At 38.7% G+C, this 144,179-nt stretch overlaps 1 long non-coding RNA gene across 1 annotated transcript; it reads left to right on the top strand.

Annotated features, from left to right (window-relative positions):
- The first annotated feature begins 134,938 nt into the window (after nucleotides 1-134,938).
- LOC121409467 lies at nucleotides 134,939-138,084 on the top strand. The gene is made up of 4 exons (XR_005969159.1): nucleotides 134,939-135,001; nucleotides 136,764-136,848; nucleotides 137,279-137,452; nucleotides 137,996-138,084. It is a non-coding gene; the product is annotated as an uncharacterized LOC121409467 (long non-coding RNA).
- The last annotated feature ends 6,095 nt before the right edge of the window (nucleotides 138,085-144,179 follow it).

Genomic DNA, 144,179 nt, shown 5'->3' with positions numbered 1-144,179 from the left:
CATCTATTATTATGACTGGTGAACCCTTTCTACTATAATGAATAGCGACCCTCATCTACCATTATGACTGGCGAACCCCTTCTACTATTATGACTGGCGACCCTCATCTATTATTATGACTGGCGAACCCTTTCTACTATTATGAATAGCGACCCTCATCTACCATTATGACTGGCGAACCCCTTTTAGTATTATGACTGGCGACCCTTATCCATTATTTTGACTGGCGAACCCTTTGTACTATTATGAATAGCGACCCTCATCGACCATTATGACTAGCGAACCTCTTCTACTATTATGAATAGCGACCCTCATCCATCATTATGACTGGCGACCCTAATCTACCATTATGACTGGCAAACCCTTTCTACTATTAGGAATAGCGACCATCATCTACCATTATGACTGGCGAACCCCTTCTACTATTATGAATAGCGACCCTCTTCTACTATTGTGACTGGGGAACCCCTTCTACTATTATGAATAGCGACCCTCATCTACCATTATGACTGGTGAACCCCTTCTACTATTATGACTGGCGACCCTCATCCATTATTATGACTGGCGAACCTCATCTACCATGATGAATAGCGACCCTCATCTTCCATTATGACTGGCGAACCCCTTCTACTATTATGACTTGCGACCCTCATCCATTATTATGACTGGCGACCCTCATCCATTATTATGACTGGCGAACCCTTCTACCATTATGAATAGCGACCCTCATCTACCTTTATGACTTCCAAACCCTTTTCTACTATTATGAATAGCGACCCTTATCGACCATTATGACTGGCGAACCCCTTCTACTATTATGACTGGCGACCCTCATCTACCATTATGACTGGCGAACCCCAATCACTATTATGACTGGAGACCCTCATCTACCTTTACGACTGGCGAACCCTTTCTACTATTATGAATAGCGACCCTCATCCATTATTATGACTGGTGACCCTCATCTACCATTATGACTGGCGAACCCCAATCACTATTATGAATAGCGACCCTCATCTACCATTATGACTGGTGAACCCCTTCAACTAATATGACTGGCGACCCTCATCTACCATTATGACTGGCGAACCTCTTTTACTATTATGTCTGGCGACCCTCATCTACCATTATGAATAACGACCCTCATCTTCCATTATGACTGGCGAACCCCTTCTACTATTTTTACTGGCGACCCTCATCTATTATTATGACTGGCGAACCCTTTCTACTATTAGGAATAGCGACCATCATCTACCATTATTACTGGCGAACCCCTTCTACTATTGTGAATAGCGACCCTCTTCTACCATTGTGACTGGCGAACCCTTCTACTATTATGAATAGCGACCCTCATCTACCATTATGATGACTGGTGAACCCCTTCTACTATTATGACTGGCAACCCTCATCCATTATTATGACTGGCGACCCTCATCAATTATTATGACTGGCGAACCCTTTCTACTATTATGAATAGCGACCCTCATCTACCTTTACGACTGGCGAACCCTTTCTACTATTATGAATAGCGACCCTCATCTACCATTATATGACTGGCGAACCCCTTCTAATATTATGAATAGCGACCCTCATCCATTATTATGACTGGTGACCCTCATCTACCATTATGACTGGCGAACCCCAATCACTATTATGACTAGCGACCCTCATCTACCATTATGACTGGCGACCCCTTCTACTATTATGACTGGCGACCCTCATCTATTATTATGACTGGCGAACCCTTTCTACTATTATGAATAGCGACCCTCATCTACCATTATGACTGGCGAACCCCTTTTAGTATTATGACTGGCGACCCTTATCCATTATTATGACTGGCGAACCCTTTGTACTATTATGAATAGCGACCCTCATCGACCATTTATGACTAGCGAACCTCTTCTACTATTATGAATAGCGACCCTCATCCATCATTATGACTGGCGACCCTAATCTACCATTATGACTGGCAAACCCTTTCTACTTTTTGAATAGCGACCCTCATCTACCATTATGACTGGCGAACCCTTCAACTATATGACTGGCGACCCTCATCTACCATTATGACTGGCGAACCTCATCTACCATGATGAATAGCGACCCTATCTTCCATTATGACTGGCGAACCCCTTCTACTATTATGACTTGCGACCCTCATCCATTATTATGACTGGCGACCCTCATCCATTATTATGACTGGCGAACCCTTTCTACCATTTTGAATAGCGACCCTCATCTACCTTTATGACTTGCAAACCTCTTCTACTATTATGAATAGCGACCCTCATCTATTATGACTGGCGAACCCCTTCTACTATTATGAATAGCGACCCTCATCTACCTTTATGACTGGCGAACCCTTCTAATATTATGAATAGCGACCCTCATCAAGCATTATGACTGGCAAACCCCATCTATTATGACTGGCGACCCTCATTACTATTATATGACTGGCGAACCCCTTCTACTATTATGAAAGCGACCCTCATCCATTATTATGACTGGCAACCCTTATCTACCATTATGATTGGCGAACCCTTTCTACTATAATGAATAGCGACACTCATCTACCATTGTGACTGGCGAACCCCTTCTACTATTATGAATAGCAACCCTCATCCATTATTATGACTGGCGACCCTCATCTACCATTATGGCTGGCGAACCCTTTCTACTGTTATGAATAGCGACCCTCATCTACCATTATGACTGGTGAACCCCTTCAACTATATGACTGGCGACCCTCATCTACCATTATGACTGGCGACCCTCATCTATTATTATGACTGGCGAACCCCTTCTACTATTATGAAAAGCGACCCTCATCCATTATTATGACTGGCAACCCTTATCTACCATTATGATTGGCGAACCCTTTCTACTATAATGAATAGCGACACTCATCTACCATTGTGACTGGCGAACCCCTTCTACTATTTTTACTGGCGACCCTCATCCATTATTATGACTAGCGACCCTCATCAATTATTATGACTGGCCAACCCTTTCTACCATTATGAATAGCGACCCTCATCTACCTTGATGACTGGTGAACCTTTCAACTATTATGAATAGCGACCCTCATCTACCATTATGACTGGCGAACCCCTTCTACTATTATGAATGGCGACCCTCATCCATTATTATGACTGGCGAACCCTGTCTACTATTATGAATAGCAACCCTCATGAAGCATTATGACTGGCAAACCCCTTCTACTATTATGAATAGCGACCCTCATCTACCTTTACGACTGGCGAACCCTTTCTACTATTATGAATAGCGACCCTCATCTACCATTATATGACTGGCGAACCCCTTCTAATATTATGAATAGCGACCCTCATCCATTATTATGACTGGTGACCCTCATCTACCATTATGACTGGCGAACCCCAATCACTATTATGAATTGCGACCCTCATCTACCATTATGACTGGTGAACCCCTTCAACTAATATGACTGGCGACCCTCATCTACCATTATGACTGGCGAACCTCTTTTACTATTATGTCTGGCGACCCTCATCTACCATTATGAATAACGACCCTCATTTTCCATTATGACTGGCGAACCCCTTCTACTATTTTTACTGGCGACCCTCATCTATTATTATGACTGGCGAACCCTTTCTACTATTAGGAATAGCGACCATCATCTACCATTATTACTGGCGAACCCCTTCTACTATTATGAATAGCGACCCTCATCTACCATTATGACTGGTGAACCCCTTCTACTATTATGACTGGCACCCTCATCCATTATTATGACTGGCGACCCTCATCATTATTATGACTGGCGAACCCTTTCTACTATTATGAATAGCGACCCTCATCTACCTTAGACTGGCGAACCCTTTCTACTATTATGAATAGCGACCCTCATCTACCATTATATGACTGGCGAACCCCTTCTAATATTATGAATAGCGACCCTCATCCATTATTATGACTGGTGACCCTCATCTACCATTATGACTGGCGAACCCCAATCACTATTATGACTAGCGACCCTCATCAACCATTATGACTGGCGAACCCCTTTTAGTATTATGACTGGCAAACCTCATCCATTATTATGACTGGCGAAACCTTTTCTCTATTATGACTGGCGAACCCTTTCTACTATTATGAATAGCGACCTTCATTGACCATTATAACTGGCGAACCCTTCTTTATTATGAATAAGCGACCCTCATCCATTATTATGACTGGCGACCCTTATCTACCATTATGACTGGCGAACCCTTCTACTATTATGACTGGAGGACCCTCATCTATTATTATGACTGGCGAACCCTTTCTACTATAATGAATAGCGACCTCATCTACCATTATGACTGGCGAACCCCTTCTACTATTATGACTGGCGACCCTCATCTATTATTATGACTGGCGAACCCTTTCTACTATTATGAATAACGACCCTCATCTACCATTATGACTGGCGAACCCCTTTTAGTATTATGACTGGCGACCCTTATCCATTATTTTGACTGGCGAACCCTTTGTACTATTATGAATAGCGACCCTCATCAACCATTATGACTAGCGAACCTCTTCTACTATTATGAATAGCGACCCTCATCCATCATTATGACTGGCGACCCTAATCTACCATTATGACTGGCAAACCCTTTCTACTATTATAAATAGCGACCCTTATCTACCATTATGACTGGCGAACCCCTTCTACTATTATGACTGGCGACCCTCATCCATTATTATGACTGGCGACGCTCATCCATTATTATGACTGGCGAACCTTTCTACTATTATGAATAGCGACCCTCATCTACCTTTATGACTGGCGAACCCTTTCTACCATTATGAATAGCGACCCTCATCTACCATTTATGACTGGCGAACCCCTTCTACTATTATGACTGGCGACCCACATCTACCATTATGACTGGCGAACCCCTTCTACTTTTATGACTGGCGAACCCTTTTAGTATTATGACTGGCGACCCTCATCCATTATTATGACTGGCGAAACCTTTCTCCTATTATGACTGGCGACCCTCATCCATTATTATGACTGGCGACCCTTATCTACCATTATGACTGGCGAACCCCTTCTACTATTATGAAGGAGACCCTCATCTATTATTATGACTGGCGAACCCTTTCTACTATAATGAATAGCGACCCTCATCTACCATTATGACTGGCGAACCCCTTCTACTATTATGACTGGCGACCCTCATCTATTATTATGACTGGCGAACCCTTTCTACTATTATGAATAGCGACCCTCATCTACCATTATGACTGGCGAACCCCTTTTAGTATTATGACTGGCGACCCTTATCCATTATTTTGACTGGCGAACCCTTTGTACTATTATGAATAGCGACCCTCATCAACCATTATGACTAGCGAACCTCTTCTACTATTATGAATAGCGACCCTCATCCATCATTATGACTGGCGACCCTATCACCATATTGACTGGAAAACCCTTTCTACTATTATAAATAGCGACCCTTATCTACCATTATGACTGGCGAACCCCTTCTACTATTATGACTGGCGACCCTCATCCATTATTATGACTGGCGACGCTCATCCATTATTATGACTGGCGAACCCTTTCTACTATTATGAATAGCGACCCTCATCTACCTTTATGACTGGCGAACCCTTTCTACCATTATGAATAGCGACCCTCATCTACCATTTATGACTGGCGAACCCCTTCTACTATTATGACTGGCGACCCACATCTACCATTATGACTGGCGAACCCCTTCTACTTTTATGACTGGCGAACCCCTTTAGTATTATGACTGGCGACCCTCATCCATTATTATGACTGGCGAAAACCTTCTCCTATTATGACTGGCGCGACCCTCATCATTATTATGACTGGCGAACCCTTTCTACTATTATGAATAGCGACCTTCATTGACCATTATGACTGGCGAACCCCTTCTTCTATTATGAAAGCGACCCTCATCCATTATTATGACTTGCGACCCTTATCTACCATTATGATTGGCAAACCCTTTCTACTATAATGAATAGCGACCCTCATCTACCATTATGACTGGCGAACCCCTTCTACTATTATGACTGGCGACCCTCATCTATTATTATGACTGGCGAACCCTTTCTACTATAATGAATAGCGACCCTCATCTACCATTATGACTGGCGAACCCCTTCTACTATTATGACTGGCGACCCTCATCTATTATTATGACTTCCAAACCCTTTTCTACTATTATGAATAGCGACCCTTATCGACCATTATGACTGGCGAACCCCTTCTACTATTATGACTGGCGACCCTCATCTACCATTATGACTGGCTGAACCCCTTCAACTAATATGACTGGCGACCCTCATCTACCATTATGAATAACGACCCTCATTCCATTATGATGGCGAACCCCTTTAAGTATTATGACTGGCGACCCTTTCTACTATTATGAATAGCGACCCTCATCTACCATTATGACTGGCGAACCCCTTTTAGTATTATGACTGGCGACCTTATCCATTATTATGACTGGCGAACCCTTATCTACCATTATGATGGCGAACCTTTCTATACATTAATGAATAGCGACACTCATCTACCATTATGACTGGCGAAACCCTTCTACTATTATGACTTGCGACCCTCATCCATTATTATGACTGGCAAACCCCTTCTATTATGGACTGGCGAACCCTTTCTACTATTAGGAATAGCGACCATCATCTACCATTATGACTGGCGAACCCCTTCTACTATTATGAATAGCGACCCTCATCTACCATTGTGACTGGGGAACCCTTCTACTATTATGAATAGCGACCTCATCTACCATTATGACTGGTGAACCCCTTCTACTATTATGTCTGGCGACCCTCATCCATTATTATGACTGGCGAACCTCATCTACCATGATGAATAGCGACCCTCATCTTCCATTTTGACTGGCGAACCCTTTCTACTATAATGAATAGCGACACTCATCTACCATTATGGACTGGCGAACCCTTCTACTATTATGACTTGCGACCCTCATCCATTATTATGACTGGCGACCCTCATCCATTATTATGACTAGCGAACACCTTTCTACCATTATGAATAGCGACCCTCATCTACCTTATGACTTTCCAACCCTTTTTACTATTATGAATAGCGACCCTTATCGACCATTATGACTGGCGAACCCCTTCTACTATTATGACTGGCGACCCTCATCTACCATTATGACTGGTGAACCCCTTCAACTAATATGACTGGCGACCCTCATCTACCATTATAATGGCGAACCTCTTTTACTATTATGACTGGCGACCCTCATCTACCATTATGACTGGCGACCCTCATCTACCATTATGAATAACGACCCTCATCTTCCATTATGACTGGCGAACCCCTTTAAGTATTATGACTGGCGACCCTCATCCATTATTATGACTGGCGAACCCTTTCTACTATTATAAATAGCGACCCTCATCGACCATTATGACTGGCGAACCCCTTCTACTATTATGAATAGCGACCCTCATCCATTATTATGACTGGCGACCCTCATCTACCATTATGACTGGCGAACCCTTTCTACTATTTTGAATAGCGACCCTCATCTACCATTATGACTGGCAAACCCTTCTATTATGACTGGCGAACCCTTTCTACTATTAGAATAGCGACCATCATCTACCATTATGACTGGCGAACCCCTTCTACTATTATGAATAGCGACCCTCATCTACCATTGTGACTGGGGAACCCCTTCTACTATTATGAATAGCGACCCTCATCTACCATTATGACTGGTGAACCCCTTCTACTATTATGACTGGCGACCCTCATCCATTATTATGACTGGCGAACCTCATCTACCATGATGAATAGCGACCCTCATCTTCCATTATGACTGGCGAACCCCTTCTACTATTATGACTTGCTACCCTCATCCATTATTATGACTGGCGACCCTCATCCATTATTATGACTGGCGAACCCTTTCTACCATTATGAATAGCGACCCTCATCTACCTTTATGACTTGCAAACCCTTTTCTACTATTATGAATAGCGACCCTTATCTACCATTATGACTGGCGAACCCCTTCTACTATTATGACTGGCGACCCTCATCCATTATTATGACTGGCGACGCTCATCCATTATTATGACTGGCGAACCCTTTCTACTATTATGAATAGCGACCCTCATCTACCTTTATGACTGGCGAACCCTTTCTACCATTATGAATAGCGACCCTCATCTACCATTTATGACTGGCGAACCCCTTCTACTATTATGAATAGCGACCCTCATCCATTATTATGACTGGCGACCCTCATCTACCATTATGACTGGCAAACCCTTTCTACTATTATGAATAGCGACCCTCATCTACCATTATGACTGGCGAACCCTTCAACTAATATGACTGGCGACCCTCATCTACCATTATGACTGGCGACCTCATCTACTATTATTCTGGTGACCCTCATCTACCATTATGAATAGTGACCCTCATCTTCCATTATGACTGGCAAACCCCTTTTAGTATTATGACTGGGACCCTCATCCATTATTATGACTGGTGAACCCTTTCTACTATTATGAATAGCGACCCTCATCGACCATTATGACTAGCAAACCTCTTCTACTATTATGAATAGAGACCCTCATCCATCATTATGACTAGCGACCCTCATCTACCATTATTACTGGCGAACCCCTTCTACTATTATGAATAGCGACCCTCTTCTACCATTGTGACTGGCGAACCCCTTCTACTATTATGAATAGCGACCCTCATCTACCATTATGACTGGTGAACCCCTTCTACTATTATGACTGGCAACCCTCATCCATTATTATGACTGGCGACCCTCATCAATTATTATGACTGGCGAACCCTTTCTACTATTATGAATAGCGACCCTCATCTACCTTTACGACTGGAGAACCCTTTCTACTATTATGAATAGCGACCCTCATCTACCATTATATGACTGGCGAACCCCTTCTAATATTATGAATAGCGACCCTCATCCATTATTATGACTGGTGACCCTCATCTACCATTATGACTGGCTAACCCCAATCACTATTATGACTAGGGACCCTCATCAACCATTATGACTGGCGAACCCCTTCTACTTTTATGACTGGCGAACCCCTTTTAGTATTATGACTGGCGACCCTCATCCATTATTATGACTGGCGACCCTCATCCATTATTATGACTGGCGAACCCTGTCTACCATTATGAATAGCGACCCTCATCTACCTTTATGACTTGCAACCCCTTTTCTACTATTATGAATAGCGACCCTTATCTACCATTATGACTGGCGAACCCCTTCTACTATTATGACTGGCGACCCTCATCCATTATTATGACTGGCGAGGCTCATCCATTATTATGACTGGCGAACCCTTTCTACTATTATGAATAGCGACCCTCATCTACCTTTATGACTGGCGAACCCTTTCTACCATTATGAATAGCGACCCTCATCTACCATTTATGACTGGCGAACCCCTTCTACTATTATGAATAGCGACCCTCATCCATTATTATGACTGGCGACCCTCATCTACCATTATGACTGGCAAACCCTTTCTACTATTATGAATAGCGACCCTCATCTACCATTATGACTGGCGAACCCCTTCAACTAATATGACTGGCGACCCTCATCTACCATTATGACTGGCGAACCTCTTCTACTATTATGTCTGGTGACGCTCATCTACCATTATGAATAGTGACCCTCATCTCCATTATGACTGGCAAACCCCTTTTAGTATTATGACTGGCGACCCTCATCCATTATTATGACTGGTGAACCCTTTCTACTATTATGAATAGCGACCCTCATCGACCATTATGACTAGCGAACCTCTTCTACTATTATGAATAGAGACCCTCATCCATCATTATGACTGGCGACCCTCATCTACCATTATTACTGGCGAACCCCTTCTACTATTATGAATAGCGACCCTCTTCTACCATTGTGACTGGCGAACCCCTTCTACTATTATGAATAGCGACCCTCATCTACCATTATGACTGGTGAACCCCTTCTACTATTATGACTGGCAACCCTCATCCATTATTATGACTGGCGACCCTCATCAATTTATGACTGGCGAACCCTTTCTACTATTATGAATAGCGACCCTCATCTACCTTTACGACTGGAGAACCCTTTCTACTATTATGAATAGCGACCCTCATCTACCATTATATGACTGGCGAACCCCTTCTAATATTATGAATAGCGACCCTCATCCATTATTATGACTGGTGACCCTCATCTACCATTATCACTGGCTAACCCCAATCACTATTATGACTAGGGACCCTCATCAACCATTATGACTGGCGAACCCCTTCTACTTTTATGACTGGCGAACCCCTTTTAGTATTATGACTGCGACCCTCATCCATTATTATGACTGCGAAACCTTTCTCCTATTATGACTGGCGACCCTCATCCATTATTATGACTGGCGAACCCTTTCTACTATTATGAATAGCGACCTTCATTGACCATTATGACTGGCGAACCCCTTCTTCTATTATGAAAAGCGACCCTCATCCATTATTATGACTGGCGACCCTTATCTACCATTATGATTGGCGAACCCTTTCTACTATAATGAATAGCGACCCTCATCTACCATTATGACTGGCGAACCCCTTCTACTATTATGACTGGCGACCCTCATCTATTATTATGACTGGCGAACCCTTTCTACTATTATGAATAGCGACCCTCATCTACTATTATGACTGGCGAACCCCTTCTACTATTATGAAAAGCGACCCTCATCCATTATTATGACTGGCAACCCTTATCTACCATTATGATTGGCGAACCCTTTCTACTATAATGAATAGCGACACTCATCTACCATTATGACTGGCGAACCCCTTCTACTATTATGTCTGGCGACCCTCATCTACCATTATGAATAACGACCCTCATCTTCCATTATGACTGGCGAACCCCTTTTAGTATTATGACTGGCGACCCTCATCCATTATTATGACTGGCGAACCCTTTCTACTATTATAAATAGCGACCCTCATCGACCATTATGACTGGCGAACCCCTTCTACTATTATGAAAAGCGACCCTCATCCATTATTATGACTGGCGACCCTCATCTACCATTATGACTGGCGAACCCTTTCTACTATTTTGAATAGCGACCCTCATCTACCATTATGACTGGCAAACCCCTTCTATCATGACTGGCGAACCCTTTCTACTATTAGGAATAGCGACCATCATCTACCATTATGACTGGCGAACCCCTTCTACTATTATGAATAGCGACCCTCTTCTACTATCTTGACTGGGGAACCCCTTCTACTATTATGAATAGCGACCCTCATCTACCATTATGACTGGTGAACCCCTTCTACTATTATGACTGGCGACCCTCATCCATTATTATGACTGGCGAACCTCATCTACCATGATGAATAGCGACCCTCATCTTCCATTATGACTGGCGAACCCCTTCTACTATTATGACTTGCGACCCTCATCCATTATTATGACTGGCGACCCTCATCCATTATTATGACTGGCGAACCCTTTCTACCAATATGAATAGCGACCCTCATCTACCTTTATGACTTCCAAACCTTTTCTACTATTATGAATAGCGACCCTCATCGACCATTATGACTGGCGAACCCCTTCTACTATTATGACTGGCGACCCTCATCTACCATTATGACTGGCGAACCCCAATCACTATTATGACTGGAGACCCTCATCTATTATTATGACTGGCGAACCCTTTCTACTATAATGAATAGCGACCCTCATCTACCATTATGACTGGCGAAACCCCTTCTACTATTATGACTGGCGACCCTCATCTATTATTATGACTGGCGAACCCTTTCTACTATTATGAATAGCGACCCTCATCTACCATTATGACTGGCGAACCCCTTTTAGTATTATGACTGGCGACCCTTATCCATTATTATGACTGGCGAACCCTTTGTACTATTATGAATAGCGACCCTCATCGACCATTATGACTAACGAACCTCTTCTACTATTATGAATAGCGACCCTCATCCATCATTATGACTGGCGACCCTAATCTACCATTATGACTGGCAAACCCTTTCTACTTTTATGAATAGCGACCCTCATCTACCATTATGACTGGCGAACCCCTTCAACTAATATGACTGGCGACCCTCATCTACCATTATGACTGGCGAACCTCATCTACCATGATGAATAGCGACCCTCATCTTCCATTATGACTGGCGAACCCCTTCTACTATTATGACTTGCGACCCTCATCCATTATTATGACTGGCGACCCTCATCCATTATTATGACTAGCGAACCCTTTCTACCATTATGAATAGCGACCCTCATCTACCTTTATGACTTCCAAACCCTTTTCTACTATTATGAATAGCGACCCTTATCGACCATTATGACTGGCGAACCCCTTCTACTATTATGACTGGCGACCCTCATCTACCATTATGACTGGCGAACCCCAATCACTATTATGACTGGAGACCCTCATCTATTATTATGACTGGCGAACCCTTTCTACTATAATGAATAGCGACCCTCATCTACCATTATGACTGGCGAACCCCTTCTACTATTATGACTGGCGACCCTCATCTATTATTATGACTGGCGAACCCTTTCTACTATTATGAATAGCGACCCTCATCTACCATTATGACTGGCGAACCCCTTTTAGTATTATGACTGGCGACCCTTATCCATTATTATGACTGGCGAACCCTTTGTACTATTATGAATAGCGACCCTCATCGACCATTATGACTAGCGAACCTCTTGTACTATTATGAATAGCGACCCTCATCCATCATTATGACTGGCGACCCTAATCTACCATTATGACTGGCAAACCCTTTCTACTTTTATGAATAGCGACCCTCATCTACCATTATGACTGGCGAACCCCTTCAACTAATATGACTGGCGACCCTCATCTACCATTATGACTGGCGAACCTCATCTACCATGATGAATAGCGACCCTCATCTTCCATTATGACTGGCGAACCCCTTCTACTATTATGACTTGCGACCCTCATCCATTATTATGACTGGCGACCCTCATCCATTATTATGACTGGCGAACCCTTTCTACCATTATGAATAGCGACCCTCATCTACCATTATGACTAACGAACCTCTTCTACTATTATGAATAGCGACCCTCATCCATCATTATGACTGGCGACCCTAATCTACCATTATGACTGGCAAACCCTTTCTACTTTTATGAATAGCGACCCTCATCTTCCATTATGACTGGCGAACCCCTTCTACTATTATGACTTGCGACCCTCATCCATTATTATGACTGGCGACCCTTATCCATTATTATGACTGGCGAACCCTTGTACTATTATGAATAGCGACCCTCATCGACCATTATGACTAACGAACCTCTTCTACTATTATGAATAGCGACCCTCATCCATCATTATGACTGGCGACCCTAATCTACCATTATGACTGGAAAACCCTTTCTACTTTTATGAATAGCGACCCTCATCTACCATTATGACTGGCGAACCCCTTCAACTAATATGACTGGCGACCCTCATCTACCATTATGACTGGCGAACCTCATCTACCATGATAAATAGCGACCCTCATCTTCCATTATGACTGGCGAACCCCTTCTACTATTATGACTTGCGACCCTCATCCATTATTATGACTGGCGACCCTCATCCATTATTATGACTGGCGAACCCTTTCTACCATTATGAATAGCGACCCTCATCTACCTTTATGACTTCCAAACCCTTTCTACTATTATGAATAGCGACCCTTATCGACCATTATGACTGGCGAACCCCTTCTACTATTATGACTGGCGACCCTCATCTACCATTATGACTGGCGAACCCCAATCACTATTATGACTGGAGACCCTCATCTATTATTATGACTGGCGAACCCTTTCTACTATAATGAATAGCGACCCTCATCTACCATTATGACTGGCGAACCCCTTCTACTATTATGACTGGCGACCCTCATCTATTATTATGACTGGCGAACCCTTTCTACTATTATGAATAGCGACCCTCATCTACCATGATGACTGGCGAACCCCTTTTAGTATTATGACTGGCGACCCTTATCCATTATTATGACTGGCGAACCCTTTGTACTATTATGAATAGCGACCCTCATCGACCATTATGACTAGCGAACCTCTTCTACTATTATGAATAGCGACCCTCATCCATCATTATGACTGGCGACCCTAATCTACCATTATAACTGGCAAACCCTTTCTACTTTTATGAATAGCGACCCTCATCTACCATTATGACTGGCGAACCCCTTCAACTAATATGACTGGCGACCCTCATCTACCATTATGACTGGCGAACCTCATCTACCATGATGAATAGCGACCCTCATCTTCCATTATGACTGGCGAACCCCTTCTACTATTATGACTTGCGACCCTCATCCATTATTATGACTGGCGACCCTCATCCATTATTATGACTGGCGAACCCTTTCTACCATTTTGAATAGCGACCCTCATCTACCTTTATGACTTGCAAACCTCTTCTACTATTATGAATAGCGACCCTCATCTACCATTATGACTGGCGAACCCCTTCTACTATTATGACTGACGACCCTCATCTACCATTATGACTGGCGAACCCCTTTTAGTATTATGACTGGCGACCCTCATCCATTATTATGACTGGCGACCCTCATCAATTATTATGACTGGCGAACCCTTTCTACTATTATGAATAGCGACCCTCATCTACCTTTACGACTGGAGAACCCTTTCTACTATTATGAATAGCGACCCTCATCTACCATTATATGACTGGCGAACCCCTTCTAATATTATGAATAGCGACCCTCATCCATTATTATGACTGGTGACCCTCATCTACCATTATGACTGGCTTCCCCAATCACTATTATGACTAGGGACCCTCATCAACCATTATGACTGGCGAACCCCTTCTACTTTTATGACTGGCGAACCCCTTTTAGTATTATGACTGGCGACCCTCATCCATTATTATGACTGGCGAAACCTTTCTTCTATTATGACTGGCGACCCTCATCCATTATTATGACTGGCGAACCCTTTCTACTATTATGAATAGCGACCCTTCATTGACCATTATGACTGGCGAACCCCTTCTTCTATTATGAAAAGCGACCCTCATCCATTATTATGACTGGCGAACCCTTTCTACTATTATGAATAGCGACCCTCATCTACTATTATGAGTGGCGAACCCCTCTACTATTATGACTGCGACCCTCATCCATTATTATGACTGGCGACCCTTATCTACCATTATGACTGGCGAACCCTTTCTACTATTATGAATAGCGACCCTCATCTACCATTATGACTGGCGAACCCCTTCTACTATTATGAATAGCGACCCTCATCCATTATTATGACTGGCGACCCTCATCTACCATTATGGCTGGCGAACCCTTTCTACTGTTATGAATAGCGACCCTCATCTACCATTATGACTGGTGAACCCCTTCAACTAATATGACTGGCGACCCTCATCTACCATTATGACTGGCGAACCTCTTTTACTATTATGTCTGGCGACCCCACTACCATATGAATAACGACCCTCATCTTCCATTATGACTGGCGAACCCCTTTTAGTATTATGACTGGCGACCCTCATCCATTATTATGACTGGCGAACCCTTTCTACTATTATAAATAGCGACCCTCATCGACCATTATGACTGGTGAACCCCTTCTACTATTATGAATAGCGACCCTCATCCATTATTATGACTGGCGACCCTCATCTACCATTATGACTGGCGAACCCTTTTCTACTATTATGAATAGCGACCCTCATCTACCATTATGACTGGCAAACCCCTTCTAATATGACTGGCGAACCCTTTCTACTATTAGAATAGCGACCATCATCTACCATTATGACTGGCGAACCCCTTCTACTATTATGAATAGCGACCCTCTTCTACTATCTTGACTGGGGAACCCCTTCTACTATTATGAATAGCGACCCTCATCTACCATTATGACTGGTGAACCCCTTCTACTATTATGACTGGCGACCCTCATCCATATATGACTGCGAACCTCATCTACCATATGAATAGCGACCCTCATCTTCATTATGACTGGCGAACCCCTTCTACTATTATGACTTGCGACCCTCATCCATTATTTATGACTGGCGACCCTCATCCATTATTATGACTGGCGAACCCTTTCTACAATATGAATAGCGACCCTCATCTACCTTTATGACTTCCAAACCCTTTTCTACTATTATGAATAGCGACCCTTATCGACCATTATGACTGGCGAACCCCTTCTACTATTATGACTGGCGACCCTCATCTACCATTATGACTGGCGAACCCCAATCACTATTATGACTGGAGACCCTCATCTATTATTATGACTGGCGAACCCTTTCTACTATAATGAATAGCGACCCTCATCTACCATTATGACTGGCGAACCCCTTCTACTATTATGACTGGCGACCCTCATCTATTATTATGACTGGCGAACCCTTTCTACTATTATGAATAGCGACCCTCATCTACCATTATGACTGGCGAACCCCTTTTAGTATTATGACTGGCGACCCTTATCTCTTATTATGACTGGCGAACCCTTTGTACTATTATGAATAGCGACCCTCATCGACCATTATGACTAACGAACCTCTTCTACTATTATGAATAGCGACCCTCATCCATCATTATGACTGGCGACCCTAATCTACCATTATGACTGGCAAACCCTTTCTACTTTATGAATAGCGACCCTCATCTACCATTATGACTGGCGAACCCCTTCAACTAATATGACTGGCGACCCTCATCTACCATTATGACTGGCGAACCTCATCTACCATGATGAATAGCGACCCTCATCTTCCATTATGACTGGCGAACCCCTTCTACTATTATGACTTGCGACCCTCATCCATTATTATGACTGGCGACCCTCATCCATTATTATGACTAGCGAACCCTTTCTACCATTATGAATAGCGACCCTCATCTACCTTTATGACTTCAAACCCTTTTCTACTATTATGAATAGCGACCCTTATCGACCATTATGACTGGCGAACCCCTTCTACTATTATGACTGGCGACCCTCATCTACCATTATGACTGGCGAACCCCAATCACTATTATGACTGGAGACCCTCATCTATTATTATGACTGGCGAACCCTTTCTACTATAATGAATAGCGACCCTCATCTACCATTATGACTGGCGAACCCTTCTACTATTATGACTGGCGACCCTCATCTATTATTATGACTGGCGAACCCTTTCTACTATTATGAATAGCGACCCTCATCTACCATTATGACTGGCGAACCCCTTTTAGTATTATGACTGGCGACCCTTATCCATTATTATGACTGGCGAACCCTTTGTACTATTATGAATAGCGACCCTCATCGACCATTATGACTAGCGAACCTCTTGTACTATATGAATAGCGACCCTCATCCATCATTATGACTGGCGACCCTAATCTACCATTATGACTGGCAAACCCTTTCTACTTTATGAATAGCGACCCTCATCTACCATTATGACTGGCGAACCCCTTCAACTAATATGACTGGCGACCCTCATCTACCATTATGACTGGCGAACCTCATCTACCATGATGAATAGCAACCCTCATCTTCCATTATGACTGGCGAACCCCTTCTACTATTATGACTTGCGACCCTCATCCATTATTATGACTGGCGACCCTCATCCATTATTATGACTGGCGAACCCTTTCTACCATTATGAATAGCGACCCTCATCTACCATTATGACTAACGAACCTCTTCTACTATTATGAATAGCGACCCTCATCCATCATTATGACTGGCGACCCTAATCTACCATTATGACTGGCAAACCCTTTCTACTTTTATGAATAGCGACCCTCATCTTCCATTATGACTGGCGAACCCCTTCTACTATTATGACTTGCGACCCTCATCCATTATTATGACTGGCGACCCTTATCCATTATTATGACTGGCGAACCCTTTGTACTATTATGAATAGCGACCCTCATCGACCATTATGACTAACGAACCTCTCTACTATTAATAGCGACCCCACCATCATTATGACTGGCGACCCTAATCTACCATTATGACTGGCAAACCCTTTCTACTTTTATGAATAGCGACCCTCATCTACCATTATGACTGGCGAACCCCTTCAACAATATGACTGGATGAGATTCTCCTGGCGAACCCTCATCTACCATTATGACTGGCGAACCTCATCTACCATATGAATAGCGACCCTCATCTTCCATTATGACTGGCGAACCCCATCTACTATTATGACTTGCGACCCTCATCCATTATTATGACTGGCGACCCTCATCATTATTATGACTGCGAACCCTTTCTACCATTATGAATAGCGACCCTCATCTACTTTATGACTTCCAACCCTTTTCTACTATTATGAATAGCGACCCTTATCGACCATTATGACTGGCGAACCCCTCTACTATTATGACTGGCGACCCTCATCTACCATTATGACTGGCGAACCCCAATCACTATTATGACTGGAGACCCCATCTATTATTATGACTGGCGAACCTTTCTACTATAATGAATAGCGACCCTCATCACCATTATGACTGGCGAAACCCCTTCTACTATTATGACTGGCGACCCTCATCTATTATTATGACTGGCGAACCCTTTCTACTATTATGAATAGCGACCCTCATCTACCATGATGACTGGCGAACCCCTTTTAGTATTATGACTGGCGACCCTTATCCATTATTATGACTGGCGAACCCTTTGTACTATTATGAATAGCGACCCTCATCGACCATTATGACTACGAAACCTCTTCTACTATTATGAATAGCGACCCTCATCCATCATTATGACTGGCGACCCTAATCTACCATTATAACTGCGAAACCCTTCTACTTTTATGAATAGCGACCCTCATCTACCATTATGACTGGCGAACCCCTTCAACTAATATGACTGGCGACCCTCATCTACCATTATGACTGGCGAACCTCATCTACCATGATGAATAGCGACCCTCATCTTCCATTATGACTGGCGAACCCCTTCTACTATTATGACTTGCAACCCTCATCCATTATTATGACTGGCGACCCTCATCCATTATTATGACTGGCGAACCCTTTCTACCATTTTGAATAGCGACCCTCATCTACCTTTATGACTTGCAAACCTCTTCTACTATTATGAATAGCGACCCTCATCTACCATTATGACTGGCGAACCCCTTCTACTATTATGACTGACGACCCTCATCTACCATTATGACTGGCGAACCCCTTTTAGTATTATGACTGGCGACCCTCATCCATTATTATGACTGGCGACCCTCATCTACCATTATGACTGGCGAATCCTTTCTACTATTATGAATAGCGACCCTCATCTACCTTTATGACTGGCGAACCCCTTCTAGTATTATGAATAGCGACCCTCATCTACCTTAATGACTGGCGAACCCTTTCTACTATTATGAATAGCGACCCTCATCAAGCATTATGACTGGCAAACCCCATCTATTATGACTGGCGACCCTCATCCATTATTATGACTGGCGAACCCTTTCTACCATTATGAATAGCGACCCTCATCTACCTTTATCTCCAAACCCTTTTCTACTATTATGAATAGCGACCCTTATCGACCATTATGACTGGCGAACCCCTTCTACTATTATGACTGGCGACCCTCATCTACCATTATGACTGGCGAACCCCAATCACTATTATGACTGGAGACCCTCATCTATTATTATGACTGGCGAACCCTTTCTACTATAATGAATAGCGACCCTCATCTACCATTATGACTGGCGAACCCCTTCTACTATTATGACTGGCGACCCTCATCTATTATTATGACTGGCGAACCCTTTCTACTATTATGAATAGCGACCCTCATCTACCATTATGACTGGCGAACCCCTTTTAGTATTATGACTGGCGACCCTCATCTACCATTATGGCTGGCGAACCCTTTCTACTGTTATGAATAGCGACCCTCATCTACCATTATGACTGGTGAACCCCTTCAACTAATATGACTGGCGACCCTCATCTACCATTATGACTGGCGAACCTCTTTTACTATTATGTCTGGCGACCCTCATCTACCATTATGAATAACGACCCTCATCTTCCATTATGACTGGCGAACCCCTTTTAGTATTATGACTGGCGACCCTCATCCATTATTATGACTGGCGAACCCTTTCTACTATTATAAATAGCGACCCTCATCGACCATTATGACTGGTGAACCCCTTCTACTATTATGAATAGCGACCCTCATCCATTATTATGACTGGCGACCCTCATCTACCATTATGACTGGCGAACCCTTTCTACTATTTTGAATAGCGACCCTCATCTACCATTATGACTGGCAAACCCCTTCTATTATGACTGGCGAACCCTTTCTACTATTAGGAATAGCGACCATCATCTACCATTATGACTGGCGAACCCCTTCTACTATTATGAATAGCGACCCTCATCTACTATCATGACTGGGGAACCCCTTCTACTATTATGAATAGCGACCCTCATCTACCATTATGACTGGTGAACCCCTTCTACTATTATGACTGGCGACCCTCATCCATTATTATGACTGGCGAACCTCATCTACCATGATGAATAGCGACCCTCATCTCCATTATGACTGGCGAACCCTTCTACTATTATGACTTGCGACCCTCATATCCATTATTACTGGCGACCCTCATCCATTATTATGACTGGCGAACCCTTTCTACCATATGAATAGCGACCCTCATCTACCTTTATGACTTCCAAACCCTTTTCTACTATTATGAATAGCGACCCTTATCGACCATTATGACTGGCGAACCCCTTCTACTATTATGACTGGCGACCCTCATCTACCATTATGACTGGCGAACCCCAATCACTATTATGACTGGAGACCCTCATCTATTATTATGACTGGCGAACCCTTTCTACTAAAATGAATAGCGACCCTCATCTACCATTATGACTGGCGAACCCTTCTACTATTATGACTGGCGACCCTCATCTATTATTATGACTGGCGAACCCTTTCTACTATTATGAATAGCGACCCTCATCTACCATTATGACTGGCGAACCCCTTTTAGTATTATGACTGGCGACCCTTATCTCATTATGACTGGCGAACCCTTTGTACTATTATGAATAGCGACCCTCATCGACCATTATGACTAACGAACCTCTTCTACTATTATGAATAGCGACCCTCATCCATCATTATGACTGGCGACCCTAATCTACCATTATGACTGGCAAACCCTTCTACTTTTATGAATAGCGACCCTCATCTACCATTATGACTGGCGAACCCCTTCAACTAATATGACTGGCGACCCTCATCTACCATTATGACTGGCGAACCTCATCTACCATGATGAATAGCGACCCTCATCTTCCATTATGACTGGCGAACCCCTTCTACTATTATGACTTGCGACCCTCATCCATTATTATGACTGGCGACCCTCATCCATTATTATGACTAGCGAACCCTTTCTACCATTATGAATAGCGACCCTCATCTACCTTTATGACTTCCAAACCCTTTCTACTATTATGAATAGCGACCCTTATCGACCATTATGACTGGCGAACCCCTTCTACTATTATGACTGGCGACCCTCATCTACCATTATGACTGGCGAACCCCAATCACTATTATGACTGAGACCCTCATCTATTATTATGACTGGCGAACCCTTTCTACTATAATGAATAGCGACCCTCATCTACCATAATGACTGGCGAACCCCTTCTACTATTATGACTGGCGACCCTCATCTATTATTATGACTGGCGAACCCTTTCTACTATTATGAATAGCGACCCTCATCTACCATTATGACTGGCGAACCCCTTTTAGTATTATGACTGGCGACCCTTATCCATTATTATGACTGGCGAACCCTTTGTACTATTATGAATAGCGACCCTCATCGACCATTATGACTAGCGAACCTCTTGTACTATTATGAATAGCGACCCTCATCCATCATTATGACTGGCGACCCTAATCTACCATTATGACTGGCAAACCCTTTCTACTTTTATGAATAGCGACCCTCATCTACCATTATGACTGGCGAACCCCTTCAACTAATATGACTGGCGACCCTCATCTACCATTATGACTGGCGAACCTCATCTACCATGATGAATAGCAACCCTCATCTTCCATTATGACTGGCGAACCCCTTCTACTATTATGACTTGCGACCCTCATCCATTATTATGACTGGCGACCCTCATCCATTATTATGACTGGCGAACCCTTTCTACCATTATGAATAGCGACCCTCATCTACCATTATGACTAACAAACCTCTTCTACTATTATGAATAGCGACCCTCATCCATCATTATGACTGGCGACCCTAATCTACCATTATGACTGGCAAACCCTTTCTACTTTTATGAATAGCGACCCTCATCTTCCATTATGACTGGCGAACCCCTTCTACTATTATGACTTGCGACCCTCATCCATTATTATGACTGGCGACCCTTATCCATTATTATGACTGGCGAACCCTTTGTACTATTATGAATAGCGACCCTCATCGACCATTATGACTAACGAACCTCTTCTACTATTATGAATAGCGACCCTCATCCATCATTATGACTGGCGACCCTAATCTACCATTATGACTGGCAAACCCTTTCTACTTTTATGAATAGCGACCCTCATCTACCATTATGACTGGCGAACCCCTTCAACTAATATGACTGGCGACCCTCATCTACCATTATGACTGGCGAACCTCATCTACCATGATGAATAGCGACCCTCATCTTCTTCATTATGACTGGCGAACCCCTTCTACTATTATGACTTGCGACCCTCATCCATTATTATGACTGGCGACCCTCATCCATTATTATGACTGGCGAACCCTTTCTACCATTATGAATAGCGACCCTCATCTACCTTTATGACTTCCAAACCTTTTCTACTATTATGAATAGCGACCCCTTATCGACCATTATGACTGGCGAACCCCTTCTACTATTATGACTGGCGACCCTCATCTACCATTATGACTGGCGAACCCCAATCACTATTATGACTGGAGACCCTCATCTATTATTATGACTGGCGAACCCTTTCTACTATAATGAATAGCGACCCTCATCTACCATTATGACTGCGAACCCCTTCTACTATTATGACTGGCGACCCTCATCTATTATTATGACTGGCGAACCCTTTCTACTATTATGAATAGCGACCCTCATCTACCATGATGACTGGCGAACCCCTTTTAGTATTATGACTGGCGACCCTCATCCATTATTATGACTGGCGAACCCTTTGTACTATTATGAATAGCGACCCCTCATCGACCATTATGACTAGCGAACCTCTTCTACTATTATGAATAGCGACCCTCATCCATCATTATGACTGGCGACCCTAACTACCATTATAACTGGCAAACCCTTTCTACTTTTATGAATAGCGACCCTCATCTACCATTATGACTGGCGAACCCCTTCAACTAATATGACTGGCGACCCTCATCTACCATTATGACTGGCGAACCTCATCTACCATGATGAATAGCGACCCTCATCTTCCATTATGACTGGCGAACCCCTTCTACTATTATGACTTGCAACCCTCATCCATTATTATGACTGGCGACCCTCATCCATTATTATGACTGGCGAACCCTTTCTACCATTTTGAATAGCGACCCTCATCTACCTTTATGACTTGCAAACCTCTTCTACTATTATGAATAGCGACCCTCATCTACCATTATGACTGGCGAACCCCTTCTACTATTATGACTGACGACCCTCATCTACCATTATGACTGGCGAACCCCTTTTAGTATTATGACTGGCGACCCTCATCCATTATTATGACTGGCGACCCTCATCTACCATTATGACTGGCGAATCCTTTCTACTATTATGAATAGCGACCCTCATCTACCTTTATGACTGGCGAACCCCTTCTAGTATTATGAATAGCGACCCTCATCTACCTTAATGACTGGCGAACCCTTTCTACTATTATGAATAGCGACCCTCATCAAGCATTATGACTGGCAAACCCCATCTATTATGACTGGCGACCCTCATCCATTATTATGACTGGCGAACCCTTTCTACCATTATGAATAGCGACCCTCATCTACCTTTATGACTTCCAAACCCCTTCTACTATTATGAATAGCGACCCTTATCGACCATTATGACTGGCGAACCCCTTCTACTATTATGACTGGCGACCCTCATCTACCATTATGACTGGCGAACCCCAATCACTATTATGACTGGAGACCCTCATCTATTATTATGACTGGCGAACCCTTTCTACTATAATGAATAGCGACCCTCATCTACCATTATGACTGGCGAACCCCTTCTACTATTATGACTGGCGACCCTCATCTATTATTATGACTGGCGAACCCTTTCTACTATTATGAATAGCGACCCTCATCTACCATTATGACTGCGAACCCCTTTTAGTATTATGACTGGCGACCCTCATCTACCATTATGACTGGCGAAACCCTTTCTATTACTTATGAATGCGACCCTCATCTACCATTATGACTGGCGAACCCCTTCTACTAATATGACTGGCGACCCTCATCTACATTATGACTGGCGAACCCTTTTACTATTATGTCTGGCGACCCTCATCTACCATTATGAATAGCGACCCTCATCTACCATTATGACTGGCGAACCCCTTTACTATTATGACGGCGACCCTCATCCATTATTATGACTGGCGAACCCTTTCTACTATTATGAATAGCGACCCTCATCTACCATTATGACTGTGAACCCTTCTACTATTATGACTAGCGACCCACATCATCCTTATTATGACTGGCGACCCTCATCTACCATTATGACTGGCGAACCCTTTCTACTATTATGAATAGCGACCCCTCATCTACCATTATGACTGGCAACCCTCTTCTTATTATGACTGGCGAACCCTTTCTACTATTATGAATAGCGACCCTCATCTACCATTATGACTGCGAACCCTTTCTACTATTATTGAATAGCGACCCTCATCCACTATTATGACTGGCGACCCCCCTTCTACTTTATGAATAGCGACCCCATCTACCATTATGACTGGCGAACCCTTCTACTATTATGACTCGACCCTCATCTATTATAATGACTGCGAACCTCATCTACCATGATGAATAGCGACCCTCATCTTCCATTATGACTGGCGAACCCCTTCTACTATTATGACTGGCGACCCTCATCCATTATTATGAACTGGCGACCCTCATCCATTATTATGACTGGCGAACCCTTTCTACCATTATGAATAGCGACCCTCATCTACCTTTATGACTGGCAAACCCTTTCTACTATTATGAATAGCGACCCTTATCGACCATTATGACTGGCGAACCCCTTCTACTATTATGACTGGCGACCCTCATCTACCATTATGACTGGCGAACCCTCATCACTATTATGACTGGAGACCCTCATCTATTATTATGACTGGCGAACCCTTTCTACTATAATGAATAGCGACCCTCATCTACCATTATGACTGGCGAACCCCTTCTACTATTATGACTGGCGACCCTCATCTATTATTATGACTGGCGAACCCTTTTCTACTATTATGAATAGCGACCCTCATCTACCATTATGACTGGCGAACCCCTTTTAGTATTATGACAGCGACCCTTACTCTTATTATGACTGGCGAACCCTTTGTACTATTATGAATAGCGACCCTCATCGACCATTATGACTGGCGAACCTCTTCTACTATTATGAATAGCGACCCTCATCCATCTCATTATGACTGGCGACCCTAATCTACCATTATGACTGGCAAACCCTTTCTACATTTATGAATAGCGACCCTCATCTACCATTATGACTGGCGAACCCCTTCACTAATATGACTGCGACCCTCATCTACCATTATGACTGGCGAACCCTCATCTACCATGATGAATAGCGACCCTCATCTTCCATTATGACTGGCGAACCCCTTCTACTATTATGACTTGCGACCCTCATCCATTATTATGACTGGCGACCCTCATCCATTATTATGACTGGCGAACCCTTTCTACCATTATGAATAGCGACCCTCATCTACCTTTATGACTTCCAAACCCTTTTCTACTATTATGAATAGCGACCCTTATCGACCATTATGACTGGCGAACCCTTCTACTATTATGACTGGCGACCCTCATCTACCATTATGACTGGCGAACCCCAATCACTATTATGACTGGAGACCCTCATCTATTATTATGACTGGCGAACCCTTTCTACTATAATGAATAGCGACCCTCATCTACCATTATGACTGGCGAACCCCTTCTACTATTATGACTGGCGACCCTCATCTATTATTATGACTGGCGAACCCTTTCTACTATTATGAATAGCGACCCTCATCTACCATTATGACTGGCGAACCCCTTTTAGTATTATGACTGGCGACCCTTATCCATTATTATGACTGGCGAACCCTTTGTACTATTATGAATAGCGACCCTCATCGACCATTATGACTAGCGAACCTCTTCTACTATTATGAATAGCGACCCTCATCCATCATTATGACTGGCGACCCTAATCTACCATTATGACTGGCAAACCCTTTCTACTTTTATGAATAGCGACCCTCATCTACCATTATGACTGGCGAACCCCTTCAACTAATATGAATGGCGACCCTCATCTACCATTATGACTGGCGAACCTCATCTACCATGATGAATAGCGACCCTCATCTTCCATTATGACTGGCGAACCCCTTCTACTATTATGACTTGCGACCCTCATCCATTATTATGACTGGCGACCCTCATCCATTATTATGACTGGCGAACCCTTTCTACTATTATGAATAGCGACCCTCATCTACCATTATGACTAACGAACCTCTTCTACTATTATGAATAGCGACCCTCATCCATCATTATGACTGGCGACCCTAATCTACCATTATGACTGGCAAACCCTTTCTACTTTTATGAATAGCGACCCTCATCTTCCATTATGACTGGCGAACCCCTTCTACTATTATGACTTGCGACCCTCATCCATTATTATGACTGGCGACCCTTATCCATTATTATGACTGGCGAACCCTTTGTACTATTATGAATAGCGACCCTCATCGACCATTATGACTAACGAACCTCTTCTACTATTATGAATAGCGACCCTCATCCATCATTATGACTGGCGACCCTAATCTACCATTATGACTGGCAAACCCTTTCTACTTTTATGAATAGCGACCCTCATCTACCATTATGACTGGCGAACCCCTTCAACTAATATGACTGGCGACCCTCATCTACCATTATGACTGGCGAACCTCATCTACCATGATGAATAGCGACCCCATCTTCCATTATGACTGGCGAACCCCTTCTACTATTATGACTTGCAACCCTCATCCATTATTATGACTGGCGACCCTCATCCATTATTATGACTGGCGAACCCTTTCTACCATTATGAATAGCGACCCTCATCTACCTTTATGACTTCCAAACCCTTTTCTACTATTATGAATAGCGACCCTTATCGACCATTATGACTGGCGAACCCCTTCTACTATTATGACTGGCGACCTCATCTACCATTATGACTGGCGAACCCCAATCACTATTATGACTGGAGACCCTCATCTATTATTATGACTGGCGAACCCTTTCTACTATAATGAATAGCGACCCTCATCTACCATTATGACTGGCGAACCCCTTCTACTATTATGACTGGCGACCCTCATCTATTATTATGACTGGCGAACCCTTTCTACTATTATGAATAGCGACCCTCATCTACCATGATGACTGGCGAACCCTTTTAGTATTATGACTGGCGACCCTTATCCATTATTATGACTGGCGAACCCTTTGTACTATTATGAATAGCGACCCTCATCGACCATTATGACTAGCGAACCTCTTCTACTATTATGAATAGCGACCCTCATCCATCATTATGACTGGCGACCCTAATCTACCATTATGACTGGCAAACCCTTTCTACTTTTATGAATAGCGACCCTCATCTACCATTATGACTGGCGAACCCCTTCAACTAATATGACTGGCGACCTCATCTACCATTATGACTGGCGAACCTCATCTACCATGATGAATAGCGACCCTCATCTTCCATTATGACTGGCGAACCCCTTCTACTATTATGACTTGCGACCCTCATCCATTATTATGACTGGCGACCCTCATCCATTATTATGACTGGCGAACCCTTTCTACCATTTTGAATAGCGACCCTCATCTACTTTATGACTTGCAAACCTCTTCTACTATTATGAATAGCGACCCTCATCTACCATTATGACTGGCGAACCCCTTCTACTATTATGACTGACGACCCTCATCTACCATTATGACTGGCGAACCCCTTTTAGTATTATGACTGGCGACCCTCATCCATTATTATGACTGGCGACCCTCATCTACCATTATGACTGGCGAATCCTTTCTACTATTATGAATAGCGACCCTCATCTACCTTTATGACTGGCGAACCCCTTCTAGTATTATGAATAGCGACCCTCATCTACCTTATGACTGGCGAACCCTTTCTACTATTATGAATAGCGACCCTCATCAAGCATTATGACTGGCAAACCCCATCTATTATGACTGGCGACCCTCATCTATTATTATGACTGGCGAACCCTTTCTACTATTATGAATAGCGACCCTCATCTACCTTTATGACTTCCAAACCCTTTTCTACTATTATGAATAGCGACCCTTATCGACCATTATGACTGGCGAACCCCTTCTACTATTATGACTGGCGACCCTCATCTACCATTATGACTGGCGAACCCCTCACTATTTGACTGGCGACCCTCATCTATTATTATGACTGGCGAACCCTTTCTACTATTATGAATAGCGACCCTCATCTACCATTATGACTGGCGAACCCCTTCTACTATTATGACTGGCGACCCTCATCTATTATTATGACTGGCGAACCCTTTCTACTATTATGAATAGCGACCCTCATCTACCATTATGACTGGCGAACCCTTTTACTATTATGACTGGCGACCCTTATCCATTATTATGACTGGCGAACCCTTTCTACTATTATGAATGGCGACCCTCATCTACCATTATGACTGGCGAACCCCTTCTACTATTATGAATAGCGACCCTCATCCATCATTATGACTGGCGACCCTAATCTACCATTATGACTGGCAAACCCTTTCTACTATTATGAATAGCGACCCTCATCTACCATTATGACTGGCGAACCCCTTCAACTAATATGACTGGCGACCCTCATCTACCATTATGACTGGCGAACCTCATCTACCATGATGAATAGCGACCCTCATCTTCCATTATGACTGGCGAACCCCTTCTACTATTATGACTTGCGACCCTCATCCATTATTATGACTGGCGACCCTCATCCATTATTATGACTGGCGAACCCTTTCTACCATTTTGAATAGCGACCCTCATCTACCTTTATGACTTGCAAACCTCTTCTACTATTATGAATAGCGACCCTCATCTACCATTATGACTGGCGAACCCCTTCTACTATTATGACTGACGACCCTCATCTACCATTATGACTGGCGAACCCCTTTTAGTATTATGACTGGCGACCCTCATCCATTATTATGACTGGCGACCCTCATCTACCATTATGACTGGCGAATCCTTTCTACTATTATGAATAGCGACCCTCATCTACCTTTATGACTGGCGAACCCCTTCTAGTATTATGAATAGCGACCCTCATCTACCTTTATGACTGGCGAACCCTTTCTACTATTATGAATAGCGACCCTCATCAAGCATTATGACTGGCAAACCCCATCTATTATGACTGGCGACCCTCATCTATTATTATGACTGGCGAACCCCTTCTACTATTATGAAAAGCGACCCTCATCCATTATTATGACTGGCAACCCTTATCTACCATTATGATTGGCGAACCCTTTCTACTATAATGAATAGCGACACTCATCTACCATTGTGACTGGCGAACACCTTCTACTATTATGAATAGCAACCCTCATCCATTATTATGACTGGCGACCCTCATCTACCATTATGGCTGGCGAACCTTTTCTACTGTTATGAATAGCGACCCTCATCTACCATTATGACTGGTGAACCCCTTCAACTAATATGACTGGCGACCCTCATCTACCATTATGACTGGCGACCCTCATCTATTATTATGACTGGCGAACCCCTTCTACTATTATGAAAAGCGACCCTCATCCATTATTATGACTGGCAACCCTTATCTACCATTATGATTGGCGAACCCTTTCTACTATAATGAATAGCGACACTCATCTACCATTGTGACTGGCGAACCCCTTCTACTATTTTTACTGGCGACCCTCATCCATTATTATGACTAGCGACCCTCATCAATTATTATGACTGGCCAACCCTTTCTACCATTATGAATAGCGACCCTCATCTACCTTGATGACTGGTGAACCCTTTCAACTATTATGAATAGCGACCCTCATCTACCATTATGACTGGCGAACCCCTTCTACTATTATGACTGGCGACCCTCATCCATTATTATGACTGGCGAACCCTGTCTACTTTTATGAATAGCAACCCTCATGAAGCATTATGACTGGCAAACCCCTTCTACTATTATGAATAGCGACCCTCATCTACCTTTACGACTGGCGAACCCTTTCTACTATTATGAATAGCGACCCTCATCTACCATTATATGACTGGCGAAAACCTTCTAATATTATGAATAGCGACCCTCATCCATTATTATGACTGGTGACCCTCATCTACCATTATGACTGGCGGACCCAATCACTATTATGAATAGCGACCCTCATCTACCATTATGACTGGTGAACCCCTTCAACTAATATGACTGGCGACCCTCATCTACCATTATGACTGGCGAACCTCTTTTACTATTATGTCTGGCGACCCTCATCTACCATTATGAATAACGACCCTCATCTTCCATTATGACTGGTGAACCCCTTCTACTATTTTTACTGGCGACCCTCATCTATTATTATGACTGGCGAACCCTTTCTACTATTAGGAATAGCGACCATCATCTACCATTATTACTGGCGAACCCCTTCTACTATTATGAATAGCGACCCTCTTCTACCATTGTGACTGGCGAACCCCTTCTACTATTATGAATAGCGACCCTCATCTACCATTATGACTGGTGAACCCCTTCTACTATTATGACTGGCAACCCTCATCCATTATTATGACTGGCGACCCTCATCAATTATTATGACTGGCGAACCCTTTCTACTATTATGAATAGCGACCCTCATCTACCTTTACGACTGGCGAACCCTTTCTACTATTATGAATAGCGACCCTCATCTACCATTATATGACTGGCGAACCCCTTCTAATATTATGAATAGCGACCCTCATCCATTATTATGACTGGTGACCCTCATCTACCATTATGACTGGCGAACCCCAATCACTATTATGACTAGCGACCCTCATCAACCATTATGACTGGCGAACCCCTTTTAGTATTATGACTGGCGACCCTCATCCATTATTATGACTGGCGAAACCTTTCTCCTATTATGACTGGCGAACCCTTTCTACTATTATGAATAGCGACCTTCATTGACCATTATAACTGGCGAACCCCTTCTTCTATTATGAAAAGCGACCCTCATCCATTATTATGACTGGCGACCCTTATCTACCATTATGACTGGCGAACCCCTTCTACTATTATGACTGGAGACCCTCATCTATTATTATGACTGGCGAACCCTTTCTACTATAATGAATAGCGACCCTCATCTACCATTATGACTGGCGAACCCCTTCTACTATTATGACTGGCGACCCTCATCTATTATTATGACTGGCGAACCCTTTCTACTATTATGAATAGCGACCCTCATCTACCATTATGACTGGCGAACCCCTTTTAGTATTATGACTGGCGACCCTTATCCATTATTATGACTGGCGAACCCTTTGTACTATTATGAATAGCGACCCTCATCGACCATTATGACTAGCGAACCTCTTCTACTATTATGAATAGCAACCCTCATCCATCATTATGACTGGCGACCCTAATCTACCATTATGACTGGCAAACCCTTTCTACTATTATAAATAGCGACCCTTATCTACCATTATGACTGGCGAACCCCTTCTACTATTATGACTGGCGACCCTCATCCATTATTATGACTGGCGACGCTCATCCATTATTATGACTGGCGAACCCTTTCTACCATTATGAATAGCGACCCTCATCTACCATTTATGACTGGCGAACCCCTTCTACTATTACGACTGGCGACCCACATCTACCATTATGACTGGCGAACCCCTTCTACTTTTATGACTGGCGAACCCCTTTTAGTATTATGACTGGCGACCCTCATCCATTATTATGACTGGCGAAACCTTTCTCCTATTATCACTGGCGACCCACATCTACCATTATGACTGGCGAACCCCTTCTACTTTTATGACTGGCGAACCCCTTTTAGTATTATGACTGGCGACCCTCATCCATTATTATGACTGGCGAAACCTTTCTACTATTATGAATAGCGACCTTCATTGACCATTATGACTGGCGAACCCCTTCTTCTATTATGAAAAGCGACCCTCATCCATTATAATGACTTGCGACCCTTATCTACCATATGATTGGCAAACCCTTTCTACTATAATGAATAGCGACCCTCATCTACCATTATGACTGGCGAACCCCTTCTACTATTATGACTGGCGACCCTCATCTATTATTATGACTGGCGAACCCTTTCTACTATAATGAATAGCGACCCTCATCTACCATTATGACTGGCGAACCCCTTCTACTATTATGACTGGCGACCCTCATCTATTATTATCACTGGCGAACCCTTCCTACTATTATGAATAGCGACCCTCATCTACCATTATGACTGGCGAACCCCTTTTAGTATTATGACTGGCGAACCCTTTGTACTATTATGAATAGCGACCCTCATCCATTATTATGACTGGCGACCGTCATCTACCATTATGACTGGCAAACCCCTTCAACTAATATGACTGGCGACCCTCATCTACCATTATGACTGGCGAACCTCTTCTACTATTATGTCTGGTGACCCTCATCTACCATTATGAATAGTGACCCTCATCTTCCATTATGACTGGCAAACCCCTTTTCGTATTATGACTGGCGACCCTCATCCATTATTATGACTGGTGAACCCTTTCTACTATTATGAATAGCGACCCTCATCGACCATTATGACTAGCGAACCTCTTCTACTATTATGAATAGCGACCCTCATCCATCATTATGACTGACGACCCTAATCTACCATTATGACTGGCAAACCCTTTCTACTTTTATGAATAGCGACCCTCATCTACCATTATGACTGGCGAACCCCTTCAACTAATATGATTGGCGACCCTCATCTACCATTATGACTGGCGAACCTCATCTACCATGATGAATAGCGACCCTCATCTTCCATTATGACTGGCGAACCCCTTCTACTATTATGACTTGCGACCCTCATCCATTATTATGACTGGCGACCCTCATCCATTATTATGACTGGCGAACCCTTTCTCCATTTTGAATAGCGACCCTCATCTACCTTTATGACTTGCAAACCTCTTCTACTATTATGAATAGCGACCCTCATCTACCATTATGACTGGCAAACCCCTTCTACTATCATGACTGACGACCCTCATCTACCATTATGACTGGCGAACCCCTTTTAGTATTATGTCTGGCGACCCTCATCCATTATTATGACTGACGACCCTCATCTACCATTATGACTGGCGAATCCTTTCTACTATTATGAATAGCGACCCTCATCTACCTTTATGACTGGCGAACCCCTTCTACTATTATGAATAGCGACCCTCATCTACCTTTATGACTGGCGAACCCTTTCTACTATTATGAAAAGCGACCCTCATCCATTATTATGACTGGCGAACCCCTTCTTCTATTATGAAAAGCGACCCTCATCCATTATTATGACTGGCAACCCTTATCTACCATTATGATTGGCGAACCCTTTCTACTATAATGAATAGCGACACTCATCTACCATTATGACTGGCGAACCCCTTCTACTATTATGAATAGCAACCCTCATCCATTATTATGACTGGTGACCCTCATCTACCATTATGGCATGCGAACCCTTTCTACTGTTATGAATAGCGACCCTCATCTACCATTATGACTGGTGAACCCCTTCAACTAATATGACTGGCGACCCTCATCTACCATTATGACTGGCGAACCTCTTTTACTATTATGTCTGGCGACCCTCATCTACCATTATGAATAACGACCCTCATCTTCCATTATGACTGGCGAACCCCTTTAAGTATTATGACTGGCGACCCTCATCCATTATTATGACTGGCGAACCCTTTCTACTATTATAAATAGCGACCCTCATCGACCATTATGACTGGCGAACCCCTTCTACTATTGTGAATAGCGACCCTCATCCATTATTATGACTGGCGACCCTCATCTACCATTATGACTGGCGAACCCTTTCTACTATTTTGAATAGCGACCCTCATCTACCATTATGACTGGCGAACCCCTTTTAGTATTATGACTGGCGAACCCTTTGTACTATTATGAATAGCGACCCTCATCGACCATTATGACTGGCGAACCCTTCTACTATTATGAATAGCGACCCTCATCCATTATTATGACTGGCGACCCTCATCTACCATTATGACTGGCAAACCCTTTCTACTATTATGAATAGCGACCCTCATCTACCATTATGACTGGGAAACCCTTCAACTAATATGACTGGCGACCCTCATCTACCATTATGACTGGCGAACCTCTTCTACTATTATGTCTGGTGACCCTCATCTACCATTATGAATAGTGACCCTCATCTTCCATTATGACTGGCAAACCCCTTTTAGTATTATGACTGGCGACCCTCATCCATTATTATGACTGGTGAACCCTTTCTACTATTATGAATAGCGACCCTCATCGACCATTATGACTAGCGAACCTCTTCTACTATTATGAATAGAGACCCTCATCCATCATTATGACTGGCGAACCCCTTTTAGTATTATGACTGGCGACCCTTATCTATTATTATGACTGGCGAACCCTTTGTACTATTATGAATAGCGACCCTCATCGACCATTATGACTAGCGAACCTCTTCTACTATTATGAATAGGGACCCTCATCCATCATTATGACTGGCGACCCTAATCTACCATTATGACTGGCAAACCCTTTCTACTATTATAAATAGCGACCCTTATCTACCATTATGACTGGCGAACCCCTTCTACTATTATGACTGGCGACCCTCATCCATTATTATGACTGGCGAACCCTTTGTACTATTATGAATAGCGACCCTCATCGACCATTATGACTAGCGAACCTCTTCTACTATTATGAATAGCGACCCTCATCCATCATTATGACTGGCGACCCTAATCTACCATTATGACTGGCAAACCCTTTCTACTATTATAAATAGCGACCCTTATCTACCATTATGACTGGCGAACCCCTTCTACTATTATGACTGGCGACCCTCATCCATTATTATGACTGGCGACGCTCATCCATTATTATGACTGGCGAACCCTTTCTACTATTATGAATAGCGACCCTCATCTACCTTTATAACTGGCGAACCCTTTCTACCATTATGAATAGCGACCCTCATCTACCATTTATGACTGGCGAACCCCTTCTACTATTATGACTGGCGACCCACATCTACCATTATGACTTGCGACCCTTATCTACCATTATGATTGGCAAACCCTTTCTACTATAATGAATAGCGACCCTCATCTACCATTATGACTGGCGAACCCCTTCTACTATTATGACTGGCGACCCTCATCTATTATTATGACTGGCGAACCCTTTCTACTATAATGAATAGCGACCCTCATCTACCATTATGACTGGCGAACCCCTTCTACTATTATGACTGGCGACCCTCATCTATTATTATGACTGGCGAACCCTTCCTACTATTATGAATAGCGACCCTCATCTACCATTATGACTGGCGAACCCCTTTTAGTATTATGACTGGCGAACCCTTTGTACTATTATGAATAGCGACCCTCATCGACCATTATGACTGGCGAACCCCTTCTACTATTATGAATAGCGACCCTCATCCATTATTATGACTGGCGACCCTCATCTACCATTATGACTGGCAAACCCTTTCTACTATTATGAATAGTGACCCTCATCTACCATTATGACTGGCAAACCCCTTCAACTAATATGACTGGCGACCCTCATCTACCATTATGACTGGCAAACCTCTTCTACTATTATGTCTGGTGACCCTCATCTACCATTATGAATAGTGACCCTCATCTTCCATTATGACTGGCAAACCCTTTTTGTATTATGACTGGCGACCCTCATCCATTATTTTGACTGGTGAACCCTTTCTACTATTATGAATAGCGACCCTCATCGACCATTATGACTAGCGAACCTCTTCTACTATTATGAATAGCGACCCTCATCCATCATTATGACTGACGACCCTAATCTACCATTATGACTGGCAAACCCTTTCTACTTTCATGAATAGCGACCCTCATCTACCATTATGACTGGCGAACCCCTTCAACTAATATGATTGGCGACCCTCATCTACCATTATGACTGGCGAACCTCATCTACCATGATGAATAGCGACCCTCATCTTCCATTATGACTGGCGAACCCCTTCTACTATTATGACTTGCGACCCTCATCCATTATTATGACTGGCGACCCTCATCCATTATTATGACTGGCGAACCCTTTCTCCCATTTTGAATAGCGACCCTCATCTACCTTTATGACTTGCAATCCTCTTCTACTATTATGAATAGCGACCCTCATCTACCATTATGACTGGCGAACCCCTTCTACTATTATGACTGACGACCCTCATCTACCATTATGACTGGCGAACCCCTTTTAGTATTATGTCTGGCGACCCTCATCCATTATTATGACTGACGACCCTCATCTACCATTATGACTGGCGAATCCTTTCTACTATTATGAATAGCGACCCTCATCTACCTTTATGACTGGCGAACCCCTTCTACTATTATGAATAGCGACCCTCATCTACCTTTATGACTGGCGAACCCTTTCTACTATAATGAATAGCGACCCTCATCGACCATTATGACTGGCGAACCCCTTCTACTATTATGAATAGCGACCCTCATCCATTATTATGACTGGCGACCCTCATCTACCATTATGACTGGCAAACCCTTTCTACTATTATGAATAGCGACCCTCATCTACCATTATGACTGGGAAACCCCTTCAACTAATATGACTGGCGACCCTCATCTACCATTATGACTGGCGAACCTCTTCTACTATTATGTCTGGTGACCCTCATCTACCATTATGAATAGTGACCCTCATCTTCCATTATGACTGGCAAACCCCTTTTAGTATTATGACTGGCGACCCTCATCCATTATTATGACTGGTGAACCCTTTCTACTATTATGAATAGCGACCCTCATCGACCATTATGACTAGCGAACCTCTTCTACTATTATGAATAGAGACCCTCATCCATCATTATGACTGGCGAACCCCTTTTAGTATTATGACTGGCGACCCTTATCCATTATTATGACTGGCGAACCCTTTGTACTATTATGAATAGCGACCCTCATCGACCATTATGACTAGCGAACCTCTTCTACTATTATGAATAGGGACCCTCATCCATCATTATGACTGGCGACCCTAATCTACCATTATGACTGGCAAACCCTTTCTACTATTATAAATAGCGACCCTTATCTACCATTATGACTGGCGAACCCCTTCTACTATTATGACTGGCGACCCTCATCCATTATTATGACTGGCGAACCCTTTGTACTATTATGAATAGCGACCCTCATCGACCATTATGACTAGCGAACCTCTTCTACTATTATGAATAGCGACCCTCATCCATCATTATGACTGGCGACCCTAATCTACCATTATGACTGGCAAACCCTTTCTACTATTATAAATAGCGACCCTTATCTACCATTATGACTGGCGAACCCCTTCTACTATTATGAATAGCGACCCTCATCTACCTTTATGACTGGCGAACCCTTTCTACTATTATGAAAAGCGACCCTCATCCATTATTATGACTGGCGAACCCCTTCTTCTATTATGAAAAGCGACCCTCATCCATTATTATGACTGGCAACCCTTATCTACCATTATGATTGGCGAACCCTTTCTACTATAATGAATAGCGACACTCATCTACCATTATGACTGGCGAACCCCTTCTACTATTATGAATAGCAACCCTCATCCATTATTATGACTGGTGACCCTCATCTACCATTATGGCATGCGAACCCTTTCTACTGTTATGAATAGCGACCCTCATCTACCATTATGACTGGTGAACCCCTTCAACTAATATGACTGGCGACCCTCATCTACCATTATGACTGGCGAACCTCTTTTACTATTATGTCTGGCGACCCTCATCTACCATTATGAATAACGACCCTCATCTTCCATTATGACTGGCGAACCCCTTTAAGTATTATGACTGGCGACCCTCATCCATTATTATGACTGGCGAACCCTTTCTACTATTATAAATAGCGACCCTCATCGACCATTATGACTGGCGAACCCCTTCTACTATTGTGAATAGCGACCCTCATCCATTATTTTGACTGGCGACCCTCATCTACCATTATGACTGGCGAACCCTTTCTACTATTTTGAATAGCGACCCTCATCTACCATTATGACTGGCGAACCCCTTTTAGTATTATGACTGGCGAACCCTTTGTACTATTATGAATAGCGACCCTCATCGACCATTATGACTGGCGAACCCCTTCTACTATTATGAATAGCGACCCTCATCCATTATTATGACTGGCGACCCTCATCTACCATTATGACTGGCAAACCCTTTCTACTATTATGAATAGCGACCCTCATCTACCATTATGACTGGGAAACCCCTTCAACTAATATGACTGGCGACCCTCATCTACCATTATGACTGGCGAACCTCTTCTACTATTATGTCTGGTGACCCTCATCTACCATTATGAATAGTGACCCTCATCTTCCATTATGACTGGCAAACCCTTTTAGTATTATGACTGGCGACCCTCATCCATTATTATGACTGGTGAACCCTTTCTACTATTATGAATAGCGACCCTCATGGACCATTATGACTAGCGAACCTCTTCTACTATTATGAATAGAGACCCTCATCCATCATTATGACTGGCGAACCCCTTTTAGTATTATGACTGGCGACCCTTATCCATTATTATGACTGGCGAACCCTTTGTACTATTATGAATAGCGACCCTCATCGACCATTATGACTAGCGAACCTCTTCTACTATTATGAATAGGGACCCTCATCCATCATTATGACTGGCGACCCTAATCTACCATTATGACTGGCAACCCTTTCTACTATTATGAATAGCGACCCTAATCTACCATTATGACTGGCAAACCCTTTCTACTATTATAAATAGCGACCCTTATCTACCATTATGACTGGCGAACCCCTTCTACTATTATGACTGGCGACCCTCATCCATTATTATGACTGGCGACGCTCATCCATTATTATGACTGGCGAACCCTTTCTACTATTATGAATAGCGACCCTCATCTACCTTTATAACTGGCGAACCCTTTCTACCATTATGAATAGCGACCCTCATCTACCATTTATGACTGGCGAACCCCTTCTACTATTATGACTGGCGACCCACATCTACCATTATGACTTGCGACCCTTATCTACCATTATGATTGGCAAACCCTTTCTACTATAATGAATAGCAACCCTCATCTACCATTATGACTGGCGAACCCCTTCTACTATTATGACTGGCGACCCTCATCTATTATTATGACTGGCGAACCCTTTCTACTATAATGAATAGCGACCCTCATCTACCATTATGACTGGCGAACCCCTTCTACTATTATGACTGGCGACCCTCATCTATTATTATGACTGGCGAACCCTTCCTACTATTATGAATAGCGACCCTCATCTACCATTATGACTGGCGAACCCCTTTTAGTATTATGACTGGCGAACCCTTTGTACTATTATGAATAGCGACCCTCATCGACCATTATGACTGGCGAACCCCTTCTACTATTATGAATAGCGACCCTCATCCATTATTATGACTGGCGACCCTCATCTACCATTATGACTGGCAAACCCTTTCTACTATTATGAATAGTGACCCTCATCTACCATTATGACTGGCAAACCCCTTCAACTAATATGACTGGCGACCCTCATCTACCATTATGACTGGCAAACCTCTTCTACTATTATGTCTGGTGACCCTCATCTACCATTATGAATAGTGACCCTCATCTTCCATTATGACTGGCAAACCCCTTTTTGTATTATGACTGGCGACCCTCATCCATTATTTTGACTGGTGAACCCTTTCTACTATTATGAATAGCGACCCTCATCGACCATTATGACTAGCGAACCTCTTCTACTATTATGAATAGCGACCCTCATCCATCATTATGACTGACGACCCTAATCTACCATTATGACTGGCAAACCCTTTCTACTTTCATGAATAGCGACCCTCATCTACCATTATGACTGGCGAACCCCTTCAACTAATATGATTGGCGACCCTCATCTACCATTATGACTGGCGAACCTCATCTACCATGATGAATAGCGACCCTCATCTTCCATTTTGACTGGCGAACCCCTTCTACTATTATGACTTGCGACCCTCATCCATTATTATGACTGGCGACCCTCATCCATTATTATGACTGGCGAACCCTTTCTCCCATTTTGAATAGCGACCCTCATCTACCTTTATGACTTGCAAACCTCTTCTACTATTATGAATAGCGACCCTCATCTACCATTATGACTGGCGAACCCCTTCTACTATTATGACTGACGACCCTCATCTACCATTATGACTGGCGAACCCCTTTTAGTATTATGTCTGGCGACCCTCATCCATTATTATGACTGACGACCCTCATCTACCATTATGACTGGCGAATCCTTTCTACTATTATGAATAGCGACCCTCATCTACCTTTATGACTGGCGAACCCCTTCTACTATTATGAATAGCGACCCTCATCTACCTTTATGACTGGCGAACCCTTTCTACTATAATGAATAGCGACCCTCATCGACCATTATGACTGGCGAACCCCTTCTACTATTATGAATAGCGACCCTCATCCATTATTATGACTGGCGACCCTCATCTACCATTATGACTGGCAAACCCTTTCTACTATTATGAATAGCGACCCTCATCTACCATTATGACTGGCAAACCCCTTCAACTAATATGACTGGCGACCCTCATCTACCATTATGACTGGCGAACCTCTTCTACTATTATGTCTGGTGACCCTCATCTACCATTATGAATAGTGACCCTCATCTTCCATTATGACTGGCAAACCCCTTTTAGTATTATGACTGGCGACCCTCATCCATTATTATGACTGGTGAACCCTTTCTACTATTATGAATAGCGACCCTCATCGACCATTATGACTAGCGAACCTCTTCTACTATTATGAATAGAGACCCTCATCCATCATTATGACTGGCGAACCCCTTTTAGTATTATGACTGGCGACCCTTATCCATTATTATGACTGGCGAACCCTTTGTACTATTATGAATAGCGACCCTCATCGACCATTATGACTAGCGAACCTCTTCTACTATTATGAATAGGGACCCTCATCCATCATTATGACTGGCGACCCTAATCTACCATTATGACTGGCAAACCCTTTCTACTATTATAAATAGCGACCCTTATCTACCATTATGACTGGCGAACCCCTTCTACTATTATGACTGGCGACCCTCATCCATTATTATGACTGGCGAACCCTTTGTACTATTATGAATAGCGACCCTCATCGACCATTATGACTAGCGAACCTCTTCTACTATTATGAATAGCGACCCTCATCCATCATTATGACTGGCGACCCTAATCTACCATTATGACTGGCAAACCCTTTCTACTATTATAAATAGCGACCCTTATCTACCATTATGACTGGCGAACCCCTTCCACTATTATGACTGGCGACCCTCATCCATTATTATGACTGGCGACGCTCATCCATTATTATGACTGGCGAACCCTTTCTACTATTATGAATAGCGACCCTCATCTACCTTTATGACTGGCGAACCCTTTCTACCATTATGAATAGCGACCCTCATCTACCATTTATGACTGGCGAACCCCTTCTACTATTATGACTGGCGACCCACATCTACCATTATGACTGGCGAACCCCTTCTACTTTTATGACTGGCGAACCCCTTTTAGTATTATGACTGGCGACCCTCATCCATTATTATGACTGGCGAAACCTTTCTCCTATTATGACTGGCGACCCTCATCCATTATTATGACTGGCGAACCCTTTCTACTATTATGAATAGCGACCTTCATTGACCATTATGACTGGCGAACCCCTTCTTCTATTATGAAAAGCGACCCTCATCCATTATTATGACTTCCGACCCTTATCTACCATTATGATTGGCAAACCCTTTCTACTATAATGAATAGCGACCCTCATCTACCATTATGACTGGCGAACCCCTTCTACTATTATGACTGGCGACCCTCATCTATTATTATGACTGGCGAACCCTTTCTACTATAATGAATAGCGACCCTCATCTACCATTATGACTGGCGAACCCCTTCTACTATTATGACTGGCGACCCTCATCTATTATTATGACTGGCGAACCTTTCTACTATTATGAATAGCGACCCTCATCTACCATTATGACTGGCGAACCCCTTTTAGTATTATGACTGGCGAACCCTTTGTACTATTATGAATAGCGACCCTCATCGACCATTATGACTGGCGAACCCCTTCTACTATTATGAATAGCGACCCTCATCCATTATTATGACTGGCGACCCTCATCTACCATTATGACTGGCAAACCCTTTCTACTATTATGAATAGTGACCCTCATCTACCATTATGACTGGCAAACCCCTTCAACTAATATGACTGGCGACCCTCATCTACCATTATGACTGGCGAACCTCTTCTACTATTATGTCTGGTGACCCTCATCTACCATTATGAATAGTGACCCTCATCTTTTTATATGACTGGCAAACCCCTTTTTGTATTATGACTGGCGACCCTCATCCATTATTATGACTGGTGAACCCTTTCTACTATTATGAATAGCGACCCTCATCTACCATTATGACTGGTGAACCCCTTCAACTAATATGACTGGCGACCGTCATCTAGATTAATAATTGACTGGCGAACCTCTTTTACTATTATGTCTGGCGACCCTCATCTACCATTATGAATAACGACCCTCATCTTCCATTATGACTGGCGAACCCCTTTAAGTATTATGACTGGCGACCCTCATCTTTATTATGACTGGCGAACCCTTTCTACTATTATAAATAGCGACCCTCATCGACCATTATGACTGGCGAACCCCTTCTACTATTGTGAATAGCGACCCTCATCCATTATTATGACTGGCGACCCTCATCTACCATTATGACTGGCGAACCCTTTCTACTATTTTGAATAGCGACCCTCATCTACCATTATGACTGGCGAACCCCTTTTAGTATTATGACTGGCGAACCCTTTGTACTATTATGAATAGCGACCCTCATCTACCATTATGACTGGCGAACCCCTTCTACTATTATGAATAGCGACCCTCATCCATTATTATGACTGGCGACCCTCATCTACCATTATGACTGGCAAACCCTTTCTACTATTATGAATAGCGACCCTCATCTACCATTATGACTGGCAAACCCCTTCAACTAATATGACTGGCGACCCTCATCTACCATTATGACTGGCGAACCTCTTCTACTATTATGTCTGGTGACCCTCATCTACCATTATGAATACTGACCCTCATCTTCCATTATGACTGGCAAACCCCTTTTAGTATTATGACTGGCGACCCTCATCCATTATTATGACTGGTGAACCCTTTCTACTATTATGAATAGCGACCCTCATCGACCATTATGACTAGCGAACCTCTTCTACTATTATGAATAGCGACCCTCATCCATCATTATGACTGACGACCCTAATCTACCATTATGACTGGCAAACCCTTTCTACTTTTATGAATAGCGACCCTCATCTACCATTATGACTGGCGAACCCCTTCAACTAATATGACTGGCGACCCTCATCTACCATTATGACTGGCGAACCTCATCTACCATGATGAATAGCGACCCTCATCTTCCATTATGACTGGCGAACCCCTTCTACTATTATGACTTGCGACCCTCATCCATTATTATGACTGGCGACCCTCATCCATTATTATGACTGGCGAACCCTTTCTCCCATTTTGAATAGCGACCCTCATCTACCTTTATGACTTGCAAACCTCTTCTACTATTATGAATAGCGACCCTCATCTACCATTATGACTGGCGAACCCCTTCTACTATTATGACTGACGACCCTCATCTACCATTATGACTGGCGAACCCCTTTTAGTATTATGTCTGGCGACCCTCATCCATTATTATGACTGACGACCCTCATCTACCATTATGACTGGCGAATCCTTTCTACTATTATGAATAGCGACCCTCATCTACCTTTATGACTGGCGAACCCTTCTACTATTATGAATAGCGACCCTCATCTACCTTTATGACTGGCGAACCCTTTCTACTATTATGAATAGCGACCCTCATCAAGCATTATGACTGGCAAACCCCATCTATTATGACTGGCGACCCTCATCTATTATTATGACTGGCGAACCCTTCTACTATTATGAAAAGCGACCCTCATCCATTATTATGACTGGCAACCCTTATCTACCATTATGATTGGCGAACCCTTTCTACTATAATGAATAGCGACACTCATCTACCATTATGACTGGCGAACCCCTTCTACTATTATGAATAGCAACCCTCATCCATTATTATGACTGGTGACCCTCATCTACCATTATGGCATGCGAACCCTTTCTACTGTTATGAATAGCGACCCTCATCTACCATTATGACTGGTGAACCCCTTCAACTAATATGACTGGCGACCCTCATCTACCATTATGACTGGCGAACCCCTTCTACTATTATGAATAGCAACCCTCATCCATTATTATGACTGGTGACCCTCATCTACCATTATGGCATGCGAACCCTTTCTACTGTTATGAATAGCGACCCTCATCTACCATTATGACTGGTGAACCCCTTTTAGTATTATGTCTGGCGACCCTCATCCATTATTATGACTGACGACCCTCATCTACCATTATGACTGGCGAATCCTTTCTACTATTATGAATAGCGACCCTCATCTACCTTTATGACTGGCGAACCCCTTCTACTATTATGAATAGCGACCCTCATCTACCTTTATGACTGGCGAACCCTTTCTACTATTATGAATAGCGACCCTCATCAAGCATTATGACTGGCAAACCCCATCTATTATGACTGGCGACCCTCATCTATTATTATGACTGGCGAACCCCTTCTACTATTATGAAAAGCGACCCTCATCCATTATTATGACTGGCAACCCTTATCTACCATTATGATTGGCGAACCCTTTCTACTATAATGAATAGCGACACTCATCTACCATTATGACTGGCGAACCCCTTCTACTATTATGAATAGCAACCCTCATCCATTATTATGACTGGTGACCCTCATCTACCATTATGGCATGCGAACCCTTTCTACTGTTATGAATAGCGACCCTCATCTACCATTATGACTGGTGAACCCCTTCAACTAATATGACTGGCGACCCTCATCTTCCATTATGACTGGCGAACCCCTTTAAGTATTATGACTGGCGACCCTCATCCATTATTATGACTGGCGAACCCTTTCTACTATTATAAATAGCGACCCTCATCGACCATTATGACTGGCGAACCCCTTCTACTATTGTGAATAGCGACCCTCATCCATTATTATGACTGGCGACCCTCATCTACCATTATGACTGGCGAACCCTTTCTACTATTTTGAATAGCGACCCTCATCTACCATTATGACTGGCGAACCCCTTTTAGTATTATGACTGGCGAACCCTTTGTACTATTATGAATAGCGACCCTCATCGACCATTATGACTGGCGAACCCCTTCTACTATTATGAATAGCGACCCTCATCCATTATTATGACTGGCGACCCTCATCTACCATTATGACTGGCAAACCCTTTCTACTATTATGAATAGCGACCCTCATCTACCATTATGACTGGCAAACCCCTTCAACTAATATGACTGGCGACCCTCATCTACCATTATGACTGGCGAACCTCTTCTACTATTATGTCTGGTGACCCTCATCTACCATTATGAATAGTGACCCTCATCTTCCATTATGACTGGCAAACCCCTTTTAGTATTATGACTGGCGACCCTCATCCATTATTATGACTGGTGAACCCTTTCTACTATTATGAATAGCGACCCTCATCGACCATTATGACTAGCGAACCTCTTCTACTATTATGAATAGCGACCCTCATCCATCATTATGACTGACGACCCTAATCTACCATTATGACTGGCAAACCCTTTCTACTTTTATGAATAGCGACCCTCATCTACCATTATGACTGGCGAACCCCTTCAACTAATATGACTGGCGACCCTCATCTACCATTATGACTGGCGAACCTCATCTACCATGATGAATAGCGACCCTCATCTTCCATTATGACTGGCGAACCCCTTCTACTATTATGACTTGCGACCCTCATCCATTATTATGACTGGCGACCCTCATCCATTATTATGACTGGCGAACCCTTTCTCCCATTTTGAATAGCGACCCTCATCTACCTTTATGACTTGCAAACCTCTTCTACTATTATGAATAGCGACCCTCATCTACCATTATGACTGGCGAACCCCTTCTACTATTATGACTGACGACCCTCATCTACCATTATGACTGGCGAACCCCTTTTAGTATTATGTCTGGCGACCCTCATCCATTATTATGACTGACGACCCTCATCTACCATTATGACTGGCGAATCCTTTCTACTATTATGAATAGCGACCCTCATCTACCTTTATGACTGGCGAACCCCTTCTACTATTATGAATAGCGACCCTCATCTACCTTTATGACTGGCGAACCCTTTCTACTATTATGAATAGCGACCCTCATCAAGCATTATGACTGGCAAACCCCATCTATTATGACTGGCGACCCTCATCTATTATTATGACTGGCGAACCCCTTCTACTATTATGAAAAGCGACCCTCATCCATTATTATGACTGGCAACCCTTATCTACCATTATGATTGGCGAACCCTTTCTACTATAATGAATAGCGACACTCATCTACCATTATGACTGGCGAACCCTTCTACTATTATGAATAGCAACCCTCATCCATTATTATGACTGGTGACCCTCATCTACCATTATGGCATGCGAACCCTTTCTACTGTTATGAATAGCGACCCTCATCTACCATTATGACTGGTGAACCCCTTCAACTAATATGACTGGCGACCCTCATCTACCATTATGACTGGCGAACCTCTTTTACTATTATGTCTGGCGACCCTCATCTACCATTATGAATAACGACCCTCATCTTCCATTATGACTGGCGAACCCCTTTAAGTATTATGACTGGCGACCCTCATCCATTATTATGACTGGCGAACCCTTTCTACTATTATGAATAGCGACCCTCATCGACCATTATGACTGGCGAACCCCTTCTACTATTATGAATAGCGACCCTCATCCATTATTATGACTGGCGACCCTCATCTACCATTATGACTGGCAAACCCTTTCTACTATTATGAATAGCGACCCTCATCTACCATTATGACTGGCAAACCCCTTCAACTAATATGACTGGCGAACCTCATCTACCATGATGAATAGCGACCCTCATCTTCCATTATGACTGGCGAACCCCTTCTACTATTATGACTTGCTACCCTCATCCATTATTATGACTGGCGACCCTCATCCATTATTATGACTGGCGAACCCTTTCTACCATTATGAATAGCGACCCTCATCTACCTTTATGACTTGCAAACCCTTTTCTACTATTATGAATAGCGACCCTTATCTACCATTATGACTGGCGAACCCCTTCTAATATTATGACTGGCGACCCTCATCCATTATTATGACTGGCGACGCTCATCCATTATTATGACTGGCGAACCCTTTCTACTATTATGAATAGCGACCCTCATCTACCTTTATGACTGGCGAACCCTTTCTACCATTATGAATAGCGACCCTCATCTACCATTTATGACTGGCGAACCCCTTCTACTATTATGAATAGAGACCCTCATCCATTATTATGACTGGCGACCCTCATCTACCATTATGACTGGCAAACCCTTTCTACTATTATGAATAGCGACCCTCATCTACCATTATGACTGGCGAACCCCTTCAACTAATATGACTGGCGACCCTCATCTACCATTATGACTGGCGAACCTCTTCTACTATTATGTCTGGTGACCCTCATCTACCATTATGAATAGTGACCCTCATCTTCCATTATGACTGGCAAACCCCTTTTAGTATTATGACTGGCGACCCTCATCCATTATTATGACTGGTGAACCCTTTCTACTATTATGAATAGCGACCCTCATCGACCATTATGACTAGCGAACCTCTTCTACTATTATGAATGAGACCCTCATCCATCATTATGACTGGCGACCCTCATCTACCATTATTACTGGCGAACCCCTTCTACTATTATGAATAGCGACCCTCTTCTACCATTGTGACTGGCGAACCCCTTCTACTATTATGAATAGCGACCCTCATCTACCATTATGACTGGTGAACCCCTTCTACTATTATGACTGGCAACCCTCATCCATTATTATGACTGGCGACCCTCATCAATTATTATGACTGGCGAACCCTTTCTACTATTATGAATAGCGACCCTCATCTACCTTTACGACTGGAGAACCCTTTCTACTATTATGAATAGCGACCCTCATCTACCATTATGACTGGCGAACCCCTTCAACTAATATGACTGGCGACCCTCATCTACCATTATGACTGGCGAACCTCATCTACCATGATGAATAGCGACCCTCATCTTCCATTATGACTGGCGAACCCCTTCTACTATTATGACTTGCGACCCTCATCCATTATTATGACTGGCGACCCTCATCCATTATTATGACTGGCGAACCCTTTCTCCCATTTTGAATAGCGACCCTCATCTACCTTTATGACTTGCAAACCTCTTCTACTATTATGAATAGCGACCCTCATCTACCATTATGACTGGCGAACCCCTTCTACTATTATGACTGACGACCCTCATCTACCATTATGACTGGCGAACCCCTTTTAGTATTATGTCTGGCGACCCTCATCCATTATTATGACTGACGACCCTCATCTACCATTATGACTGGCGAATCCTTTCTACTATTATGAATAGCGACCCTCATCTACCTTTATGACTGGCGAACCCCTTCTACTATTATGAATAGCGACCCTCATCTACCTTTATGACTGGCGAACCCTTTCTACTATTATGAATAGCGACCCTCATCAAGCATTATGACTGGCAAACCCCATCTATTATGACTGGCGACCCTCATCTATTATTATGACTGGCGAACCCCTTCTACTATTATGAAAAGCGACCCTCATCCATTATTATGACTGGCAACCCTTATCTACCATTATGATTGGCGAACCCTTTCTACTATAATGAATAGCGACACTCATCTACCATTATGACTGGCGAACCCCTTCTACTATTATGAATAGCAACCCTCATCCATTATTATGACTGGTGACCCTCATCTACCATTATGGCATGCGAACCCTTTCTACTGTTATGAATAGCGACCCTCATCTACCATTATGACTGGTGAACCCCTTCAACTAATATGACTGGCGACCCTCATCTACCATTATGACTGGCGAACCTCTTTTACTATTATGTCTGGCGACCCTCATCTACCATTATGAATAACGACCCTCATCTTCCATTATGACTGGCGAACCCCTTTAAGTATTATGACTGGCGACCCTCATCCATTATTATGACTGGCGAACCCTTTCTACTATTATGAATAGCGACCCTCATCGACCATTATGACTGGCGAACCCCTTCTACTATTATGAATAGCGACCCTCATCCATTATTATGACTGGCGACCCTCATCTACCATTATGACTGGCAAACCCTTTCTACTATTATGAATAGCGACCCTCATCTACCATTATGACTGGCAAACCCCTTCAACTAATATGACTGGCGAACCTCATCTACCATGATGAATAGCGACCCTCATCTTCCATTATGACTGGCGAACCCCTTCTACTATTATGACTTGCTACCCTCATCCATTATTATGACTGGCGACCCTCATCCATTATTATGACTGGCGAACCCTTTCTACCATTATGAATAGCGACCCTCATCTACCTTTATGACTTGCAAACCCTTTTCTACTATTATGAATAGCGACCCTTATCTACCATTATGACTGGCGAACCCCTTCTAATATTATGACTGGCGACCCTCATCCATTATTATGACTGGCGACGCTCATCCATTATTATGACTGGCGAACCCTTTCTACTATTATGAATAGCGACCCTCATCTACCTTTATGACTGGCGAACCCTTTCTACCATTATGAATAGCGACCCTCATCTACCATTTATGACTGGCGAACCCCTTCTACTATTATGAATAGAGACCCTCATCCATTATTATGACTGGCGACCCTCATCTACCATTATGACTGGCAAACCCTTTCTACTATTATGAATAGCGACCCTCATCTACCATTATGACTGGCGAACCCCTTCAACTAATATGACTGGCGACCCTCATCTACCATTATGACTGGCGAACCTCTTCTACTATTATGTCTGGTGACCCTCATCTACCATTATGAATAGTGACCCTCATCTTCCATTATGACTGGCAAACCCCTTTTAGTATTATGACTGGCGACCCTCATCCATTATTATGACTGGTGAACCCTTTCTACTATTATGAATAGCGACCCTCATCGACCATTATGACTAGCGAACCTCTTCTACTATTATGAATAGAGACCCTCATCCATCATTATGACTGGCGACCCTCATCTACCATTATTACTGGCGAACCCCTTCTACTATTATGAATAGCGACCCTCTTCTACCATTGTGACTGGCGAACCCCTTCTACTATTATGAATAGCGACCCTCATCTACCATTATGACTGGTGAACCCCTTCTACTATTATGACTGGCAACCCTCATCCATTATTATGACTGGCGACCCTCATCAATTATTATGACTGGCGAACCCTTTCTACTATTATGAATAGCGACCCTCATCTACCTTTACGACTGGAGAACCCTTTCTACTATTATGAATAGCGACCCTCATCTACCATTATATGACTGGCGAACCCCTTCTAATATTATGAATAGCGACCCTCATCCATTATTATGACTGGTGACCCTCATCTACCATTATGACTGGCTAACCCCAATCACTATTATGACTAGGGACCCTCATCAACCATTATGACTGGCGAACCCCTTCTACTTTTATGACTGGCGAACCCCTTTTAGTATTATGACTGGCGACCCTCATCCATTATTATGACTGGCGAAACCTTTCTCCTATTATGACTGGCGACCCTCATCCATTATTATGACTGGCGAACCCTTTCTACTATTATGAATAGCGACCTTCATTGACCATTATGACTGGCGAACCCCTTCTTCTATTATGAAAAGCGACCCTCATCCATTATTATGACTGGCGACCCTTATCTACCATTATGATTGGCGAACCCTTTCTACTATAATGAATAGCGACCCTCATCTACCATTATGACTGGCGAACCCCTTCTACTATTATGACTGGCGACCCTCATCTATTATTATGACTGGCGAACCCTTTCTACTATTATGAATAGCGACCCTCATCTACCATTATGACTGGCGAACCCCTTTTAGTATTATGACTGGCGACCCTCATCCATTATTATGACTGGCGAACCCTTTGTACTATTATGAATAGCGACCCTCATCGACCATGATGACTGGCGAACCCCTTCTACTATGATGAATAGCGACCCTCATCCATTATTATGACTGGCGACCCTCATCTACCATTATGACTGGCGAACCCTTTCTACTATTATGAATAGCGACCCTCATCTACTATTATGAGTGGCGAACCCCTTCAACTAATATGACTGGCGACCCTCATCTACCATTATGACTGACGAACCTCTTCTACTATTATGTCTGGTGACCCTCATCTACCATTATGAATAGTGACCCTCATCTTCCATTATAACTGGCAAACCCCTTTTAGTATTATGACTGGCGACCCTCATCCATTATTATGACTGGTGAACCCTTTCTACTATTATGAATAGCGACCCTCATCGACCATTATGACTAGCGAACCTCTTCTACTATTATGAATAGCGACCCTCATCCATCATTATGACTGGCGACCCTCATCTACCATTATGACTGGCAAACCCTTTCTACTTTTATGAATAGCGACCCTCATCTACCATTATGACTGTCGAACCCCTTCAACTAATATGACTGGCGACCCTCATCTACCATTATGACTGGCGAACCTCATCTACCATGATGAATAGCGACCCTCATCTTCCATTATGACTGGCGAACCCCTTCTACTATTATGACTTGCGACCCTCATCCATTATTATGACTGGCGACCCTCATCCATTATTATGACTGGCGAACCCTTTCTACCATTTTGAATAGCGACCCTCATCTACCTTTATGACTTGCAAACCTCTTCTACTATTTTGAATAGCGACCCTCATCTACCATCATGACTGGCGAACCCCTTCTACTATTATGACTGGCGACCCTCATCTACAATTATGACTGGCGAACCCCTTCAACTAATATGACTGGCGACCCTCATCTACCATTATGACTGGCGAACCTCATCTACCATGATGAATAGCGACCCTCATCTTCCATTATGACTGGCGAACCCCTTCTACTATTATGACTTGCGACCCTCATCCATTATTATGACTGGCGACCCTCATCCATTATTATGACTGGCGAACCCTTTCTACCATTATGAATAGCGACCCTCATCTACCTTTATGACTGGCGAACCCTTTCTACTATTAGGAATAGCGACCATCATCTACCATTATGACTGGCGAACCCCTTCTACTATTATGAATAGCGACCCTCTTCTACCATTGTGACTGGGGAACCCCTTCTACTATTATGAATAGCGACCCTCATCTACCATTATGACTGGTGAACCCCTTCTACTATTATGACTGGCGACCCTCATCCATTATTATGACTGGCGACCCTCATCAATTATTATGACTGGTGAACCCTTTCTACTATTATGAATAGCGACCCTCATCTACCAATATATGACTGGCGAACCCCTTCTACTATTATGACTTGCGACCCTCATCCATTATTATGACTGGCGACCCTCATCCATTATTATGACTGGCGAACCCTTTGTACCATTATGAATAGCGACCCTCATCTACCTTTATGACTTGCAAACCCTTTTCTACTATTATGAATAGCGACCCTCATCTACCATTATGACTGGCGAACCCCTTCTACTATTATGACTGGCGACCCTCATCCATTATTATGACTGGCGACCCTCATCCATTATTATGACTGGCGAACCCTTTCTACTATTATGAATAGCGACCCTCATCTACCTTTATGACTGGCGAACCCTTTCTACCATTATGAATAGCGACCCTCATCTACCATTTATGACTGGCGAACCCCTTCTACTATTATGCATGGCGACCCACATCTACCATTATGACTGGCGAACCCCTTTTAGTATTATGACTGGCGACCCTCATCCATTATTATGACTGGCGACCCTCATCCATCATTATGACTGGCGACCCTCATCTACCTTTATGACTGGCAAACCCTTTCTACTATTATAAATAGCGACCCTCATCGACCATTATGACTGGCGAACCTCTTCTACTATTATGAATAGCGACCCTCATCCATCATTATGACTGGCGACCCTCATCTACCTTTATGACTGGCAAACCCTTTCTACTATTATGAAAAGCGACCCTCATCTACAATTATGACTGGCGAACCCCTTCAACTAATATGACTGGCGACCCTCATCTACCATTATGAATGGCGAACCTCATCTACCATGATGAATAGCGACCCTCATCTTCCATTATGACTTGCTACCCTCATCCATTATTATGACTGGCGACCCTCATCCATTATTATGACTGGCGAACCCTTTCTACCATTATGAATAGCGACCCTCATCTACCTTTATGACTTGCAAACCCTTTTCTACTATTATGAATAGCGACCCTTATCTACCATTATGACTGGCGAACCCCTTCTACTATTATGACTGGCGACCCTCATCCATTATTATGACTGGCGACGCTCATCCATTATTATGACTGGCGAACCCTTTCTACTATTATGAATAGCGACCCTCATCTACCTTTATGACTGGCGAACCCTTTCTACCATTATGAATAGCGACCCTCATCTACCATTTATGACTGGCGAACCTTTTCTACTATTATGAATAGAGACCCTCATCCATTATTATGACTGGCGACCCTCATCTACCATTATGACTGGCAAACCCTTTCTACTATTATGAATAGCGACCCTCATCTACCATTATGACTGGCGAACCCCTTCAACTAATATGACTGGCGACCCTCATCTACCATTATGACTGGCGAACCTCTTCTACTATTATGTCTGGTGACCCTCATCTACCATTATGAATAGTGACCCTCATCTTCCATTATGACTGGCAAACCCCTTTTAGTATTATGACTGGCGACCCTCATCCATTATTATGACTGGTGAACCCTTTCTACTATTATGAATAGCGACCCTCATCGACCATTATGACTAGCGAACCTCTTCTACTATTATGAATAGAGACCCTCATCCATCATTATGACTGGCGACCCTCATCTACCATTATTACTGGCGAACCCCTTCTACTATTATGAATAGCGACCCTCTTCTACCATTGTGACTGGCGAACCCCTTCTACTATTATGAATAGCGACCCTCATCTACCATTATGACTGGTGAACCCCTTCTACTATTATGACTGGCAACCCTCATCCATTATTATGACTGGCGACCCTCATCAATTATTATGACTGGCGAACCCTTTCTACTATTATGAATAGCGACCCTCATCTACCTTTACGACTGGAGAACCCTTTCTACTATTATGAATAGCGACCCTCATCTACCATTATATGACTGGCGAACCCCTTCTAATATTATGAATAGCGACCCTCATCCATTATTATGACTGGTGACCCTCATCTACCATTATGACTGGCTAACCCCAATCACTATTATGACTAGGGACCCTCACCAACCATTATGACTGGCGAACCCCTTCTACTTTTATGACTGGCGAACCCCTTTTAGTATTATGACTGGCGACCCTCATCCATTATTATGACTGGCGAAACCTTTCTCCTATTATGACTGGCGACCCTCATCCATTATTATGACTGGCGAACCCTTTCTACTATTATGAATAGCGACCTTCATTGACCATTATGACTGGCGAACCCTTTCTTCTATTATGAAAAGCGACCCTCATCCATTATTATGACTGGCGACCCTTATCTACCATTATGATTGGCGAACCCTTTCTACTATAATGAATAGCGACCCTCATCTACCATTATGACTGGCGAACCCCTTCTACTATTATGACTGGCGACCCTCATCTATTATTATGACTGGCGAACCCTTTCTACTATTATGAATAGCGACCCTCATCTACCATTATGACTGGCGAACCCCTTTTAGTATTATGACTGGCGACCCTCATCCATTATTATGACTGGCGAACCCTTTGTACTATTATGAATAGCGACCCTCATCGACCATGATGACTGGCGAACCCCTTCTACTATGATGAATAGCGACCCTCATCCATTATTATGACTGGCGACCCTCATCTACCATTATGACTGGCGAACCCTTTCTACTATTATGAATAGCGACCCTCATCTACTATTATGAGTGGCGAACCCCTTCAACTAATATGACTGGCGACCCTCATCTACCATTATGACTGACGAACCTCTTCTACTATTATGTCTGGTGACCCTCATCTACCATTATGAATAGTGACCCTCATCTTCCATTATAACTGGCAAACCCCTTTTAGTATTATGACTGGCGACCCTCATCCATTATTATGACTGGTGAACCCTTTCTACTATTATGAATAGCGACCCTCATCGACCATTATGACTAGCGAACCTCTTCTACTATTATGAATAGCGACCCTCATCCATCATTATGACTGGCGACCCTCATCTACCATTATGACTGGCAAACCCTTTCTACTTTTATGAATAGCGACCCTCATCTACCATTATGACTGTCGAACCCCTTCAACTAATATGACTGGCGACCCTCATCTACCATTATGACTGGCGAACCTCATCTACCATGATGAATAGCGACCCTCATCTTCCATTATGACTGGCGAACCCCTTCTACTATTATGACTTGCGACCCTCATCCATTATTATGACTGGCGACCCTCATCCATTATTATGACTGGCGAACCCTTTCTACCATTTTGAATAGCGACCCTCATCTACCTTTATGACTTGCAAACCTCTTCTACTATTATGAATAGCGACCCTCATCTACCATCATGACTGGCGAACCCCTTCTACTATTATGACTGGCGACCCTCATCTACTATGACTGGCGACCCTCATCTACCATTATGAATAGCGACCCTCATCGTCCATTATGACTGGCGAACCCCTTCTACTATTATGACTTGCGACCCTCATCCATTATTATGACTGGCGAACCCTTTCTACCATTATGAATAGCGACCCTCATCTACCTTTATGACTTGCGAACCCTTTCTACTATTATGAATAGCGACCCTCATCTACCATTATGACTGGCGAACCCCTTCTACTATTATGACTGGCGAACCCCTTTTAGTATTATGACTGGCGACCCTCATCCATTATTATGACTGGCGACCCTCATCTACCATTATGACTGGCGACCCTCATCCATTATTATGACTGGTGAACCCTTTCTACTATTATGAACAGCGACCCTCATCCCCTATTATGACTGGCGACCCTTATGATTAATGTAGCCTCTTCCTTTTTATGACTAGCGACCCTTATCTAGTATTATGAATACCGACCCTCATTGTTGATTATGACTAGCGATCCTTATGATCAATTACCCTTATGGTCCATTATGAATAGCGACCCTTATCTTGCATTATGAAAATCGGACCTGATGACCTTATGACTAGTGACCCCTTTTGCCTATTATGACTAGCGAGCTTTTGGGTATAGGATTTTACACGTTATGACTAGCGGTCCTCATGACAGTATTATGACTTATGGTCCTTATGACTGACGGGCTTATCCCAAATAAACAATATTAAAGGACAAGTCCACCCCAACAAAAACTTGATTTGAATAAAAAGAGAAAAATTCAACTAGCATAACTCTGAAAATTTCATCAAAATCGGATGTAAAATAATCTAGATAGTTATGGCATTTTAAAGTTTCGCTTCATTTCACAAAACAGTCATATGCACATCTCGGTCGGTATGCAAATGAGGAACTGATGACATCACTCACTCACTATTTCTTTTCTTTTGTATTTTATTATATGAAACATGAATAGGAATAAAATCCTGGATCGGGTGGCCAAAAACACATGGCCAGGGAGAGCTTCGTGTCCCTGTCCGGGGGGGGGGGGGTCCGACCACTTGACCGAAGGTCCGCAAGGCCGAGGGTCCGCGAGACCGAGGGACCGTGAGACCGAGGGTCCGCGGGACCGAAGGCCCGCGAGACCGACTTTTTTTCCCTTCATCGGTTGCCGCGGTCGAGTGGTTTAAGACGCCTTGTTGCAGTGGCGTAATAGGTGCTTGTTAACGGGGGGTGCCAAATAATTCCCGGTAACTATATAGAATCAGTGGCGTTGCTAGGATTTCATGACTCATGAGAAAGAGACACATATCTCACCAACAAATTATAATGCGAGCACGCCTGCTGCGCGCACGAAACGTCTCTGTAGGGGGGTTTGGTGGAGGGAAGGGGTGTTTCTGCTACTTACAGTATAAACTTGCGATCAGAGGCGTCGATCCTGGGGGGTTGGGGGGGGGCAAACATATCGTTTTACCCCCCCCCCCCCCCAATAATTCCGGATGTGTAAAAATAAAATAAGATTGTAATGTTAGACAGAAATCGGCAAGCGAAATTGAGATGCACAACTCGTTCTTCATTCAAAAATGTGCTCAAAATATCCGTTTTTCACAGTGGAATATAAACATTTTCAGCTCGCGTTTCGCGCTCGCATCACTTCTTTAGCAATAAACCCATACTTTTCATGATTAAATGGGTGAATAGAATGTCCCGTTTTCAGGTAAACCTAAAAAAACTCCCGCTTCGATTTGCAATAATATTTGGTTGGATATACATCTTGTTCTTTATTAAAAAGTCCATTAAACTGTCAATTTTTTCAGCTCGCGCGCTTGCGTCAATTGTTCTTTTAGTTACCCATCTTAATCATTGTTACCAAAATGCTTGGAATATCAAGCTTTCAACCGGCAACCGATGAAGGGAAAAAAGTCGGTCTCGCGGACCTTCGGCCTCGCGGGCCTTCGGTCTCGCGGACCCTCGGTCTCGCGGGCCCTCGGTCTCGCGGACCCTCGGTCTAGTGGACCTTCGGTCTAGCGGGCTGTCACCGTCCGGGGTGTTGCGATACTGAAGTATTGCCCGTTGAAAGTGATCCGCATCAAGGGAACCAGTAGTGCCCGTGTTGCTCATGATGTAGTCCTTTGCCAGGACTGTTCTACTTTTCATTTACGTTGTTGATCAATAACACAATCTTCGACCTCTACGCCCGAAATGAAAACAGCCGCACGATTTCCTCCCATCATTGGTGGAGGGCGTGAAAGAGGGGATAGCGCGATCACTGGGGAAGGCGCGCAGGGGATGGAGATTGAAGCAAATGTAGAGAAATAACAAGTACACCGACGTCTAGAATCTAGACTAGTCATGATGAGGCGCTTGATGGTCTTCACAGCAACCTCAGCTCGACAGTTGCTGTCGCTGTGGGAAAATGCAACAGAGGCAAGACGATGATGGAGGCCCCAATCCGAAAGGAAACGACGCGAAGCTACCGCTGTGAACTCAGGGCCACCATCAGAAGCCAGATCGTCGGGGATGCCAAAGGGTGACAAGTTAAGTATCAGTAACTATCACCCAATTTCTTTATTATCGTCCTTGTCCAAAATTTTAGAAAAAGTGGTTTATAGGAAAAACAGTTGATTTTTTCAAATCTCACAATATTTTTTCTAACTTTCAGTTTGAATTTAGAGAAAAACACAACACAGAACATTAATTATTGAGTTTCGTTGACAAAGTGGCCCACGCTTTTGATAACTGCTCACATCTAGTCGGCATTTTTCTGGACTTCTCCAAGGCCTTCGACACCATTAACCATGATATTTTATTGCATAAACTGTCTCATTATGGGGTGCGCGGGAAGGCCTTGGAGTGGTTCAGAATCTACTTGTCTGATAGACGTCAATTTGTGTCTTTGAATGGTCATGCATCCAACATGCAATATATTAATTGTGGAGTCCCGCAAGGCAGTCTGTTAGGGCCGTTATTATTTATTATTTATATTAATGACTTTTGTAAATCATCTGATGTCCTTTCGTTTATACTCTTTGCAGACGATTCTAATATATTTTATTCCCATAAAAATCCATATACTTTAGTAAATACTATAATAATGAACTTTTCAAGTCACAGAATGGATAAGATCCAACAAATTGTCTCTTAATCTACTTAAAACTAAGTATATGTTATTTAGCAATTCCATTGATACACTTCCGATGAACATTGTTTTAGATGACACTAATTTAGAAAGTGTCACATTCATAAAAGTTCTCGGTGTTACCGTTGATAATAAGCTTTCCTGGAAATACCACATAGATTGTACTTGTAAGACTATATCGAGAAACATTGGCATTATAAATGAATTGAAATTTCATTTTTCGTCGTCATCACTTTAATGCTATATTCTTCTTTGATCCTACCTTACCTGAATTATGGGATACTTGCTTGGGGCAGCACCCATCAAACCATTTTAGATAGACTGTTATTACTGCAAAAGAAGTCCCTTCGTATTATTCATAATTCAGCTTTTCGTTCACACACTGACCCACTATTTTTTGACAGCAAATTGCTGAAGATAAGCGACCTATACTTATTTCATTTAGGACAATTTGTGTTTAAATGTAACAAAAATACCCTTCCAAGTGTATTTGATTCTATGTTTCCGCTTAATCGGTCTTTTCATAATTACCCTACTAGGCAATCTAACGAATTTCATTTACCCCGTTTTAGAACTTTATTGGCAAAGTGTACATTTATGTTCGATGGACCTAGTTTTTGAAACTCCCTCGACAATAACATAAAAACAGCCCTTCCATACACTCTTTTAAAAGAAAACTGAAAAACTTCTTACTTAAATCCTATCGAGGTCTTCATTACTAATTCCCGCTTGTTATTACCCCCTTCAGACAGCAAGTTACTTTTATTTGTCTATCATTTTGTTTTATTCTCTACTTTCGGTGGCAATTCGTCCTGTTTCTATTTATGTTTATTTTTCCTTTTGTCGTCCTGTTTTTGTTTTTCCTCGTGATATTTTTCTCTGCATTGGTTTTGTCTTGTTCTGTGGGTTATCTTGTTGTTTTTTGTTTTGTTTTTGTTGTTTTGTTTGTTTTTCAATATATTCAGCAAGTCTCCGTAGGCAAATAGCAACCATTGCGTCTCCCCCTCTCTCTCCCTCCCTCTCTCTCTTCCCTTCTCTTCCTTTAGGGAGGTTTACATTATACAAGCTATGCTTTTTAGTGAATCTCCCATTTCCACAGATACCCCTTTTTCTTTTTAAATTATATATTATAATTTGTCTACAATATGCACCATATTTTGTATATATCTTGATATCTTAATTATCATGTATGTTTTTGAATATGATTATAATGACAATGATTTGTATCGCAAATATTTGTTATAAAGTATGAAAATAATTTGTATCATTTTCTGTTGGAAATAAATCTAAATCTGAATCTGAAACCTTCTTTATTTTGTATCCTTATCATTACAGTGCCACTGATACTTCGTGTTTAAAAGGTTCCTTCGCATACAAATCATGGCTGAGACACTCATAAATAAGAGTGTTCTTTACATTTCGATTATCAGATTCCGGTTGTAGGATTTCAATACTCCAATAATCACCTCCATCATTGTCATCATAGTCATCATTTTCATCATCATCATCATCATAATAACCAACAGCAAATTCGATTTCACATTCATCCTTTATTAGTTTTTGTCTCACCTGCATAGCAGAGTGAGACTATAGGCGCCGCTTTTCCGGCGGCGACGGCGGTGGTGGCGGCGGCGGCGTCAACATCAAATCTTAACCTGAGGTTAAGTTTTTGAAATGACAGCATAACTTAGAAAGTATATGGACCTAGTTCATGAAACTTGGCCATAAGTTTAATCAAGTATTACTAAACATCCTATTAGAGTTTTATGTCACATGACCAAGGTCAAAGGTCATTTAGGGTCAATGAACTTAGGCCATGTTGGGGGAATCAACATCAAAATCTTAACCTGAGGTTAAGTTTTTGAAATGTCATCATAACTTAGAAAATATATAGACCTAGTTCATTAAACTTGGACATAAGGTTAATCAAGTATCACCAAACATCCTGCATGAGTTTCACGTCACATGACCAAGGTCAAAGGTCATTTAGGGTCAATGAACTTTGGCCGATCTGGGGGGTATCTGTTGAATTACAATCAAAACTTTAAAAGCTTTTGGATCTGATTCATGAAACTTGGACATAACAGTAATCAAGTATCACTAAACATCCTGTGCAAGTTTCAGGTCACATGATCAAGGTCAAAGGTCATTTAGGGTCAATGAACTTTGGCCGAATTGGGGGTATTTTTTTTAATTACCATCATAACTTTGAAAGTGTGTTGGTCTAGTTCATAAAACTTGGACATAAGAGTAATCAAGTATCACTGAACATCCTGTGCGCATTTTAATGAACTTTGGCCATAATGGGGGTATCTGTTGAATAACTATCATAACTTTGCAAGTTTATTGATCTGACTTTTGAAACTTGGATCTAAGAGTAATCAAGTATCACTGAATATCTTGTGCAAGTTTCAGGTCACATGATCAAGGTCAAAGGTCATGTGAGATCAATGAACTTTGGCCGCATTGGGGGTATTTGTTGAATTACCATCCTATCTCTGTAAGTGTATTGGTCTAATTCATAAAACGTGGAAATAAGAGTAACCAAGTATCACTGAACATCTTGTGTGAGTTATAGTAGTTTTCAAAGTCAGCACTCCTGCTATGTTGAATCGCGTGGTGCAGGTGAGACGGCCAGAGGCATTCCACTTGTTTTAAACTTCATCCTCTCTTCATCTCATCACCATTACTGCCACCATCTTGCTGTTACGACACAGAAAATTTACACACAAATCACATATCATACCAATAATCTTAAGTTTTTGGTAATATCAAATATTCCTCCTGAGTAATGACATGGACATTTTTTTCTATTTTCAATACAAACAATATATCATCTGATAATAACTATTACTCAACTTAAGATTTTACTTCTAGATTTAGAGACATGGAACATAAATTCAGTTTGCTTCATAATAATGCTCGAAGTTTGAACAAAAATTTTGAATCATTGGAATCATTACTTTTCACTGTAAACAATTTCAAATTTTCCATTATTGGTGTCACGGAAACTTGGCTTCACAATACTTCACCTAATATATTCAGTTTGCAAAACTATAATCTTATTAGGCGTGACCGTGAAGAACAAAGAGGAGGAGGTGTAGCATTTTACATCGGTGAACATTTACAATTCAAAGTAACGAAAGAAATATCATTAAAACAGAGTGAAACTTTATTCATAGAAATCACGAAGCCAAAAAGCAAATATATAATAATTGGTTAATTTATAGACCCCCTCATGATAAAGTAAATTTATTTTATGAAGACCTTGAAACATGCCTTCATACTATTAGAAAATAAGAGAAACAAATATATTTAATGGGTGATTTTAACATCAACCTGTAATCCCAAAATAATGAACACGATTTTTTCCTACACACAATGCATTCATTTGGCTATTATCCCCATATAGATAAACCGACCAGAATTGATAGCCATTCATCAACACTTATCGACAACATTTTTTTCAAATATACACAACAAAAAAGTAAGTCCCCCTAAATCAAATTGCTGTAACTTTTGAACGGAATTATTTTGAGATATGATATTTCGTATGTGGTTTTCTACACTCATTAGGCAACTCCTGGAGAAATATGAGATTGATCGGTTGAGTCATGCATGAGTAATCAAAGACTGAATTAAAAATGACCATTTTTTTAAGTCACAAGAGTTGTGTTTCAGATTGTGCAAATACAATGTTGGACAAAAGTTGTTTTTCAGGTGAATTTTATGGTGTTATACTGGTTTACTATCCATCATTTAGCCACTCCACACACAATTTTGATATCTATGTTCATGGTTGAGTGAGCACATTGTATTGCAGGGGCCGCGGAAGCGGGGGGGGGGGTTCAGCCCCCACTTTTTTCAAAAAGCATGTACAAAAATGTAAAAATGACCATACGATTGTGAGTTTTTGCATGGTCAGCTCCCCCCCCCCTTTGAAAACCGTTCCTTGGCCCCTGTATTGTGACGTATCATCATAGGGGGTTATGGTAGTATCCTCTACAACTTGCTAGATCATGTTAAAATTTGAAAATGTTGGTGGCTCCCCCGATTATAGGCCCCTCTCCCATTTTAAAATTCTGGGTCCACCACTAATTTGCCCATAAATTAAACTGATCATGAGAAATTGTTACGAAAAGAATACATTTATGCCGTATAAAGAGTATTCATTCCTAAGTTTTCGAATGTGCTCGCTCAACCCTGAAAATGTTTTAAGTTCGGAAAGTGTGTGGTGATTCAAGCGTGAATGTTTAATTAAACGCCTTTGAATCATTTAAGCATGTTAAATGGTCATGAACATAACGAAAAAGTTGAGAAAAGATCATTTTCAGTTACCAAAATGAAACAATACTTGCCTATGATATTTGAAAATCATATTTTTTTGTTTTTAATAAATGTTCCTTGAACCGTGAAACGATGAATATTGTTGAAGATACTCTTCTCAAAAATAACTGTCTTCATATTCTATCATTTTTGTCTCACCTTCATAGCAGAGTGAGACTATAGGCGCCGCTTTTCCGACGGCGGCGGCGTCGTCAACAACAAATCTTAACCTAAGTTTTTGAAATGACATAACTTAGAAAGTATATGGACCTAGTTCATGAAACTTGGCCATATGGTTAATCAAGTATTACTAAACATCCTATTAGAGTTTCATGTCACATGACCAAGGTCAAAGGTCATTTAGGGTCAATGAACTTTGGCCGAATTGGGGGTATTTGTTGAATTACCATCATAACTTTGAAAGTATGTTGGTCTAGTTCATAAAACTTGGACATAAGAGTAATCAAGTATCACTGAACATTTTGTGCGCATTTTAGGTCACATGACCAAGGTCAAAGGTCAATGAACTTTGGCCATAATGGGGGTATCTGTTGAATTACCATCATAACTTTGCAAGTTTATTGATCTGACTTTTGTAACTTGGATATAAGAGTAATCAAGTATCACTGAATATCCTGTGCAAGTTTCAGGTCACATGATCAAGGTTTAAGGTCATGTGAGGTCAATGAATTTTGGCCACATTGGGGGTATTTGTTGAATTACCATTCTATCTCTGTAAGTACGTGTATTGGTCTTGTTCATAAAACGTGGAAATAAGAGTAACCAAGTATCACTGAACATCTTGTGCGAGTTATAGTAGTTTTCAAAGTCAGCACTCCTGCTATGTTGAATCGCGTGATGCAGGTGAGACGGCCAGAGGCATTCCACTTGTTATTGATAAAAATGTGTAAAAAATTCAATTATTGCAAATTTGGACTTGTGTTTATTCAACCGTGAAATTTAGCCAAAAAAGTTGTATCGTACTTTAGAAAGTACCTTTTACAAGCCTTCTGGCTATTTTTCATGAAAAGTATGTGGAATTAGTTCCAGTAAAATAGAATCAAAGTCATGATATTCGGCTTGTGACTTTTGAAAAGTGACATTTTTGCCTTCTGACGGTGCTCACTAAAGCATGACGCAAAATGAGGTTAGCTTATAAAAATACCTACACGCTCATGTAAAAATATAATAAAAAACTCGCATTGGTTCGGAAATTATTGATGTTTCTTTAAGAGGGGACTTACTTTTTTTTGTGTATATATTAAACAGAGATATTACCAGCGATTTGTTATTATCTGATATATCGGATCATTTGCCGCTTTTTTCATTTTGCGATAATGATATGCCAAAAGAAAATATACTAAAATCGACAATGTATAGAAAAGAATCTCAAAATAACATTGCATCGTTTAAAAGGGATCTTGCAATTGAAGAATGGTTGGATGTATTTCATGAGTCTAATTCAAACATTGCATACACAAATTTTAACAATAAATTGCAGACATTTTACGAGAAAAAATTTCCTCTGACATCACAGGTCAAAAGAAATAAGGCAAAAATGCCGTGGATTTCTATAGCAGTTTTAAGATTCATACATACCCGAAATAAACTTTACAAGGCATTTTAAAGAACCGATCTATTCAAAACAAAAATAAATACAAAACTTATAGAAATAGACTAACAAATACAATTCGAGCTTCTCGCAAATTATTTTATTCCGAGAAGCTTTACGAAGTCAAATCAAACATGAAAGCAACATGGGATATTATAAATGATCTGATTGGCAAGAAACCCTAAATATTACCCAAAGATAATTTCACAGCTCATGATATTGCGATAAATTCAGAAGATGTAGCTGATACCTTTAATTCCTTTTTTGTTAACTTAGGACCCTCATTGGCAAACAAACTTGACAGAACTGATGAAAATTTTGGAAAATTTCTTCCCACACCCATTAACTTTTCTTTATTCTTTAACCCAACAAATGTTCAGGAATTAACTGAAATAACAAAAAATCTCAAATCAAGCAAATCACAGGGAATTGATAGAATTAGTACTTCCCTTCTTAAGCAGATCATACACTATATTGCCTCTCCTTTGTGTCATATTTTTAATCTGTCGATTAGCACTGGAATATGTCCTGATTCCCTAAAAATTGCAAAGGTAAATCCTGTTCTTAAAAAAGACAATCCGCATGAAATAACACATTAATTCTTCCAAGCATTTCCAAAATATTAGAGAAGATTATTTACAATAAACTTTATAAGTTTCTAGATACTTTTCATTTTCTAAATTCTAACCAATATGGATTCAGGAAAGGATATTCGACTGATCAGGCGTTAATACAAATAAACGATAAAATTAAAAATGCAATGGCAAAAAAGAACATATAATAGGCGTATTCATGGACTTAAGCAAAGCCTTTGACACTCTTGACCACCAGATATTACTTTAAAAAACTTGAAAATTATGGAATTCGCGGAATTATACTATCTTGGTTTAAGAGTTATTTGTCCAATAGAAAACAATATGTAATTCACAATAATATTCCTTCTGATTTTCAGTTAATACAATGCGGAGTTCCACAAGGATCAATCCTGGGCCCCTTGCTTTTTTAAATATATATCAATGATTTGACTTCTGTAACAATATGTATTATTTGCAGATGACACCAACATTTTTTGTTCACATAATAGCTTATAAACTTTAGTAGACATAATTAACCGTGAATTACCACAACTATCTTTGTGGTTTAAATTTAATAAGCTTTCACTCAATATAGATAAAACAAACTTTATATATTTCAAGCATACACACTCATATGGTAACGAATTTCCTTACAATATAAACATAAACAATATTCCTCTCAAAAGGAAAAGAGAAACAAAGTTTTTAGGTGTCACAATAGATGAAAACTTAAATTGGAATGAACATGTACGTTGTATACTATAACTACTAGTATATCTAGAAACGTTGGTATACTCTACAAAAGGAAAAAACATAATTCCACATACAACTCTTGTCATACTATACAATTCATTAATATTGCCTTATATATCGTATTGCAACATAGTTTGGGCAACATGTGCAAAAACTAAGATTAATACAATATACTTATTACAGAAAAAAGAAATTCGAATCAGTACTGATTCCCAATATTCATCACACACAAATCCATTATTTCATAAACTAAAGACTCTAACAGTATTTGACATACTCTTCAAAGTTTACTACTTATGTTTAAGTACGTAAATAACATGCTCCCACCTTCATTCCACAATTTTTATACTCTGAATACATCATTCATACCCTACCCGTAACTCTTCAAATTTCCATTTAATCAACCCCAAATTGCTTATTGCGCAGAGATCCATAAGACACCATGGTCCAGATTTGTGGAACTCTCTACCAGAGCCTGTCAAACAATCTTCGTCTCTTCACTCATTTAAGGCAAACGTTAAAGCTATGTTATTATCAGAATATTTGAAGTAAAATTTCTGTGTCGTATTCTTTTTATCGTGAATTTATTCCTCCTTCGATTTAGTCATTACCAATATCTTCATCATGACCACCATCATCTCCATGGCCTTCATCATCATCATCATCATCATCATTAACATCATCATCATACATGGGCGGAAATCCCAGGGGGACAGGGGAGACGTGTCCCCCCTACCAAAAATAGTAGGGGGGACACAATATCAAATGTCCCCCCTACTATTTTTGGTCTTATGATGGAAAAAAATGCATCATTCACATTCGAAATAATTCATGTATTTTTTTTCTTGTCAAATTTTCCAGAGTGAACAAAATAAGATGAGGGGAAGACTTGGAAAATAAAAAGAATCTTTCATGTCACTATATAAAATTTTCGGTAGCGCTTCGCACTCGCATTGCCTGTTAGGTGATTGTTCAATATGGATCTTAAATATCAAGTTTGGAAGTCAATATACATTACACATTTCACCTCGGAAATCGAACTTTCATTATTTTGTGTGATTTACAAACTGATTTTTAAAAGGTGCTCTGTTAAAATGACAGCTCTATGGTCTGAATATTAAAATTTTCCGCTCGCGCTGAGCGCTCGTAAATTTCGATTAAGTACCTATTATTTTGCGCTCGCATTAATGGTAAAAAACAATTAACTGATGCATTCTATTCATAATTACAAAAGTGCTTGAAATGTCCAGTTTTCAGGCAATAATATCATCAGATTTCTTGCCCTCATTAGGCACTAATAAATAAGATATTAATTTAATGATTAAATTGTCCCTTTTGTTTCATCTCGCGCTAAGCAAGAGGGGTAGGAAGATAGTCATCATCTTCATATGACATGTCCAAAGGATGTCCCAGTCCTATGTCAAAACTCAAATTGTAATGAAAAATATCAGTTCTTTATTAAGTGCGATCCATATCCACCTCACAATTTTCCTACAGAGTGCTTGAAATAAATAGCTGAAATTTACTCTTTTTTCAGATTCGAATATCATACAGTTTAAGCTCGCGCTCGCTCTGATTTTTCATGATAAAAGATGTGTAGAATGCCTAGATTCTAGGTCTGAATATGAAACACGCGTGCGCATGTTTATTCAGATACTCAGCTTGTTCTCTATTTAAATCATTATCCAGTTTCAGAACACAATTTTAAAGATTTTGTGCTCGCGCTTTGTGCTCGCATTATTAATGTAGGAAGATCCCTTATTACTCATTCTTTTCATGATTTACAAAACATGAATAGAGTGTGCAGTTTTTAGGTCTAAATCTCGATTTCTTTTTCCGCTCGCGCTTCGCACTCGCATCAATTGTTTAGTTATATACCTATCTGTCTAAATTAGAAAAAGTGCTTAAAATTTTCATTCCATAGGTAAAAATGTAAAAAAAAAATGATTTTTAAAATATTTAACGTCTTCATGGCTAACTGCAAGCAGTCTTTAACAGGTACCTTTTCCATCAGTTCATTTCTGCTCGTGCTTCACGTTCTTAGTAATTATTCATTTACATACACATCTTTTTTTCAGGATAGCAAACATTGCCCAGAATGTAAAAAATTTTAGGAAAAAATACATAAAATTTTCCCCCAAAAAAATTTTGCTCGCGCTTCGCGCTCGCATGATATAAATGAGGATTATGATATTATATATTTAAATTTATTCATAAGAATACAGCTAAGAAGTGACTATTAGGACTACCCCTTAAAAGAATAAACCAAAAATCATCTTCGAGTGGCCGATCGGGGAGAATATGGCTGAAAAAATCCGCCCCCCCCCATTGGCGAAGGCTGGATCCGTCCCTGCTTAACAAATACCTTTTCGATCAGTTCAAATTAAACGTATGTAAACATTTTCTGGCTGCACTTTGAACTCGCATTATTAATGTAAGGAAGACCCCCAAGTACTCATCCTTTTCATGACAGAACATGAATAGAGTGTCTCGTTCTTAGGTCTAAATCTTAAAATTTTCCGCTCACGCTCCGCATCAATAAATTGTTTAGTTATATACCTATTTACACAAAGTACTTAGAATTTACATTCTTTAGGTAAAAAATAAAAAAAAAATTCAGCTCGCACTTCGCATTATATGATTGTTGAATTATGTAACGCCTTCATGGCTAACTGCAAGCACTCTTTAACAGGTACCTTTTCCATTAGTTCATTTCGGCTTGCACTTCGCGTTCGTAGTAATTATTAAGTTGCATACTCATCTTTTTCAGAATTATAAACATTGCCCAGAATGTTCAAATTTTAGGAAAAAATACACAGAATTCCCCCCCCCAAAAAAAAAAAAATTGCTCGCGTTTCTCGCTCGCATTCTATAAATAAGGATTATGGTATTATACTTTTATGTTGATTAATAAGAATAAAGCTAAGAAGTGACCATGAAGACTACCCCTTCAATGAAACAAACAAAAATCATGTTCGAGCGGCCGATCGGGGATTAACATATGGCTGACCCCCCCCCCCCTATTGGCGAAGGCTGGATCCGCCCCTGTGGTCCCCCTACCTTTCGGGACAGATTTCCGCCCATGTCATCATATCACCGTCACCCTCAGCTTTATCATCTTCATGTTCATATTATAATATATATTCGTATTTGAAAATATATGCCCATTCTGCTTTATAAATGTATTAATTAATTCAATTAGTATGAGTTTGGGGTTGTCATTTTTTTCAAGAAATCTGCTTAAGATGACAATCCTTCTCCTGCAAATTGTGAATATCATATAGTTAATAATTTTTGTCTGGAATCATCTTGTTAGTACTCTTTATTTATGATTCATGCCAGAAATGCTAACATATTATGTTTATTATGTTATGAAAAATGTATGATACGAATGTTATGGATGCAGAAGAAAACAATAAATCAAATCAAATCAAAAGGGAGAAAGAAGAAAAGAAAAAAGGAAAAGAAGGAGAAAGACAAGAAAAAAGAAGAGGAAGACGAGCGAATCGCGAAATCGGATATATCTGACCATTTCCCAATATTTGTTGAAATTGTATTTGATAGAGTCTCTAATGATAACAATAATGAACATGCATTTCGTGACTTATCGGATGACAATATTATTAGACTTTGGGAGAGATCGGCATTGGTTGACTGGAGTGAAATATACAATATACACGACGTTAATGTTTGTTTTGACAAGTTTATGGACATATTTATGTCGATTTATCAAGAAACTATACCACTAAAAAAAAATTCCCGATTTAATTATAAAAAAATACCCAGACTTCCGTGGGTTTCTAAATCGCTCCTGAAGTCTATAAATCGTAATAATAATAATAATAATATTCCGCATTTATATAGCGCTTAATGCATCGGACGACGTCTCTAAGCGCTTTACAGACATATTAAAACAATTTATATTGTACATACAAAAATAATCCTGAAAATAGTCATTTAAAAAGAAAATATGTTCGTTATCGAAACGTTCTTACATCCCTGTTACGTTTAGCTAAAACAGTATTTTGCTAATCAATTTAATAAGTACTAGTATAAGAAAGATGCATCGAGTACGTGGTAGATGATAAATAATGTTTTACACACAAAGAAATCGAAGGAGTTTATATATTTTTTTCCATTTATTTTTTATTTTATCTCTGTTTTGTGATTTTACTGCTTTTGAACTGTTTCAAATCATTTCCAATTACCTGTAAATATTGTGATTATATGTGATTTTGAATACCAATAAAACACATAATTAAAAAAAAATCGAAGGAGTTCACTAAAGAAATTGTAAATATTGATGTAACGGTTGTTAATCCTGCAGATATGGCTGACGTGTTTAACAACTATTTTGTTCATATTGGTGTGACTCTTTGCCATAATATTCCTGAACCTGACAAAAATTCCAATACTTTTTAAAAAAATCCCAACCCTAACACCGTTCTCCTTAGTCCGATCACTGAATTTGAAATTAAAAATATTGTAAATAATTTAAAACCTAAAAAAGTCCTGGATGCGACGAACTCCGGGGACGAACTTACGAATCGTGTCATAAAACGTGTCATTAATGAAATTTTAACTCCCTTGACTTTTATATTCAGCCAATCTTCGGTAACTGGTCTGGTTCCTCAAAATTTGAAAGTAGCCAAGGTTGCTCCAGTGTTTAAAAAAGGTGATAGACGGATTGTCAGCAACTATCGTCCAATTTCACTGCTTACTTCCCTGTCTAAAATTCTTGAAAGATTGATCTATTCTCGTTTGACAAATTTCTTATCTGATAATCATATTTTATGCGATTCCAAATTTGGTTTTAGAAAAAAACATTCCACTGTACACGCTTTACTTTCTTTTATTCACAAAGTGGCAAATGCTAATTATAATTCTCTGCACACAGTAATTCCTGGACCTTTCCAAGGCCTTTGACACGATTAATCCTGATATTTTGCTTTACAAGTTATCACATTATGGTGTGCGTGGAAAGGCCTTGGAATGGTTCACGAGTTACTAGTACTTAACTAACAGAAAACAATTTGTTTCAATAGAAGATCATACATCTCAAATGAAAACTATTTCTTGCAGTGTACCGCAAGGATCACTCCTAGGCCCACTGCTTTTCTTGTTGTATATTAATTATTTTAATAATTCATCAAATGACCTATCATTTATTCTTTTCGCGGATGATTCTAACCCTTTTTTGTCACACCGTAACCCTAATTCACTACTTACCATTTTGAATAGGGAATTGCGGTCTGTTCAGACATGGATTCAAGCAAACAAGTTGTCACTCAGTGTAAACAAAACAAAGTTTATACTTTTCAGTAACTCTTTGAATTCTTTGCCGGACCATGTAATTATAAACAATGTTAATTTGCAACAAGTTAATTTGCAACAAGTTAATTCCACCAAATTTCTCGGTCTTTACATCGATCATGAGTTATCATGGAAATGCCAAATTGATTATATATGTAAATTATCTTCTCGAAACACTGGCATTCTAAATAAACTAAAATATTTTTCCCTGATCACATTTTAAAAAACATTATATTCTACTCTTGTTTTATCCAATATAAATTATGGAATATTGGCCTGGGGTAATTGCAATACAACCTTAATTGATAAAATATTCACGATACAAAAACTAGCAATTAGGGTGGTTAATCAAGTTGGTTTTTATTCCCAGACAAATCCATTATTTTTCCAAAACAAAGTACTCAAATTATTTTTTTTATATATGCATTTCAAGTTGATATATTTATGTTTCAGCTTTCAGGAGATGAATTGCCTGATATATTTGTTTCTATGTTTCAAAGGAACAATCTAATCCACACATATCCCACCCGGCTAAGTGACTCCTATCACCTTCCGCGTACTTGCACTCTCCTTGCTCAAAGAACAATCGCATTTGAAGGGCCCAGGTTTTGGAACGATCTTCCCATGATATGGTATTCAGTGCCTCACTTAATATATTCATATAATTTCCCTTTGTAAACTTTTATATACATATGCTTTGTTAATACGCTCAGGCTGAGTAATGAGTAATAAATAATAGTCATAGAGTGGCAGACTCTTTATTTATTTATCATTTTTTGTATTCCTATACATATCTACAATCGTCACATTTTGGCATTACTTTGTTATAATCAATTGACTTACCTGTCCTCTCCTTCTCATTAAGACTGATATTTTTTCTGGATCCTGCAGACTTAACAAGCTTTGCTTTTTTATGCATGTTCCCTCATATTTCATTCCTTTAAATTGTCTTTAATTTCAAATCTCTATTTTATTTAATTTGAATTGATTGTTATGCCTTGTCTGATTTGTATTCTCATGAGTTTTCTGATATTGTTTTCATATTGTTGTTTGTATTTGTGAAATATGTAATATAAAGTCAAATCAAATCAAATAGTGTGAGGGGAAGACTTGCAAAAAAAATCTTTCATGTTACTCTATAAAATTTTTGCTTGCGCTTCGCGCCAGAATTGCCTGTTCGATGAGATTCATATCTTGCTCAATATGCTGATCATGGATCAAGTTTTGAAGTCACTATACAAAACATATTTTAGCTCGGACATCGAGCTTTATTTTGTTTTTCATTTACAAATTCAAGTGATCTGTAAATGTCCGTTTAAGGGTCTACATATCAGCAATTTAAGCTCATGCTGCGTGGTCACATTGATTTGCCAAGTTCCTACTGTCTACGTGTATTCCATAAAATTATATTAAACAAATGTATTCAGAATGCCCAGATTCTAGGTTCAAGATTCTTTATTCAAAATGTACTTACATTATCCAGTTTCACATCAGAATATCAAAAATTGTCTTCTCACACTTCACGATCGCATTATTAATGATACCCAATTATCTACATCCTATTTATGATTTACAAAATATGAATAGAGTGTCCCGCTTTTTAGGTCTAAAATCTCAATTTTCTTCCTTTAGCGCTTCGCACTCGCATCAATTGTTTAGTTACATACCTATCCCATTAAAAAAAAGTGCTTAGAATGACCATTTTTTAGGTCGGAATATACAAAAAAATTGCTCGCGCTTCGCGCTCCCATTATTGAAATATATACCGTCTGTGTGGGTAACTGTAAGCAGTCCTTAACAGGTCCCTTTTCGATAATGCTCGAACAGTTAATATAAATTTCTGCTCGCGCTTGGCGTTCGCAGTAATCATCTAGTTACATACGAATCTTGTTCAGGATCATACATAATATTGCCCAGAATATTAAATTTTCAGGACCAAACACATGAAAGTAAAAAAAAAAAAAATCGCTCGCGCTTCGCGCTCGCCCTTTTTATAAGGCTTATGAGATTATTTCATGTTTATGTTGTTTTATAAGAATAAAGTCGGGGAAAATATAGGTGAAGATAATTTCGGGCCCCGTCCCCTATTGGAGAAAGTCGGATCCGCCCTTGTGACACATACACACGCACCAGAAAAAATTGTGCCCCCCTGAAAAAGCACGGACCCCCAGTGCCCACCCGGAACAAAATCCTAGCTACGCCACTGGACCACAGAGATGGGTAAGTGGCAAGGGCGATCCCGATCCGATTGACCGTCAGATAAACAGATTTTCGAAATGGGCAAATAGCTCTGGGGAACCTTGATTTAAGCTACGCCTACCGTTGTCCTCTTCATTCATTGTCTTTCACATATTTAACACAAGAGTTGCCAAAGCTGTTGTGCATGAATAATTTCTCGCATTTGTATAACTTCTCCCGTAAATGTGCTGTATCAAAGCAATATAGCTTTGATCCAGCTGGGGTATGGCGGCTTGTCATTGTTCAAAACCCACCTACACCCGACAAAGGAAATTAAAATTGGTATCATGTCGAAAATCTGTTTAATATCTGACGGTCAATCTGATCGGGGTCGCCCTAGCCACTAATCCGTCTCTTTGGTCTAGTGGTTAACGGCACCGGCGTTCCAAGCTGGAGGCCAGGGTTCGATTCTTGGCAGAGACTTTTTTTCGGCATCATCAATTTTTCCAAAAGGGCAAGTAGCTTTGGGGAACCTTGATTTAAGCTATGCCTACCATTGTTCTCTTCATTCATTTCTTTCACATAAATATATATATATATATATATATATATATATATATATATATATATATATATATATATATATATATATATATATATAAATGTAAATATATACTACCCCTTCAAAGAAACATGAACTTCGAGCAGCCGATCGGGGAAAATTTGACTTAAACCCCCTCCCCCCTATTGGCGAGACTGGATCCGCCCCTGTTACACACATACTATCTGCCTATATTGTAGTTCAACAATGGATGCAATGTAGGGCCCAAAATCCTATAATGCAAAATTGTAGAGATGCATAGTGTGCATATCTGGATGCAAGTACTGTCCACGATATAAATCAGATATAAATACCAAATTTACATGAGTTAAATGAGATAACAATAAAAAGAAATGATAATTGACATACAAGTTCACATCTTCCTATGACAATGGGTGTAAGAGAGGGGGGCAGCTAGAGGGGGTTAGATGGCTTGTATTCTAAAGGGATGGGGGCTAGTCTGGTTAGAAATAAGTAAAAGTTAGAACAAGATACCAGTAGCACTCATTCTCAGCCCCCCCAGATATGAAACTCGATGGACATTAAATCATGTCCAACAAGTACCAGTATGCTTAAATGATCGTGAAGATTTATCAAGCTGAGCCATTCGATGTCAACCTGGGGGCCGTTTCATAAAGCTGTTCGTAAGTTAAGAGTGACTTTAAGAACGACTGGTGATCCTTTCTTACGCGCTAAACCATCGCCTATGGTGTATACCATTTACCAAGAGAAAGGATCACCAGTCGTTCTTAAAGTCGTTCTTATCTTACGAAAAGCTTTATGAAACACCCACCAGTGCATTCGAACCCTTCAAGCATAGCAGTCGTTTAAGGCGCGGGATACTCGGCAAATGAGTGACGGCTTCTCAAAGCGCAATGAACGAGAACTAGTACTATTAATATCCTACATGTATCACAAAACATTACAAGACAAAATAAATATTGCAAGTAATTATCAAAGGTAACATTTGATCACGCACTTACTGAAAATTAAATAATGAAATAAGACTAATATTACAAAACATTGTTTAATACAGTTACATATTACTTGATTACTTGGAAAAGAAAAAAAAGTAATAATAAAAATATACACATCCATTCGTTACTCTAAATCAACCTGTTCCCATTTCTGGAGATGTATTGCCAAGGTATTCCTCTCTTGTGCAATCTTATATTCCTCTTCCCTATATTTTCTACAATATTTTATTATGATTCCAACAGGTGGTAAAACAGCTTCCGGCTTTGCAGAATAAATCTCCTTTTTTAACTATTAAAATTACTGTATTTAGACATTTTATCATATATGAACTTCCATCAATCCCTAATAAAGTGTCTTCCATTCTCCAATTCTTTTAACCTTAATTTATGTCTAATATTTTTCCAAAGTGCTTGAATATTCTGGCAACTTTTAAATAAGTGATCAAGAGTTTCATCTTCTTGGTAACAAAACGAACATATTATGTTAGATGAAATCTAACCTAAATTGTATGAAGTTTATCATTTGTGTTTAAAGCCCCGTGCAGCTGTTTAAACTGAAATTCCCCAAGTTTACAATGCACGGTATAGAAAAACCCGGGAGAAAAACGCGGTCTCATGAAAATATGCCGACTTTGTTTTACTGTTAAACCTGAGAAAAAGTGATCGATTTTATGCATGTCATCCGTCTTTTTTAAACCGTTAATAAAATATCTATATCATTGCTTTGAAAAGATCTTGTCTAGGGTTACATTTCTTCCGAATAGTTCTAAAGAGATATGGTCGTCATGGGGCTGATTACTTTGTAGTGGATTAAGCCTGAAAGAACGTTTCCATCCAATTGGCAGAGCATCATATATATTTTTAAAATATCAGAGTCCAAACCGCGGTTTGAATACTAAATATGTTATGAGTATGAGTTTTATATCAAATACCATTTTGCTATCAATACATACATGTTTGTTATTAAATATTATAGTGTTTGAAACACAATCATTCTCCTTTGTCCTACATTCTTCCATTCCTTGCCAAACTCTTAACATTTCAACATAGAATGTAGGTAACTTTGCTTTGATCTTGGCGGTATTACAATTAAATTGAAAAATGAACACACCACCAATGATTGATTTACATAAATTGAGCAGCGTTTTCCATTCATCTGCATGATTGTTACATCCTTTTGGGACACAGTCCTGGTTTGTACTGGTTCCTAATGTCTCATTAAATTTATTTTATCCTTGTTTAATATGAGACCACTTAATTTACCAAAAACATCAAAAAAGTAATTCAAGTCTTTCTAAGGACCGTTCATCTCGTACAAAATTCGATACATCATCAGTATACAACACTTTTCAAACTTCATTCTGAGTCAATAAAATACCCCTAACTCCTGTATCATTTTTTTTAAATAATATTTGCAAGTAATTCAATAGATAATATAAAAATGTAAGGCGAGAAGGGATCTCCCTGTCTTACTCCCCTCTGTATATCAAAATAACAGTTGTGAAGCCACCATTCATAATTCATAACACAACTACATGCTCCACTATACAAAGTTTTGATCCACTGTCTAAAAGATACACCAAATCCAAACATTTCTAATACATTTTGTATAAACTCATGCGATACAGAGTCAAATGCTTTTTCAAAATCCACCGCTAATAAATAGCCTTTTATATTTTTATTCAAAGCCTGAAACAAAATATTATCATCAGTAAGACGAACTGCTTGGCCTATATGTTTCGATTATTAATGTATCCACAAACCTGGTAAACCTGTATAATTTCGGGGAGAATCTCTTTAATTCTTTTGGCAAGAACTTTAGTGAGAATCTTAAATAGGGCTATAGTTTTTAATGTATAGAGGGATTTTACCTACTTTTTCAATTAGAGTGATTACTCCTTGTTTCTGTGATGCAGACAATTCACCTTTTTCAAAAGCTTCATTTAAACAATCAACCAATAGGCAATACACACCAAAAAGTGGAGTAGAATTCTGTGGTTAAACCATGGGCGGAAATCCCAGGGGGACAGGGGGGACGTGTCCCCCTTACCAAAAATAGTAGGGGGGACACAATATCAAATGTCCCCCTACTATTTTTGGTCTTTTATGATGGAAAAAAATGCATCATTCATATTCGAAATAATACATGTATTTTGGACTGAATGACCTTACATTTGGGTGAAAACTTTTTTTTGTATGCCAAATTTTCCAGAGTGAATAAAAGATGAGGGGAAGACTTGGAACATAAAAAGAATCTGTCGTGTCACCATAAAAAAATTTTCGCTCGCGCTACGCGCTCGCATTGCCTGTTAGGTGATTGTTCAATAGGGAGCTTAAATATCAAGTTTGGAAGCCAGTATACATTACACATTCACCTCGGAAATCGAACTTTCATTATTTTGTGTGATTTACAATCTGATTTTTAAAATGTGCTCTGTTAAAAATATCCCTTTTCAAGTCTCATTGTCAAAACGTATCAGAGAGCGCTACTCGCTCGTTTTGATTGGCGAGTTAGGTATGTCTCAATATTAGTTTTCATGACAGTTTATCAAAGATTTTGGTTCGCGATTTACGCTCGCATTAATGGTTAAAAATATATTAACTGATGCATTCTATTCATAATTACAAAAGCGCTTAATGTCCAGTTTTCAGTCCATAATATCATCAGATTTCTCACCCCCATTGGGCATTAATAAATAAGATATTAATTTAATGATTAAATCGTCCATTTTGTTTCATCTCGCGCTTAGCCAGAGGAATAGGAAGATAGTCATCATTTTCATATGACATGTCCTAAGGACAGCGGCGTACCGTGGGTCACGGCATTGGGGGGGGGGGAGGCACCAGCAAAAAATTTGAGTCACTTAGTGAGCGCGCTCAGTTCTTAGGTATACTGGCCTAATATAGACATTTTAAGGAAGCACTTGTAGTCACTGTAATCATAAATAAAAATACGCATCTCAGCAATCAAATAATGTGAGCGCGAAGCGCGAGCTGAAAATTTTTGATATTCAGACCTAAAAAGGGACATTGTAATCGATTTTGTAATCATGATACGTACCTGTCTCGCTAAACAATGCGAGCGCGAAGTGCGAGCCGAAATTTTTGTATATATTGACCCCAAACAGGGAGATCTTAAGGACTATATTTTAGGAATCCCTTAATAGCATACATATCTCACCATAGTCATCTAATGCGAGTGCCAAGCGCTTGCTGATTTTGTTAAAATAACATCTGAACACATGAAGCACTTTGTGTAGTCATTGTAATCATGATTACCATACGCATCTCACTAACCAAATGATGCGAGCGCGAAGCGCGAGCTGAAAATTTTTGATATTCAGATCAGAAAAAGGGACATTTTAAGGACTGATTTTAGGAATTCACGGAGAGCAGACTTATCTCACCAATCCACTGATACGAACGTAATTACGGACAGGAAATGTTTTATATTAAGACTTTAACATGGGGCAATCATTTTAAGTAGTCATTAAAAAAGGAGCATATGTCACTACATAAAACAATAATATATTTGGTGTATATTGACTTGAAACGGGAGTTTTTCGTACAACAGGTTTATATATCTCTCTAAACAGTCAATGCGAGCACCAGGAACAATGACAACATAGGCCCTGAGCAAATTACGTTATGATAAAAATATTTCCTATGTAATATAACATAACATGATTATAATGTAATATACCATTATAATGAATATTAATTTCTTCTTTCCCACTACGTTCCTCTTCCTTTCTCCTTCTTTTTCTCCTTTTCCCCCTTTTTTTGGTCAGCCGATTGGGGGGGCACGTGCCCCCCATGCCCCCCCCGTAGTTACGCCACTGCCTAAGGATGTCCCGGTCCTATGTCAAAACTCAAGTAATAATGAAGAATGTCAGCTCTTTATTAAGTGCAATCCATATCCATCTAACAATTTTCCTACAGAGTGCTTGAAATATAGAGCAGAAATTGACTTTTTTTCAGAACGGAATATCAAATAGTTTAAGCTTGTGCTTCGCGCTCGCTTTGAATTTGATGGTAAAAGATCTATTTAGAATGCCTAGATTCTAGGTCTAAGTATGAACCAAGCGCACATGTTTATTCAGATACTCAACTTGTTCTCTATTTAAATCATTATCCATTTTCAGATTACAATATCAAAAATGTTCTGCTGACGCTTTGTGCTCGTATTATTAATGTAGGAAGATCCCCTATTACTCATTCTTTTCATGGTTTACAAAACATGAATAGAGTGTCCCGTTTTTAGGTACAAATCTCGATTTTTTCCGCTCGCGCTTCGCGCTCGCATCAATTGTTTAGTTATATAAATATCTCTTTAAATTACAAAAAAAAATGGTTAGAATCTTCATTCCTTAGGCTAAAATGTAAAAAAAAAATTAGGTCTCGCTTTGCGCTCGCATTATTTGATTTTTTTAAAAATATGTAACGTTTTCATGGCTAACTACCAGCAGTTTTTTACCTTTTCCATCAGTTCATTTCTGCTCGCGCTTAATTAATTTACATACACATCTTTTTAAGGATAGCAAACATTGCCCAGAATGTTCAAAATTTTAGGAAAAACTACATTATATTTCTAAAAAAAAATTGCTCGCGCTTCGTGCTCGCCTTATATAATTATTGTGTTATTATATATTTATGTTTATTCATAAGAATTAAGCTAAGAAGTGATAGGACTACCCCTTCAAAGAAACCAAAAATCATCTTCGAGCGGTCGATCGGGGAAAATATAGCTGAAAAAATCCGCCCCCCCCCCTTGGCGAAGGCTGGATCCGCCCCTGCTTAACAAGTACCTTTTCGATCAGTTCAGATTAAACGTAAATGAACATTTTCTGGCCGCATTTTGCACTCGCATTATTAATGTAAGCAAGACCCCAATTACTCATCCTTTTCATGATTTACAGAGCATGAGTAGAGTGTCTCGTTCTTAGGTCTAAATCTCAAAATTTTACGCTCGCGCTCCACATCAATTGCCCAGTTATATACATATTATGTTTAAGTTGCAAAAAGTGCTTAGAATTTCCATTCTTTCGGTAAAATTTCAAAAAATTTCAGCTTGCGCTTCGCGCTCGCATTATTTGATTGTTGAAATATGTAACGCCTACATGGCTAATTGCAAGCAGTCTTTGACAGGTACTTTTTATATCAGTTCATTTCTGCTTGTGCATTTAGTTTCACACACATCTTTTTCAGGTTAAAATAAACTGCCCAGAATGTTCAAATTTTAGGAAAAAATACATAACATTTCCCCCCCAAAAAAAATTGCTCGCGCTTCGCGCTTGCAATATATAAATACGGATTATGATATTATATATATGTTGATTTATAAGAATAAAGCTTAGAAGTGACCATGGGGACTACCCCTTCAATGAACAAACAAAAATCATCTTCGAGCAGCTGATCGGGGATTAACATATGGCTGAAAAAATCGCCCCCCCCCCATTCGCGACGGCTGGATCCGCCCTTGGGGTCCCCCTACCTTTCGGGACAGATTTCCGCCCATGGGTTAAACCATCATTACCCGGGGCTTTATCAAATTGCATGCTTTACAAAGCCTCAAAACATTCACTTTTGCTTAATTCATATACCTTCACAGCTATTTTTATTGTCTTCTGATAATTTAGTAATACCTTGGAGGAAAGGGATTTTTTTCAGTAAATTATCAACATCATTGCAAACTCCCTTGCAAGAATATATAAGGAACTGTAGAATAATTTGATGATTTTTAGAATTTCACCTTTGTCGCCATGTATCTGATTATCTTCACCTATTAATTTATCAATCTCAAATTTACGTTTGTTTGATAACACAAGTTGTTCAAAAAATGCAAAATTCTTTTCCCCTTTTTCACTCCAGGCCGCACGTGACCTTACTTTGAGACCATCAAGGCCAAAGTCAAATAACTTCTTAAAGGTCAAGTCCACCTCAGAAAAATGTTTATTTGAATCAATAGAGAAAATAAAAAATAAGAAAGTTATGATATTTCAAAGTTTCGCTTATTTTTCACAAAATAGTTGTATGCACAAAATAGTCACATGCAAATCAGAGAATCGATGAAGTCCCTCACTTACTATTTCTTTTGTTTTTTTATTGTTTGAAATACAATATTTCAATTTTTACAGATTTGATAATAAGGACCGACTTGACTGAACCATAAAATGTTAAACAATGGTAAATTCACATGTTCAGGGCGAAAGAAATATTTGTTTCACAGGACAATGGGGAGAAAATTAGAATATTTCATATTTCATATAACAAAATACAAAAGAAATAGTGAGTGATGTCATCAGTTCCATCAGTGCATACCGACCAGGATGTGCATATAACTATTTTGTGAAATTAAGCAAAACTTTAAAATGTCATAACTTTCTTATTTTACATCTGATTTTGATGAAATTTTCAGTGTTGTTCTTCTTGGATTTTTCTCTTTTTATTCAAATCCACTTTTTGTTGGGGCGGACTTGTCCTTTAAGGTGTTCTCTTTTTTTCATCCAAATCTTTCTGCAAAACAGCGGTTATTCACAGCAATTTGCTGTTTTAAGTCTTTCACTTCGGACTCTGAAATCAGCTTTTGCTTATTTCTTTCTCGTGCCTTTTCTTTAGAATATTTTCGAGTATACTCTCTAATATTTAAGCCCCAAAGCAATGAGTAATTAGAAAAGACATTTCTGTATTGCTTTTTCCAACTAAGAATCTTTTCATAGCAGAAACATATATCATAACATACACTGTTAATGAATTTCCAGTATACAAGGACCTCGCTTCACTTCTCTCTTTCCACTACTGCAGGTAAGCAAGATTCCAGAATGGTCTGGAGTTATGGACGCTAAAATGTCACATTCCAACACCAGTGTTTCAACTTCTTTTGATATTCTCCAATAATCTAGCCTACTTTGAATAGGTGGTGTCTTCTGTCCGGAAAATAAACTGTTATTTTACTGGATATCTTTTCCTCAAAATATCTATTAATTGAAAGCTGTTCATGAACTCAAAAAATTCTGTATCAAATCTAGATTTCACCTGTATGGTTGGTGCCAGGTAAAAATGGCATAGGTAAAAATGGCAGAGGTAATACTGGCAGAGGTAATAATGGCAGAGGCAAAAATGGCAAAGGTAAAAATGGCAGAAGTAAATATAGCAGAGGTAAAAATGGCAGGAGTAAAAAAATAGAAGAGATAATAGTGGCACAGGTAAATATGGCAAAGGTAACGGACTGAAATCGACAAGTTCGGGATTTTGTCGAACCACCTGCATATCTTGGATAACAGAAAAATAACAAAACGTTCTGTATGATAAAAGTAATTTGTCATATTTCAACATGGATACGAATAGATATTGATTATACGTATATAGTTTAATGTTAATTATATTATAATAGCAAAGAGTGTTCATTTTTCAGAGCAATACCTCATTGCAGGAAGTCCAAGTGGATGTCGGGTTCCTAAACTAGAAACTATTACCGCGTGAATTTAGAAATGTGTAGCAAATCAGGGATTTCATTTCTACCATTCTTTCGATCTATAGAAGGGGAAGCTCATCATGACAAATGGTTTATAGTAAAAATATCAGAAAAATATATTGGTGAATATTTGAGGAAAACCCATTAAAGATTAAGGAAGTTAGAAGTTTGAGTTTTTGATCTGTGTCGTCATATACGAGCAGCTGCCCCGTATTTTAAAGCATCAAAATGTATACTTTTCAATTTTTTAATAAACGGTTCATGATTGCTATAAGAAATTCTTCCAGGAGCGGATGTGAAATGATTTGTATTTTGATATACGTAAGGTACAATAAAAAACATTTTCCTTTTTTTTTGAAAATGACATATTTTTTTTTTAGAAAATGACATTAGATTGGTATTTCTATTACACTATGCTGTACATGGAGGAAAAACTGCTCGTTATTTTACACCGAGCCGTATGGTTGACCCCATATGATCTAATTTATCATCTAATATCCTGTTAAAATCACCAACTAATATACCCGGGGAGGGGGGGGGGCACTTACATTGACGTGGATACCATGCGCGACCCCCAAAACACGTGATGTAATTTTCACGATAGGGCACGTTACGTGCGTGATAAGGGTGTCAAAAACACACAAATAATAAAAAAAGGGTATTTATTTCGCTAGGAAAATTGCGTGTTTAGGGTCGAATTTGCGGGGATATGATAAAACAAAATTAAAATGTTTTATGAAGGATGTCCTTTTTATTTGCTCCAACACTTCGTGTTTAGAGTCCGATTTGCCCGAGGTGTAGAAGGTGGAGTCGTACTAAACCAAATAAGGTAAAGCCGACGACCGAAGGACCCGTAATAATAAAACATTCCTGTACTTGTTTAGGGGTTCATTTCAGGGAATATTTGCCAAGAGTATCTTTTTTTGTTTCCAATACTTGTTAAGGGTATAGGCACACGCCAATACTTGTTAAGGGGTGCATTTTCAGAATATGGAAATTACGTGTTTAGGGTGCTTTTCGAGACCCCATGGTCGCGCATGGTATCCACTCCTGAATGGAAGTGCCCCCCCCCCCCGGACTAATATAATAACATGACTGAGAAAAAACATTTTATTTATAATGATATTGATTGTTTTCAGGAAATCTATTTGCTCATTTGACTTGTTCTTAGTTGGAAAATAAACATTTCCTTTTATCATTCCATTGATCTAAAGCTCCATGATCATTCTAACTCCTTCTAATTCACAGTAGAATATAATATATCTACCGTCATTATCCCTTTCCATCTTTACAAATAGTATTAATACCTTGGTCACATATGCTCTACGGCGGCCGTACGGCGGCCGTAGATACATGAATTCGAGAGATTTCTGCGGCGGCCGTAGAAAATCTGCGGTGGCCGCAGGGTCGACGTACGGCGGATTCCTACTTTTTACAGGCCGTAGGGGTGGCCGTAGAATTTTAACTCGGAGTTATAACATTTTTTCTTTTCTACGCTCGCCGTAGAAATTAGACTAGCCGTAGGCATGGCGTAGAACGGTCTACGGCGGCCGTACGTTGAGCGTACGGTGGCCGTGCGGCTGTCCTCGTGTTTTTCTTCCATCCTTTCCCCCTTCTCCTATTGTGTTATCTGCTCGGAAGCCACCAGGCGCGTATTCAGAATTTTGCACGTCGTGAGCCCGCCCTATAATTTTGGCCCATATGCATGTGTACTTTTCGGAAAAAAATGGTGACCCCTCCTCGTCAGGCAAACAGGTGCCTTAAATGCAAGTTGAATTATCTTATTTCATAATCACATGAAAAGGACAACTGCAGACAACTTTTTTAATTATGACTTAATAAAAAAGCAAACTATCCATGAATATGATATACTGTAATACCACTTAAAAAAAAACAAATGTGACCAGGAAGCACAGATATTGCCCTTTCACTAGCGGCTAACTTGGGTAAAATATGATGTTATTATCATTATCATTATTATTATTACTATCATGGGGAGTTAAATGCTGATTTTTGTTGTTTTTCTTGGGGTGTAGTTCTTACTTAAGACTAACGTGTTTATTAACATATTAACTTTATTCATACAAACAAGTTAACATGGTTAAGGGAGATTTATTTCATAAGTCCAAATAAATAATGCGAACGCGATTTTCGATAGCTTGTGTATAGACCTGAAAAAAGAATATTCTGAGAAGTTTTGTAAGCATGAGCAGGATGGGTATCTATCTATCTGTCAGGGCGAGCTGATGATTGTCTATATTCCAAAATGGCCCAAAGTTTGGAAATTCTAAGCATAATTGGTAATCATGATCAGGATGGGCACTTAAAAATTGTTCGATTATATTCCGTTCCAAAACTAGACATTCTACGCAATTGAGGTAATCATACAGGATGTCATCTAACTAATCATTCGATGCGAGCGCGAAGCGCGAATCACCACAAAGGTCGAATTTGCCCCCTCCCCTTCCTAGGTCGAACATTACTGATCGTATAATATTCAGATCAGTATCAAACATTAATTTGGCGACCCCCCTTCCTAAGTCGAACATCAATTTGGCACCCCAGCACTTTTATTACTCCTCCCCCTTTCCCCTTTTCTCTTCTCTCCTTTTCCCTTCTTCTTGTTTCCTTCTCTCTTTCTTTTTTCCCTTTTCTTTCCCTTTCTTTCCTCCCTCTTTATGGCGCCCCCTTTTCGCCTACCCGGGGGCCCGGGCCCCGAACCCCCTCCCTCCCGCCCAGAATACGCGCATGGGCATGGTGCGACACTTTGAAAACTTTCTGAAATGAAATGTCTAATGTAAAATATCATGATGGTATTTCTCACAGTATAGTCCCCCTGCGGCCGCCGTGTGGGCGCCTTGCGGCCACCTTGCGTCTGCCGTAGTATTTGTCAAAAACCTACGGCCAGCGCAGGGTCGCCCTAGGGCGACCGTACGTCATGATTTCAAGGACATACGTCAGCCGCAGATTTCTTTTCTCCATAAATTAAAAAATACGCCGTGCGGCGACCGTAACATATGTGACCGCTAGAGTAAGTGGCCGTGGAAATTCTGAGGCGACCGTAGAATTGCTACTCGCCGTAGAAATTTTAGAATCTACGGCGGCCGTAGCAAATGTGACCATGGTATAAGCTCAGCTGCAAAAGTATTACGCTCCGCTGCATTATTTGCACATGTTATGTAGATATCTTCGGTGCAGACTTTGCATCGCACACCCAGCTGACAATGAAAGCAAACTTAGACTCTTCACTAGTCGCTTTGTAGCTATTTTTGCGGAGATTGCCTTGCGCAGGGCGCGCGTTCCCGTTTTACACCCTGGCGAAGGCATTCTCCGCAAAAATAGCTAAAAAGCGACTAGTGAAGAGTCTACGTTTATTCAACACGAATGTTTGCCTTGATCATTTGCCTTTGCCGAATTGCAGGTAATTTGCCCCAAATTTGCACCCGATGGACCTATTACAACGTAGTGGTATAGTTCAGTGGGTGTCACGTGCGTAAAACATTCCCCATAGACTTGTGTGTTAAAATGGCACTTTGAAAAATTCATAAAAAATAAATGTGAAATTAGAGGGTGGAATGTTTACTACCATTGGATAGGATATATATCTGGCATTCCATATCTGACCAGGAAAGGGTAGCGTAGCCAGCTCATTTTAAAAATAAATTGCCATTTATGAAGATAACTATGAATGGATCAAATTCATCGACTCAAACAGTAAAATAGCCCTAATTAGTCCGCCAGTCAAAAAAATAGTTCCAAGTCAATTTTTTATCTTCCCAATTTGGGCGAAGGAAGTTCATGAAGTAGTTACCATTTCTAGAATCAGTGTTAGATTTTGAATCATATTCATACAGTTTTGTCAATCAGCCACATCAAATTGAAAAAAATTCGAATGGGTTGGGTCGAACGAATATCTTGAGCCTTCCTGATGTAATTAGGCTCATGGCACCAGTGGTAATTTGCCCCCTCACTATCATGGAAGTAGATAATATTCATCGGACACTGCATTCTATGAGTAGGATGTAAAATAGATCTATCAAAGTTTATTTTTTGAAAAACAATCATTATATAGCCTATAGGGTATACGTAAGACAATGTTTGTTGATCACTGCATTATTAATTTAAGATTAAGATTCATACAAGCTTGATGAATACAAGATGTTCAAACAATTTATTCATATATTATCTATTCACTTGTTGGCAAGAAATTTGTATGTTATTTGGGTTTTTTTAAACTTTATTTGATGTAAAGTACTGTATACTTTGTACCTTAATTTGACGATGGTATTTGGGGCCGTGTATTAGTGATAAAAGACATATAAAAACTCAATAAATATAGTAAAATTCGCAGAGCAAAATGTTGGAAAATTGATCAAAATCGGATAACAAATAACGAAGTTATTGAATTCTAAAGATTTGCATCATTCCTGTGAAACAATTCTAGGCATGTCTTCATGAATATTCATTAGATGGGCTGATGTCATATTTTGTATTTTATTTCATGAAATTAGGTTTATTCAATTGTTCTGTTTTTCTACCAAGAACTAATACAATTGGATTGACAACTAAGTGCATTATTAATTTTATTTATTGCCGCAACTTATTTCATCATAATGGAGACAAATCATTTACAGATTTATGAAAAAATGAAAAAAATATAATTTCTTGTATAATAACATAAGTGAAAGGAAAGTGGGGATGTGACATCATCAGCCCAACTTGATGATGTGCATAAAACTGTTTTCACAAAATACTGTAATAAACTTTTAAAACTTGTCCGATTCTGATAAAATTGTCAGCATTTTGCTCTGTGAATTTTACTCTATTTATTAAGATTTTCAGCCTGGACGATTCCTTTCCTAGGGGAAACTAACTGGACATGATTATACTCAAATTGCTGCAAGTAGTTTTTACTTTGTTTTCCAAATTATAACTATAATTACTTGTAGTAATAATATTAGTAGTCGCCGCATCGTCGTCGTATAGTAGTAATAATAGTGGTACTTTTAGTAGTTAATGTAGTTATACATGTATTATTGCTATATGATAATTATTATCATGGTTAGTAGTAGTAGTAGAAGTATAGCATACTTTATTTTCATTAGCATCATTTTGAAACTGTTATTATAAATTGCATAGTTTGTTGTCAATATTATCATCATTATTACCACTATTCATGGGTGTCGATCACGGGGGGGGGGGGGGATGGGGGGATATATCCCCCCAATATTTCAAGTGGGGGGGATGGCCTGTATTATCATCCCCCCAATAATTTAGGGTAGAAAAATTATAATAATGATGATGAAAAAATGAAAAGATTGATCATGATGATTATAGTATGCCATCAATCAGTTTGTTTCCCTCGCAATTTGTGTATATTGTTTTCCAGGACTTTTAAACAGATGGGTGGAGGTTCAAGATGAAAAAGAATGAAATGTTTATTTATATGATATTTTTAACACATGGCATAAAAGGACCCCAACGAAAAACAACTTTTGTTGATAGGGTGTTTCATCCCACCAGTGGTGGGCAAATTAATTTTAATAAATCAATTAATTCAAAAGGGTGGAAAAATAAACGGGAGTAAAATGCTGGCAAGATAAATCGTCTAAGGAATGACGGTTAGCCCGATGGTGCACGAGAAGCCACACAGTTTGTAATTTGTGCTAGTCTTGATTGGTCAGAATCTGCATTTTATCATCATGCATTAGGAAGAAAAAAGATATTGCCAGTCGGGTTGTATACACAGAGGCGTCGATCCTCAATAATTCCGCATGTGCAACTAAAAATATGATTGTAATGCTACACTTAAATCAGCAAGTGAGATTGAGATACCAACTCGATTTTGATTTAAAATCGTGCTCAAAATGTCTGCTTTTCAGATTGGAATATAAAGCTTTTCAGTTCGCACTCGCATCATTTCTGTACCAAAACCCCATACTTTTCATGATTAAATAGGTGAATAGAATGTCCCGTTTTCAGTTCTAAACCTCAAAAGAACTCCCGCTTCGATTTGCAATAATCTTTTGTTGGATATATATCTTGTTCTTTATCAAAAGCGTCCAATAATCTGTCTTTTTTTTCCAGATCGAAATATCAAAATTTTCAGCTCGCGCTTTGCGCTCGCAACTATTGTTCTTCTAGATAACCATCTCAATCATTGGTACCAAAAATGCTTAGAATATCAAGCTTTCAGGTCAAAATATAAAGAAATTTCAGCTCGTTCTCTAGTGAGTTAATACAAAGAAACCTAAACTTCCTGTTTTCATGTCATACTAAAAAATTTCAGCTCGCGCTTCGCGCTCGCATTGTTGGTGAGGGTGAGATATGTGTCTCTTTCTCATGAGTCATATATATATATAGGCCTATGTGTGGGTGGGTGAGTTTCTTCGTTTTGTGTGATAGAGCGCCTTTAGAACGTTGATTCATGATTTTGCCCCCCCCCATCTGAAAAATGGATCGACGCCCCTGTGTATACATCATGCTCAATAAACAGATCACTATGTACATGGTCCAGACAATTTTTGTCATTTTTTTTCTTTCGCATGAGTTTAGAATAGGCTCACTTGAATGTGAATTAAAAAAAAAATATATAAGTAAAGTACACTACAACAATGAAGGAATTTCCAAGAACACCATGCATATCAACCACTCCCAAATGTCCTTATTTGTGATTTTAGTGGGGGTAATGTTGAAAGATCCCCATCCACAAAAAATTTGTGTCAATCATCCCCCCCAACCAAGAATACCGATCGACACCCATGCCACTATTAAACTTATTAATATATTGTTAGCGTCATTGTTATGAACAGCGTGAGTATTGTTATTGATTATTTTATTATTTACCGTTCGTCTTGTTCTTGTTTCTTCTCCGGCCTTCTTCTCAGTCTTTTTTCCCTTCTTCTTATTTTTCCTCTTCTTCTCAGTCTTCTTTTTCTTCTTGTTTTCTTCTTTTTCTTCTGCTTTTTTTCTTATCATCATCACTATTATTATGTATTATTATTATTATTACGTATTATCATTATAATTGTTATTATCATAATTAGTAGTAGTATTATAGTAGCAGTAGCAGTCGTAGTAGTAGTAGTAGTAGTACGCAGCAGCATGCAGCAGCAGTAGTAGTAGCAACAGTCAGTAGTAGTAGTAGTAGTATCGGTGGTAATATTTTAATTCATTGAAACTTAGAATCATTTTGAAACAATTATAGTTCGAAACAACTGGACTTCTTTCTACATGCTGTAGATTCTCTTTCGTTTGGTTCTATTGTTGCTATTCTTGTCTGATCATTATTCTGCTTACTAAATTAATTCTGGCTATCGCCCGAATTCTAAGTTTCTCACCTCCCTGAGTACACAAACGGCACTGCAAGACATATGAGAGCTCTGTGTACATATGAATTTATGTGGCCGTGTAGCCACTGAGATTGTATGCGGTTGTACGTGTGTGTGGGGAAACTGGCCAGTGTCGGACTCTCAATAACCAGCGACGGGTGTAGACTCTTCACTAGTCGCTTTTTAGCTATATTTGCGGAAAATGCCTTCGCCAGGGTGTAAAACGGAAACGTCAGGGCTAATCTCGGGCTAAACGCGCGTTCCGCGCATTCGAATTTAGGGATACCATACCGTACCGTATTAGTGGTATCCCAAGATGGCGCTGTACGACTTTGGTTTGGGCTTCGGACTTTTTTTCCCTCAAATTTTATTTGTTTTGATACATTTTCAGCTCATTTCTACAACTTCCACAGATGATAACTTCAAGGAAGACCTTCTCATCACGCCGCTTGAAAATGGATTTGTAAATTCGTATTTTGAATTCAAAACAGAATGGAATGCCGGTCTCCCTTTTGGTAAGCAGACCCGACTAGGCCTATTATTATTAGGCAGTGTATACAGCCACACGCGTGTGTCTTTACCATCCAGCCACACGCGTGTGGTTATATCCAGAACACATATCTGTGGATACCGCCACACGCCGCCAGTAATAACAGTAAAACACGTACCGTATGTCTGACCGTCTATATCACGATCAAAATAACCTCATTTCTTCATTAAATTCTTACATTCTAAACCCCTTTGATATCCTTAGATCGTTTCAATTTCATTCTCACCGTCTTCTCTCCTTGCTTTTCTTGTCTTGTTACAAACGGTCGTCTGTTTAAACAGCAAATTCTCTTTTTCTACTTGTGTCGATTCTGGCTTCCTTCGCGGTGGCAGACCCATACAGCGTTAGCGCAGTAGTAGACATACACAGTTTGGGTTTCGTACGTACGCGCACATAGCCTAGATTCAGTAGAATCAACACAAGTAGAAAAAGTGTGGAAATTTGCTATTTAACAGGCGGCCTTTTGTAACAAGACAAGAAAAGCAAGGAAAGAAGACGGTGAGAATGAAATTGAAACGATTTAAAGAAATCAAAGGAGTTTAGAATGTAAGAATTTAATGAAGAAATGAGGTTATTTTGATCGTGATATAGACGGTCAGACCTACATACCGCGGTACGTGTTTTACTGTTATTACTGGCGGCGTGTGGCGGTATCCACAGATAGGTGTTCTGGATATAACCACACGCGTGTGGCTGGATGGTAAAGACACACGCGTGTGGCTGTATACACTGCCTTATTATTAACTCTTCTTAGTTAGCCTAGGCCTAAGTTACTGTTAGATTGAATCTAGAATCTAGTACAGTCCCGTTCCTCTAGATTTGTGGGCCTTATCGTCATCCAAGTCACTGGGGACAAACTTGAGACACACCTTAAATATCAGCAATCTTTCAATAGAATCCACGGTTGGAAGATTTTCAAAAGAAATTCATTGTTCGCGATGCGAAACTGTGCGAAGCTTCTCACTGAGCGGGGACTTCCTTCCACCACACGTTTTCCCATTGACACAAAAACAACTGACTCGGACACTTTTTCAAACGACAAAATTAGTCTTTTTCTTTTCTCTCCTGTGGCGGTATATTCTTCCTAGTTGATGAAGCAATGATCAAAACAATAAGACAAAATTAATCACACAAAAACACTATATAACTGTCTAAATACTCCTCGTGATCCGAGTCCCCTTCCCGTGTCAAGTTCGTCCAATCTCCCATAGGAGGGGACTTGGATAACGAGGAGTAGTATTAGTCGTTATCCAAGTCCCCTCCTATGGGAAATTAGACGAACTCAACACGGGAAGGGGACTCCGATCACGAGGAGTATTTAGACAGTTAAATAGTGTTTTTAATGTGATTTTCATTGATTTTAATGATTCGTATTATCGAAAATATTAACCATGTCTATTAAACTGTCTAAAAGTGGCAGAGTGGTTTTGAAGAGGAGGGAAATGAGGGGTAGATGAATATCAACGGGTTAATTGCCGTTTTGTATTTTTAGGAGAGGGGACTTGGATCACGAGTAATAGTACTCCTCGTTATCCAAGTCCCCTCCTATGGGAAATTGGACGAACTTAACACGGGAAGGGGACTCGGATCACGAGGAGTATTTAGACAGTTAAATAGTGTTTTTAATGTGATTTTCATTGATTTTAATGATTCTTATTATCGAAAATATTCATTAATCATGTCTATTAAACTGTCTAAAAGTGGCAGAGTGGTTTTGAAGAGGAGGGAAATGAGGGGTAGATGAATATCAACGGGTTAATTGCCGTTTTGTATTTTTAGGAGAGGGGACTTGGATCACGAGGAGTAGTATATACTGTTTTAATTCAAACTTCTTTAGACAGTTAAATAGTGTCTTTAATATGATTTTCATTGATTTTAATGATTCTTATTATCGAAAATATTTATTAATCATCTCTAGGAAACTGTCTAAAAGTGGCAGAGTGGTTTTGAAGAGGAGGGAAATGAGGGGTAGATGAATATCAACGGGTTAATTGCCGTTTTGTATCTTTAGGAGAGGGGACTTGGATCACGAGGAGTAGTATACTGTTTTAATTCAAACTTCTTTAGACAGTTAAATAGTGTCTTTAATGTGATTTTCATTGATTTTAATGATTCTTATTATCGAAAATATTTATTAATCATCTCTAGGAAACTGTCTAAAAGTGGCAGAGTGGTTTTGAAGAGGAGGGAAATGAGGGGTAGATGAATATCAACGGGTTAATTGCCGTTTTGTATTTTTAGGAGAGGGGACTTGGATCACGAGGAGTAGTATACTGTTTTAATTCAATTCTATTGATCTTAATAATTTATCATCGAAAATAGGAAACAAGTAACACAGTGGTTTAATTCGGATGAAGGGGGACTTGAATCACGAGGAGTAATTATAGACCGACATTTTTTTTTACGTACCTTACGAAATAAAGCAATGGAGACAGTTAAGAGAGAGATATGCATTTTGATTTATTTAGTAAAAACGTGATAGACGAAATAAAGCATAATCTTGACAAACATTTCATGAGATTTATTCATAGCATAATTAAAAAGTACGACGAAATAAAGCCTATATATACTGAAAAGAAGTAGATGCAATTTTGATTTATTTAGTAAATTAGGGATAAACGAAATAAAGCAATGTCTGCAGAAGAGGGATATACTCGGGGCCGATTTATTTAGTAAAAATGTAAATGAAATAAAGCAAATTTCATAGTGTGGGAAACATAAGAAGATGAATATAATCTTGATTTATGTATATGAAAAGTACTAATTTACGAAATAAAGCAATGGAGATTGAAAAGATGATTCAATCATGATTTATTTAGTAAATTAGGAATCAACGAAATAAAGCAATTGAGACTGTTCGAGGGATATAGGGGCCGATTTATTTAGTAAAAATGTAAACGAAATAAAGCAAATTTCATAGTGTGGGAAACATAAAAAGATGAATATAATCATGATTTATTTATATGAAAAGTACTAATTTACTAACTAAAGCAATAGAGATTGAAAAGAAGTATATAGATGCAATTCGATCTGATTCATAACGCCAATAAAGTGAAGATAGACCAAAGATTGTAGAGCTCGCGTACGCGGCGCTCTACAATCTTTGGTGGAGACTGAAAAGAGACAAGTCACACACAACTACGATGGAGGTTGGTAGAACAGGTAGGACATGTTTTACGTTGTGAAAAATTGTCCGTGGATCCGAGTCACCGGGGACTTGGATCACGATAATGCCGATTTGTGTGTGTTCTATCAAATAATAGGGCAATACTCGTGATATAGGCCCCGCTCGAGAAAACAATTGTAATCGATCATACCTCAATATCTAGGTTGCTAACTTCAGCTCACTATATATACTCGTGAAATAGGCCATGCTGCTGTGTTGAATGGCTCAGAATGTCCGTTCGCGGGGCCTGTTTCACGAGTATATAGTTACAGTACTATAAGGGTCATTCCACGGGGTTGGGGCAACAGCACTTTTTTGTGTTCCTTATGAATTGTTAGCTTTATCCTGAAAATGTGTTTTGTGTTTTGATGTTGCAATGTGGTTTTGTTGGAAGGCAGTTATGTAAGCAATTACTTGATGCAGAAATAAAAATGTTGAACTGCAAGTATTATTGATGGTGAGACTTATGATGATGTCCAGACTCTTTTTTGGGGTACCAAGTGTGACATCCAAAATGGTCATTTTCAGTTGAAGATATCTAATCAAAAGATAAACTTAGTCAAATTCAAATGGCCATAATTGATAAAGCAACATTTGTTTAATAACAAAACAGTAATGGGATAGCAAATGAAAAGAGGCTTCATATAAATCATTCCTACAACTCGGCATACCACCGTTACATGCGATGTCCGCGTTTATTTTTTTCTGTAACGGCGGTAAAGTGGTAAATAACTAAAAGTCAGATATCATTTTTTCCAAAGTTATGTGTCAGAAATAAAGGGCAGGCAGTAAGCAACTTTTCATCAAAAGATTAGCTTTGAAAACCTATGATAATGTCATTTAAATTAATCGAGTGTCGCCGATGTTTTGGGCGATGTCCGGGTCAAATTTGTTACGGTGGATCACATTTCATCGCGTATGTAAGGAGACACCGGAGAAGAGACCGTCGTTATATCAGACGGACGGGATGTTAGGCGCGATCCACATGCACATGAACAGCCACGATGTCGGGCGTTTTTAAGCATCACAGTTGGGAATCTTCCTGCAATGTCCGTGAAACGGTGGATTGGATCTCCACGATGTTTTCTCTTTCAAAGCAACGTAAGTACGGAGATTTATCCCGATACTCGTATTTTGAAATTAGTTAAACCTTATCTTTAAAATGTGGAACTATATAACCATGCAGAAAGTGTTTTTAAGTTTGAAAAATCTCGCTAATTTTCCATTATCTTTCACGTCGGTCCCACATTTAGCTTCTTGTGTAAGTAAAATATGCAAATTAAGATATTGCCGTGTTTGTTTCCAGATTTGCTGAATGGTTCCAAAGAAAATGTTTTTATTACTGTGATTCCGTGCAAACATGTTTTGAACGGTAGCTGACATGATTCAATCGTAATTTAGTTGATTTTTTTACACCGAAATATGTTGATTCAATAGGCCAATGGATACTCAGAAACAGCTCTTTCACTGATGATCATGACGATCACGACATCTCAATTTGGTACAAAATTTCTTGTTTAAATTGGCTCCTACTGATTCTAGGAAATATGGGTATCAAAGACCCGAGGATCAAATTTGAATTTGCAAAAAAATGAGGATTTAGAACCAGTGGCAGCACCACGGGGGAGGCAGACCCCCCCCAAAAAAAAAAAAAAATTTTTTTTTTTGCTCGTCAGCTGATCCCAGCCCGAAAGAAGGGGGGGGGGCAAAATAATTTTTCTGTTACTACCCCCTACACATAGTAGATGTGCTTTGTGTATGATGAAGCATGGGAATAATTCAATTACTAGTAATTCTTAGCTGTAGGCCTAACCTTCCCAAAACTTTTCATCTTGTTGAATGATGGTATACTTTTCAGCACTTATTCTTTTTCCCTCATTTCTTTCTCCGTTTTTTCAATTGTATTTTATTTAATTTCTATATATTCAAGTGTTAGGGACTTTTTCAATCGTATTTTAATTTCTATTTATTCAATTGTTAGGAGAGGGGGTGGGTATTTGTTTTATCAGAGAGCAAAAGCCTGTGAGATTGTTTTCAATGTGATTTTTTTTATTGCAATATAATGACATTTTAAAAACATGTACAAGTGAACAAAAGAAAATGTGACACAATCAAGTTTGTTTCACAAGAGTTTATTTGCTGTATCAAAAGGTAAATTGCAGATTTGAATTCCACTAATTCATTTAATTCCAATAAAACATGAATATATTATAGTAGACCGGCCAAAAGTCAAAAAGTGCTCTCGATAAGGATTCGACGGCAAAATTTGTTAATGCTTGGCATCCCAGCTAAAAGTCTTGCAAAAATACCCAGGAATAGCGTACGGCCGGATGCCAAGCGCAATTTTGCGTGAAAGTGTCATTTTTAGCGTAAAATCTGAAAGAATGTCGAAAATCATGCATTTTGATATTTTGACGGATTATCATCATATTTTTGATTATCTTTGATATGAAATTATTTTTATTCAGAGTTTCAAATTATAAGTCTCATAAATACGGTATGCATTTCAAATTTGAATATGACACACACACATATGGCACAGGGAAACATAAACCGCGATTTCCTCAAAATAAAAGTTTGTGAAAACTATCAATAGTTTGAATTTTTTTTACGCAGCTTAAATTCTTTGATTTAATTGCGTTTATCAAATGTATATTAAGTGTAAGCCTGAGTCATATCGATTATTTTGAAAACCGGTGTTCGACAGCTCTAATTCGATCGAACATCGATGCATCGAATATTGAAGGCGGGGAAAATTTAGTCTTGTTTTTGCGTCGATGCGATGCGCTTTGCATATGCACTACGCACTGACGGTATGCGCTGGCGTTGGCCGGGTGAGCGTTGCACAAGCAGATGACAGAGCAAAGTTCGTTTGTATTTTCCATGATCACAAAACACACAAAAAAGGCCGGGGACCAAAGCAGAATTCTTCCCAAAATATCTTCAACAATGATATTTGCAGATGACAACATATAAGTTCAAAATGAAACAATAATAAAGACATGAATCACGCAGAGTCGATCCGAATGATTTTCGGTCGACTAGCATTCGCAGTCCATTCACCAGCCCCGTCCGCAGCTCCGTACACTCACTCTCCCGAAACGACAGGCGTGCTTGGCGTCAGCGCCAGCAAACAAGTGCAATCAACGGAGAGCGCTGTAACTTGCCTGAGATTGTGTAGTTGGATCCAAAATGAGCTCCAAATAAATTTATGGGAATAAATACGTATTTTTCTCTGGATGGTCATTTGAATTGCTGTTCAATGCTGATATAACGATTGTGAGGAAAGATTGTGGAATATGAGTTATGACGATGTTCGAGAATTAATCCTGATAATGACAATCCAGTTTTTTAGACGCAATTATGAGCATGCGATCAAAATAAATATGAATGTTTCGAATCGAGCCCTAAATTCATCTAAATTATTACGATTTAACAAGATTTTATGGTCATACTAAGAATATTGACGATGTCAGCAAAGTATGATATGTTCATATGGAAGAAATAATACTGGGATTATTTCTATTGTTATTCCATCTCTGGACGTCTCCTCCAAGCTCCGAGAAAATAAGCACAATGCGCATGCGTGTTTGATGACGTATGACATATTTTCCCATTCATGAAATCAGAGCCCCAAAATGGGCACAAACTAGCTTCAAATTGATGGGAAAAAATATCAAACGCAATTTTCTCTGTTTTGTCATGTTAAATGTTATTATATGGTGATATTACGAACTTGAACAGAGTTTTTGCATGTAGACATTGTTCGAGAATCAATCTTGACGTGATGATTATTTTTTTTTAGACAAGTGCACTAGCTCGACTCAAGTCAAGTCGATCGTCATGAGATGTCCGCCATTGAAAATTGAAACGAAATACAAACGTTTCACATCAAGCTCTAAATTCATATTAATGATTATCATATGCAAATTATTGTTAAATATTACGATTAAATAATGTTCTATGGTCATGATTTTAATATTGTTCATGAAAGCAAAATTTATTTTACGTTGATCGCGTCAATTTCCGGCCATTTTCTGGTTTGATTAAAGAACAGTACTGCGCATGCACGATCGATGGCCATGACTTGATCAATTCCATTCATGAATTCATCGTGCATAAATTATCTCGGCACGAGCAGACGAGTAAGACTCGAACTATGATCGAAATAAACTTCAAATTAATGGTGAATAGCATCATAATTACTCATTCGGTTTCATTTTGGGGGCAATAGAAATCAAGTAAGTAGTAGTAAAGTTGGACATTACTGATATTTTGATGATTGATTGTGTAAACCAAACGAATCGGCCGGCCGACGTATTTTTTTTTTTTTTTGATGCACCGATTTTGCAAAATCTACACCGGTGTTCGATGACATCGATCGAACACCGATTTTAAAATCGATTCGACTCAGGCTTAATTAAGTGTCCTAATGTCACAAATATTAAAAGAATTTTCAAGTAAGATGGAAGATATCTCTCTTTATGTTATCCGAAAGGAGACAATTTGCATTTCACCAGGTGCGCATTTTGAAAGAAAAATTGAAAATACCGTACATTATGTACATAATTACATGTATAAGTACATACTAAAGCGAGTTTTTAATTACATGTATAAGTGCATTCTAAAGCGAGTTTTTAATTGGATCGCACAATTTGTCAATTCTTTGCATCCCAGCTAAAAGTCTTGTGGAAATCCTAAGGAATAACGTACGGGCGGATGCCAAGTGCACTTTTGCGTGAAAGTATCATTTTTTGCGTAAAATTTGAAAGACTGTTGAAAATCACGCATTTTGAAATTTTGACGGATTATCATCATATTTTTGGTTATCTTTGATATGTAATTATTTTTATTCAGAGTTTTAAATTATAAGTCTAGTAAATATGCATTTCAATTTAGAATATTACACACACATGTATGGCGATATGAAATATAAAATCGTGATTTACTAAAAATAATAGTTTGTGAAAACTATTAATAGTATAGGCCTAATGTTTGTTTTTTAAGAATTAAAATGTGAACTTAAAGAACCCACTCTTTTAGTATTTCAAACATCATTCTCCACAGATGAAAACTCTAAGCTCATGAAACTGGTTACTGACCGATCTGTTTTAATTTCTGGTCTAATGAACTGTTCAATTAACTTACCAAAGAGACCGCAGTTGCATGAAACAATGCCTTCTACATTCTAAAATTGAGAAAATGAACTACAGACACTGACATAAGCCTTTTGATAGAAGATGTATAGAAGTGAGGGGGAGGGGAAACTTGCCCCCCCCCCAATATTATAACCTCAATTGAATGTAAATATTGTAATTTTAAACATTTTTTTTATTAATAAACACAAATTCTTCCCTAAATTAAAGCTTTTGCTTTAAAAGACTATCAGTCAGCACACTCACCAGCAGCGTAGCTTAGGATTTTGTCAGCAGAGGAGTACGGGGGCGGGGCTTGGTATTTTGCAGGAGGTACCAAAATAGATTGATTCATCAAGTATTTATTATTAAGTATATATTAGCTTTATTCTCAAACAAGCACGATTAAGTATCTGACAAAGCCCATTTGAATAATGCGAGCGCGAAGCGCAAGCATTTTCATATTGTTTTATTATATAAAGAGTAATCATGAACTTTATTGTAATGTTAGAAATTTCAGAAATTGAAAACGGAGCATTTAATACATATTTAAAACAAAAAATGATATATAGGCTATTGATGCGAGCGCAAAACGCAATCTGATTTTTATATTCCAATCCGTAAACTGGACATTTTGAAATAAAGAAAGCTACAGTATTTCTCGGAATAAAGTTGACACCCTCCCGAGGGGTCACGCACCTACTGCGAGACAGGCGTGAGCCAAAAAATTACCGCCAACCGATTTCACGTGTGAAATTCCCGCGGTAATTCCCGCAGGTCGCTGGCTGAAGAGAGGCTCAATTATCACGTCAAACACGAGATTTTATTCAGATCTGATCACCATTTGTCCATGTACTTTTCGCCTCAACACTAGACACTTTTTGGTAAAAACTCGACGCAATCTCAAGCAAACCCCGATGCAATCCCGTCAGTTTACTGACGGATGTTCTATTGTCACTTGGTCTATTTATCAGATGGGCTAACAACATGGCTAAACCCACTTCGTTCAATTCTCTTTTAATCTACCATCCAGTCATTTGCGTTTCAAGATATCAACCCGATAGACAGTGGGTTGAAAAACTGCCTCAAGCGCGTGCATCAGAAAAATTCCCGCTAAAAATCCTTGTGCCCAGTTCCTGACCGAGTGACCCAGTGATAGTGACATCTTTGGCTCAAAGGACGAGTAGATTCTCTTTCCACTGTTTATTTATGAAGCTAGCTAAAGGTTTATTTTTCAGTGTGCATGTTATCAATGACGTCTTTCGTTTAAAAGGAGAAGTAGATAATCATTTTTGTCTTTTATTTTTATCTCCTGTTCTTCAATTCTGTAATTTTAATCAGGTACGTATTTCATTCAAAGAACGAATATTTTCATCATTTTTCTATTCATCATTCAAAGAAGAAGATTCGCTTCCCATCATAGGCGGCGGAAGCCAACAAAAATAGGAGGGGTCCACCTGAAATCTTGTGATGGACACAGGTAAAAAATTTGACAAGAAAAAAAAAGGTTATCAACTAAAATTTTAGAGGGGAACCATCCCCCCACCTCAAATTTAGGGGGGATCTGTCCCCCCCCCCCGCTTCCGCCGCCTATGCTTCTCATCATTTTCTGTTCATTGTTTTTAATTTTTAATCAGTAATACATCGTTTATTTAAAGGACGAGTAGATTTGCTAACCATCATTTTCTGTTTATCAATTCTGTGTTTTTTGTTTTTAAATTCATCACTTACGTCTTTTATTCAAAGATTCGCTTTCCATCATTTTTCTGTTCATGAATTCTGTATTCTTATTTTTCTGTTACGTCGTTCATTTAAAGGACGATTAGATTTTATTACCATCATTTTTCTGTTCATTGATTGACTTTTTTTTCATTTAATCGTTACGAAGTCAATTCAAAGGACGAGTTTAATTTAATTTGAGTTTTATTATGAAGTTATGAAATAGAGATTTAGAATTAAGTCAGAATAATCATACATTTAAATAAACAAAACACAACCTATAAGATACGAGATCCACTCAGAATGGAACAGAGATTACTAGATTTGCTAACTATCATTTTCTGTTCATCAATATTTTTGTGTTTTTCCATCACTGACGACTTTTATTCAAAGAAGATTCGATTTCAATCATTTTCTGTTCATTTATTCTGTGTTTTTTTTTTAAATTCAATCACTTGCGTCTTTTATTCAAAGAACATTCGCTTTCAATCACTTTTCTGTTCAATTCTGTATAGTTTAATTGCATCGTTCATTGCAAGAACGAGTTGGTTACCTTCATATCATTTTTTAGTTCCATCAATTCTTTTCATTGTTTCATCAGTTACGTCTTATTTAAAGGAAAAAACGCTTTCCCTCATTTTTCTATTCAACGATTCTGTATTTTTATTTTATCTGTTACATCGTTCATTCCAAGAACAAGTAGATTCACTTTCCATCATTCCGACGTTCAGAGAACGAGTATATTTGCTTTCCATTTTCCTGTTCATCAGTTCTGTGTTTTGATTTAATTAGTTGTTTATTCAAAGAACTAGTAAATTTGATTTCCATCATTTTCTGTAAAATTCTGTACGTTTATCGGCTACGTCTTTATTCAAAGATGATTCACTTCCCATCATATTTCATTTTTGTCTCACCTGCGAAGCAAAGTGAGACTATAGGCGCCGCTTTTCCGACGGCGGCGGCGGTGTCAACATCAAATCTTAACCCGAGGTTAAGTTTTTGAAATGACGTCATAACTTAGAAAGTATATGGACCTAGTTAATAAAACTTGGCCATAAGGTTAATCAAGTATTACTGAACATCCTATTAGAGTTTCATGTCACATGACCAAGGTCAAAGGTCATTTAGGGTCAATGAACTTAGACCATGTTGGAGGAATCAACATCGAAATCTTAACCTGAGGTTAAGTTTTTGAAATGTCATCATAACTTAGAAAATATATGGACCTAGTTCATGAAACTTGGACATAAGGTTAATCAAGTATCACTGAACATCCTGCATGAGTTTCACGTCACATGACCAAGGTCAAAGGTCATTTAGGGTCAATGAACTTTGGCCGAATTGGGGATATCTGTTGAATTCCCATCATAACTTTGAAAGTTTATGGATCTGATTCATGAAACTTGGACATAATAGTAATCAAGCATCACTGAACATTTTGTGCAAGTTTCAGGTCTCATGATTAAGGTCAAAGGTCATTTAGGGTCAATGAACTTTGGCCGAATCGGGGGTATCTGTTGAATTACCATCATAACTTTGAAAGTTTATTGGTCTAGTTCATTAAACTTGGACATTAGAGTAATCAAGTATCACTGAACATCCTGTGCACGTTTCAGGTCACATACCAAGGTCAAAGGTCAATGAACTTTGGCCGAATTGGGTGTATCTGTTGAATTACCATCCTAACTTTGAAAGTTTATGGATCTGATTCATGAAACTTGTACATAAGAGTAATCAAGTATCACTGAACATCCTGTTCGAGTTTCAGGTCACATGATCAAGGTCAAAGGTCATGTAAGGTCAATGAACTTTGGCCATGTTGGGGTTTTTTGTTGAATAACCATCATATCTCTAAGTTTATTGGACTAGTTCATAAAAAGTGGACATAAGAGTAACCATGTATCACTGAACATCTTGTGCGAGTTAGAGTAGTATTCAAAGTCAGCACTGCTGCTATATTGAACCGCGTGATGCAGGTGAGATGGCCAGAGGCATTCCACTTGTTTCGCTATCGATAACACATGATTTTATACCCCAAAAAGATTACTTTTCAATATCATCATCATTTGTATATTATTTATTCTCATTCAATTCTTCTTATGTCTTTCACTTTGTTTTCTTCCTGTTCTTCTTTCTTTACCTTAATCACCTTCATTCGTTCATTCAACATATCATCCGTTGCTTCTCAAGTATCCTTATCTTCTTTATCCTTCATTCCTTCTCGCCGTCATCTTCCTCCTACTTCGCCCTCTTTTCTCTTCGATCGGCCATCTTGAACCCTAATTCCCGGAAAAAGAAAACCCGCAAGTGGCCCTGCTTTAAATGCCTAGCATCAGCACTTTCTGAAAAATCTTATTCAGTCCCCCCCTTGTATCTTCCTTAAATATTGTTAGTGTTACTCTGTTCCCTTTCTCCCCGTTCATCATTCCAGCAACAGCCTGCCCCTGTAGGCTATATCGTCTTTTTACGCCCGCCCGTATATAGGACGAGACGAATATGGTATCACACTGTCCGTCTGTCCGTCCAATCGTTAACTTTTCCTTCTAAACATGATAACTCCAGTTTAACTTAACCGAGGCTTGTATTATTGGTGTGTATATGATCCGGGAATTCTATTCCTTTTGAGGTCAAAAGGTCAAGTCACTACCTTCCAGTTTTCTTGCTTGACCAATATACTCCATTTTCCGTGGCACAAAACATTGACAAAATATCATAAAAATGTTTAAGGGAAATGTTAAAATCATATAAAAATGGTTTTCTCATTACTATAAAACATTTCACTTACGTTCATAGCTTTAACGTAAAAAAAACCATTTAAAACATAATTCCCTATAAATGTATTTCACTAATATTAATAAAATGTTGCAATGGTATCTTTTTATGAATTGACTCGTTTTAATCCATGTGCATATTATCTCTTGCTAATTTCTTTATGTATATTCATTTTAATGTTGCCCTGTGTATTGTTCGTCTATATAGAACAGACAACCAGGAATTATTGCAATTGTTTCTCGTTTTATCGACAACAGGTGATTTTTATACAAAATATATGTTAGATTTTCAATATCATCCTCATGACCATCATCGTCACCCTCATCAACACTACAGGCCCCAAAATGCCGACAATATTGGACAATTTGGGGGTGGGTATTCATGGACTGGCTTAATACATGTTCTATTCAAACAGTTACACAAAAGATCAGATGTGTAACTTACAGCCTTCTCATTGTTTGCTGTTCTATAATCTTCACACCTCTATTCATTGTCCACAAAAAGCGCGAGACGGTGTAATTAATTGACCCCAGTTATGTTCACATACAGCTAGGTTGTTCAATTCAACCACGTTTCAAGAGTATTTAATATACATGTACGAGGACATCATTCCTGATCTTATATATATAAATAATGTACACGTTCGATAGGGAAGATTGATACTGAAGAAATAAAACAATGTAAGAGTCTTTTACCGTCATATTATAAACCCCTCAAAAAAGTTCCGCAACTCAAGTTTGAGTGCTAATAAATTTCTTAGTGTGCCATCATCATATGTAAAAGTGGTATCATTGGAAAGTATGATTATTTCTCTTTACGATCATGTGTCATTTGTAATGCTAGTGTTATCATGAAATACACAGACATGATAAATATGCAGCAATGTAATAAATGAAATGTTGCAAAATTCGTTGCCATGTCATGTTTGAGTTCTGCAACTCATACTGCAAGTTTTAGTGCTAATAAATTTCTTAATGTGCCATCATCATGTGTAAAAGGGATATCTTTAGAAAGCATGATTATTCTTCTTTACAATCATGTGTCATTTGTCATGCTAGTGTTATGAAATACACAGACATGATAATACGCAGCAATGTTAGACATGAAATGTTGCAAAATGCGTCGTTTGCAATAGCGAATTTCCAATTGTTTCGAGGATGGACCGAGTGCATTCACTGTCACCTGCATGGTGGAAATTCTATAGAAATGGAGACTCTTGTTGGAAATCAATGCATTTTGCAACATTTCACTTCTGACTTTTCTCGATGTTCAGGGTAACTGCTTTTTTCCAGGATTACATGTACATAATCACAGCAAATGGCATGTCATTGTAAAGAACAATAATTCAGCTTTCCAAAGATACCAGTTTCATCTTTTATACTTCATTAACCAAAAAGATATCATCCCCAAAACTGAGTTGCAAAACTTTTTTTAAGGGGTTTATATGCGTGACTGATGGAAAAAATTGAAATTAAACAGAAGAAAAGGCGAGATCAGAAAGGAAAGAATGATCTGAATAAATAAAATACTTAAATTAAAGGTACAAGCCTATAGGCTTGAAAGAGATTGAACAAGAACGGTAGACGAATACAGAGACAATAACAATTGATAGTGAAGACAAAAATAAAGAATAGAACATACATGTTTCGAGGTGTCGCACCTCATCCTCAGCCTGAAAATTATTAACAGAGTCATTGGTATTTGGTATTTATACAGTTAAGATGTCAAGTATAAATTTCAAGAATGTACATGTAGTTACACACAGTGTCTCCCATGTCTGGAGACACTTGCAATCGTTACCCCAATGCTAGTTAGAATGCAATACCCATTGTTTCAAAATTCTCGATATTGCTCAAACAGATTTTCAACTAAAAATAAAAGAATGGCTTTTCATCAAATGGAAACAACCTCAACTAAACCAACAGGTGTGCAATTACCAAATAATGTTATCCATTTAATTTAACCCACCCCTATCTGATGAATCCATAGAATTTGTATTTTTTTTTACTGCAATCCATTTAACAATTGAATTCACACCTTGTAATCCTGTGTAACTACATTCTTGAAATTTATACTCGACATCCTAACTGTATAAATAGCAATGACTCTGTTACTAATTTTCAGGCTGAGGATGAGGTGCGACACCTCGGAACATGTTACGTTTATTAAAATGTTATGTTCTATTGTCTTCAATTTAGTATCGTGCCGTTCTTTTGGAAGTATCATAATTGATAGTGAATAGAATAGGGGATAGACATAGACAAGATATTCAAAAAAAATTAAGAGCGATAGAAGAGGACAGGAACTATTGACATTAGACGGTTTCAGACCACCTCGAAGTTCGCCAGTTCCAGGTATTCTCTGATCGCGAAATTTACCCCGATCAGAAAATACCAGGTATTTTGGTAATGTGAAAGCAAACTACGCGTAATTTCCCCGAAAGAAAATACCCGCTAAATAGTAGGTACTTGGCGAAATTACGAGAACTTTCGTGGGGATTTTTCCAAGGTCGCAGGTATTTTGGCGATGTGAAAGCAAATTACGGGAACTTTTATCCCAGCGTGTCGTTGGGGGCGGAGGCGTGGGTGGATGCTGGGCTAGTGATTTTTAATCTCCCGCCTTGCCTGCTTATCAGACCACACTGCGCATGCTCGTAACTTCGGGAACTTATCCCGAAGTTCGCCAGTTCCAGGTATTCTCTGATCGGGAAATTTACCCCGATCAGAAAATACCAGGTATTTTGGTAATGTGAAAGCAAACTACGCGTAATTTCCCCGAAAGAAAATACCCGCTAAATAGTAGGTACTTGGCGAAATTACGAGAACTTTCGTGGGGATTTTTCCAAGGTCGCAGGTATTTTGGCGATGTGAAAGCAAATTACGGGAACTTTTATCCCAGCGTGTCGTTGGGGGCGGAGGCGTGGGTGGATGCTGGGCTAGTGATTTTTAATCTCCCGCCTTGCCTGCTTATCAGACCACACTGCGCATGCTCGTAACTTCGGGAACTTATCCCGAAGGATGTGTTTCGGGGCGGTGTGAATGCAGGAATAATTAACGGGTGTTTTTTAGCCTTAAAAAGTTCTCGTAATTTAACGGGGATTCTTGTGATCGAGGCGGTGTTTCAGACCCCCTCGAAGTTCGCCAGTTCCAGGTATTCTCTGATCGGGAAATTTACCCCGATCAGAAAATACCAGGTATTTTGGTAATGTGAAAGCAAACTACGCGTAATTTCCCCGAAAGAAAATACCCGCTAAATAGTAGGTACTTGGCGAAATTACGAGAACTTTCGTGGGGATTTTTCCAAGGTCGCGGGTATTTTGGCGATGTGAAAGCAAATTACGGGAACTTTTATCCCAGCGTGTCGTTGGGGGCGGCGGCGTGGGTGGCTGCTGGGCTAGTGATTTTGAATCTCCCGCCTTGCCTGCTTATCAGACCACACTGCGCATGCTCGTAACTTCGGGAACTTATCCCGAAGGATGTGTTTCGGGGCGGTGTGAATGCAGGAATAATTAACGGGTATTTTTTAGCCTTAAAAAGTTCTCGTAATTTAACGGGGATTCTTGTGATCGAGGCGGTTTGAAACCACCTATTGAGGAATAAAATAACGGGATTGACTTAATTGGCTTAATACATGTTCTATTCAAACAGTTACACAAAAGATCATTGTGTAACTTACAGCCTTCTCATTGTTAGCTGTTCTATAATCTTCACACCTCTATTCATTGTCCACAAAATGCGCGAGAAGGTGTAATTAATTGACCCCAGTTAAGTTCACATACAGCTAGGGTTGTTCAATTCAACCACGTTTCAAGACATGTACGAGGACATCATTCCTGATCTTATCTATATAAATAATTTACACGTTAGATAGGGAAGATTGATACTGAAGAAATAAAACAATGTAAGAGTCTTGTACCGTCATATTATATATGTGTGACTGATGGAAACGATTGAAGTTAAAGAGAAGAAAAGGTGAGATCAGAAAGGAAAGAATGATCTGAATAAATAAAATACTTAAAAGGTATAGGCCTATATGCTTGAAAGAGATTGAACAAGAATGGTAGACGAATACAAAGACAATAACAATTGATAGTGAAGACAAAAATAAAGAATAGAACATAACATTTTAATTAACGGAACATGTTTCGAGGTGTCGCACCTCATCCTCAGCCTGAAAATTATTAACAGAGTCATTGGTATTTACATTGTATACAGTTGGGATGTCAAGTATAAATTTCAAGAATGTACATGTAGTTACACACAATACCCATTGTTTCAAAATTCTCGATACTGCTCAAACAGATTTTCAACTAAAAATAAAAGAAGGGCTTTTCATCAAATGGAAACAACCTCAACTAAACCAACAGGTGTGCAATTACCAAATAATGTTATTCATTTAACTTAACCCACCCCTATCTGATGAATCCATAGACTTTTTTTTACTGCATTCCATTTAACAATTGAATTCACACCTTATAATCCTGTGTAACTACATTCTTGAAATTTATACTTGACATCCCAACTGTATAAATAGCAATGACTCTGTTACTAATTTTCAGGCTGAGGATGAGGTGCGACACCTCGGAACATGTTCGTTTATTAAAATGTTATGTTCTATTCTTTATTTTTGTCTTCAATTTAGTATCGTGCCGTTCTTTTGGAAGTATCATAATTAATAGTGAATAAAATAGGGGATAGACAAGATATTCAACAAAAATTAAGAGCGATAGAAGAGGACAGGAACTATTGATATTGAGGAATAAAATAAAGGGATTGACTTAATAGAGATTAAGAGAAATTAAGATATAGATATAGCAGGCGTATGTGTACGTGTAGTTACAAGAGAGGTTGATACTGACTAATGAAATCAAATGATGGATAAATTGGAACAACTGATAATGATTGAAGAAATAGAAATAACCCACCCCTCACCTAGTCTGCAGGGCAAACCATTCACTCGAAATAAGGGTCTGAATGTGCAGCCTACTCATGCCTTGTGTACTGAAGGCTCTCTCGCTCATGATTGGAATAGCAAGTTTTGTATGTGCTAGTCTTTGCGTGGAGGCACACTTGTTGTTCCAATGAGGGTCTGTGCCTGCAAACTACCCCTCACCCATGTTGATGCCAGGCCGTCCTCGACTTATACCCGATGTTCAAACTATAACTATGTTGTGCATTAGATTAATAAGGTAAGTTTATCTTTCCACATTTCTAGCTGATTGTTTTATTTCAATTATTTTTTTCATTCTTACACATTCATGAAAAACGTACTGTGAAATTTAATGCCACTTCATTGGATATATTTCTTTATTTAATTTATGTATACTGCCACTTCCTGACTTATTGTTTCCATTGTTTTATTGCTTGGTTTTCCCTCATTCGCTCCGTCAATCATTTTAATCACAGCATCACTATTGAAGTTTAGGGGTGGATCCAAATTTTTCAACGGGGGGGGGGGTATGCTTATTCAGAAAAAATCTTACAAGTTGAAAAAAATGTGTTTCACTCCCAAATGAAGGTAATATATGCCACGAAAAATCTGAACATTCTTAACAGAATGGAAACACGCAATGACAAGCTCGGTCGCTTTTCTCACTTATCAATTTTTTTTTATTTTATGCATCTTCCCCCCCAAAAAAAAAAAATTCTGCTTATGACCAAGGGTCAGTTCACTTACGTATGTCCGTTATTTTACCACAATAAATGTTTTAATGGTTCTCGAGGGGGAGGGTGCTACCCCCCCCCCCCCCCGTTCCTCTACAGCTCAAATTCACATTTTTTTTTAATCTCGAAGTTCGTTTAGATTTCAAGTGGGATTTTCAATTTCAGAAACATTTTCCGTAGTAATTGTTCCCATCCTTTATGTTAAAAGTTTTCGCTATGCCTCTTAGAACTTGTTTTGTAGTATTTCTCAGTGATATTAGGCATAATCTATTCATTCTACTCCTAAATCATACCATAATTAAAAAAAGAATAAACCCATCTCGTGTGAGTACTCGTTAGCGCTTTTGCAGATACCGTACCATACCAGCGAGCTCGAAAGAAAATCAGATTGCTCGAACTAAGTTACAACAAAATCACCAAATAGAAAGTATTTCGTGCTTTTGTGCTATCCCAGTGATTGTTACTGAACCTAAACTCATTTTCTTCAGTAAAATGATACAGGTATTGTATTTTTTAATGATGGACGTCCATTTTAGAGACAAAATCGGAATATTATGCACTGTCACTGTCTTCTCGGCCTCTGCTCACAATGTACGGTAACCGGTAGTAGCTAGCTAACTAAACTCGTACTAGTGGTTTGACGTAGTGACACCGACAGTGATTGTGGTAGCTACATGTAGTTACTTCATACTAGCCTTGTACAGTTCTTCAAAAGACTTTACTAAATTAGGCCTAACGTTGATCGTATACCCATATTTGCTTACTTTGTCTTTGTCGCAATGCAGATATCGACGAGTGAGGGATAAGCACAAACAAGCCTTCACAAGGCACAAGCAAATGTTGATTCCATTAAATTTAAAACATAACTGAAGACATTAATCATACTTACAGTTAATTGTCATGATGTTAATCAGGACAATTTAATCCATTGTCTGACTTCAGTGGTTCATCTTTGTGCCTTCAGGCTAATATGATCCACCGTTGGGTCTTAGTTAAGACCAAATCTTTACTTATTGACAAATATACATCTTTATTTGTTTATTAGAACATTCATTCAGGTACAAAAGATCAGCATAAAATTGTTTTTCATGAATGACCTAAGGAAAACATAAAAACAACTATAAATCATCATATAATACATGAAAATATAGTCAGAATCTAAGTCGAAGATAACAATACTTGGTAACAGACGGTAGATAAATAAATATTGTGATTATACGAATCAAACTAAATATCTATATATCAAATTAAATACATGTATCTAAGGAACGATAAGGTAAGGGAAAAAGTGAGCCGAGCAAGCATTAGTCTACAAATGTAGACCCACATCAGCAGTGTGTGTACCTCAGCTGATTCAACGAGTCTGCATAGCAGACTAGGTCTACGGAGGCTGCAGAAGCTTCGCTCGACCTTTCAGGCTGGTTTGCTTTGCAAACCTGCACCTCACGAGCCATTCAGAGTCTGCATAGCAGACTAAGCAACCATTGGCGTACCTACGGCGGGGGGGGGGGGTCAGATGGGAGAGAGTGACCCCCCCCGAAGAGCGACACACAGATGGCCTGATACTTTGGTCTTGATTTTTTGAATTTTATTTTTTTTTTTGCTTGTAATTTTTTTTCTGATACGAAATCCTTTATTTGTGGTTGAAGACTTTTTTGGCTGGCCAAAAGTTTTCCTGGCCAAAATTTTCCCTGGTACAAAATCCTTCATTTGTTCTTGTAGACTTTTTTGCTTGCTTGTCAATTTTTTGGCGGACGAATTTGCCCCCCCCCCTGCTGGAAAATCTGAGGTACGCCCCTGCGAGCAAGAGAGATGACAGCAGACAATGACAGAGGTGACGTGATTCAGCGAGAGGAGAGAATATAAAAACAATTCTGAAAACTATCATTCAAACAATGAAAGATTAATTAAACTTGAAAAACATATATTCATATTATGACGATCCGGTGACAATAAATTGACACTTAAAAATATTTTCTCTTTGTTCATCTATTAACACCAGCTTGAACGTCGGATAATATTGAATATAGAGCTTTGCAATATTACACCAAAAAAGTCAAAAGGATTAAAGAATGGAGAAAAAAAGACAGGGATCGAGGGAGAAGTGAGCTGAGATATTGATTCAGTAAAAATTTAATGAGTGAGACATGGGTCAAATGGAAATATATCAACATAAAAAACAATAAAAAATAGAATATGAGGAAACAAGGGGAAAACAACACTGATTGTAATTAAGCATGAGTAATCAATTCGTAGTGCAATCATTTAATATGCCTTGTACGTGCTGTGTTTTTGTGACTTGATCGAGTGGTGGGAGAAACAAAGTAGTTTATCATTCCTTATATCATAATAACGGCAGGAGGAATGTTGGGCAATAATGCACTGAAAATATTAAAATTGAATAATTCTAGTTGCGAACAAGTGAGAGAATGACGATAAAGGAATGTAAGAAATTAAAGGAAATAGACGATAGGTCTCTTTTTTCCAGCCTCGGTGTCTCTTGCTCAATCGAGCCACCCCGCCCCCACCCCCTCTCTATCCATTATCTAATGCTCTCTCTCCCTCTCTCTTGATCATTCCCCCGTCTCTCGTATCTGTTGCTCTCTCCTCTTGCTCGACTCTGTCCCTCCGTTATTGGGTGCTCTCTTTTTCTTGTAACTATTTACTACTTATCCCAGAAAGTACATGATCCCATCTCGACCCGACTTTCGTTCAAAGAAGTTCAGAAAGATGACAATTTGAGGGCGATGACACGAGCGTGCATTAAAATTGTGCACTGGCGCAAAGCTAAACATCAAGCCATGACATTTTTGTTTGGGTTTCGAGGAGATCGAGACGGCATCTTACGGCAGTAAGTTGCTGTATCGTAATTTCAAGAGAGACATCGCGGCAAGTCAGGAGGGCTAATTTGAACCATGTGAGTTGTCTAAATGGTGACATTTTATTATCAACATAAGATCGTCCCTCCTTCTGCGGTATTACCGTGGTAATACACGAGATTTTCATTAAAAAATCTCGTAATTACCGCGGTAATTTCTCTAGGCAGGCGACTCCCGCCGATGGGAATTTGCTGGTGGTAATCGCGCTGTACCCGATCTCTCATCGACTTACGCGGTACAGCGCGGTAATGTGTCAACTTTATTCCGAGCAATACTGTATGTATCTGTTTTTTAAAAAATCCAGCACAAGCCGAGCTGGCTTTTTTTAAAATTAGAAACGAAACATTCTAAGGCGCGAAAGCTCAATCGGTAGTGAGGTGGTTTCGGATTCCGGTGGCATGGGTTCGATTCCCACTTGGCGCGCTAGTGCCAAGTAAGGCATTTAAATGGTAGTAAGGCATTTTAATCCTATAGGTCCCTCTGAGAGTACCTTAAGCCATCGGTCATCTGGTTGCTTGGTTAGAAGCATTCACGCTTTCTTAGCAAATGAGGTAAAACAACAAGTGGAATGCCTCTGGCCGTCTCACCTGCATCACGCAGTTTAACATAGCAGCAGTACTGACTTTGAAAACTACTAGAACTCGCACAAGATGTTCAGTGATACTTGGTTACTCTTATTTCCACGTTTTATGAACTAGACCAATACACTTACAGAGATAGGATGGTAATTCAACAAATACCCCCAATGTGGCCAAAGTTAATTGACCTCACATGACCTTCGACCGTGATCATGTGACCTGAAACTTGCGCAGGATATTCAGTGATACTTGATAACTCTTATGTCCAAGTTTCAAAAGTCAGATCAATAAACTTGCAAAGTTATGATGGTAATTCAACAAATACCCCCACTTCGCCCAAAGTTCATTGACCCTAAATGACCTTTGACCTTGATCATGTGACCTGAAACTTGCACAGGATGTTCAGTGATACTTGATTAACCTTATGTCCAAGTTTCATGAACTAGGTCCATATATTTTCTAAGTTATGATGACATTTCAAAACCTTAACCTCAGGTTAAGATTTCAATGTTGATTCCCCCAACATGGTCTAAGTTCATTGACCCTAAATGACCTTTGACCTTGGTCATGTGACATGAAACTCTAATAGGATGTTCAGTAATACTTGATTAACCTTATGGCCAAGTTTCATGAACTAGGTCCATATACTTTATAAGTTATGATGTCATTTCAAAAACTTAACCTCAGGTTAAGATTTGATGTTGACGCCGCCGCCGTCGGAAAAGCGGCGCCTATAGTCTCACTCTGCTATGCAGGTGAGACAAAAATCGTCAAATCATGAACAATGATCAGTATTTAATTATAGCATTTGATGCGAGCGCGAAGCGGGAACTGAAAATGTCGAATTAAACAAAGGATTTTAAACTTGTTGTAGAAAAAGATGAATATCTTACTTAACAAAAACGTTAGCGCAAAAGCGCGAGCTAAAACTGGGAGAGACTAAGAGCTAAAGATTGGACATACAGTATTCACATTTAATAATGGACTGGATGCGACTGGATTCTGAGAAGTTGACAATTCAAGCAAGGTTTTTTTTTTAAACAGATAGCAAGTAGTTTATCTCCTACATTAATGCCAGCGCGAAGCTCGAGTCGAAAATTTATTTTCCATCTTCTTGTAATCCCGTGTAAGGTGGCTATCTCGCTAAACCACAATAAAATATACACTCGAATCGCAAGCAGAATACTTTGGGTATATTACAGCGGCATACCCAGGATTTTCCAAAGGGGGGGGAATTTTTTTGGGGGATATTTCGTCTGCGAAAAAAATACAAGCAAAAAAATAGGTTTTCAACCACAAATAAAGGATTTTGTACAAGAAAAAAAAAATCGTCAAGGGGGGGGGGCAGGGGTACGTCCCCTGCATGAGATGTGACTGGTTGGGGGCAGTCTGCCCCCCCCCCCTTTATGCTAGTGGTATATTATCTTGAAAACAGGATACTTTCAGCTCCATGTAATCCTTTCGGACACTACACATGACCTTAGGCAGCGGGGGGAGGTGAAGAGGCAGTTGCGGCCAGAAATTTTGTAACTCGTTTTAAGTATGTACTTATTCATGTAATTATGTTAATAATTTACAGTATCTTCAATTTTACATTCAAAATGCCCCCCCTCCTCCCCGCTAAATTTTTGCATGCCCCCTTTCGGAAAATATTTCTTCCATCTTACTTGAAAATTCTTTTAATATTTGTGACGTTAGAAACGACCGATATTCAATAGATGAACCAATTTAAATCGAAGAATTTAAGTTGTAAAAAAACTTAGAACTATTGATAGTGTTCACAAACTTCTATTTTGAGTAAATGACGATTATTTCTGTCATATTGCCATATATGTGTGTGTAATATTCCAAATTGAAATGTATAGTACATGTAGACTTATAATTTGAAACTCTGAATTAAAATAATTCCATGTCAAAGATAATCAAAAATATGGTAATAATCCGTCAAAATATCAAAATGCGTGATTTTCGACAGTCTTTCAGATTTCACGCTAAGATTAAGAATGATACTTTCACGCAAAAGTGCACTTGGCATCCGCCCATACGTTATTCCTTAGTATTTCCGCAAGAATTTGAGCTGGGATGCACAGAATTGACAAATTGTGCTATTCAATGAAAAAGCCGCTTTAGTGTGTACTTATACATGTAATTAAAAACTCGCTTTAGTATGTACTTATACATGTAATTATGTACATAATGTACGGTATTTTCAATTTTTCTTTCAAAATGCGCACCTGGTAAAATGCACATTGTCTCCTTTCGGATAACACGAAATGAGATATATTCCATCTTACTTGAAAATTATTTTGATATTTGTGGCATTAGGACATTTACTATACATTCGATTGAGAAACGCATTTAAATCGAAGAATTTAAGTTTCGTAAAAGACTTTAAACTATTGATAGTTTTCACAAACTTTTATTTTGAGGAAATCGCGGTTTTATGTTTCCCTGTGCCATATGTGTGTGTGTAATATTCAAATTTGAAATGCATATTTATGAGACTTATAATTTGAATCTCTGAATAAAAATAATTGCATATCAAAGATAATCAAAAATATGATGATAATCCGTCAAAATATCAAAATGCGTGATTTTCAACATTCTTTCAGATTTTACGCTAAAAATGACACTTTCACGCAAAATTGCGCTTGGCATCCGGCCGTACGCTATCCCTGGGTATTTTTGCAAGACTATTAGCTGGGATGCCAAGCATTAGCAAGCATTAACAAATTTTGCCGTCCAAAGTATAAAAAATCATTTTGGCCGGTCTACTATTATGTAAGTGCTTGAACAATTAAACTTCAGAGATGAAAATTAAATATGATGGTCATACGAAACTAAATGGAATTGTCAAGATAACCACCCTTGATTATAATGCAGAATAAAATTAGATTAAATTCATCCATTGAGAAACGAAATTGTAGTAAAGATAATTTATGAAAAGGTACAGGTAATGGGCAAGTAATTGTATTGTCAAAACAAAGTAGAACACAAAAGCAAATACAAAAATCCTTGTATAAAACATAACTTTATATTTAATTTATGAACTATGAAATGATGAATTCTATTTGCTATGAAAAAATACAAAGTGAGGGTTCTTGTGTATTTTGCAAGAACAGATCAGATTCCTTGTCATTGCCCTAGTAATCCACCCCCCTTACTTTAATGAGAAAATGTCAAGACATGTACATGAGAAAATAATTTCATATAATATAAAATATCGTGGAAACAATCTAGCAAGTTTTGTTGATTAAAATGTAATAATTTGAATTGTGTAAAAAAAAAATAGTCAAACTTCCAAATACTATTTTTCTCAAATAACTACAGGTAGCCTCTGTTGAAGGTTAAAATGTATATCTTCAGTACATGAAGTGTCAATCTGGTGACCTGTACTCCTGGCCTGATGGCGAGGCACAATTCTACCTCTATCCATTTTGTGACATTGACAGAATCCTCTTCCAAACTGACACAGTTGTCATTGGGTCACCGATCTTCTTGAAGTTCATAAACTTGTAACCTGAATGCAGAGAGAAATATTGCATGTTATTTCTAATAGTCAGGTTTAGTGTACAGTGTAATAAATTTTTTACATTTGCCAGTAAGAAGTTTACCATATATTTTTTAACTAAAGGAAAAGATTGTAGTTTGCAGTTTTATACTTGAACATTTATTAGAATAGCTTAGTAGAAATAGTACATTTTACTTTCTCATTCACAACTCTATGTTCAAACAACAGGTGTAAGTTTTTTTATTCAATTTGTCCACTAAGTACTTTACAATTGTCCTTTTGGCATGCTGGAACTTAATGTTTTATCCAATGCATCTATTCCAGTGATGACATGATTATATTTTGATTAATGTCACTTAGAACTACATTACCATGTAACTGAGGTAAAACAAATTAGAGTAAACAAATTGAACAAGTTATATGTGTAAGGTATTAATGCATTGTCCATGAATTGCATGCCAACTTTGTCGTTTTGTCTTGAAAAACCATAGCTTAGAAGAACTAAACTAGTACCTTTTCCCTACATCTTTTTCACCCGAGTATTTATCAAAGACCAAAATTATAATCGTGTACATGTATGAATAAAAAAAAAAATTACCGTAGCATTGATATGCATTTCAGAAGCTTGCCTGTACATGTAGATGTTGTATTTCTACACTTGAGTAAGATGAGTTAACTCACATTTAGTGTGTTGATAAGTAGAATGTCAAGTCATACTATTCAATATGACCATTACAAGGACATGATGTCCATGTAACGGTGGTATGTACATTTGAAAGTGATATCTTAAAGGAGATATTTTAAAGTAATAAAAGATTTGGAGATCATGAGCTAGCACTCTTGTTTTTTTTTGCCCTTTAGACGGAAACATAAATGTTTCCAGAGATAGACGGAAGTGGAACCTTGAGGATTACCGTAGCATTATTTTAAATATAATTTATCAATAATTTTGTACATTTTTCCTTGTTTAAACTCTAATTTAAATTGCTTTTATTTGCAAAGAATTTGACATGAAAAATGTTTTTCTTTAGTATAGTCAATTGATCTTGTGCAAATATTCTAAGGCATAAAGTGGAATTTGGTGTGTAATGGCCATTAATGGACCTTAACTTAACAATGCTTCAAAGTATACCTCTGTTACTGAGACATGATGTCCATGTAACGGTGGTATGTACATTTGAAAGTAATATCTTGAAGGAGATATTTTAAAGTAAAAAGATTTGGAGATCATAAGATAGCACTGTTTCGTTTTTTCCCCTTTAGACGGAAACATAAATGTTTCCAGAGATAGACGGAAGTGGAAACTTGAGGATTACCGTAGTATGATTTTAAATATAATTTGTTAATTTTGTACATTTTTCCTTGTTTAAACTCTAATTTAATTTGCTTTTATTTGCAAAGAATTTGACATGAAAAATGTGTTTCTTTAGTATAATCAATTGATCTTGTGCAAATATTCTAAGGCATAAAGTGGAATTTGGTGTGTAATGGCCATTAATGGACCTTAAAGGGGAATCCAGCCTTGGCCATAAAATGTTCTGTTGGGAAGGAGAAAAATAAATCAAACAGAATGGCGAAAGTTTGAAAGAAATCGGACAAGCAATAAGAAAGTTATAGCTGCTTTAAAATTGGGATCACTAATAGTATGTAGATTTCAAATTGGCAATTTGGTAAGTAAATTATGACAAGGGGCAAGGACAACTTTCCCATAGGCCATGTACTTTATTATCAGGGATTTGTGGTTTTCTCCTAAGTACCCATTCCCCTGGGGCAGTAATTTGAATATGATCCAGGTAGTATAGAGTTTTATGTCCTCATGAAAGAAAAATACAATTTGAAATAAAACTTTTGGAAAACTGACATTTTAGCCATAATATGTATTGGAGTACATGGATGAGTAGTCCTTGCCTTACATCACTATGACATCCCATATGCGGCCAATTTGAAGTCTCCATGGGTATAGTGATTACCAATATTTACAACTTTTAAAAAATCATAACTTTCTTGTTGTCTGTCCAATATTGTTCAAACTTTCACTTATTAACTTGTCTGATTTTTCTTTTTCTTATAAAAACATGTTTTTATTTGGGTTGGATTCCCCTTTAACTTAACAATGCTTCAAAGTATATTTCTGTTACTGAGACATGATGTCCATGTAACGGTGGTATGTACATTTGAAAGTAATATCTTGAAGGAGATATTTTAAAGTAAAAAGATTTGGAGATCATAAGATAGCACTGTTTCGTTTTTTCCCCTTTAGACTAGTTGTAACCCGCACCCGTTGCGGTACGGGTTAACCTGCCGGTATGCCTCGGATCGCGGGTTGCGGGCCGGGCCGAGTTCATTCTCAAACCCGCAGACCGTCATGCGAAAAAAAGGGAGAAGTAACGACGCATAATAAAAACATTCACAATGAAAATTGAGTTAAGATCATGTGCTTCTTACGTGGCAGATTCTTTTAGAGACGTAGATATTTCCTTTTAAAAAATGCCGGCGTATTTTTGTCTTGTGAACAGTGAACAGGACAGAGTCTGAGACAGTTCAACATAATAAAATACATCGAGTTGCTCTTTCAAAGGCCAGCGCCAGTACAGTGCATATGCAGCGCAGTCAAAAGCAACCGCATGGGCCAATGAAACTCGATGTTGAATTTCCCGTCCCATTTTTTCCAGCTCATAATGAGGGACCGATTTCATTATTGTTTTTCAGAAGATGAAAGTTTGACCTTTTGTAACCTTTTAACGCACTTTATTCTGTGGAACTTGAAGCCAGGGAAAAATTAATCATTTTTTTTCGGGGGCTCCATTTTCATTTTTTGGGGTAATATTTCAGGGGCTCTTTTCAAATACTACGTTTTTGTATTTTGAAGAATACCTGTTCACTTATTAAATTAATTATTACTTGTTGTTTAATTTTGTAGGACTTTTAAAGTTTTTTCATGCTTAAAATCTTGGGTGTGGGTGTGTTTATGTGGGTGAGACTGTGAGTGGAACTTAGATATAAATGAATTTCTTACTCCATCTAATTCTAGTACTTGGCCATGTAATGAAGGCCCACATACCTTACTTTCCTGAAGTTCTTTGAAAACGCAGATCTCCACGAAAATTGCAATTCTCTATGGGGGAGTCTAAATTTGGTGAGAATGAACTCATTAATAACTTAAATATACATGACAATGAAGAAATCATCAAACTTTATTGGCAGTTTTGAATAATATACCCGAAATATAAACTCTGTCTGAAACAGAAAATCGCCATCATTGAGGCCTCTACAGAGCGAATTGTCCCCCAGAGCTCTGGCAGAGAGACAGAGCTCAGACTGGCTAGCTAGCACAAGCGCCAATGCGTACGTGCGTGAGCCTCACGTCGGCCCTGTAAAACAGATTGAGCTTTGTTTGATGATTTTTTTGTCTGATATTTACCTCATCCCCTGGTATAAGTTATAATTAGCAAATAAGATCAGTTATTTTGGATGTTACTAGGCCGTATGATAACTCACCAACGCGAGGTTACTAGACTCTGGGATTTATTGAGGTAGCTCAACCATAACTCGAGCGATGTTCGTGCGGGTTCCCATGAACATCCCTCGAGGTATGGTTGAGCATGCAGTGTCATTCCATTCACAAGAAAAAGAAAGGATTTACAGGTATTTACAAGACATATAAATAATTATGTGACTAAAAAGCTTACATTAATGTTTTATATCAGTTTTGCATCTAGATCTATATCAAAATAGTAAAACGATGAATTATTTTTAGACTTTGATTTTCAAACGCGGGCAAAATTTCATAACGCGGGCGGGCGACGGGAAACTGAACATCGAGTTTTAGCGGCCATATCGAATGAAATACAAAAACAGAAGGAAATAATATGGACGTAAACGAGAAGAAAAAAAATGACTGTATCATTATCCACTATTTATTGCAATTTTAATTACTTTATAGACAAGGTCCCATAGAATTGAATATTGTAATTTTGATTGTTGTGAGTCGCCGTGTCGACCAACCTGGACTGAAAAACAACATTGCCGATCCTTGCTGGGCAGCCTGGGCTATCGCGAGTTATACGTTAGCTCGCTGAGCTGCGGTTCGCTAGCTCCGATCCGAGGAGGTAATTGCGTAATGCTTTCAATTCCGAGATCAGAGCGCATCCATTTCGTGGTACGAAGTTCTTAAGTCACCCCCAAAAAAACATTTTCTCTCCGGAGTAAAAGGCTAATTTGCAAATTGTAAGTAAATTCACTCTAGGCTAGGTAGAAGTTGACATATATTTTCCAGATTTGAGCCTGTATAGTGTGGGGATTGCAGAAATAATATTTTTCATTTTTCAAAGATAAATTGACTTGCGGGTTAAAACCCGACGGGTCAGCGGGTCCCGCTTGCAAATTTTTGGATTATACGGGACGGTACGGTTCGGCTTTTTACTTGCGGGTTACAACATTACTTTAAACGGAAACATAAATGTTTCCAGAGATAGACGGAAGTGGAAACTTGAGGATTACCGTAGTATGATTTTAAATATAATTTGTTAATTTTGTACATTTTTCCTTGTTTAAACTCTAATTTAATTTGCTTTTATTTGCAAAGAATTTGACATGAAAAATGTTTTTCTTTAGTATAATCAATTGATCTTGTGCAAATATTCTAAGGCATAAAGTGGAATTTGGTGTATAATGGCCATTAATGGACCTTAACTTAACAATGCTTCAAAGTATACCTCTGTTACTGAGACATGATGTCCATGTAATGGTGGTAGCACCAAAAATAGAAGGTTAGGCCAGAAAGAGTAATTTAGTTTTTCCAGATAGAATATTCCATTCTGTTGAGGCATGACTTCTCTCAACTATTTAGTTGTACATGCCATCATAAATTCAATTTTCTAGACTGGTGAGAAAAAAGAATGACACAGAACATGGCACTGGTATACACACAGAGCATCAAGTTCCATTTATTGATGCTCAATCTTTCAAAATATATATGCCATGTTGGAAATGTGGAATAAAGTGACTAACAATGTAGTTAGCAACATATTTATCAAGAGTAATGGAGATCAACCCCTTTATTTTGACAGCGGGAGAGCATAGTCTTAGCAAGGATGATAAATGATGTCCATGTAACGGTGGTATTTTGTCAAATCTTGTTTCTCAGTTTACTCCAATATGCAGGGTGGTATCAAATGCCTGTAAGTGGATTTAGTTGAAGGATTGTCCCATGAAACATATAAGAAATAAAACATTTCATTTATTACATTTCTATTTTTTGACCCTGATGTCACAATTTTTGCCCCAACCCCATGGAATGACCCATAACCGGTATATAGGCCCCGCACTACGGCACTTCAGTCACTCCAACTCAAGAGCGGGGCCTATATCACGAGTATATATTAAGCTTGCATTCTAAGATAGTCGCGAAACAGGCTCCGTCCAATGCGCTTGTCCCAGCATTCGCACGTGTGTGGGGCTCGGATGACGGCTATATTAGTATACTCGTTATCGAGGCCCCTTACACTGTTATATAATGGAAAATAACGTGGTCGTGGGGCTTGTTTCCCCGCGACCGGTGAGAATTATGATGGGCGGCACTGTAGGGTGCCGGGGAGCTAGGGGGGGGCAACAATTTATTTTCCAAATAAACAAGGAGAGCGGACATTAGTTTACTTCTTCAGAAATTTATTTGTCGATTTATTCATGTATTAATATAGTTATTAACTTGTGCATTTATTTACAATCGATTGTATTTATTTATTAATGTATTTATGTTTTTCTTTTGTGATATAAGAGTCAGAAGTATCATTCGTTTTAAATTAGTTTTATGTGCGGAAGTTCATTTATTTCAATCTATTGTAATTGATTAGTTAAATATGTTGATTAATAAATGTATATATATATTTATTCATTAATCATTTGATTTATTTGTTTTCATTTTTTTTCTTTTATGATGTAGAGAGTCAGAGGTATTCGTTTTCGATTATTTTTATGTGTGAAATTTCATTTAATTCATTTTTAACTGATTAATTATTGTATTTATATTTATCTATTAATCATTTGATTTATTTGTTTTCATTGTTTTTCTTTTGTGATATAGAGAGTCAGCTCAGAGGCATCAATCGTCTTTAATTCTTTTTATATGTGGAAGTTCATTATCATTCCCCTTGTTTTTGGAAAATAAAGTGGAGCCCCCCCCCCCCAGCATTTCATTGTAATTATTTTTTGTGGGGAGGGAGGTGTCATCAATAATCAAATTATATAGTTCTTGTATTTCCTCCGAATCTTTCACTTGACGTAATGCTGCGAAAGAATCCATTTATTCATTCATGTATCATATATCTATTTATAATCACCTGGATGTAAGTAGTCAATATATATGTATATATATAAATATATATATTTATATATATATATATATATACAAATGTATATATTAAAAATTCAATATTGTAGCATTCATCTGGCTTCCTGTGTATTATCAATTTATTATATTTTTTCCATTCCTTTTATACATGCCCCCCCCCCCCCCCGCTTCCCCACTTTTCATCCATTCAGAAAAGAAAACGAATAGGCAAATTCATTCGGGAAAGATTTAATAATTTTCTTTTGGTCAATTTCATTATTGCTTGAGGATACAGCTTTATCTACACTATATAATCAACTTAATCTGAGACTTATCCCCCCGCCCCAACGATTGGGATAGGCCTATCATTATGCATATTATCTATTTTACGTATAAAGTAGGTCCTACTTTCAAAGTACAATTTCTGTTTTTACCTAAATATCAATTTATTTATCTTTTGTCTTTTAAAAAGCTTAAAATACCGTTCGTTGACATGCCAGTATGCCAGTATGATATGAAAGTATTTATAGCTTTATAAATAGAGTAGAATTAACTGAGCATATAATGCCGAAAATTTCATCAAAATGAGATAACAAATAAAGTTATTGAATTTTAAAGTTTAGCAATATTTTGTGAAAACAGTCGCCATGAATATTCATTAGGTGGGCTGATGATGTCACATCGCCACTTGTTCTTTTGTATTTTATTATGTGAAATTAGGTTCATTCAATTTTTTTCCCTCCAGGAACTAGAAAATTGGAATGACAATTGATTTAGTGCATTAGATATTCATAGCTGCAACTTATTTCATTATAAGGGAGACATATTATTCACACATTAAGTATGAAATAATTTTAAAAAATATGATTTTATGTAGTAACATAAGAAAACGGAAAGTGGGGATGTGACATCATCATCAACCCACCTACATGTAGTGAATATTCATGACGACTGTTTTCGTAAAATATTGCTAAACTTTAAAATTCAATAACTTTATTATTTGTTATCCGATTTTGATGAAATTTTCGGCATTTTGCTCAGTGAATTCTACTCTATGTTTTGAGATATAAATATTTTCAGCCCGGACCATCCCTTTAATACTATTAAGCCACTTGAAGATTGTTTGTAACTGTATTTGATTGTATGGTTTTAATGATAATGGATTTTGATTGTTTGCTGGAAATAACGGCATTCCGCATCAACAAATAAAAAAAAAAATTTGATCGATCGTCATTTCATTAATAATTCACTATCCAAATATTGCATTTTTTTATTCGCCTACACGGTATTCATTTACTTACTAATTCATATACCCTCGCCCCCCGATTTCCCGTTTTTAATAATTTCGGAAAAAAGTGTCTCAATGTGTTGTAATTTATTTTTATGCATGAATTATTCTATTTCCTTTTCTGTGATTTTTCATTTTTAGGAGTTTAATGTGTCTCCCATATCCGAGATTTCGTGGCGGGGTGGGGGGGGGGCGCAAATTTGAGAAGAAAGTTGGTGATGCATAGGTCTGTCTGCATGATTGAATGAGTCGTACACAGGTACGGGTCCAGTATTTTTAAAGGGGCGGGGATACAGGCTGGTTGGACACATTTTCATTCATGAAATCCATGGTCGGCCACTCAAAGAGGAAGAGGTACAATTTTTAGGGGGGGGGGGTGATATGGTAGTTTATGTACATTTTACTTTAATTTTTACCTACAAGGTAGGCCTACCATACGGCCGAAATAAACGAGAACGCTAACTGCGAACATTTTGTGTATAATTATAATCCATGTATTAAGAGCTATGACTAAAGCACACTAAGCTCTCTTTAACCCTAAACAACAAACATTTATTTAATATTTAATTACTAAACTAAAAATGGGAAAAGGACTTTACAGTGACGCATTAACATGATTAACAGGATATGAAAGGGGCGCGAGCTGATTTTTTTTTCACACTTGAAAATAGGATGCGAATGCTATCGAAGTTCGAGTTGAATTTTGTTGATATATATCGACACGAAAAGAGTGTTTTTAAGCACTGCTGACAAGTAGGAGTGAGAGGGGGGGGGGCATCTTGCTCAACACTTAACTTTCCTTGTAGAATTCGATCCATTACAAAATGAAATAGTGTATTTTGAATGATTTTTGTATTGGCGTTTTCCTTGAACCGTTGTGTTCTTTGAATAGATGGGAGCATAAAATTATAGGTCTATAATTATTTTTTTATTTGGGAGCAATATTTTTTTTTTACCAAAATCCCCATCATCTTGGAGTATAATATTTTTTTTCTTTTTTTTTGCCACTTAATAAAAAACCCCCACAGCATCCCCTACTTAAAAATCATTTCCAGTGCCCTGCTTAATCGTTTATCGAACATGTGGCGGGGATATTTTTTGTTCATTTCTCTATATTTGAGATTTACATAATTCTTGGTTCGATAATCAGATCATGTTTCATTTTTCATTTGTATAATTTCATTTCTTGAAGACGAAATGATATGACTGTTGTGTTTCAGTGACATTTGTTATCTTGTCAGTTTCGTCCGTTTAATAGTTTCTGGAGGGTAAGAAATTAACTTTATTTGATTAGCATTATATTTACGATATATATCCAAAATGATATTGCTTGGTCATGTTGGATTCATCTGTAAATATTATTTGACATTGATTTACATGTTCATGTAGTTTCATACTAACATAGTATCCTGTTTCTAGGTGACATCCAACAATTCTATAGGCGCTGTTTGTCATGCAGTTGCATCATTCAATGAGGTCACAAATCGTGGCATGTTCTGGTATTGTTTTTTAATAATTATATAAATGCACAAATTTAGAATGAGAAATCAGATAAAGCACAAAAGTATTTCTAATTTCATTTTTCTGGTTTTTTTTTTGAGATACAAAAGCCAAATCACAACATTTAGTTTAAGAATATTTTTTCTATGTTTCTGTTTTATCATCAACTTTGCCTCAGGGTAAACTGCCCCCTTATCGTGTCACTTAATAGACATTTTTTCCCCAAAACAGTGCAAACATGAACGAATAAATGAATACATGTATATGAATAAACCAGGAAATGAATAAGTAAGTGAAACAATACGAAGGAGAACGTGAAATAAGTAATGCATTAGCCCCCCCTCTCTCTCTACAGTTTCACGTATTGGCTTTAGTAAGGTAACAAAATATATTTTGTTATATATAGCCTATAATACTATACGGAATACAGAGAGATCAAATCCATAAGCAAAAAAGAGAAATTAACGATAATGGTTGGTCTAACATCAAATAAAACAAAAAGTTTAATACAAACAAATACATCAATATTTAAAGGACAAGTCCACCCCAACAGAAAAATTGTTTTGAATAAAAAGAGGAAAATTGAACGATCATAATGCTGAAAATTTCACCAAAATCGGATGTAAATTAAGAAAGTTATAACATTTTGGAGTTTAGTTTAATTTAAAATAATAGAAATATATGCACATCCAGGTCGGTATGCAAATGAGGAAACTGATGATGCAACCCACTCACTATTTCTTTAGTGTTGTATTGTATGAAATATTATATTTTCCAATTTTCTTCTCATTGTCAAGTGAAACAATTCCTCCCTGAACATATGGTTCATTCACGTTGGCCCTTATTGTAAAATCTGTGAAAATGAAATATTGCATAATTCAAAAAAAAGAAAAGAAAAGAAATAGCGAGGGACATCAACTGTATCATTTGCATGCAAATGAGTTGTGCATAATATATATCACTAATAAGCGAAACTTTAAAATATCACAACTTTCTTATTTTATATCCTATTTTGATGAAATATCCAGCGTTATGCTAGCTTGATATTTCTCTATTTATTCAAATCAACATTTTTCTGGGGTGAACTTGACCTTTAAACAAAATATAAATTCCTGAATAAGGTTACTATAACACCTTCAACTACGACTAATTCAAAAAAGGTAAACGATTATTTTTCTGAAATTTATGATAAAGAATAAGATTCGTTAGCTTGCTTTTAAATGAAATTCTATACAATTTCATGATAAATCACATCATTTTATAAACAAATATTTTTTTAATTTTAACGGACGAATGATATATGTTTGCAGATGATTTATTTAAAATGCGTTTCGCATGGCGCATCATAAAATATGGGCGACACGAAAGACGGTCCTTGCAAAGACCCTTTCGTGCAATCGGCCCCAGGTGAAAGAGAAGAAAGGCTACATGTAAGCTTTACAATGATTGCCGTCATCATTTTGTATAGCCATTATAACTTACCGAATGAATGAAAATAAATGAAAAAAAAATGAAATGTATGACCCTGTATCACCAAAAGAACTCAGATGAAAAAGATGACAAATAATAAATAAATAAATAAATATATAGATAATAAATAAATAAATGAATGGATTAATTAATTATTTTCCAAAATACAAAGAATTGAAAACGAATAATACCTCTTACTCTCCATATCACAAAAGAAAAAAAAACCAAATAAATTAAATGATTAATGAATAAACAATAATCAATTATAATAGATTGATAAATGAATGAAATTTTACACATAAAAATAATTAAAAACAAATGATGACTCTGACTCTTTACTTCACTAAAGAAAAAACTGAAAAGAAATAAATTAAATGATTAACCTGGATTAATTGATAAATATAAAATACATTAATTAATCAATTAAAATAGATTGACAAATAAATAAATGAAATTTCACACATAAAAATAATTAAAAACGAATGATACCTCTGACTCTCTACATCACAAAAGAAAAAATACTGAAAACAAATAAATTAGATGATTAATGAATAAATATACAGTGTATATACATTTATTAATCAATAGAAATACATAAACTAATCAATTACTAGTACAATAGATTGAAATAAATGAACTTCCGCACATAAAACTAATTTAAAACGAATGATACTTCTGACTCTTATATCACAAAAGAAAAACATAAATACATTAAATAATAAATACAATCGATTGTAAATAAATGCACAAGTTAATAACTATATTAATACATGAATAAATTGACAAATAAATTTCTGAAGAAGTAAACTAATGTCCGCTCTCCTTGTTTATTTGGAAAATAAATTGTTGCCCCCCCCTAGCTCCCCGGCACCCTACAGTGCCGCCCATCATAATTCTCACCGGTCGCGGGGAAACAAGCCCCACGACCACGTTATTTTCCATTATATAACAGTGTAAGGGGCCTCGATAACGAGTATACTAATATAGCCGTCATCCGAGCCCCACACACGTGCGAATGCTGGGACAAGCGCATTGGACGGGGCCTGTTTCGCGACTATCTTAGAATGCAAGCTTAATATATACTCGTGATATAGGCCCCGCTCTTGTGTTGGAGTGACTGAAGTGCCGTAGTGCGGGGCCTATATAACGGTTATAGTACTATACTCGTGAAACAGGCCCCGCAAACGGACATTCTGAGCCATTCAACACAGCAGCGGGGCCTATATCACGAGTATATATAGTGAGCTGAAGTTAGCAACCTAGATATTGAGGTAGTATAATCGATTACAAGTGTTTCTCGAGTGGGGCCTATATCACGATTTTGCCAATAGGCCGCTCCACTCGGCCTATTGCATGGTCCGTATTGGTAAGGCCAAGTACCGGTACTAAAAAAAGAAAGTAGGGTCCTAGTTAGTAGTTGATCGTCCGGGTTTTTTGATAGTGGTGATGAGGGAGGTCCTTACTATTTGCTATCTTACTATTTTTTTTAAAAAACAAGGAGGCATTTTCTCGGCCCGTTTTTTGACATCAGTGATGAGGGAGGTCCTTACTATTTACTGTTTTTTATTCAAATGGTTGTCGGGCCATGTCAAGCTCGAATTATGTGATCGATGCATGCTCAATATTGAGGCATTATCGTGATATAGGGAACCACCGTTCACTTCATACAGCAGCGCTTTATTCAGTCACACGCACGGTTCCCTCTTTCCACCTCCATTCACTTTGTACACAAGTGCGCGTACACAAATCTACGAGTGGTTCCCAAAACCACGATTTGGCCAATATTAATAATGAATGAGTTGTTGTTGAATATGATGGCGCTCTTCAATCTCTCCAGATTATACGCGCCAGTCGCTTTCGTAAGTAGGACGTCTTCGGCAAAGGGGATCCATACGACGTCAAACCATTGGTGACGATTATATGAAGTATTAATATAGATTAATCACCCATCCACCTATTATATTAGTAGGTCCTACCAAATTAAACATCTTCGAGTAATAAACATATTAATACAAATAGAGAAATTAAATATCGCGCATGCTAAATGATTGTTTGTGAAAAAGGGCACAACAGCTAACCAATTGGCTTCTAGCATGACTAGTTATATATTTAGATAATTTCTTAAAATCTTAGTTAAATAACAATTCAATTGTGACATCACATACAATTTCACGTCCTTCTTATTCTTTTGTTTTGTCTTTTCTTATTAAAAGGAAATATCAATCCTTCTTTCATGTCTAGTGTTTGAAGAAAATGACACACACCTATAACTGTCAAAAATGGTTAGTAGCATATATAAAACATAGTAGTTCCCACGTATAATCGGGATTAATTAACAATTGTTTTAGATTCGGGTCATTCATCTTAAGTTTGTTCAACATGATGCGTCTCTCCTTTACATATTTTGAACAAAATAAAATATAATGTTCAATAGTCTCAAATACATTGCACACCTCACAGAGGCCTGAAGAGTGCTGTTTAATTTGAAACATATAATAGTTTAATTTGCACTTACCTATTGTGATTTGATGAAGGAGGCATTCCTCTTTCCGAGAAAAACCTTTTCTATAAGCCTGCTTAAAGACATCATGAATAGCATATAAAAATCTACCATTTCTAGACGCATTCCAATCTGCTTGCCAGACACCTTTATAAAATGTCATACGTGAGCATGTAAGTTCATTTATAGTGTTTGTTAAAATGATGTCTATGAAATTGTTCACTTCTCCTTTCTTGGCAGCTTTATCGACGATCTCATTCCCGTTAACATACAATGTGAGGGAATCCATTCAAAATTAATACAGATATCTTTTAAACTAAGTTTATGAATTTTGAATAAAATTTCATTAACAATAGTGTATTTTATGAAATATGAATCGATCATATTCAGTGCTGACAAAGAGTCGCAAAAAATTACAACGGAAAATGGTTTATCAAAGGAGTTTAACCACTCAAGTGCCATTAAATGGCCATGAGTTCAGCTCTCATGATACTTACATTAGATAACCTGAAATACTTTTTTATTTTATATTGAGGAACATAAAATGCTGCCCCAGTTCTAAAATTATCCTGTTTGGATCCATCAGTATATATATATATATGTAAATAACCATTCCATACAATTACAATTCTTTCTAGAACGATAGATTTCATCTCGGCCGTTAGCATATCCTTTTTTCTAATTATACGATGTGCATAAAACGACACAGGAGGGCGGGACAAACGCCATTCCGGGATTTTTGTTAATAAGTTGTCTTGCTTCTCTACAAGTACCTCATCACTAAAGGCTCGAAGATTGAGTAGAAATTGAGTAGAAATGTGTATATATATATATATATGGTGTCGGGAGAAAAAAAATATTTTTCTTATTTCAAGAAAATATCACATTTTCTTTGTGAATTCGAAGAGAAATGACCTTCAGACTGACAGAAATGTAACATTTTTGAAAAAAATCAAATTATTGGCTGCAAAAAAAGAAGAATGAAATTAGGTCAATTTTCAGCATTTCTCTGCCATAGACTGTGTAGTTAAAGGGGAATCCAGCCATGGCCATAAAATGTTGTGTTGGCCAGGAGAAAAATAGATTAAACAGAATGGTGAAAGTTTGAAAGAAATTGAACAAGCTATAAGAAAGTTATAGCTGCTTTAAAATTGATCACTAATACTATGTAGATTTCAAATAGGCAACTGAGTAAGTAAATTATGACAAGAGGCAAGGACAACTTTCTCATAGGCCATGTATTTTATTATCAGGGATTTGTGGTTTTCTCCTAAGTACCCACTCCCCTGGGACAGTGATCTAAATTTAACACGGGTAGTATATTGTTTTCTGTCCTCATTGAAAGAAAAATATAATTTGAAATAAAACTTTTGGGAAAAATTACATTTTAGCCATAATATGTATTAGAGTACATGGAAGAGTAACCCAGGGAGCGCCGGACCGCAAAGCGGTCCGGCGCCCAGGAGCTTACCGTGTATTTACCCATACTCACGGGACAAGGATAGATTATGGTCAAAATATCTAGCAAGATAAATTGTGAAAACAGAAATTATGCTCTTACAACGAATATATGGATGAAGGTCTAACGAGTGGTAGAATCCTGACATCGATGCACAGACTGGAACCTCAAAAAATCGAAAAGTTCTCTCCTACCCCAGTCTCGATCGGCCATTTTGTTATGATTCACAACAAAATTCGGACCGAAAACTATTTTTGGAGCAAAATGATAATCTTAACAAGGTTATTAATGTAGCTAAAGTGAATTACTTCCAAGAGAAATTGAGCTCTTGTTATAGTAAGGAAGTTTATCGTATCATTTATTCTCTTCTGAATAAGAAGTCTGGTCATCTACTTATACATGACTCAGCATATACTTTGAGCTCACAATTTTCTCAATTTTTTGTGGAAAAGATAAGGAAGATTAGAGAAGAAATTGACGCTCTGAATGTTGTCGCTGACACTAGGTTTGTTGATTCAATTGACAAAACTATTCCTCTTTTTGAAAGCTTTCAATCATATACTCAATCTGAAGTGTCCAAGCTTATTATGAATTTCACTAACACATCCTGTATGTTAGATCCAATTCCGACATGGCTACTAAGAGATAATCTTGTTTAGTTATTGCCATTAATCACCGACATAATTAATAACTCTATCTACAGGTAGTTTCCCTTTAGGAGCACATTCATCAATTGTTAGACCTCTGTTGAAAAAGCCGAACTTGGATAAAAATGAACTTTCAAACTACAGACCAGTTTCTAATCTCTCCTTCCTTGCTAAACTCATTGAAAAAGCAGCTTGTTCACAACTAGTTCAACACATCGAAAGCAATAATATGTTTGATTCTGTTCAATCTGCTTACAGGTCGCATCATAGCACAGAGTCGGCATTGGTTAAAGTTAAAAATGATATCATGTTTTCCCTTGACTGTAACAGAGTTGTTTTGATCGCACTTTTAGATTTATCTGCTGCTTTCGACACGATCGACCACAAAATTCTTTTATCTCGTCTTTACAGCAGAATAGGTGTGAGATCTACAGCTCTGTCATGGTTTGAGTCTTACCTCACATGATGGTCTTCCAGAGTTAACATTACTGGTAAACCATCTAAACCCATTAACCTTGATTTTGGTCTTCCTCAAGGTTCGGTAGTAGGCCCTATCGGGTATTCTATATACACCCTATACACCCTGGTATTATTATTGCACATCATTGTATCAACTACCATCTTTATGCCGATGACACCCAATTGTACATTTCATTTAATCCGAAAATCCCGGGAGATTTAGTTGTCACTCTGTTTCGACTTCAGAACTGTATCTCAGATATTAGAAACTGGATGACAGTTAAATGACTCAAAAACAGAATTCTTCATAGCGGCCTCTCCACACAGTCTACGCAATCTGCCAGATCTGAAGTTAACAGTCGGCGATATGCCCTTCAGTTACTGTTAAAAATCTTGGTGTAATTTTTGATAGAGAAATGTCAATGGTGGACCGTGTTTCTCAAATATGCACTTCTGTAACTTTTCATTTAAGGAATATTTCTCGAATTAGAAGATATATTACTCAATCTGCCTGTAAAAATGCAATTCGTTCTCTAGTTCTGTCCCGTTTAGATTACTGCAATGGTCTTCTCTCTAACATTCCCGTTACTCAAGTAGATCGCATTCAAAGGCTTCAAAATTGGGCAGCTCGAATAATTTATCAAGTAACAGGATTTCACTTCTCTAAACCACTCCTTGAATCGTTACACTGGCTTCCCATACGACATCGTATAGTTTTTAAGTTACTTTTGTTAGTTTTTAAGTCTCTCAATAAGCAGGCACCTTTAAGTTTATATCTGCGTGATTGTTTGCCCCTATACACCCCTCGCAGGAATGTACGAGCCTCCAGTGACCCATTCCGTCTCACATATAAAATCACTAAGAAACTGGCTGGAGATAGGACTAATATTGGAATCGCTTACCTTTTACTCTTAGACAATCACCATCTGTTGCTTCATTTAAAAAGGGACTTAAAACCTTTCTCTTTTCCAATCCAGATTTTTAGGATTGTACGTTTTCATTTGTATATTTGTAATAATCTCCTTTTCTTCTTGTAAGCGCTTTGGGCCATTCTGGGAAAAGCGCAGTATATAAATAATAATAATAATTATGCCCTCTGTAATTTGATGATATTTTGAGTTTTACTTGGACTTTCGAAATAATTTTTGTGTCATTGGATAGCGTATGATGTATTCTTTCAATATTTGAAAAAATAACAATCATAAATATTTCATTTATTTTTATAAGCAAAACTAGGCCTAAGCATAATAGTTAATGTGTTTACTTCGTTGAGGATAGGACACTTTCCTTAGAATGATAACATAATTTATATCAACGTCATATATTTTTCAAGCACCACCCCTCCCTCCCAAAATAATGATCATAATGCTGACTTTCAGTCTAGAATCGCCCCTTTTGTGCTTAATTCATATGGGATTAAACAAGAAATTTGGTACACACATTGGGTGATTTCAAGTCCGGAGTTGGCGTTGGTATTGGAATATGAATTGTTTCCCCTAGCTTTTAAATCTATTTTGTGTGTCAGAAATCTGTTGCCATGGTAACAGCATATTATATGACATAAAATTGGTAAAAACTTTCAGTTTTAATTACTAGATCAATTTTCAACCAATTCTCATGAAATTTGGGTCACATATTGGCCCGAATTCACAAAGGTGGTTTCTGCAGAAACCATGGTTTTAACCGTGGGTTTTGCTGATTTTGGTATTCACAAAGGTGGTTTCAAATGAAACCATGGTTTCAACCGTGGGTTTTCGGCATGATTTTGAGTCAACTGTTTTAGGTGGTTTCAAACCGTGGGTTTTAGGAAAACCATGGTTTTTAGGCACATTGACCAATCACAGATCAGTATTTCGGTACAGTGCTGAGCAAGTGCATAGACGACGATAAATCAGCTTTGCACGAAATGAAGAGGAGCGAAGCACTTAATATCAGTATTTGCCGAGCTGTGAGAACATCGTAAGTAATTTACCATTTTATAGTGACAATGAATATTTTTTTCTACGTCTGCATGTATTTGTTTGTAAAGAAATATTATAATTAATGCTGTAAATGCATGCAAAGTTAAGAGCGGAACGGTTTTCTTGGGATGGAAAAAGCATTATCGCACGCAAGTTATTTTCCAGTCCCACGCGTGAAGTTTTGTGTCCTGTCAAAATATAACGAAGAGCTGTCCCGCCGACTCGCTCAGGAGAAGGCATTGTCATTGTGATATTATCTTACTGCAGAGCGGTAACATGACAAAGCCGCCAAAGTAGTCAGACTTTCAACCACACACAATTGTGCGAAATTCAAGAAAATTTTGTTCTTAATTAATTTGTACCTTAGTAGTCTAATTAAAGTAGTCTAGTGATCACAAATAATTTTTCAACATTCACTTATTCAGATCCAACTTGAGAAATGTAGTAGATCTATCATCTATCCTCGCACCCCTCGAGGACTCTGATATTTTTTATAATTTTTTTATCATGAAGCCGTAGCCAAGTTATACATGCTAGTCTATGCCTTGGGTTAACCCAGGGAACTCCCGCCTGCGTAGCGGGCGGGATCGGAGCCCAGGAGCTTACCGTGTAATTGACCATACTCACGGGACAAGGGTAGATTATGGTCAAAATATCTAGCAAGATAAATTATGAAAACAGAAATTATGCACTTACCACGATTATATGGATGAAGGTCTAACGATCGGCAGTTTTCCTGACATCTGGGCACAGCATGGAACCTCAAAAAACTAAAACTTCTCTCCTACCCCCGTTTCGATCAGCCATTTTGTTACAATTCATAACAAAAATGGCCGATCGAGACTAGTCTTGACGACGCAATGATGATGATTTTTTTAGATATGTCATATATTTCTTCATCATTGAAGAAATATAATATATGACATATCTAAAAAAATCATCATCATTGCGTCCTCAAGACTAGATCGAGATGGGGGTAGGAGAAAACTTTTCATTTTTTGAGGTTCCAGTCTGTGCCCAGATGTCAGAAAAACTGCCACTCGTTAGACCATCATCCATATAATCGTGGTAAGTGCATAATTTCTGTTTTCATAATTTATCTTGCTAGATATTTTGACCATAATCTACCCTTGTCCCGTGAGTATGGGTCAATACATGAATTACATGAGCTCCTGGGCGCCGGACCGCTACGTGGGCCGGCGCTCCCTGGGTTAGCCTTGGGTAGGCCCTAGGGCTATGTCAGTGTGTGTTGAAGCTGGTAAACAATTGATGGAATCCCCTTCAATATCCACATCACTGCAAATTGGTTAAATACACTAAATTTAAGTTTTATACCTTTTTTACATCTTATATCATAAAAAGAATAAATATTCTTATAGGGCCTATAATCAGATCGATCTGGTGGCCATTTTTTTTGCAAAATCTTTCCATCTCTTGCTGCGCACTGCGTAATACAACAGGCTTGACTCGCTTTGTTTACATTCTTGATGTAGCTACAATACGATTAACACAGGGAACTCCCGCCCTTAGCGGGCGGGAGTTCCCTGGGTTACAATACGATGAGCTACGTTGTGAAGCACCGTTCTGTAGATCAATTAATTGAATGGATTATTTTAACAAATCACCCCAAATGATAATAAGAATTTACATTTTGGTTGGAAATCTGGCAGGTTTGAAGAGATTTCGAATTATGTTTCATGTCCATTTGATTTAAAGCTTAATTTAATGTAGATCTATCTGTACTTTGTTTATTTCCGCAGTAAATTTTTGAATGGGTGAAAACATCTTACAAGTTAACATGCACAGGCTGTCCTGAGAGACTATTAAAGGAGGATTGTAAGAGAGGTATGTTCATTTTTGTTGTCGTTTCTATGTGGACTTTTGTCTATTTCCTGAATTTTGTCTTTGTCACCGTCTAAAACTTTTTTATCTAATTTGTTGTCATGATAAAGAAACACTTATTTGGATCAATTTCAATCTTGGTTGATGTACACATCTGACAGTGACTGAATTGATCTAAATTCCGTGTCACATGGTCATAGAGTATAATGCCTAAATGTCAAATATTTGTAGATCCAGTTGATCAATTTAAATTTAACTTTATGAGAATGGCAATCTGATTAGGTTGTGGGCAAAAAAAAGTCATTTGACCAAATATATGCAGATTTAAAAGGTAGGCCTATTAATTTTGACAGTACGCAGTAAAGGTAGTTAAGAATACATATTTTTTTCAATGTTTAAATATTTTCTTTTGCTTCTCACTCTAACTCAATAGGAATATGCCAACAAGAACTGCAATGAGGAGTCGTTGACAGGAGGAAACTTTTTAAAAGAGACCACACACTACCTCATCAACATGCTTGAAGATGATCTGAGCCTGAAGAGGGACAAAGGGCCTAGTGATAAGACTACCTTTCTGCAAGTATTGACAATTCTGCTTTTGTATGGTGTAAGTATTTTTTTAATGAGAAAGTTATATGACAATGACATCTCAAGACAAGCCTAGTGTATGCAAGTATTAGTGATATTCTTGTAAGAAGGAAGACTCAATGTAAAAAGTGAAAATAAATTTTGGCAACTGCCTGTTTTTAATTTACAATGAACTGTGCATATGATAATACAATCAGAAATGTAAATTAGAACTATATGTTTTGTCATCCATTGTGGACAGATTCTTCCAAAATCCCTAATTTACATTAAAGAAAAAAATATGAGAGGTTGCATCATGATCTTGGTTATTTGAAAAAAGTATTCATCGGCTATGCTCAATGTATGTTTGTCACACAAATGTTTATGGGATACGGATAGGTTTAGCCTTTAGACCAGGAAAGTAATTTTTAAAGGATTCCATATGGGAACCAGTCTTTTTTTTTCAAATCTTACAATGTAAAGACAATAGAATAGTTACATTTTGTTTTCTCTTTGTCATCTTAAAAAAATCAAAAAAACGCAGAGTAAGATGCAACTTCTGGCAATATATCTTCATTTACAGGATAATTTCAGGGAATACGTGGTGATGAGGCATCAGTGTTGCAATTATCTGTTTGTGAGTGATCAAAGATGTTTCGCAAGCCATAGCAAGAAAAAAGAGGTTTTGTGAGAACTTCAACAACCAGAGATGAGATTGAGACTACCCAACAACAACTGTGTGAGTGATCGATTGGACCCATGTCTATACAAGAATTCCTGGAGGGAAACAAGCCTTGTACTTTCCTGAAGGGCAAGTCCACCCCAACAAAAAGTTTCTTTGATATAATACAGAAAATTCCAATGAGCATAACACTAAACATTTCATCAAAATTTGATGTAAAATGAGAAAGTGTTAACAATTTGAAGTTTTGCTTATTTTCACAAAACAGACATCCTGGTCAGTATGCAAATGAGTGACAAAGTGACGTTCTCCACTCAGTGTTTCTTTTTGTAATATACTAGTATCATGATTTTTTTTTCCCTCATAATGTGTATAAAGTACAGGTGAGATATGGTTTGATTTCTCTCTGAAACTTTTGTAAAAAGCCATTGTGGCAACCTATACTCAATTCGATGAAGAGTTTTCTCATAATTGTGAATTCTGTAAAAAATCAAGCATTATGATATATTTCTACAGAAGAAAGAGTGAGTGTGTGATACTGATATAGACTTGCTTGCATATCCCCTGTTTTACCACTTTATTAATTTCTTATTTCACATCCTATTTTGACGTTTTCAGTGTCATGCATGTTTTATTTATCTCTATTCCAGTCACATTAACTTTTTTTTGTACAGTGGACTTGCTCTAGAACAGGTATTTTTTGTAATGTACAAGTAAGAATTTCATTATTTATTTGTGTCTTTTTTAACACTTTTTTTCAGGGGGGGGGGGGGGGGGTTGAATCGACCTCTCTTGAGATCTCTGCCAATGATCACATTAACGCCTTGAACATTGGTATGATAATAGTGGGGGATGTCCTGTGCAATGCTGTTTGGTTAATTTTTCCGAAATCGTCAGATCTTTTACATTAATTAATTATGCTAATTTCTGCATAAATCATACTTTTATACCATTGCTAACAATCAAAATGAAAAAAAAATCCTAGATTGAAAATGAATTTCTTATGTATTTTATTGTTTTATGAATTTCTTATGTATATCTTTGTTTTTCAAACTTGTTTATTGCCAAAATTATAGCAGAACATTTTTTTGAAGCATAATTATGCTGGAATCAAGTAATTTCACCTGTTAAAGTAAAAATAATCACGTCCATATGAAGAAGATGAGAAAATTCAAGATTGACTTTGTACACAAAATCACGTTTTGGAGCAATTTTGGGTCAGACATGCACTTATGTAAAGTTGAGTAATTTTCCAACAGCATGCCCATGCATCGTAAATTTGATCTCAAAAGATGTGCATGACTTCAAAGTAAAAAGTCGGCGAGTAGAATGGTCGCAAAATTTTGCACAGCGGAATGGTTGTGGAATATGTTGAGGGAGGGGGTTCATTCACCCTACCCCCACCATAGTTCTATGCCCCCCCTCCCCCCGGGTTTTACATGTAGGGTTAAAAGAGCACATTATTACTAAGAATTTCACATGAATACAAGTATTTGAAATGAACTTTTATCAGATTTAGTTTCTTTTATACTACATGTATCTAATTATTTTTTCATTAAAAAAAACGCTATTTAATCAGGACGCATCAAATGCAAATTCCTCATTTACTTTTTCATTTGAAATATTCTCACATAATTTAAGTTGTCTATTTCAAATGCTTAAGATTAAAACTTTGATAGCTCACAGAAAGTTTATTGCATGCCCCAAAATATGCGTATGTGTCCATGGGGGTCATCGATTCTCATTGCTCTTTCTTTGTTTTTGCATCAGTTGTAAACCATTGGGGATTAAATATCATATGCATGTCCAAGAGGATAATAAGGTCAAAAGATCATATAGCATACACTTTAGATTGATTGTGATATCAGGCAAGACTGGTGGTTCACCTTGTTTTTTGTTGAAATGTATTCTTTTAAAGTGTCCCCAGGGCAACAGCCTAGCTAGGGCAACCAGGTAGCCTTATGAGTAGAGCTCAACTCTGGCAAATAGGAAAACACTAGCTTGGCCTGGCACATGCACATTTAGGGAGCATGAATGAAACAAATTAAAAGGGCAATTAATGCATTTTCTTGGAAAAAAAATATAATTTCAATTGACCCCAAAGGATAACCTGATGGCCTGGTTTGGGAAACCAGGTAGCCTAACAAGTAGAGCTCGACTCGGGCAACCAGAAAAATACCAGTTAATAATTAACAATAATAATTATTCATTTGGGCCATTATTGTATTGTAATACAAGAATGATGTGGCAATATATCAAAACTTAGACCTTATTATTTCACAAATGTTTGTAATTTTGCAATGTTTTTAAAATGCCAATTGATTATTAGATTTTCAGTGTGTTATATTTTATGTAATTTCCTGGTGTGATTTTCCAAGGTGCAAGATGGTTTCATGCAAATTCAATAAAGATATACAGAAAAATGATAAAAGAAGAGTAGTCTTTTGCCTTTTGTTCTGATTTGGACGAAATAATCATGAAGATGATCAAGATGAATTTGGTGGTGATGAGGATGATGGTGTTGGTGCTGCTGATGGTGACAAGTGTGGTGGTGGTTATACATGTAATGGTGGTGACGATGTTGGTGGTGATGATAATGAGGTTGATGAAAATGAAGATGATGGCAATGGTGATGTTAGTGTTGATGATGGTAATGTTGATGACGATAGTAATGATCATCCCCTTTCATCTTCATCACTCTTATTTATATGTATCCCTCTCATCTACATCTCTCCTCTAATCATCTCCCTTATCATCTGAGTTCATCTCCATCCCTCGTCTCACCATCTCCATCACTCTATCCTTTCATCTCTCATCTCAATCCTCAGTTTCCCTCCATCCCTCATCTCCATCACCCTCATCACCCTCTTCAACTCTATTCCTCTCATTTCCATCCCTCTCAACATCTCCATTTTCTCATATCTCCATTCATCTCAGGAAAATGCATATACACAAGATAGAATTCAGCAGTAAAAATACTTGTTTTGAAATATAATATCCCTCTGTGAAGTGGGTTTTATTACTTGCCATATGAAGTTGAATAATTACATAGTAAACACTATACTTAATCAAATTTGCATTTTTGAAAGAGAAACTGAAAGTTTCATGCACATTTTCAGTGGATATAAAAGTTTTCAGTGGATATAAAAGTTTTCAGTAAAATTACATTTTTTAAATAAATTCCAGGGGGGGGGGGGGCAACTGCTGCATAGAGCCATGCTTTTGAACATTTTTGGGGCCGGGATTATATCGTCCCAAGCTGGCCCCCATGTATATTTTCCTTTAATACATTTTTGGGGCCGTGGCAAAAAACGCCCGACCCCCCCCCCCTGCAGCGCCTGTGCATGTGTACTATACATGCAATTTTAGCCTGAATGATGAATCGAACATCTACAAGTCAAGAAATTGAAGCCTATTACCACTTAAAACCAAGCTACACACCATGGAAAATAAATATATTTATTTAAAAAAAGTAGAAGGGCAGATCCTACGATGTAAAGCTTCATCTAATTTTGTCTGAAGGAGAGCAGCAATAGACATTCTTTGATCGATGAATTAACAGGCTTAGTCCTACAAGTCGTTGGAGTAAACTAAACTCAGCCAAGCTCGGCTCTTTGTCTTTGACTGTACATGCACACTTCCATTGGGCCTTTTTGGGGATATCTTCGGGTCTGAAGCGCCCCGGCAGCTACGGGGGCCGAGCTACTAGTAATATTGTGATGAAAAGCACCCGAATCTTTAATCCGTTTTTCGCTACTCACGATCAGAGATAAAGTTGATAAACCTCAACAAATCAGGCATCTACACTAAGTTTTACTCTTTCTATGAAGAAATTGAGTTGAGGGAATACAAGAGAGTCTATCTTCTGCGACAAAAGTGAAGAAAATAAATTATGATCACAAAATTAAGTCAGTTGTTGAGCGGGGTCCCGGGGCCGAGTCGATCACCAAATACAGTACAGCAGCTAATACATCTGGTCGCATGTCATAAGGTGGTCCAATTTCGCGAACAGGGTAAAAATGGTCAAAAATTTTATTTTTTTATATGTTATAGCTATTACCATTCTCTAAATAATGAAACAGTTTTAAGTCTTGACTACCTTTATTTCTCCTTAAAATGACTAATTAACAGCTAATTATTACATAGACATCAATGTAAATGTGAATTTTGAAATGTGTTTTTCTCAAATTGGACCTGCTGCACATAAAATGGTGTCAAAAGTTAATGCAACATTGGATCACCCTAGAAAATTGCAGTTATAATCTTGAAACATCAATAATTAGATCTGTACAAAAAATTGAATAATTATCTATTATTGTATGCATATTAATTATACTAATTAATTAACAGTATTTAATTTCACATTTTTGCCCCCAAAATACCTGTCACTGTATTTATATGCTTGGCAAAACAACAACATCATGGGTAGAAATGTTTGTTGCAATGATACACAACATTTGTGCTAAAAATTGAGATTACAAATTAGATAATTAACAAATCTCTCCGGTTTACTAATTGATTAGGTTGCAGATCAGAGCTGACATACACTTGTATTCAATAGCTGCATATTTTCAAAATTGTCAAATTTTTATGACATTTAGTTGTTCCCTGCTTTAAAACACCCAGAAATATGAGGATAACAGTCATATTACCGATTATAGTAAGTTGTTAATTAGGTTTAATTAATATTTTATCATTTACCGCATCCACCGGCTCCGCATCCACCGGCTCCACCACCCCTGTTACTTCAAACTTAATGTGCTATAGTTTTTGTTCCTGATATTGTATTGATCTAATTCATAGTAATATATTTAGCCTATAGTTCTAGCTTCAAAATGAGATACTACTCAATAAATTTGGTCAAGATGCTGTGATGTAGCAACAATTTATCCATGGCACAGTGTGGAAAATTGTTCATACGCCACCCTTTTTGCATACCCAACTTATGAAATGCGACCATCTGTACCTGGAAATCGCAAGATAATAGTAGCTAGAAGCGCATAAAATTACACCTTTTTCATTTTTTTTTTTTAAACGAAAGAAAGTTGTAGTAATTGAAGAATCAGACCGTATTGCCACTTATGCCAGTGCTAGCTGTAGAATGTAAGTTTTCAATGAAACTGAGCATGCTCAGTACGCGCTAAAAAGGGGAAATCCCTGGTTTTGAGGTAAAACCTGTGGTTTAAACCATGGTTTCATTTGAGTCCACTGTTGAAACCATGGTTTCATTTGAGACCACTGTTGAAACCGTGGGTTTTAGAAACCATCGTTTGTGAATACCAAATCTTAGAAACCATGGTTTTTCAAAAACCATGGTTTCTAAAACCCACGGTTTCTAGAAACCATGGTTTCAAACGAAACCACCTTTGTGAATTCGGGCCATTGAGTTTGAGGTAAAGATGTGAGAGACACATATAGTCAGGTCCAGATTTGAGAAAAGTAGAGTGCCTTAGGCAAATCGTGTTAGTGCTGAATTGAGAAGTGTTTTAACATAATTTGAGGGCGCTGAGTCCAAATTTGCTGTTTGCCAACCTTGATTTTGATGTTAAAATCCTCAAATTGGCAAAAACAAAATGGCCGCCATTCTACACCCATTTTTACTCTATTCTGACCCCCAACACTTGTAACAAAAATGTTTGTCAACGGTTTTTGGTACTATTTGATCTCAAAAATAACATACTAAAAATCCACCAAAATCCGTATCCGGGAAAGTGGTTATTTTCAAGATGGCGTCTAAGATGGCCGCCATGAACTGAAAATTAAAATAACTGGCACTTTATCTACCCTAGACACCTTTTCCGGTGCATACATGTGTTCAATGGTGGAGGGCGAAAAAGGAAAGAGTGAACAGAAGCACTCCAGGGTACCTGAAAATCCAAGATTGCGTAAAAATGGCTGCCATGTCCTAAAAATTCATAATTCATCTTTTACGTATTTTATTGTCTTTTGTTTGGGTTGTATTCATTGGTGATTTCAAGGGTCAAGAAGTAAACCGGGACAAGTTACAAGGACAGTCAACAGTCCACTATGTCCAAAAATCCAAGATGGCTTTTAAAAATTGGAGTCTAAAATAGCTGTTGTTATC

Source organism: Lytechinus variegatus, chromosome 2 (assembly GCF_018143015.1).
Source record: "Lytechinus variegatus isolate NC3 chromosome 2, Lvar_3.0, whole genome shotgun sequence".
Classification (NCBI taxonomy): domain Eukaryota; kingdom Metazoa; phylum Echinodermata; class Echinoidea; order Temnopleuroida; family Toxopneustidae; genus Lytechinus; species Lytechinus variegatus.
This window is presented reverse-complemented; position numbering and strand designations above follow the sequence as displayed.